This window comes from Callospermophilus lateralis, unplaced genomic scaffold (assembly GCF_048772815.1).
Source record: "Callospermophilus lateralis isolate mCalLat2 unplaced genomic scaffold, mCalLat2.hap1 Scaffold_63, whole genome shotgun sequence".
Lineage (NCBI taxonomy): Eukaryota > Metazoa > Chordata > Mammalia > Rodentia > Sciuridae > Callospermophilus > Callospermophilus lateralis.
This window is the reverse complement of record NW_027514713.1, coordinates 17,623,825-17,768,003: the sequence shown is the minus strand read 5'-3', so window position 1 is coordinate 17,768,003 and position 144,179 is coordinate 17,623,825. Positions and strand designations below refer to the sequence as shown.

At 43.5% G+C, this 144,179-nt stretch overlaps 1 protein-coding gene and 3 pseudogenes across 1 annotated transcript; 1 reads left to right on the top strand and 3 right to left on the bottom strand.

Moving 5' to 3' along the window:
* Nucleotides 1-14,314: 14,314 nt before the first annotated feature.
* On the bottom strand, nt 14,315-28,157 carry LOC143389645 (zinc finger CCHC domain-containing protein 14-like; annotated as a pseudogene).
* A 21,135-nt stretch (nt 28,158-49,292) lies between these two features.
* LOC143389464 (protein transport protein Sec61 subunit alpha-like) lies at nt 49,293-65,343 on the bottom strand (annotated as a pseudogene).
* On the top strand, nt 57,135-60,687 carry LOC143389626 (autism susceptibility gene 2 protein-like). The gene is given in 4 exon segments (XM_076842558.2): nt 57,135-57,167; nt 57,790-59,405; nt 59,449-59,818; nt 59,821-60,687. Coding segments are annotated over 4 exon segments (2,886 nt in total).
* Nucleotides 65,344-71,917: 6,574 nt separating the features above from the next.
* LOC143389647 (transmembrane protein 132B-like) lies at nt 71,918-130,695 on the bottom strand (annotated as a pseudogene).
* Between the last annotated feature and the right edge of the window lie 13,484 nt (nt 130,696-144,179).

Sequence of the window (144,179 nt, the reverse complement as noted above, 5' to 3'; positions counted from 1 at the left end):
TTAGGTCAGAAAAATAGAAATATCACCAGTCCCCATTCAGGTCAGAAGGCCCTGGAAGAAACTGTCTCAAGAAAAGAAAATAGATACAACGACTGAGGGAACTAAAAATTTTGAGAGAATATTTGGAAAACTGGTAGAGAGTTTGAGAATCAAAACATAGAAAACTATACAAACAAGAAAACAAGGTAATTTTCTAAACAAAAACTTCCTCCAGAGCCAATATTGAGCAACTTAAGAGCTATAATACCTGCAACTCTTAGCAGGCACTACAAACGTGCATGTGACAATGTCCCAAATAGCGTAAAACTTAATATAATCTAAAGTACTTCACCAAAAATTTCCCAAGGTATTTAAAATGTTTCTGTGGGAATGTACATTAATTCTATTAAAAATTATTAATAAATTAATAGAAATTGGTTTTATACTTCAAAAAATGGTCAAATTTTCTTACACATATTTTATAAGCAAAGGGTATACCACAATTGTTGAGTTCTACAATATAATATTTGCCAAGCACCTAGAAAACAAGCACAACATATGAATGCTACCTAATAGGACTAAAGCAAAGGACAAGGATTAGATGCTTGTCCTGGTTTTACTCTAACATATTCTGAAAAAGAAACAAATATGGACCTGAACATGAAGATGATTTGTCAATACTACCTACACTTAAATACTATTTGCTACCACAAACTAGCAATGGGCATATATTGCCTTATGCTGCCAACAACATAGACCTACCTGGTAACTGAACTCACACTTCATCATAGAAGTACTATCTAAGCATTTCTCCCTTTGCCTTTAATTCAGGTCAGAGTTCATTACCACCACTCAGCACACTTCCACATTGATTTCGTCTCCTTACAGATTTGGACTACACATGTCAGAAGATCAGTTTAATACTTTAGAACCTGGTGCACCAATGAGATGACAATCATTCCACCCAGTGTTTTAAAAAGCATGGCTTGAAATTTGCCCTAAGGGAGCCAATGTCCACTTTTAAGAATGAGGACATTAGAAAATCTGAAATTCGGAATGCCTGAGAAAATGTTTTTACCTTTAAAACACACTACTGCCTTCCTTTTCTAGGAACTTAATGTATGAAGAATTATATTCCAGGTGCAGTCTTTTTCTCTCCTGAATCCCTCCTGGGGAAAACAGATGGATCACAGCAGAGTTTGAGAAAGGACTGTGACCTGAATCCAGTTTTATGACCACAACCAACCCTTCCTTCCGGGACCCGCCAAAAAATCAAAACAAAACAAAACAAAACATACCAAATCGAGAAAATTCCCTCCAGGACCAACAGGCAGCAGAGTCCCTGCCACCAGCCACAGGGACATGGCTGAGCCTTGGCTGAGAGCAGGGCGGACCCTGCTTCCTGTATGACTTCAGGGACGGACAGGCACCCCGCCCTCTGTGGGCCAGCCAGGTCCCTCCCCCAGGTCTCTGGTGGCTGCTGGCCCAGCATTGACCTTCTGGAGGCCCAGGACCAGCAACCCCCACCATTTCTGATGGTTCTCTTTGCTGAAGATTTCCGACCTCCGCTGCACCAGCTGCATGGCCAAGGTACCCACAGTGGAGCTGGGGCAGCCCATGGGCCAAGCCGGGCCAGGATGGTGGCCAAACCGCGGCAGGCCGGTGGCCACACAGGCAGAGCACAGGCCACATGTGTCGCAGGCCACCGCCTCCAGCCTGGGTCGTGACTGTGGCCAAGGAGTTCAGGGCTTCTTCCTGCGCCCAACTGGCCCTCGCCTCCCAGGAAGCACAGGAACCCTGAACTCCAGCCGCCTGCAGGGCCCTCTATTACGCGGAGCTGGGTTTCTCCGACTCCTGCTTTTTCTGGGCCCCTAGCCCCACCAGTGTCCCTCGGACTTCGCCTCCTTTCTTATTCCCCTGTAGGCCACGGCGGGCTGGGGTGGAAGCAGCAGCTCCTCTGCTCCTAGCCCTTTCCCTGCACTCCAGACAGGCAATGGCCCACCTGCGTCACCTCTAGAGGGCCAATGCCACAGACTGAACGCGCAGAGGGCAGGAGCATGCCACCAGGACATGCACAGCATGAACCCCCCTTGGGCAGCCACACAGAGCTCTGGGGAGAAGCCAAGCTCCAGGGCGCAGACGCAGAGACTCAGCCCACGCTGCCTGGAGAGGCCCCACATGGAGCATACCTGCAACAGAGCGGACCAGGCTGTGGCCAGACTGAGTGTGGCTGTGTATTCTGCCTCTGGGGAACTTTTCAGGGACAGTTTCAGACTCAAGGAGGATAAGTGCTCTGGGCCCCATGGCCAGTTCTGCTGTGGTGTGAACTGGTCAATATAATCAATGCCATAGGCATAGGTTATAGACTATAGGAATAAGATAAGATGATATAGAGAAGGAACAGTAAGACATAAGTTCATAGACAAGTTCACAGGAATAAGCCTTAGTAGTGAAATCATGCAACTATAATACATAGCATTTAAACCAAAGGATATGCTCCAGCAAGAGAGGTTTAATTTAAGACTTATGTTTCAAGTCCAAGATCTGGTGGCCCCTTGGTTTGGGCCTTTGTGAAAGGTGGCACATTATTAAGGGAGAAAATATTGAAGGGATTTCTCCCACCTCAAGTAAAAGGAGAATATAGAGGGGAGGGAGGAGGGAAAGGTGGAGGAGGAGATGATGATGATGATGATGATAAAGAATGAGGAGGAGATTGGTATTTCCCAATCTATTTTCAAACCATGCTTCCAAACACCTCAGGACTTTTTAGTAGGCCTCATCTCCTGAAGATTTGTTACAATTCACTGTACCACCCTCGGACCAAGATTTTGTATTACACAGAACTTTTGGGAACACTTATCCAAATTTTAAGTCAAGATTACTAAGCTCTTGAGTAAAAAATAATTATGATATTTCTAAAGTTTGAAGCTAACACAGAGCCAGATGCTGGATCATGTAGAAACATTATTACATAGAAATGTACAGATCAGGCATATAAATGTTAAAAGCTTCTCTTCATTAATTTAAGCATCTGTGAACAATCTCTGAAGAGTAGTAGTTTTTCCACTCAATGAATAGATATCTCAAGGAAAATTTCTCTTTCAGACAATATAGGTATGGAGAAACAATATAGGTATGGATATGTGTCCTGAGGGCCATTGCAAGTGAGTAATCTGTACATTTCCGTTTTGGTGATGGAGTGCTCTGTGTACTTTGCAGTAGAATGTCTAACACCATGAATCCCACCTCCATTTCCTCAGATCCTAATCTTTTTGTGCAACCAATTCTTTAGTGAATGCTCAAAAGGGGCATATATTATTAAAGCCTGCATCCAAAGATCACTGTGAGAAGTGAAATAGGCAAGTGCTCTGGATATGACTTGAGATAATAGTAAATAGCAACACAGTGTATTCTTCACAGTTAGGATGGTGATTGTGATAATCATGATTTATGAAATTTCTCTGTATAATGATGATAACAGATTATTGTTTGGGTGCATAAGAATAACATCTTATTTTGGAGCACATTGCGATTGTTTTGTTACACAATTCTGTACAAGTATTATTCAGAGCTTTATCCAATTTTTGAATTTTATGAGTAGCTGAGACTAATATTTATATACCAATCCTTTTGGGCTGATCAAGTGGCCAAACTCTGATCCAGTCTTCTTGCTTCCTTCCCAGGAGACAATCAGAGGAATAGGAAACACTAGGAAGTTTAGAGTGGAAAGGAGAACGTTAGAAGCAGCCCTGCACAGGGGCTATGTCCAGTCTCCTGGGCCACTGTATGGGAAAGGGACATGCCTGAATGAAGACGGAAGTCATATTAAATAATGGGCATGAACAAAAGTAAAGAGTGTAAGGTAAGTTGGTGATAGGGAGTAAGAAAAATAAGACCTAGAAACATACTAGAGCTACATCATGAAAGGTCTTGAATGCCTGCTGGAAAGGGTGTTATTCAGGCAAGGGGTCTCACTGAAGGTCCATGAGCCAGGGAGGCTTAGAGGAAGGTTGTTTCAGGAGGGAATATTAAGGGAACTTGTGAGTGGATAGGACTAGTGATGGGAAGAACTACTTCAAGCCAAAAAGTTTCTGCATGTGGCTTTTCTGGTGATGAAGCCCCACAACAACCACTGCTGAGTTTCTAGTTCCTGGACTTGAAGAGATATTCTGATGTCATTGACCTTGTGATGTGGAGAAGTGAAACTAAAGTATATAGATAGTTGTGGCTTCATGGGAAAAGTACTGGGACAAGGATTGGAGAGACCTGGCTGGGAGTGTCCTGAGTTGGAAGATTTCCCTCTCCTAGGTTGTTTTTTTTTCCATCTGGTAAAACAAAGCAAGCAACATGTATTAGGTTGAGCATTTTACTCCAAAATAGGAGCACTAGGAAAGACTTAAAATACAGCTTCAAGGGGTCTGTAAATTCCTGAAGTTGCATAAAATTTGGTCTATAGCTTTCCCAGTTTCTTTTGCTTCACTGAAATGCCCTCTGCTGGAGGTGAGCCTTCTTCCTCGATTTTCCATGAATTTTATGTGCTCTTCCCATAGCACAGATCACACCCAGTATTGATGTTTTTTAACTCCTCAGAGACCATAATCCCTTCTCAGTAGGTGTACCTGTTTGCCCCCACTTCTGACTTTAGAGCTCATATACACATGTGTGTGAATCTGTAAATTTAGGGATGGAATTGAGTTCTGTCTAGGTAGGTGCTATGAGCATCCCTTTCTCTTTCCATTTGTTCCCTTTTAGCTCTTTTTCTGGTTTGCTGTATACAAATGAATATTGCTCTGTAGTTCTAGAACAATGAAGTAATTGAATTTTGCAGGCCAAGCAGAAATTGCTTAGGGACCTCTTGCTAGTTGATTTTAAATTGCATTCTCATTTATCACACTCTATTTGATTAAGTGGTAGTTCATTCTCAGGACCCTCATCCTAAGAATCTTCCTCAATATCATATTTATTTCATTCTTGAATCTCCTAACATTTGGAGAAATAAAATGTTATTATTGTTTCCTAAAAAGTAAACTTAGGGCCTTTGTGTCTGCTGCTGCCCTTTGGAGCCACTTAGTGGTCATACATTTCCATGCAGTTTGCCTTCAGCTGCTGTAATTAAGCTGGAAAGGCCTTCAGTTTTTTATGCTTCATCACTAGCTTGGAGTCAAAAAATGAACATGTTTGAAAACACGCAATCTCACAGGTTGTCACTCAGCTCTTCTGAAGTCATTATTTCTTTCCTCTTTTGAACTATCATGCCTTCCATGGACAAGTCCTTCAGAGCTGAATAGGGTATGGCCCCTTCCCTTGAGGAAGTTAGAGTCTAGCATGAAGAAAGATAAGTAATTAAACTATTATAGATAAAAGTTCTTGTTGGTATGCAGAAATAATTAAACTCCTTGTTATTATGCAGGTAAAACTATAAATCCCTCCATGATGTGTCTGACAATTTGTGCCTTAGGTTTAGTAAGTTAGCCAGGAACTTTTCTTCACTGAAAAGGGAGTGGTGTGGCATTGATTTAGCAACTATGAAATGATGAATCCTCAAGGAGAAGGATGCCCTTGAGGAGCACAATGGAGTCACTGATTTATGCTGCATTGGCAAAGAGGCTTAGGTAGGAGCCTCCACTGAAAAGAGATCTACGTGAGAGGAACCTGTTTAGATGAGTAATTCAGAACCTTGGTCCTGCAAGTCTCTGCCTCGTGTGTAAAATCTTCTTACATCCAGAAGTCACAAAGAATTAGAGACAAACCCTTTAAAACCCTTGTATGAGTATCAAAACTACCATAGTCTTAACTGCATCACAGGCACTGTTCTAAATTGTTTACTTATGCTCTTATTTAACCCATGTGATAACTCTAGATTTCTAGTATTTTTATCCTTCATTTTACAGATGAGGAAATTAAAACTCATAATGATCAGATAAATTCCCTTCTACATGTACAGCCCTTAAGTGATATCACCAGAACTAAACTACAGGTCTATCTGCTATCCTCCTGGTGAATGGGAGATTACAAGTAAATCTAATACCAAGAGATGTGTTTAATCTCATTTTAATGATAGAAAAAAATGCCCAGGTGAAAGAGAGAGAGCTCAAGCCTTTAGCCACACAATGAGTTATTTGCTGATCTTTTCAGAAATGTAGCTAGGATTCTACCTCTTAGTCATTTCTTCTGCTACCTACAGACTTTCATGGTTTTAGCAGGAAGCTGGCTCATTTTTCCCCTGGTAATTGTTTCATTGTGTTCCCAGGAGGTAAGTTCACCATTTTCAGATGAACTAAGTGCCACAGTGCCTCTGAGTGCAACCCAGAGGGAGATCCAGTGCCTGTCTACGACAAAATGTCCTGCAGATTCCTGGGAATGAGTCAGAAATGGCCAAGGTCTTTGCCTTACTTGGTTCATGAACTCAATAGTTCTCAATTTATCTTGTTCAATGTGAGTGTGGAGAGTGAATGTGAGAACTCTTGGTGAAATCCTTTTTTATATTTCATTTAGAGACAGGGTCTCACTGAAATGCTTTACTCAATGAAGCATTACCATATTTCACTCCGGAAATTTATAGTGTCTGGTGAATAGGGCACAATTCCCAGGCTAGTGTTTGATGTCTTTCACCATTCTCAGCTTTCTATTTTTATTTTCCTTCCAGCAATCGTCAATTCCCTTCTGCTGGGGAACAGAAGATTTCACAGACATACTCCTTCTCATCCCTAAGGGTACAACTACAGAAGTGATTTGCTATATCTGGAGTGCCTAATTTGTTTGTTTCTCACAAATGTTGTCCATCATCTAATAACATTCTTCAAATATTACTATTAAGTACCAAAAAGACATTCAAATATTTCTTCAACATTATATGTATTTCTCTATCATTTATTCCACAAATATTATTCAGTGCTAACTCTGTGCAAGTAATTATGCTTGGCATTAAATGTCAATATATAGTTCATAATGGAATTATGATGGAAGCCAGAAATGGTGACATACACCTGTAATCCTAGCAGCTCAGTAGCCTGACACAGGAGAATCACAAACTCAAAGCTATCCTCAGCAAAGTGAGGCACTAAGTAACTCAGTGAGACAAAGTCTCTAAATAAGATAAAATATGGCTTAGGGGATGTGGCTTGGAGGTTGAGTGCCCCTGAGTTCAATCCTGCCTCATCTTCAAATATCCCCAGGATAGAAACATCAAATCACCCTTTTTAGTGAAGCACTATAACTCTCTTTATTCCTGTCAAGTGTCTTGTCAGAGTGATACTGTTGGTGTATGAATGCCAAAGGATCCTGGCTTTGATTTTTTCTTCCTCTTCCCCTTAACCAGATTTCCCTGTTCTTTCATACATGACCTTGTCTTTCACCTTTAAAACAGCAGAACTCTTCCTGTTCCTGAAAATAGTCAGCAATGGCAAGCCCTTGGGACATGGCCCGCTGTTTGTGGTTTAATGGCTTTAATATTATGTTCATAGGAAAGGAACTGGGAAACTGTGTGGTGGAAATTTTATCAAATTTGGGGGGAAAAAAAGCAAATGAAGTTTTCAGAGCCAATCCTACAGAGATTGGTAGAGTCTGTAAACAAGTCAAGATGGCGCCTGGCATTTTGCCAGAGGGAGTAGTTTGTGAAGTAACACCAGCAAGCTATTAAGCGTGGACATTCCTTATTGGCTGACTGCTGTATCTAGTTTATGTTAATTAAGATAAGCTGTGTGTAATGTATATATACCCCTCTTGTCGTACAATAAATGGCTGCCACTCAATGTATACATGTTTTTTGTCACCGCCCAGTTATGTTGCTGCAGCCGGACTGCAGCAAGAGATGAATTCCACTCACAAATAGAAAGAGCACTCACTTGGTGGTGCAATAATGTATTTACTGATTCCCATTCCTATAACCAAAACACTGCCTTTTGTTCTTAGAATGCTACACAAAATTCAAAGAGAGAAAGCAGGATGGCTATACATTTAGTTGGTAGTTTCACAACCCTGTGTGGCCACTGTGATGATGACATTGATGATGATGATGATGATGTCAATGATGATGATTTGCATTCTGATTACAAAAAAAGTGGTTCAAACAGGTTGAGACTTTTTTTTCTTATCAGGGATTGAACTAAGGGGTGTCTAAATGCTGAGACACATCTGTGTAGGGCCACATTAAGTTGCTGAGGCTAGCCTTGAACTTACAACTCTCCTGCCTCAGACTCCCAAGTCAACTTGCGAGCCCCTGAGAAGGGGACATACTGGTTTTCCCTGTTCTCTCCTTGAGAAGATAAAACAGACATGCTATCCCTCTTCTCCCTCTGAGAGATAGAAAAACAGCTTGCCTGTCTTTTTTCTGAAGAAACAAACTTGCTTTCTATAAGATCAATGGATGCTTACTATATCAGTCAAGATTAAAGCCACCCCTAGTGTGCGGCCATGATTCTATCGTATAAAATGTTACATTCAAGGAGGATTTGGGGCTTCTCTCCACCCTTACTGCTGCTGTCACTCTCTTTTTTGCAGAACAGCCTTGTCAGCTCCTGATAATAAACCAGCTTCTTATCCCAGGTGTGTGTGATTAGTCCTGCACAACCATTGTATCTGGTTTTCAAGCTCTTAGAAAGTGGCTGCTATTACATAGAGATGTATATATGAGTTATATCCATACATTAACTTTCCTCTGTATTCCTATGCTGTTAAAAATATTATTCTTCCTTCACATTCAAGTTCACATGTTAGCTCCTCATTGAAGGTTTCCATGACCTTTCAAAAGTAGGAAAACCTGGGCCCCAGAGTCTGGCAGTGTGGTCCATTTTGCTGACTTTTTTCAGGGCTCATTCTTTTGGGCCTCCAGTTGCCCAAGTGCACCTAGATGAGGTTGGGCTGGGGAGGCTCCCAGGACCAATCTGGCCTGGCAGTTGACCCTTTCATTTTTACCATGGAGTGGGCTCTTGATGCTGAGCACGAGACCAAGTCCTTTAGCACTCACTCCTGCATTTTCATTTTCTCTCCCTTCTCCAGGACCAGGCTTGATTTTCCTTGCTGGCCTTCTATGAATCTGTACAGAATGGAGCCAGAGCTAGATAGCTCCCATACCATCTCACTAGGGGTAAGATCTACAGAGTGTGTGCCCATCAGGTAAGAGGACAACAAGGGGAAACTTGGGGTGAATTTTATAATAGTAAACTTCCTGAGCAGGGAATTGGATACAACTCATTCTTTGGGGGGTTGCAACTTCAGTCACCTGGAAGGCTGTGGAGTAGCTGCCCAAGGGTCAGGTGCCATCATTTGTGCTGGAGATGGAGCTTGCTTCATTCACCAATATATATTTATTAAGCACCCTACCATGTGCTAGACCACGAGTCATCTTTTAAGTGTACACTGGTGAACAACAAAGGTTTTACTCCTTTGATTTTCATGCCCATCGAGAACTGGCGAGAAAAGTTTTTGAGTTATCACAGCTGTGTGGAAGAGGGGGCTGGGGGTCACACACCTTTTCTGTTGCCGATCTCATTGCCCTTTAGATCCACCAAAAGTTGATGAAGTAGATTTTTCCAAGATGATGACCTCCTGTTTCCTCATGTCCAGTGAGGAGGAGGGAACTGGGCTGTTTCTCTCCTAAGTCCAAACATCAGTCCTGGGTCCGGTGCCCTGTGGAGACGCAGTTCACAGTCTGGTGTGCTTTATCTCCATAGGATCTGAGACTCTGCGTCTCTACACTGCCAGATCTCTGCAGGGCTCAATTCCTCCCATGTGTGGCGAGTTGCTGTTCTGCGGGTAGGGTTCTGTGCATGGAGGAACTCAGAATTTCTCGAGTTCTGGACTGCGTTTTTGACCTGCTGCTGTTTAAATTCCTGTCATAGGCTCCATGAAGCTTAAATTTGTAGGTGGGAGCTCCTATGAGGGGGAGCGTCTGTTCACTAAATCAGGGTCATGCCAGCCACGAGTTCTCCTCTAATCCTCCATCCAAGAGTAGTTTGTTGAAATCAAACCTGCCTATTGTTCTTAGAGGAGAAGACCCTTGTGGCTCATCCAGTGGTGTTTGTGTCATGTAGCCCCTAAACTCACATCTACCAATGCCTGAGCAGTTGAGTCTGATTTGCCATCAAGCATGAAAGAAAAGGCCAAGGTGAGTGTGACCACTCTGCATTCCATGCCTGTGGGAATTGAAGTGCCCTATAGGAGCAGTCCCCTAGGTCTAGAATGTGTATTGACTAAATAGATCAGGGGTTAGATTCTGAAGGCTGACCCTCAGGTGGCACCTACCAATTCATGGTCCAGTGACCCTTGTGGTGTGTGAGAGGAAGTGGGCATCTGCAGCCCCAGTGGCTAAATAGGGGCATGCAGTCCCTCAGAAAAGCTAATCCCTACTCCATTGCTCTGCCTCTAGGCTCAGATGGGGCCTGGACCAGTGCTTGAAACAGCAATGCTTCCTCTTTCTTAGGAGAGTCATCCCTGGAAGGTGAGAAGATGAGATGGAAAAGTCACTATACTTTGGGATTTTATGGCTTTACTAATAAAGTGCACGTGTAGAAAAATTCAGAGAGAAATCATAGGAATCTAACAGTGTCATGTCTACCCTGGAGCCATAGGACATGATCCTGCCTTGCCTAAATTTCCCCTACTGGGAAAAATATTAAAAGCAGAATGACTGAATTGATAAGGTAATCTATGGAAAAGAAGGAACAAACCCAGCCATATGCTCAAAACTTATAAATCAACCTTTATTATAGACACTTCAATGCCATTTGTTAGACACTTCAATATTTTACATGATTTTCAATGTACATTGTACCAAAATTTCTATAATTAAGTAACTATGTACATAAAAGTAATACTTCCTGTTTCACTTTGCCTCTCAGAAGCAGCAGATTCACATATTTTGTGAAAGTAACATTAATAAGTTAACTGTTGAGGACAAAACTCTAAATGTGCTTACTTTCTGGAACAATGATAACCTCTGATCGGAACATGTTACACAGGTAGCCATTTGGCTAATATCTCCCCTTCAGCTTTTTGGCTAAAGAAATGTACTTTGAGATTTTTTTAAGGACCTTATTTGTTTCAATGTAATTTTCAGTGAATTGGCACTCATAAGGTGGTTAGCTACAGGTCTCAAAGTGAAAACTCACCCAGGTCTAGGGCTAAATCTTACATAGTCCACACCCAGTTCCGTCTGGGTGAGGGAAGAGTGCAGAATTAAAATGTCACTATTGAAAAATGCACAGCTCCCAACACCAGCAGCCTTTGCCTTAATAAAAAGCCTCAGCTAACAATCCAGCAACATGAACAAGACCACATTTGCTTTTAACAAAAAGTGAGGTTCAGAGAAGGAAGAAAACCTAACTGTTCTGACCCATGGTGTGTGTGGTGGATTAGCAACATTCACTCCATCTATCCCTAGGCACCACTGCAAGGGTGAAGTGGAGATTCTCCTCCATCAGGCTGGCTGGGCTCCTGGCCATGCAGTGCACTTGGCTGTGTGCTGTCTGCTGTCTGTGGATGTGGGCTGAGAGTTTTGGGCATGCTCCTTGGAGTAACTGTCCATGTCAGCATTGCAGTCACTGCACACCAGAGGGCCACTGGGTTTTGAAGGAGAGAGTGAGCCAGATCAGAACCACTTCTAGCTCATCTCCATCCCCGCACAGGCCACCCACTCAGACCCATGTGAGGTCCCGCTCTCCCACCAAACACCTTCACAGAAAAGTCTGGGGACATGCCACATTGTTAGTGGAGATGAGTCTTTCATGCTCACATGCCCATGATCAAGCTAATCTCGTACTTAGAGAATGTACATTACTTTGATCACAGCCAAAAAAAAAAAAAAAAGAAAGAAAGAAAGAAAAAGAAAACAAAAGCAAACCCCAACAGTTGAATTAGGTACCATGCAGGGTTAAGAGTTTTCTGAAAAACTAGAAATTTAACCTCAAAACAGCCTTGGTGAACAGATACTAAATCTCTCTATGTTGCTTATTATTCTGGAAAATTCTTGCTCTGGTTTACTGTACTATAAATAGTATCTAAGAGACACACTCTTCTAGAATTAAAAGGACACCAGGCCAGACCTTCTTGTTTATATACTAAATACCAAATTCAGAGAGAGTACTAGATGGAAATGTAGGCATCTCCCCTCTTCATTTAGTAAGTAGGTCAACCCAGATTTTGATTTCAAAAAGGCACTGCTTTTCCTGATGAAAGCATCACCTACCCATCTCAGGTGGACCAGGTGTCCCAGTAGCTTTCCCTGTCAATTTTCCAGGGTCCTTTACTGTACCTAACACAGAGCTTGGGCTGCCTGCATGTGATACTGTGAATATCAACCTCTGGGAAAAGGCCTGAATCTCTCAGACACACAATTGGAACAGACTCCCCAGTTTAGAAACTGCTTAGGAAGTCTCAATAAGCCTTAGGAACAGAATGGGCAGAGTTGCTGCTACAATCTTTCTATCAATGATGGGTTATTACTGTGCAACCACAAAGCTGGAAATGGGCCTGTTTTCTAGTAACATTTTCCCAGCAAGCAGTCCTTCAGCATCTGCAACCATGTTAGAGGAGCAGCTCTCACAGGCTCGGCCTTCAGCCCAGCAAGCGCTCATAACTTCCACCAACTGAAACAACAACCTCTGTAGAGTGCTCTCCCTGTGACACTGAAATACAGAGCATATCTGGGTACTGCCCCTGGACTCTCATCCCTTGGTATCCATGAGGGGCTGGTGCCAGAGCCCCATGCAGATACCAAAATCTAGGGATGCTCTAGTCCCTTGTATACAATGACACATCATTTGCACATTATGTACATATATCATCCCATATAAGTTACCTCTATATTAATCATCATGATTAGTAAAATGTAACTATATACATAGCTGTTGGACTGTATTCTTAGGGAATAATGATAAGGAAAAGAAGGCTACATGTTCGTGCAGCTCCTCTGCCCTGAATATTTCTAGTGTGTAGGTACTAGAACCCACAGACACAAACGGCCAACTGTGCAAGCAGTGGCTTGGATTCAGGGCCTGCGTTGTCCCTTGTAGCTGTTCATACAGCAGTCCTACCTTATTCCGACTGGGAGACGCATTAGTAATACCAGGCAGTGACTTTCCTGAGACACAGAATGTTAAAACCTCTGCAGAATTTGACAGACCAGGACTGAGCCAAAGAGCAGAGGCCTTGGCAGGGCAGCCACCTTTTTCACCTGATGCTGCCCATCTAATGCCAGATGCCTGTCTTGGGAGGAGCCTAAGCAACTCAGTGAGACCCTGTCTCTAAATAAAATATTAAAACAGGCTGGGAATGTGGCTCAGTGGTTAAGCACCCCGGAGTACAATCCCCAGTACCAAAAACAGAAAGAAAGAAATGAGACTCATTTCACATACACATTCACACACAGTCACTGTCATGATAAGGAAAGACCCAAATGGAAGGAAGAGATAGAAATGGTGAATATATTTGTAGAAAAGCCAAAACATGTACGCATACATATTTCAATACATAGACGAAAAATTAGGAAAAGATGTACTTCACAGGCCCCCAAAATGAAGTAGGGCTTTTGACTTTCTGCATTTCTGAAATATCAGATTTTCTTTGAACCAACATAAGTTGTCTCTCAGTATTTGTGTAGGTTTGGCTCCATGACCCTCCTAACCCATTACCAAAATCTGTGGAAGCTCAACACTCACATAAAATGGGATAGACTTTGCATAGGACCTACCTACAACCTCCCATATAATTTAAATCATCTCCAGACCACTTATAAACATCCAATAGAGTGCCTACACAATACTTCACTTGTGTTCATTTAGGGTGTTATGTAGGATGTAGTCATTTCAAGTTTTGCTTTTGGGGAGTTTCCAGAATTTTTGATTTTGAGGAGTTTCTGGAATTTTTGCTTTCTAATTATTTTTATTCTTTTTTAAACTCTGGAGGCAATTTTCTCAGAGGTCTGACATCTCTTAATCTTAAAGCAGTTTTGAGGGCAGGTAGGGTCCAAATCCGTTCCAGTTTCAAGACGTTTGTTGGATACTCAGTATCAAGGCATCAATAATTATTGGTTCCACGAGTATAATTAGAGGAGCAGAACAATCAGTTCTTCCCCCAAATCCCAGAAAGCATCTCCAGTTGTGGGTGCTCTCAAGAGCTGGGAAGAATGTAGAGACACTGTGAGGAGCCTTGCGCTACAGGGCAGGACCATGGTGCGGGTGGTGAAGGGCCTGGCCAAGGGCAGAGGGACTAGGATTTGCAAGAATCTGAGGCAGGGCCACACTCCTCAAGAATCCTCATCCCAGCCCCACTACCATGAGTCAGGCGATTCGGGGCACGTGCAAGGCAACACCTACCTCAACAGCTCCTAAGAAGCGGCTCAGGCAGCAGGCGGAGGGGCGGCGACCGCAGTGGCAACAGGCGGTGGCAGCAGCAGGAGGAGCAGCAGAGGTGGCAGGAAGCAGGGCTGAGGGAGGCGGGGCCTTGGCAGCCAGGGCAGCCGCAGGATGCGGGCTGCTGGCAAGTGGGGCGGCAGCGGCTGAAGGTGGGGAGGAGGCAGCAGCTGCAGGTGGAGCAGCGGTGGTTTAGGCTTAGGCAGCAGCAGCGGGCGCGGGATCATGTGGAGCGGCGGCGGCACGCCAGGCTGCGGAGGCAGCATTGGCGGCAGGAGGGGCGATAGTTCCCGGGGCGGGAGGCGAGACAAAGGTTGCAGCAGGCGAGGGCGAGAAGGTGGCGGGAGGCGGGGGCGCTGGCAAGTGGGAAGGCGGCGGCTGAAGGCGGGGAGGAGGCAGCAGTGGTGGGCGCGGGAGCATGTGGAGCGGCGGTGGTGGCACGCGAGGCTGAGGAGGCAGATTGGCGGCAGGTGGGGCGGTAGTTTCAGTGGGGGGAGGCGAGGCAAAGGTAGCAGCAGGCGGGGCCGCGGTGGCGGCAGGCTGGCCGGCGGTAGCGGTGGTGGCAGAACTGGAGGCGGTGGCAGTCTGGGCGTCGGTGGCAGCAGGCAGCGAGGTACCACAGCTGCAGGCAGCGGGGCGTGGGCATCAGGCGGCCTGGCGTCCGCAGCAGGAGGCGGGACGTCCGCAGCAGGAGGCGGGGCGTCGGCAGCAGGGCTTCCTTGGTGGTGGCGTGCAGGGCTTCATCTGTAGTGACAGGTGGATAGGCAGCAGCCAAGGCAGGCCGGTCAGAAGCAGCGTCAGTGGCGGCAAGTGGGTCGGAGGTGACTGTGGAGGCAGTTGGGTGGGAGGCAGAGGCAGCTGCGGCAGGCAGGTCAGAGGTATTGGCGGCAGCAACAGCGGGAGTGGCGGTTGCGGTGGCGGCGGCAGGCCTGTGGGTAGGTGGGGCGCGGTGGCACTGCTTGGTCTGTCCTGCAGTATGGGGTGGAGGAGACCCCTGACATGTAGTTCCGACTGAGTGGATTGGTTCCCAAAGGACTTCTTCTCTGGTTGACAGAAGGATGAGGTGGCGGCCCTGGCCCGCTAACAGCTCACAGCTGAGGATTCCGCTCTTGGGGAAGCTGCACAGCCGCAAGTCCTTTGTTCAAGTCCTTTGAAAACTTTGAAAATGTTTTGCAGATACATATTTGTCAATTTGTTTTCACTTTGGGTCTGTCAGAAACGAATGGAGGACTATCTACTATTAGGTAAAGAGGGAAATAAAGGCGAAGTTGACATTTTTTTATTGTTGGTTGTTCAAAACATTACATAGTTCTTGATATATCATATTTCACACTTTGATTCAAGTGGGTTACGAACTCCCATTTTTACCCCGTGTACAGATTGCAGAATCACATCAGTTACACTTTCATTGATTTATATATTGGCATACTAGTGTCTGTTGTATTCTGCTGCCTTTCCTATCCTTTACTATCTCCCCCTCCCCTCCCCTCCCCTTCCCTCTTCTCTCTCTACCCCCTCTACTGTAATTCATTTCTCCCCCTTGTATTATTTTTCCCTTTCCCCTCGCTTCCTCTTGTAAGTAATTTTGTATAACCCTCATTACACACAGAACAAACTTCTAAACTATTATTGTGCACACCTAGTATTTCCCCCTTTCAACTCTGTTGAAAAAGTCTATGCAAGAAAAAGTCTGTGTGATATTTTATAGTTGTGATGTTTTTTAAAAGTACCCTCTTGAATTTGCTTTTTACTGTGTTTTATTTACTTTGCTTCTCACCTCTAGAAAGGCTTGGGTGTACTTATGATAGGTTTTTAGCAAACTGATTCTAGCTCCTCCCATTTGTTACAAAACCTTGGAAATCATTTTCTTTTCTACAGTGTTACGGTGAGGCAAATTAATTTAATGTTATGATTGTATGGATTGTGAATATTGTAATTCTTATTATTTGCATTTACCATTTCTTTTCTCAAGAGAATTGCCTATCTAACCTGTCAGCTCCCACAAGTTCCCCTTATGTTTTGGACATTTTCTGTATAATTATATTCCTTGTTTATTTTGTCCACAACAGTGCAAACTTAATGAGGGAAGATTTCTTGTTTATTATTCCTCAGAGCCTGGGGTAGGCATTGGAGTAATTTTTGAATGACCAAACTTCTGGAAATTTTGCTACGAAAGTTTCATTAAATTAGAGTTGGGCAAGTTTAAATCCCCAATAAAAGCAAACAAACAAAACCAAAAAATAACCTCCAAACAACAACAACAACAATGTGGGTACAATAGAGTGCTAAAGCTAGTAATAAGTATGTTGCAGAGAAAATAGCATAAAATATTTCAGCTTTAAAATAGATTGAATGGAAAATGATTTAGTGTTTTCCTGAGCTCTAAGTAAAAAGATAGTACCAATGCATTTATAAACATTAAGTATTTATCTTAGATTGTTTGTTTGTTTGTTTATGCCAAAAGATCAAGTTTTCTAATGGTAATCCAGGATGGAGTTTTAAATTTAAATTCTGAAGTTGAAGACACATAACATTTTTTTTTTCTCCTAGCAGGTAGTGATTTATAAGATGTCACCCATTCTATTTGGAGAGCACCAACAAGATTTATAAAGATGACATTTCCAATAGCTACTTTGTGAATTTCCAAATTTGGGATTTTTCTGGGCCGATGGACTTTTTTGACCCAACCTTTGACAGCGAGATTATATTCAGGGGAACAAGAACATTGATATATGTTATTGATGCACAGATAGTTAGAAATAATTATGTTTAATTCTCTTCCCTGGTGGCAAAAATATGTAGAAACAATGGAAAATTGTTCATCTTATTGTCATTTGTTTGCATCTCATTTCTTTACCAGCAGATTCCATAACAGTATTTGATGCAATTGCAGAGGTGCTTTTGGAACAGGCATGTCTTTGTAATTTGAAAGAATCATTTGGTTAGGAGGTTTACTTTACAACCTGAGCCCTAGTTAATGAACACTTAGCATTGGCTTTCCAGTAAATTTTGCTACACATTACTATTAGCTATTATAGTAGTACTACAACTTATCAAAAAGATCCTGTCAGTGCCCATAAGATGGACTATGAGAAAAAACTGAGTCAATATATACTAGAGTGATTAGTTTCCTTGAGTGTCCAAATTGAATTTAGTCCAACAAGCATTTTTTGAGGGCCTACTGTGTGCCAGAATGTCAGATGAATGGTACATGTCCCTATTCCTAAGAATCTTACTTTTCATAGCTGATATATTATTTAGGAATGCATTCTGAGTAGTAGACCATATATTGGGAACTTTCACATACATGATCTAATTTAATCTTCACAACATTGTGAAGTTAATATTGTAATTCCTGTTTTTTAGATGAGTAAACAGAAATCGCAGAGTTGAAGCAACTTGTTTAAAGTCACACATCTATTAAATGGCAGAGCTGGGCTTGCTTTAAAAAACTATTTAGAAGAATTGTTCATTTCCCCTTTCCTTTGTATTATCAGTATTAAAATTTGAGGCATTAATTTTAATTTTTTATCTTGAGAAGTGGAAGAACTAACTATTAGCATATTTGAATATTTGGATATTTCTGAATAAATAGTGTAATATATTTTCTGTGTTGGGGAAAGAGTTAGTTTGACACTTTCTTAACTCCTTGACCTTTATAAGATTCTTTTTATAAAATGATTTTTCTGACTTACAGGATAACTACAGGGAGACTTCAACAAGACTTCCCATTACTGTTTCTAAAGTCTACAGAGTTGGGCCTGGGGTTGTGGCTCAGAGGTAGAGTGCTCACCTAGCATGTGTGAAGCCCTGGGTTTGATCCTCAGCACCACATAAAAATAAATAATTTTTTTATAAAAGGTACTGTGTACAACTAAAATAAATAAATAAATATTTTTTTTTAAAATAAAGCCTAAAAAGTTAAACCAGACATGAATTTTGAGGGATTTATTCCCAAAGTTGATGGTCTGTCTGATTCTCACAGAATAGAAACAAAGAGGGACATTCATCAGAGGGCCAGTAATGACCTTGCAGATGCTGGGCTAGAAAAAAATCCATGTTAGGTAAAAATATGTATATTTGAAATGAGATCCCTCCCTCAAAAAACAACATGTGTGTTCTATATGAGAGCCCTGAAGATATATTCCCATCTCTGTCATTACAACCTCATAGCTTTCTGTTACTGACAGGTCCATTCCTAGTTCTGAAATATTCTGGTCTCTTCTTTGTTGAATTCCAAGCTATCTTGTGACCTTGGTGAAATTGAGAAGTTATTTTTCTTTCTTTTCACATTTTCCTGGTGATTGAATTCATGTGACATGTATCCATTGGTGCTTTTGCTCCACCCCCAACCTCTAGTTGCCTTAGGCAAATAATCTCTTGTTATGTTTGTGTTAAAGTCTAGCTTGAATTTCCATACTATCTTTAATAGTAGCAAGGGTCTTTTGTAAATGTGGTACACTTTCAAGTCTGGACTGATTCTAATATTTCTTAGTTTTTAAACACTTTACTTTTATGAAACTCTATCCTTTGTGCTAGGTGGATTTATTCTATAAGTTTGCACCCCTTTTCTTTGAAATAGTTGAAAGTATGCTTATTTATAATTATTTAATTAAGAAACTACTGTTAAAGATCACCTGCTAATTAAGATTAATGATTTTGAATTTGCTTTCTATAAGCATAGAGGAAATAACTTTGCCCATCTTATTTTTTGTGATATTGATACAAATGAGCATTTAAACATACCAAGAAAATGTTCTTTAATGATAGTAACAGATTACAGGGGAAGCAGAGGAGTGACCCAATGTAGTAATTATCTTATCCTGAGTCTGTTATGGTGACTTCCCTATAAGCTCAATAATGTTCTCTGGGCCTCAGGGTCCAAGAGCTTTTAGTAACTCCCCTAGAAAACCATGCAAAAAAGTCTCATTGACTTCTAGTTTGCCTGGATTAAATTTTTAAATCATTTATAGGAAATTAGTGCTTAAAACATAAAATTCAGTGCTGAGATTGTGGAGCAGTGGTAAAACTCTTGCCTCACACATATGAGGCACTGGGTTCCATCCTGAGAACCACATATAAATAAATAAAATAAAGGTATTTTGTCCATTTACCACTAAAACATTCTAAAAAATAAATTCAAACTATCTTCCTCTAAAAAGTATCCTCCTTTCTTCTCCCACTGTAATGTGTTTTGTTGTTGTTGTTTGTTTTGGGGAGTTTTTTCGGTATGGGGAAGTTAACAACTGAGCTTCATCTGCAGCCCATTTTTGCATATTTAATTTGGAGAGAGGAGCTACCTGAGCTTCTTAGGACCTCAATAAGTTGCTGAGCTGGCATTGAACTCTAGCTCTTCCTGCGTTAGCCTCCTGAGCCATTGGGATTACAGATGTATGCCACCACACCCAGCCACCAAATGTAATCTTAGCTTTATATTTTTGTATTCTTATTTTGAAGATTAAGTTTAAGAAAAAAGGATCACTTCTCCCATCCCAGTAAATTTAATATGTATCTATTATATTTTCCAAACATTAACTTGAAATTATTTAGTGTTCAGTGGTTTCTTTGGCTTTTGTGTTATGCTAGATGTTGACATCAAACTGTAAATCTTTTGTGTTATACTGATTGCCCACATAAGAACTTTCTGGTAGCATGATCACTCAAATCAGAGATGGATTATAATTATGTATAGCTTGAGTTTGGATAATTTTTTGTTAAATTTTTTGGTGATCTCTTAGAAAATGATTCACTTAATCAAAGAGGAATAAGAAAAACATTTAACATATGCAATTATGTCAGTAAAATAGAGATATAATTCAACTTTTATTCTTTGATAATAGAAGTGTTTCTGGAACAAGTGCTATTTTTGTTTTGGTATTGTGTTGTACAGACTTATATGTTATTTAATAATTTTTGGTCTTTGACTTTTTTGCCAACTTTGATTCTTAAAAGATACTGAACACTTCCACAATTTTGTTTTTTCAAGAATTCAGCTATTGGAAAATCTTTTCACCAATGTATACATAGCTGCAGACAGTCCCCCCACGTATATGCGGTATTATGAACTTTGCTGTGTCATGATTGATGTTGTAATGGATGTGTCTTCTATATATGGGTGAGTTATATATACATAATTCTGCAAGACTTCAGACACGTGGAATAATAGCTCTATTTGTTGATCAAATTTCTGAGGCCTCTGGCATGTACTATATAAAATTTGCTTTAACTTGGAGCAAGACTTCTTTTAAAGCAGACTGATGGATCTTACTCTTTGAAATAGCTTGTCAAAGAGCAGTTGTAAAATGTGATGAGTGCTGACTTACTTATCTCTGAATGTTTCTTCTACCATTATTTAAGGGATTTGCACTGTGTCTTCTCACTACTGGGACTTAACTAGATCAAAAACTGTTAATTTATTTAAATGTCAGAATGACAAAGTGCTTTATTAAATGTTTGAATCTTAATCTTTTAGGAGCACATAAGTAAGGTAGTCAGAATTCTACATGTCAGAGGACTTATGCATATAAAAATTTAACCTACACATCTGAGTTTCCAAAATAAATCTCTGAAATATGAAATATGAGCATTTCCCATATGTTTACTCACAAAATGAAAGACAGAAAACAGCAATTTTCTGTAATAGGTACAAGAACCAAAGAAAATTGCGGTGAATAAGTGGTGTTTCAAAAGCCAATGGCATTCTGTGAATCTTCTGATAGCCCTGATTCCTTTGTTATATTAACATGAATTCCCAAGATGATTTTAACTGCTCTTTGGCTTCTAATCATTGTGTCCTCTGTTCCTGTTCTCAGATTTACCTATGATCACATCCATCATTTTGGTCTGATTCATCGGTGTTTTTCTCCAGCTAACTCTGGACAGGAGAACGTATTTATCCTTTTTTTCAGTGCTGGGCTTAGAGCTCCAGACGTTGTGTGGAATACATACATCACGTCCAGTCCTGTCTTATCCATTTTAAAAATATTTTTCAGATGTTGATGGAGTTTTATCTTTATTTTATACATTTATACATGGTGCTGAGAATTGAACCAACTGCCTCACACTTTCTAGACAAGTGCTCTACTTCTGAGCCACAACCCCAGGTGTCTTATCCATTTCTGACCCACCTATTCTTATTTCCATTTCTTCTTATTCACTTTTGTGATTACTTGTTCACCTTGTTTTTTTTTCTATAATGAAAATGAGACATATTACCCATTATATTACTCACTCCTGTAGAGAATCAGATGTGACTGCATTACTATTACTGTCCTTGATGGAGTCTGCCTGCAAACGGGATATTCTGTCAAGGTATAGGGAGGTAACAGTGGACATGCTTGAAAAACGAGGTGTCTGCTGTCCTTGGGAGGGCCTACTCGAAATGAGAGGCTCCTTAAAGGTTTAGATAACAGCGGATATGCTTGAAAACGAGGTGTCTGCTGTTCTTGGGAGGACTTGCCTGCAAACGGGATGTTCTGCCAAGTGGGCTAAGAGGGCACTGAGAAAAAAATTATTAACTGTTATTAACAAGAACAGAGCTCGGCATGCTCCAGGCTGAGAGTAGATTATTCATGAGAAGCAGGCCACTTCTGATTAGAAAATAAAACTTCTGTATTCTATGTTTAATTAGCTGAAAGACCTGATTTATTGCTGTTGGAAGGCTGTCTTTGTTCATAATACTATAAAAAAATTGCTTGTATAGAATAAAGGACTTTTTTCTGCTGCTGCTTTGCTTACTCTACTTTTTCTTTCTTTCTCATGCTGCCCTGCACGTGAATTACTGCAGCAACTCCTATTTTTTTTTTTTTTTTGGTACTAGGGATTGAACTCAGGGGCACTCAAACACTGAGCCACTTCCCCAGCCCCATGTTGTATTTTATTTAGAGACAGGGTTTCACTGAATTGATTAATGCCTCACCTTTGCTGAGGCTGGCTTTAAACTCATGATCCTCCTGTTTTAGCCTCCCAAGATGCTGAGATTATAGGCATGTGCCACCGAACCTGGCTTTCTCATTTCTACTTTTAAAAATGGATGAGTAGAATATTTGCTTTTTCTTTAAGACAAATAAAATTTCATAAGACAAATATTTTACAATTTGAAAAATCAAATTTAATTTTAAAATTTATTTAGTAAGGCACATAATGAGATATAGAAATCATAATGAACTTCTAAAGAAAATAGTATACCACTTCACTATTCTCAACATATTCTGTACATGCAGTTTGACGAGCTTAATTGTAGTTAATTTGTTTATTAATTGATCCTGGATTTACATTTTTGAAGGGGAACTGCATATAATTCTGACAATGTTAGCTTAATAAATGAAGTAGATTTTAGCTCCTGTAGGTCTCCCTTTGCAAGTATGAATATACCGTAGAATATTTAGTAGAGAATATTTCTTTTAATTTTTATATTTAATCACTTTTTACTACTAGTAGTTTTCATATTTTAGATCCTTCTTAATAGACTCTGTCACTGCAGATTTATGTGAGGAAAGATTTAAAGCCTTCCATATAACATGTATCCTGTGTGAACATGTGGAAGGTATATGAATGCATGCGTGTAACAGTGCTGGTCACAGAAAGGGAAAGAATGTGTTGTTGAAACTTGGTATGCATTTTATCTCATGATGTCATCCAGAAGCTTTTCACTTCATGATTTGAGTACTAACAAGTTGCCTTTTCCTTCCCCTCTCGTTTGCAACCTGTAGGGTATGCTGAATCTAAATCTTGTTCCTCATGGCTATGACCTTTGAACTTCTGCATGGGTAAGAACTAAGCTTCAGATAATCATATTTTCCTGAAATAAATGTGAATTAGAGCCACAAGAAGACCATTTCATATAACTAATTAAAATTAAATATGCTGGGAGCAATAGCACATGCTTGTAATCCCAGCAGCAGAGGAGGCTGAGACAAGAGAATGGCAAATTCAATTCCAGTTTCAGCAACAGTGAGACACTAAGCAACTCAGTAAAACCCTGCCTTTAAATAAAATACAAAATAGGGCTGGGTATGTGGTTCAGTGGTTGAGTGATCTTGAGTTCAATGCCTGGTAATAAATAAATAAATAAATAAATAAATAAATAAATAAATAAATACATAGATAGATATAGTAGCAATTCCAAATGTTAGAAAGGATATGTATCAACTATAATTTTTTTGTAATTACTAATGAGAGAACAAAATAAATTTTGTAAAACTGATAATTTCTTATAAAGTTAAACATATACCTAAACAATAAATCAACAATAACAGTGTTGGGAACTTACCCAAGAGAAATGAAAACATATTTCCATGAAAGACCATTCTGGAATGTTCATAGTAGTTATATTAATAATGGCATAACTCTGAAAAAAACCCAAATGTTTCTGGTAGAAGCATGAATAAACAAATTGTGGAATGGTCACATAGTCGAATACTACCTGGCAATTCAAAAGATGGGCTCAAGAGACATGCAATGATATGACTGAGCTGCAAAACTCTGTTGCGTGAAAGCAACTGGCATTGTTTATACCATGTAGCTCTGTAAAAATAAGAAAAAGTATAATACACACAGAGAATGTGAGCCTGCTGAAGTAAGAAATACTGAAGGACTAATAAGTTTGACATGATGGCAACAGGGAGATGGGCTGATGTATGCTGTTGAAGGCCAGGCTAAGGGAATGGGAATTGATTGGACACTTTTGGTCTTAACTGGTTATTTAACATGGGGAGGTGGAAAGGAGAAAGTTGCCTCAGAAGCACAGATTCGAGGTTCTCCCTAGACTTGAAGCAAGTCATGGCAATGAGGAGATTCAATCACATTCATGCCTGCTATAAAGTAAAATTTAATAAAGTAAAGAAAATGATCATATTCATTTTGTATAGTATTTCCTTCTCCAAGAGTCTCTTTCAACACTGTGCTCTATCCATCAGATTAGCATAAGAGAAAACAATAGTTTCTGCAGAGAAAACTAGTTCACAAAATTTAATGGATACCAGATATTCTTTTAGAAAAAAATTCAGTGGAGACTATAACACTATAAAATTATATGCAAAACTGCACCAAGAGATATTGTATTCTCATATGGAGAGCAGAAAGGCTGGGAAAAAGGAAATAGGAGCAAACACTGTAAGAAAATACAATCTTGAATTTCTCTCTATTGATGGCAGGTGAATGGAGCAGCAAGGATGCTTCTCCCTGAGGACCAAACTTGCAGCAGATATATACTTGCTACTCGGTCTGTGGCCCACTGCCTATGGGCTGATGAGAGGGGATAGTCAAGTCACATTTACAAGGCCTTAGCAGCTGGGATTAGAAACTCCTCTCTGTGATCTAGTCAGCATCTAATTCAAGTCCATTTACTGACACAAAAATATCCTTTAGAGGTTTCTATTGATTTTTTTTCCTGCAAATATATGTCAATGTTTAAGTTGATAATTTTCCACTTATCCTAATCAGCATTAGTTTTCAGATAAAAAATATTTTAAGAAGAATTTGCTGTTAACACTATAGAGGATAATGTCTGAACAACAAAGATTTTACAGAAATCAATTTAGAGCCCTTGAAGTAAGTTGCCCTTGACACTCTATCTCCTGCAGACAGTCCAAAGCAGTATGCACCGAAATGTGCCTCTTGTTCCAGATGTCATCCTGGAACATATCCTGATTAGACTGTCATCCTCAATACAATTTTAAAAAGCCCTTTCAACCTCTTTCTGCCTTCTCTTAGCCATACTAAAGTTACCCTTAAGTTCTCTAGGAGCCCAGTACCAGTTTCAAGAGTGGAATTTCCGCATTTCAGGGTTTGCTGAGTCCAAGTTTGTTTAGCTGAACTCCTGCATCATGTGGTGGTGATGGTAGTTTCACTTAAGTTAACACTGCAGTCTACTATGCAGAGCAAAACATGACTCATCCAGCCTGAGAGGGGAATAGAGCTGTGCATCTGGTTGCAGGTCTTTCAGATGCAAGAAAATCAGTCCAGTATGTGGTGCCTGTGAGACTACCCTTGGATGGGTGGAGCCCACTGTCTAAAATCAGATCCCTGCCAGGGGATTACACCACACATAATTATGCCTCCAAATGGGAAATTACAATCACACAAGGGGACAATCAGGGTTCTTAATTGCACATTACTTCAAGTTTCCCCCATTTCCTCCATTAAGTTTGCTTGTCTCCATAGATTCAACCCTAAAAGGACACTGAAAGAGATTTGGCCAGTTTTAAAAGAAATTAAATTGTATACAAAGAAACGTAACAACTAGAACAAAACTACAAATCTACTCTCTCTTCTGTACTGCATAAGGGTTCCATAGAGGCCATCTGAGTAGCAAGCAATGACACTAACTCAAAGGCAGGAAGGAGGCAACAGATATTATCTAGTGGGACACTTCAGACCAAAAGCGGAACAATTTGGATAGAAGCTCCTCAATATGGATGCCCTTTGAAACATCTGGGGAGCTTTTTAAATACCAGCAGAAATATAGCTAAGAGCCACCTATAACCCCTATAACCAAGGGGAAAAGTGGGGATGGAACTAATTTGCAATTTGTTGAATTTTTCAATTGATGTGATAGAAATATCACACAGTAGTAAATTTTAAGCTACCAGGATGCCAACTGAACACAGATTTGGGAGAATTAGAGCCAGGACCAGAAGGTTGCAGCAGATCACTGAGGAGTCAGGACCTCACCATGAGACTCTGTTTTCCATGGAAGGGTGAGGCCTGAGCGAGGGGACAGGCAAGTCTTCCCACAGGTGATGATAACAGGCAGCCAGTTTGAAAATAGCTACCCTCCTCCAATTTATTCCTTCCAGATTTCTGCTTGCACCTGTCATCACACCTGTAGCAACTGCAGGTCAGGGCCTTTCCCTTCAAACACTACTACCTTAGGATAATGTGCTTGGTGGAAGTCTCTTCTTTTCCTCCTGCTGCCTTACACTAAGTTGCTCAGAGAGGACCTGGTATGGATGGTCTCCAAAAGAAGATCATTTATCCAAAAACAAATTTTAAGATAGCATTTGAGACTTCACTAGGCCATGAGGAAATGGTTTAAACCACCCTTCTTCACTTCAAGAAGCTTCTAGTCTGGAGGGAGAAGAAGAGGAATCATCAGTGTCAGGAGAGTCGGGGAGAGAAGTTCAAAGGAACTTTGTTGAAGATGCTGTTTAGCTGCTAACCCCTTGTTGCCTCTGTTGTAACAAACAGAAAGCTAAATGCCATGTGAAGGGCAGTACTGGGCATCATGGTGGCAGCTGTGATGGTGGTCTGAACTGCCAGGGCTATCTGCTGTGCCATCTTCAGAACCATGTCTAGAGTGGCTGCAGGCACAACTTTTGTCAAGGGCCCACAGCAGATAGTTGATGACATGGAGCTGCTCTCGGAGAGTCAGGAGAGGACCTGCACGGGGGGGATGGGGTGTGGATGAGGGCCAGGTGTTGAGCACAGCACTACCAGAGAGCTCTTTAACACTGTAATACGACTCCTGGGGCCAGACCATTTACCCCTTTTATTCCAAAGAAAACACCCGTGCACAGAGGATGAGAGGAACTTCCTGTTGGCACCTCCTCTGTCAGCTTTGTGCGCACAACTCAGCATTCAGTTGGGTGTCAGATGTAAGGCTTTGGGCAAGAGCTGTAGGAGCAGAGGGTGATGGCTTGCTAGTCAAGGGCTGTAGCCAGCCTCATTTTGCACAGGTAATACATGGGTCATAGGTCAGGCAGAGCTCTCAGTGAAGTGACTCAGGAGCATCACAGACTTCTCCTTATCTGAATCCTCCAATTGCACATGTACAAATATTTTGTTCTCCTTGGAGCTGTCTGAGCTCTCTTCCTCTGTTAGCACACCCATGGGACTGGAGGAAGAGCTGGAGTACTAAGAAGATCTGCCCTCCTGGGGAATCCTGTTTACAAGCTGCTCCACCTCCATCTACTTCCACCAACCACAGATCTGCAGCATGGCCACCACACCCACCCTGCACAGGCCCAACGTGTCTGGTGGGGTAAACTAGGGACAGTCCCTTGCTGGTGACCAAGGTCAAGGCCAATAAGTTGAGGCCCAAGGAGTCTGACTTCCCTTTTTCCAGCTCCAGTTGAGTCTTAAGATTATTTTTTTGCCCTCATAATGAGGAAATCATACTTAGTAAGGCTCAAAAAGTTCACTAAGGTGAGCTGCTAAAAGACAGGGTAATACTTGTGTGAGTGCAGATTCTTGAGCTAATCCAAAATTCTGTTTTGCTCCTGGGACTGAGGGGCCTGAAGACCAGAGGACATAAAAGAATTGCAGGTGGGGTGTCCTCCTGGGCCTGGTAGACCAGTACTGAGCAAGTGCCTCTGGTGTGGGAGCAGTAAGGCAAGGTAAAGGGTGTACTGGATGAAGGTTGCAAGTGGTGCTGCACTCAGCTCTGGGAGGATGGGATGCTGGCCACTTCAAGAAAAGCCTCTCAAGACTGAAAAGGTTTCTGATCTCCAATTTCCCCTCCCCCCAGCTGTGGTAACCAAAAACTTTCTCACCAGCTCTCCGTGGGCAATATCAGCCCAGTGAAACTGAGAAGGTGCCAGATCTCCAACTCCCCCTCCCCCATTGTGATAACCCCAAACTGTTCTTGCCAGCTTTCAGTGAGCATGGCTACCAAAGGGAATGAGTCAGAACAGGTTGCCATTTTTCAATTCCCTCTCTCCACAGCTGTGATGACTTGGTGACTACCCAACACAAAGAGCACTCAGTTGACTAGACCTAGGGGACTCTTCCTATAGGGCACTTCAATTCCCACAGGCATGGAATGCAGAGTGGTCCCTCTCTCACCTTGGCCTTTTCTTTCATGAGCATGGGGTGGCCTGGGTGCCGCATGTCCAGAGTGAACCCAAGGATGTGGAGAAGAGTCCTTGTAATTGAAGCCTGGTGAGCAGAAGTGAGGGGGATAGAGACCAGGAAAAACCCTGTTGAGAGCCACAGCTGAAGGGGCCCCAGCAAACTTCCAGCTGCCAGCTGATTAGCTCCTCTGTGGTGATGGTCATTGGGCTGTTTCCCTGCCCTTTCAGACCACGGAGCTGCACATTGGGGGACTTTTTTTGGCTCTGCCCATGTGACCCAGCCAATCAGCCTCAAAAGCCGGAGGAGTGGGGGGTTCTGAGGCTTGTGGGAAGCCAGTGGTGGCAGTTGGGCTCTGAGGGAATTCCTGAAGAGCTTGGTGCGGCATGTGTGTGTGTTCTAAAAATAAAGTTTGTTTCTGCTTGACAAGTGGCTTGTGAATTGTGCCCAGCCAGATTGCGGCATTTGGTGGCCCATATGGGGAACAACTGAGGGTAAGTGATAAGGTAAACTGCTCGCCCCTGAGGGCAGGGCAAGAGGATGGGTAGGCATTTTAAGATTCTTCTTTCATTTTGTTTCGATTTTGTTTTAAGTTGTCTGTCCCTGGAGTTGTGTGAGATGAAAGAAAAATCACTCACATCTGAGGAAAAACTATTTGCATCTGAGGAATTGATCAAGAGAAAGGACGGATGGACATTTCAGGAGGATAGAAAGGCTATTAAAATGATTTTCTGTTGTTCCATTTTTGTTTCATTCTGTTTTGGTTTTGTTTGGCGTCACCTTGTTAGGTTGTATTATAATAGAAATATGGGATCAGAAATTAGTATAAAACAAACCAAAAGAGTGTTAAGTAAATTATTAAAGGAAGGAGGCATCTCAGTAAAATCAAGAACAGTCAGGGCATACGTTCATACAATACAAAAATGTAGCCCATGGCTTTTTAAGGAGGAGTTGTTAAATATATCACAATGGAAACATCATGGTGAAGATTTAAGGGAAAAGGAAAAGAAAAACCCAGGAACTCTGCCAGTTGGCACATTGCCATTGTGGGCATTGGTATCTTGGTTGCTTAGTCCAAAGCCTTCAGTTCAGACAATGGTAGAGGAAGGAGAAGTCATATTGATTCAAGTAAAACAGAAGGGGTCTCAAGTTAGTCCGACAGAGGAAAAGATTCAAGTAAAAGAGAAGATCTCTCAAGTTAGTCAGAGGGAAAGATTCAAGTAAAAGGTCTCTCGAGCTAGTCAGACAGAGGAATAAAGTTTAGAGCAGAAAAAGCCATCTGGGGAAAAGTTACAACAGGTGCTGCTACTAACACCTTTCTTTCATCAGAGGGCATAAGTGCCAAACAACGCCACCTCCATAGGCTGGGAGGCCCCCAACCCCCGTAGTTAATAGATAGGATCCTGAGACAGGACCTCAAATATTAGCATGCCCTGTATTTGAGCAGGCAGAGGGTAGCGAATTCACCATGCTTTAGATTTCAAAACAGTGAAGCAGCTAAAAGAGTCTGTAACAACTTATGGTCCTCAAGCACCCTTCACTGTAAGCATGGTCGAATCCATTACCAACTTGAACATGACGCCGGCAGATTGGACTAGTATGTGTAAAGCTGTGCTAAATGGAAGACAATACCTGTTATGGAAGGTTGCCAATGAGGAATTTTGCAAGGAGACAGCTAGGCGAAATGCAGCAGCTGGTTATCCTCAGAGAAATTTAGATATGTTTTTAGGAAAGGGACCTTATGACCTTATACACATATATGCGAACAATCTATTGATTCTATTTTTTCTAATGAACCTTGACTAATACAGAGAGAATAGAGGGAAGTAAGAAAACTAATTTGCCAAGTGCATGAATCACTCTTTCTACTAGTTATTTTAATTCCCCAAGAATCCCTAGAAACTAAGTTTAATTATTATTGTAATTTAAGAGGAGAAAAACTGAGTCCCAGAGAAGATAAGAGGTACTTTCCTGTGTAATAGGAAGCCATGCAAACAACCTATCATGACAGTCTTCATGCCTTCTGCCATTCTTAGATTACCTGTCTCTGAGAGGCACTGGCTAGGGAAACTTGTATTAACCAGAGACAGCACTATGCTCCAAAAATAAGAGACACTCTTTGGATTAGAGAAGGGCAAAAATAAACCTCAGAGTTATTGTTGGTAAGCTGTGATTGTTGCTGTGGTTTTATTAAGCAATTTTTTTCTGACATTGTGCTGGTTTTTAGAGATTATGAGATAGCCCCCCATTTTAAAAACAAAACACACACAAAAAAATTTCTTTATTCCATTAGTGAACTGAGAATGGTTTTTATTTTCTTTCAAGTTTTTTGCCCAATTTTCTTGATGCAGCCCCCACATTTGTAAGTTTCACTGAGTTTAGACTAGGACAAACCTTTGTCCTCCAAATGGAACATGTTTTTCTATTTCAAAGTCTCTGGCCCACGTGTACCTTGGGTAAGCACAATGAATGAAAGAGTTGCCAAAATTATAGTATCCTAGGGGAAAAGCAATGTAGACTAATTGTACTCTCTAAATAGTAAAATAAGGAATAGGCTTCTTTGCTCAAAGTCAAAATTATTTCTATATATCTCTAGTATTTAAAGTTCCCAAGAAAGCATCCCAAATTTATTCTTAGTACTATCGAATATGGTGGCCTTAAGGCACCACACTAGAGACAGAAATGAGTTTGAGTGGATGACATCTTATTAAATAGAGAGAAAGAGTATTCTGATGTTAATATAAATGTACACTTTGATTGATTTTTTGGAGACCTCTCAAAATATTTTACATGAAAACATGAGTTAGTTAAAATATGATAATAAAATCAAATCTTTTGTACATATTTATGTCACTATATTTTTATTTTGGAACTAGTTTTAAGACTGAACTTAAATTTTATAGCAATGAGTTATCAATTTCTTGTTTCTGCTATTTTTTTTCTCTTTTGTATTGATCACCAGCAAAACACAAGCTTGCAAGAGGAAATGTCAATATTTCAGACTAAGCACAATGGAGGCTACCCCTAACTTTTCTGACCTTAAATTCAGAAGAAATGTATTTGATAGGAAATATAGAAATCAGATGCAGAAAAAAGAAAAAGAAAAAGAAAATTAGCTCAACTGGGCTTAAAATCTGAAAGTAGTATTTAAAGCTAAGAAATAAATTTGAATGAAATACATCTTAGAATAAAAGCAAAACCAAAATTCCAGTGAAGAAACCAAACCACATATGTAAGATGGAAAGAGTAACAAAATTCATTTGAAAAGCTAAAATTCTAGGAGAAATGAGATTAGAAAGAAAAAGAAGATGTAAAATTGATGAAAATGAAAATAGAAGATCTGTGAGATCTGAATGCTGTGAGAGTTTCATTTGGCAGGGCAGAGGCTCCTCCATTGCCTTCAGGTTGGATGAGTCCCCAGGCCTTTCTAACGAAAGAGTAGTACATGACCAAGTCGCATATTATGATTTCCTCATTTCTCTCTAAGGATGACACTTTCAAAAAGTTCCTCCTTAGCTCTGTTATTTGAAAGTTTTTCCCAGTCACCAAAACTCAAAATAATTATTAATTGGAGAAACTGTTTTTCTATGAAAACAAATGCTGCTCTTTGATGATTTTCTCTATTCATGTTAGTTTTAATGTTTTTACAACTTATTGCTATCTTTCCCCTTATTAAACATGACTATTTTGATTTAATTAATTTTAGCATTTACATGAAAGAATACTTTGTATAGATTTATTTATTCATTGTTTTGACCTTAATAACACTCTCTGGGAATAAACTTGTTTCCATTATTTTGTTATTGTTGTTGTTTTTCCAAATGAAATTATGCTTTTTTTATGCATGGTATTATATTTGAAGAGAATGCTAATGCAATAATGAAGCCATAATCAAGCTAATTCACAGCCAAAAATGTTGTTTAAGCACCCACCAATATTGTGACTCTCTTTTAAGCTACATTTTTATGCACTTTCTTTTGTTTGCTGTTATTTCTAAGGTCTTAAATTTTCAACTAGACTATAAAATCCTCCATGATAGGGACAGTATTTTAATGATTTTATGACCTCCATTGATATTGGTATAGTGCTCAGTAAAATGTGCATTTGAATGAGTGTGTGTTGAATTGATACAGTTCTTGAACATGCATATAATTGAGTCATGTGACATCTCTGAGTTGCCAAGTTTTGAGTTAAATGGTACTTAAATGAAAGTACCTAGCTTCCTTAAAAATGATAAGATTCTTCTAAAATCTGATCATTCCTAATTCAATTTGTTAAAAAAGATGCATATTTCAAGAGCCAACAAATTTAGAATATCACTTATTCAATTGCATTTTTGCTATTTGACTTTAGAAAGCTTAAATAAATCTTATTTAGTATACAACTTTTCTTTTTGGAAAAGAATATACATAAAGAGTTAGTACTACATACGTGAATTTTTGGCAAGAATTCTTAGTATATTGGCAAGGTTCAGGTGTTTCTTTTAAGATATTTGTATTTCTTTAGAGCTTCACAACAAAAAATAACAATATGTGAATTATGTGAAACTGAAGTTTATTCTGTATGTTATGTATAGATTTATCTTCTCATATACTAAAATATTTGCCATCCTCAGCACATTTGTACTGGCTCTGGTGCAATGTAAACCTTTGGTAGCTCTCAGTTTTTCTAAACATTTTTTAAAGTTTTTTGTTGTTGTTGTTCTAGCTCAGAATTCTTTTTGTGTGTGTGAAAGTTCTTGACTTAGAATTTAAAAAATATGTAAGAATTATAAAAACTTTCAGATCCATGTTGTTTTAGAGATTTATTGGTTAAAAAAATAACTTTTTAGTACTCAAAGCTACTCTTTTTTCAATATTTACTTTTTAGGTGTATATTGACAGAACACAATGCCTTTATTTTTATGTGGTGCTGAAGATCGAACCCAGGTCCCACCCGTGCTAGGCGAGCAAATCCCAGCCCTCAAAGCTACTTTTTATGTGAGGTTGCCTGTGTGTTTCTCTCTTTCTCTCCTTCCCTCACTGAATCTTCATTTCTTTGTTATCTATTTGTCAAAGTCATCAGACTTCCATCTGTTTAATAAAAATAGTGTAAATGAAACGTTAGTTTTGGTATAATTATGTTGGGACCTCTGCTGACCATGGAAGTGCAATCACTGGGGAAAAAGAAATCCCCAGTCTTGTGATTCTGGTTTTGTGATTCTCCATGTACATGACAGAGCTTGAGAAATGGCTTCCATGTAAGTGCCTGAACGGCCCCAAGATATAGCTTTCACAAACACAAAGAATAACTTCCCAGCAATGGGGCACACATACCTAATGGAGTATTGTTTCTGTAACTAGGGTAATGGGGCTCTATTTCTGTAACTAGGGTAATGGGGCTCTATTTCTGTAACTGGGGTGTCTAGGCTACCCCAACCTGGGGGACTCTCTGATCTCTGATTGGCTCCTGCCTTTGTCCCTCCTCCTTCTCCTCTCTCTATATAAGACTTCTCCCTCCACAATAAACTGAATTGCTGTGCCATCTCGGCTGACTCAACTCCTGACTCAACTCCTGACTCGGTGTGATTTTTCCCAGGCAGGGTGGCAGGCCGGGTCGTGACACTCACCCTCTTGCTCAGCCCAGAGATACTCACTAGCTGGTCTAGTGATTCTCCTCAACCTCTGTCAGAGGGTGGTCTGACAGCTGGTGGCCTGTGTAAGGAAGGGAACTTCGCTGATGAGCAATCGGGCAACGGGTGAGTGTACCCCCACCAAAAATGGGGCAGGCTTCTTCAAAAAACAATCCCTCCCTTCATTCCCTCCGAGTCCTCCTTTAGAGTAGAGGTCTCAAAATTTCTGACACTCAGGCATGCAAGACTTGGGAGACTCTAATTAAAGCAGCTCCCTGGTTACCAGAGAGTAATTTATTTTACTGGGAGACCTGGGACAAAGTAGAACAACTGATCCAAAAAGCCGAGGTTAATCAGGGTGAAATTCCTCCTGTTGGAGTTTATCCAACCCTATCTGCTCTCAAGGGTTGTTTCCCTCCATGGCCCATTAGGCCACGTCCAGAACTGGAGGCAAAGATCCCAAAACTAGGGAAGGCACCCGGATCAACATCTCCTCCCCTTGAGGGACCTAACCGAACACCTTCACCTGGAGCCAATCCAGAAAGGAAAAAGGAAAATAAGAAGCCCAAAGGGAGCCAAAACAAAAGGCCCCTAAACCCCTTTGATGCCACTCCATGGGCCCCTAGACAAAAAATTCTCTTTATCCTCCATTGCCTAGTTCTGAGTTTTCTCACAATCCCTTCAAGTCATCCACCTGTACTCCTGGTGATTTACATTGGACTCTTCCTCCACTGTACCCAGACTCGGGGAGGGCGGAACCTAATGCACCACCTGGCCTAGAGCCATGTCAATTATTTTCTGTTAATATTAATCCAGGTGGTAATCACCCTGCAGCCTGGTATCCCTGGGACCCAAGGGATCTTAAGAAACAAAAAATTGCAGAGCTTTGGCCCGGGTGGTTCTTCCTGCCCTGACAATAAGCAGCGAACTCCATGTTGTTTGCATCACATGGTAGCCATGCAGTGCCTGGCCGGAAGAGCGGGCTTCCTGGTCCCACTTCCCATACTTTCTCGTGGGCTTCCAATTGATTCTTTCACAGTCACTCAGACAGGACTTCCAGTCCCGCCTTCCAGCCACTAACCTGTACTTCCTCTTTCTGATTGCTACCAGAGCTACCCAGAGCCTAAATTTTTAAAAAATGCGTACCTGTAAATGCTAATGACAGATCTTTTTCAAACAAAACTTAATTCCACAGGTTTATGTGTTACAGTCCTAAATTTAAGTTAATTCTAAGTTAAATAACCTAACTTTTCTTATAGTTGTGTTACTAAATAATCTATTAATAAGAGATATCTAACATGCTTGATGTATTTCACTTTAATTTTGGAGGTTATGAGGATGCATTTGCTGGCCACAAGAACAAAGTCAGCAATATTCCTGTGATGACCAAAAATAACCTTATTCTAGTTCCTGACTATAAAAAATAAATATGTATACACAAGGATCTTATTTCAGTTACATCAAGTGACATCACATAAAAGAGTGCACTCCTAGGTAAAAATAAGTTAAAATGAATCCAAATATTTTTTTTAAAAGCCACATGGTTACATAAAGTTAATACAATTATAAGTTATGTCCTTATTCTTAATATAATCTATAAAATAATTAATACATGTTTAATTTTTAGTTAATATATATTTGCCTAATTGTTTTACTTCAACAGGACACTCATAATTTATATATTTTATACATACATTTATCAGATACTCTGCCTTTTCAGTTACAGATATTTGAGTTAAATATATTTACTATAAATTTGCTTTTAAGTAAAAATCCAATCTTCAAGTAGTTTCTAATTCTCAAAATTATTGTTCAAACTGATAAGATGATAAACAAATATAAATCTGTCTACAAAATATCTAAAAATTTTAACTATATTTTCATTAAAATTTCTTATCAAAGTACAATAATTTGTTTATAGATTCTAAGGTTTTCAAAAACTGTTCCAAAGTATAACGAGAAAAAATCCTAAAAGAAAAAGAGGCTTCAACAAAGAGAAAGCACACTTTGGATCCTAAAAAGAAGAAAGAAATCATCTTTGGGTAAAACATGGTCTTTATATTCTAGATTTTAATGATAAAAATATTTTCCTAAATAAAAAAAATTATATTATTATCGAAACAGATGATATAAAAAGTTAGAACAATTTAAAAAATATATATATATATATACTAGACTGACTAAAAATTTTAACTGATTAATTCAAGGATATTTCAAGCTATTTTCCTAATTTGACTATACTGATGTGAGCTAAGATTTTGTCCCTATTGACATAATAAATACCTATTAAAATGTAAGTTTGGACACACTAGACAAATATTTTAAATTTTTTTCTTAAATTGTAAACTAAACATAACTTAATAAATTAAATCAGATATCAAAAAAAATTTAAACCAGTCATCATGCCCCTTTTTACAGGTTCCCCCACTCTAGACCAGCAGGGTAAATGCCCAGGGTCTAAAACCTAATAATCTCTGGCAAACTGTTGTCACACATTTTCCCTCTTTAAAAAAAAAACTAAAGTAAATCTTCCTATCAGTGGACACTTTCTCTCATACATGTTGGGCTACTGCCCATGCAGGCAAAAAAGTTAAACATGCCATATATCATTTCTTACAATGTTTTACAACTCTTGGCCTTCCTGATCAAGTAAAAACTGATAATGGTCCATGCTTTGTTAACAAAACCTTCAAGGAATGCCTTCAGCAATGGCACATTGGCCACATCACTGAAATCCCTCATAATCCTCAGGGACAAAAATTGTAAAAAGACATAATCATCTTCTAAAGTCTCAACTAATAAAACAAAAAGGGGGAAACCCCCTATGATCAGCTGAAGATGGCCCTGTTTACTCTCAATATTTTAAATTTGACCAAAGGTGAGCATTTCTCACCTTTCCAAAAACATTGGACAACAACTGTCCCTTATCAAATGATCCAAGTCTGATGGAGGGGCCCAGATCCCCTTATTACAGCTGGACGAGGATTGGGCTGTGTTTTCCCCACTATTGAACAAAAGCCTATTTGGGTCTCTGCAAGGGCCTCAAATATTGTCCCCCTGTAGCAGGGGACCCCAATGAGACTAATGACAACCCAGAAGGCCCTTTGATTTTTGAGGATATTCTTCTCTCTTCTCTTTTTCAGGACCCAAGATGAATTTTACGATATTAATTTTGCTGCTCCTGAGAAGTGTTCTGATGATCAACGCTGGATTCGGTGATCCACATCAAGCTGAAGCCCTTTTACAAAGCATCCAGGGCAACCCCTTTACAGCTTTTGCTATCCTACCATCCGTTACCCTCTCTAATTGTTACACTACTCTTAAGACATGTTCAAATGGAAGAATATCAGTTACCCTCATACAGGGAAAACAGGCAGGATGTCCCCTAGAATCCTTATCCAATGTTTGCTGGCAGGCCCCATAGGTTACCTCTATTACTCCAGCTACAAAGGATCCCCCAAATTGCCCACAGGATTGCTCACCCTCAGGGGTCTTCAAGGCCTATACCTATGTCTCTACCTCTTGCTATGATCAGGCAAGCTTATGACAACAAAACTCAACCAGATACTGGTCAGGCCGACCAAACTCCAACACAAGGGCCATTCCATGTGCCTGGCTAACAGACTCCCCTTCCAAGACCTATTGCTGGACTTTCCAAACGCACATAGGAATGTCAGATGGCAGTGGGGTACAAGACCTAGCCCAAGATTATGTGCAAAAAAAAAAAAAAAAAAACTATGGAAAAAATAATTGAACTCCAGGGTCCCCCATTTACCACCCTCTAGTTCTCCCAGCAATTCAGGGAGAGTTACTTCTTGACCCTAAAACACAATTATCTTACAAGCCACCCTCTCACTGCTTAACACAACAAATCCCAATTTAGCAGAAGATTACTGACTTTGCTTAAAACCAGGTCCATTACAGGCCAATGCTATTCTTATTAACTTCTCACAAACTGAGATCTATTGCCTATTCCTGTCCCCGAGGTCTGGAGTCTATTTGTCTCCTTTTTCTCCTCTGGTCACATGTTTTAGATCTGATCCTTTTCCTGATAATTCCAGTAACATAGATGTTGGCCAGATACATTACTCCTTCTGCCAACACAATAATACCATCAATGGTACCCAACTCTGCCCTCCTAATGGTACTGTTTTCATGTGTGGGGGAGAAGCTCTAAGCTTTCTCCCACAAAGTTGGACTGGACTCTGCTCCCGCCATCCTGTTGCCTGATGTTACAATTGTTCCTAATAATCAGAGCCTTCCTGTCCCTACATTAGAACACATTGGGGGGGGAAACTAAGAGAGCTATCCAAGCTTTTCAACTCTTCTTGAGCCTCGGAGTAGTCACTGGGGCTGGAACTGGCATAACACCGTTAGGGACCTCTTTCCACTTTTATAAGATTTTATCCCAACAACTGACTGATGACTACAAGCTGTAGCAAGTACTTGGACCTCCAAGCACAATTAGACTCCCTAGTTGCAGTGGTTTTACAAAATCGCAGGGGACTTGACCTCTTAACTGCCGAGAATGGAGGATTATGTCTTTTCTTACAGGAAGAATGCTGCTTTTATGCCAACCAATCAGAAATAGTCCAAGATAAACTAAAATGGCTACAAGAAGACCTCAAAAAGCAGAGAAAAGAATTACAAGCCAACTTCCTCTGGATGGGGCTACATGGGTGGCTGCCCTACCTCTTTACTTTCCTTGGGCCCATTCTCTTGCTGCTTCTCCTCTTTACCTTTGGGCCCCACATTGCTAATAAGGCCATTCAATTTATTCAAAGTAGGATAGAATCAATTCTCTGGTACAATACCAGAGACTCACACAAACAAAGCACCCATAGTCTTCTAGGGGTCCAGCAAGTCCCTCCCCTCAATCATCTCCTGAGGCTAATGACGGGTGAGATCCAGTTGCAATGGTACCAACCTAAGACAGGGGGCTGACGCTTTGAGGTCAGTTTATCCGATGACTGGTAAGGACCATAAACGGTATTGGACAACCTAACAGGCCAAAGGAAAAGTTTTCTAGTCACCAGGTGAGCTGTAAGGTACTCAGTGATGGGTAAGATCTGATTGCAGTGGTACCAATATAAAACAGGAGGTTGCCGCCTGAAGGGCAGCTCATCCGATGATGGACCATGTGCAGTATCGGACAACCTAAGACAGGGGGCTTACCCACTGGTACTTTAAAAGAAATAAAAAAGGGGAAATTGTTGGGACCTCTGCTGACCACGGAAGTGCAATCACTGGGGAAAGAAATCCCCAGTCTTGTGATTCTGATTTTGTGATTCTCATGTATGTGACAGTTAGAGCTTGAGAAATGGCTTCCATATACGTGCCTGGATATGGCTTCCGCAATCACAAAGAATAACTCCCCAGCAATGGGGCACACCTACTTAATGGGGTATTGTTTCTGTAACTAGGGTAACGGGGCTCTGTTTCTGTGGCTGGTGTGCCTAGGCTACCCCAACCTGGGGGACTCTCTGATCTCTGATTGGCCCCTGCCTTTGTGCCCCTCCTTCTCCTCTCTCTATATAAGTCCTCTCCCTCCACAATAAACTGAGTTGCTGTGCCATCTCGGCTGACTCAACTCCTGACTCAGTGTGATTTTTGCCAGGCTGTGTGGCGGGCCAGGTCATGACACTTACCCTCTCACTCAGCCCGGAGACACTCACTAGCTGGTCTAGTGATTCTCCTCAACCTCTGTCGGAGGGCAGTCCGAAACTCTTTAGTCAGTGAGCAAGACACTGGTCGTGCAGCTGGCCCGCGTCCCCTGGAAGGTGCAGCCAACCTCCTGCTCCTGAGTCCAGCAGCACGAGATGCTGTACGTTGTCATTTTAAAGCACTGTGTAAAGGGGATATTTGGGCCCTGTCACTTTTTTTTTTGTACCAGGGATTGAACCCAGGGTCACTTAACTCCTGAGCCCCCTCCCTAGCTGTTTTTCTATTTTGTTTAGAGAACACATCTCACTGAGTTGCTCAGGGCCTTGCTAAGTTGCAGAAGCTGGCCTCTACCTTGCGATCCTCCTGCCTCAGCCTCCTGAGCTGAGATTACAAGCGTGCACCACTGTGCCTGAGGCCCAGTCACGGTGGATCATGTTTTTTCTCCTCTTAAGGATCATTAAGATCCAAGCCCAGATGGAGGGGGGTCCACAACAGTAAGGAGGCACTCAACCACCTGGGGAAGATTGGCACCAAGACCACTCTTAGATGAGGCGGTGGCCTCCTGGCCCCAGGTGGAGGCTGACCAGGGCTCAGGCTGTCTCTGGGCCTCCAGGTGTGACAAGTCCCAGGACAGAGTGGCTTAGACTGCTGAGCATCTGAGGTGGCTTGTGAAAGTTTGATTGATGAGAGAGGTCCCCCTTGTCCTGCAGCTGACACTCCCTCTGCAGGAAGTCACTAACTCTGCCACAGTCCTCTGGGACAGGAGATGGACAGAGCCAGAGCCTGGGCTCTCTTGGGGCCTTGCCAGCCTAGCCCCTCCCCTGGCCCCTGGCTTCTGTTCAGATGCACGAGGACCTGGGGCTCTCCAGACCAGGAAGTATGTCCCCAACAGTCTGTGAGGCCCTGGGACCCATTTCCTCACCCCCCATGTGTCCCTGGGGTCCAGCTGAGCCTACAGCTGAAGCCGCCTTGGCTGGGTGGTGGCTTCACTGACTTTTAACCTCTCTGAGCTGGAGACACACGGGGCCTAGATTTTGTTAATTTATTTTGACATGGGGCTGAGGAGCAAGTGCTAGGCAGGCACCAAACCACTGAGCCCTGTCCCCAGACCTCTTTTGCATTTTTTTTAGAGATAGGATCTCGCTGAGTTGCTCAGGACCTTGCTAAGTTGCTGAGGCTGGCCTCCAACTTGTCATTCTTCTGCCTCAGACTCCAGAGCCCTTGGGAAGCCACTGTGCCTGGCTTGAGTAATTTCTAGACTAGGGTGAAGATGTGAAGATCAGAACTTATGTTACACTGGTGGCCTCCATGATGGGGCTGTGACTGTGATGTTCCCAGTCATGGAAACTCTGTCCTTTGCTGGTTCCACAACATCCAGACAGAGCCTGGAGGGGGTCCAGCTGTCAGAGTCCTGCCACCCGTGGACCTGTGGGGGGAACTTTGGGCCCAGCTGGACTCCTGGCCCAACTGTCCACTGCAGGTCCTTGGTGCAGCAGCTGACTCCAGCCAACCTGCTGGCCAAGATCAACGGGAAGGACAGCATCCAGCGAGAGCCCATGGAGGAGAACATCCAGCTGTTCATGACGCCAAATCCTCAACCAAGATCCTGGATGACCTGCAGAACAAGTCCATGAAGGGACCCGGGTTGCACTCCATGGAGACTGCATCCCCACGAAGGCAGCACGCACAGCCTGGGCTTGGCTTCCCCTCTCCCATGAGCTCTGCGGTGTGGTTAGTTCTGTCTGAAGAGCTTTTTATTTGTTTTAAATTCTAACTTTTGGGATTGCTTTGGTGGAATCCTCCCTCTGCTGAGGTGTTTTTAAATAAAATCTTAAATGTTATTTGGATGACACCACCCCTCCCACCTCCTCCTCTCCTCCCCCTCCCCCTCCATCTCCCTCCCTCCCTCTCTCTCCCTCTTTAAAACTTTTTTTTAGGGGCAAGAAATAACTGGGATTAAACCCAAGGACATTTTTTTCAGAGACAGGGTCTCACTGAGTTGCTCAGGGTCTTGCTGAGTTGCAGAGGCTGGCTTCCAAACTGTGATCCTCCTGCCTCAGGCTCCCAAGCCACTGGGATGACAGGTGTGTGCCACCATACCCAGTTGGCCATATCTTAATTATCTACTATTGTTATATATATTTCTTTCAACATGGCTCAAGGCCAAAGGTGTGGGTTCTGGGTACTGTCCCCAGTAAGGTTGCCTCTGTGTCCCCCATTGTGTGCTGTTGGGATTTCTCTCAGGTCAGGCCCTGGGACAAGCTCACTTGTTGCAGGGTACAGTGGGGGCCAGGCTGAATCCTGAGCTTCACCTCCACCTCTATCCACAATCTCCTCATCCACTCCATCCCATGTCCCACATCCTGGCAGCTAAGGCCCTGCCCATGTGGGGGATGCCTCTGTGTACTCATACACACTGTATTCAGCCTATTGAGAAGAAACCTTCTGGAATGGCCAGCTGCAGGGGCTGCCCCCTCCCTTTCACTCAGTGGTTCTCTAGCCCTGAGATGGTCAGTGATAGGGATACACTGAAAGGACCAGGAGTCAACAGAAGGCTCTCAAAGGCCCAGCTGGACCAGCCTGAGCAACCAGAGAGAGTCGTTCTGGGTTGTCACCCAGTGCACAGTGACTAGACTCACACTGACATCAAAGGAACTTGGTCAACACAGGGGGCTGGGCTCGGCCACCTGCGAGTTCCAAGTCAATGAGGTAAATGTGCAGCCCAGGACACTGAGCCCATGACGCTGCCCTTCACAGGTGGATAAGAGAGGAGGGACCATGTGGGTCTGAAGCATCCCCTCAACCCAGCCAGGAGGTGGCTGTCAATGCCAACTGGATGCTTCCACAGCAAGCACCTCGGCGGACACAAGGGTATGGTGGACTTCCCATACTCAAGGTCCCGGTCAGGTCATGAGCTCAGCTGAGGGACACAAGCAGAGCACCCTACCAGTCCTTCCCCAAACTGTTGAGGTCACCAAAGACAAGGGCCATTGAAGAAAAGGTCACAGCCCAGAGAAGCCTCTAGAGATGGGACAATAAGGCCCCTGGCTGGGATTTTAGGACAGAAAAAAGGGCATCAGGTAAAACGGAAGGCAGTGGGTGCAGGTGGTGACTGGGTGCCAACTACAAAAGATGATGGGTGACACACAGGAACGCACTGCCACCATCACACTGCTCTGCATATCTAAAACTATTCTAAAATTTTAAGAATCCCCCCCCTTGTGGCACTGGGCATGGAATCCAGGGCCTCACATGGTAATCAAAAGTTCCAAGAAGGCGTGTGCAGTGGGGCCGGCCTGTCATCCCAGCAGCTCTGGAGGTTGAGGCAGGAGGATTACAATTGGAGGCCAGCCTCAACAATTTAGCCAGGCCCTAAGCAACTCAGCGAGAACTTGTCTCTAAATATAATATAAAATAGGGCTGGGGATGGTGCTCAGGGTTGAGTAACCCTGGGTTCAATACCTGATACCCCCTGAAAAAGATGGAAGCCGACTGGCCATGAGAGCCCAGAGTGCCCTGGGCTGCACCTCCTCCCTTGGTGCGTGTAACTGGCCTCACTTGAGTCCTGGGTATTTGGAGGTCACTGCATGTCTTCAAATCTGACCTCTAAGAACAGGTTTTGCCGCGGTCCCTCCTCTGACCCAGGCCCCAACCTTTCCCAGGAAGAGACCAGAGGCCGCAGCGACAGCAGGCCCCAGCTGTGGTTTGGGACAGGGGTGCCCTCGTGACCAGAGAGGTGTGTAGTCTTCTCATTCCTCCTCCTCAGGTGTCGGGGAGGTGGCAAGCTGGATATGGGCAGAGGTGGCCCTGGATGGGCCGGTTGGGTGGCCTGGATCTACTATGACTCCCCGGCCACTGGACCTGATGGTCACATTCATCTCCCAGAGGCAGTTTTTTCCCAAGGACCCCTCGCACACTGTGGGAGGGGGGGAGGTCTCCCTCCATTATGAGCAGGACACAGCCCAAGCAGAAGCAGGGAATTTGTCACATCTTATTGCTCTGACACGCCAACCTAGTGGCCATGACAGCACCCCCCTTTTTTGCACCATTTCAGCTCTAGCCTGAAAAATGGTTGTGATGTTTAGGTGAAGTCGGGGGGCTGGTCCCCTGAAGTGTTTGAATTGGTCACAGCTGGGCCCAGGCTCTGGGGTGCCTCCCAGGGTAGGATTGGGTGGCCCAACAATCCCAGGTTCCTGCAGGCTCTCAGGGGTCCCTGTGGGAGTGAGAACCCAGGACAGGAAGGGCTTTTTTCTTGACACCACGCACTGAACCCAAAGTCCCCTTACCCACTGACCTCTGTCCCCAACCCTTCATATATTTATTTAGAGGCAGCATCTCACTGAGTTGCTCAGGACTTCTCTAAGTTGCTGAGGCTGGCCTCCAACTTTCAATCCTTCCCCCTCAAACTCCCAAAATGCCGGGATTACAGGTATTTGTCACCCAGCGGGGCTCCTATCTGTCCTTGAGCCTCAGTTTTCCTATCTGTAAGATGGGCCAATAAGATAAGGGGCGATAAGATGAGCCAATGGGCACCCACAGATTGTCTGCTCTGTCACCTGCTATCGCCGTCACCATCATGCCACCTGCTTGCAGGTCTGTGCTTTCAGCCTCATGTGATTAACGGGGACACCAGCGGCCTTGAGGAGGGAAATTGCAGGGTGCGGAACACAGGGGACGCAGGGCAGATGGGGGCCTGCAGAAATGCAGGGGGACCCCTAGAACTCAGCTCCCACATCAGGCTCACCCAAGGACCAGAGGGACTTCAGCAGGGTTGGGAGCAGGAGCACAATGACAACCAGGCAGGCTTCCTGACCCCACCCCTGCCTGCAACAGACTCAGCCTCTAGGGCCACCATAATTGTCCTTTGCGGACCCCTTTCCGACTGTCCCAGCCATTGGAGAACCCCAGGTCCTAGACAGGCGCCTGTCATCACAGGCTGGAGGCTGTGGCTGGAGGACGGCAAATTTGAGGCCAGCCTCTGAACTTAGCAAGACCCTGTGTTAAAACTCCAAAAGGGCTGGGACGTGGAGCAGTGGCCAGTGCCCCTGGGGTCAGTTCGCTCCCAACCCCAGGGGTGAATCCCACACCCACCAGACCCTCACTTGACAGCCTAGGGGCAGCTCTGGCCACCTACCGCCTGCAGTCTTCACCTTAAGAGGGAACTTGTCACACTCAGGACGCGGTGGCGGTGGCAACAAGCTGCCAGGGGCTCCGGGCTCCGGCGCATCCCACCTGACTCCGATGCATTCCTCCAGGCGACAGGGTGACCCCTGAGGTGACCTGTCCCCTGGGCAGCGTCCCTGCAAACCAGTGACTCAGCGTTCGACCAGAACCCAGAGCAACCGGCCGGGGGCCACGGAGGTCTGGGGAGACCCGCAGTGGCAGCGCCGGCCACCGGGTGGGGGACAGCCGCGCCCTCCATAGAGGAGCCCAGCTGCGAGCAGGGAGGAGGTGTGGACCTTGGCCCGGCTGTGTGGGCCTCAGGAGACTTGCAGCAGAGATGCGATGTCGCCTTCTCGCAGTTCCCGGGGGCTCCGTCAGTGCCTCAAAGCAAAGCTTGGACGGCAACCCGGAGGCTGCAGTTCCGGGGAAGCACTTGCACAGCGGGGTCCTGGCTCCGCCCACGCCCCTCCCCAGAGGCGTGACCACTCCACACTCCCTCCTGCACCGCCCACGCCCCGCCCACACCCCGCCCCCGGAGTGTAGCCACGCCCCGATTCCTGCACCGCCCACCCTCCCATGGCCACTTCCCCCGCCACTCCTGCGCAGCCCACTCCCCGCCCCTGGGGCATAGCCACACTCGCCCCAGTTCCTTTGCCACCTGCTCCCCATCAGGAGAGGAGCAGAGCCTGGGGAGGTGCCCGTGGGGGAGCCCTCTGGGAAGGCAACATACCTGGTAGATGTTCAATGGCATAGGGGAGGGGGACGCTTGGAACGTCAAAAGGAGCTTGGTGCCAGTGTGGTGTGTCTGTCATCCCAGTGCCTCAGGAGGCTGAGGCAGGAGGCTCGCCAGGTGGAGGCCAGCCTCAGCCACTCAGCGAGGCCCTGTCTCTAAAGAGCTGGAATGGTTGGCGGGGAGGCTACCCTGGGTTCAGTCCCTGGGACCACAACCCAGGAAGGCACAGAAAGGATTCTCCGTGGAAGTTGCCCTGCGGTGCTCACCCTCTGGTCCCTGACCAAAAGCTCCCCAGGCCTCCTCTCTGGAGACCCCCAAACCAGATCAAGGTGTCTGTCTGACATTGACTTTGAGACTTATCAAGTGCAAGGCTGAAGAATAGCCATTGAGCCTGAGACCCGCCATAAGGCGTTCCCTGTCATCCCATCAACCTCTGCGCTGTCCATGCCACTTCCAGTGTCCTGCTTTTTGGAACTGCACACGCAATTCCTTGGTCCCCGAAGACTTCAGGATACATGCTGTCACCCAGTGTTCAGCACATTCTTTTTAATTTGTAGGGACTGGAGTTTTAGCCAGGAGTGGCCGATCACAGAGCCACATCCCAGCCCCCCCCCCCCTTTTTTTTTGAGACAGGGTTTTTCTAAGTTGCTGAAGCTGGCTTTGAACTTGCAATCCTCCTTCCTCAGCCTCCTAAGTTACTGGGATTAAAGGTGTGCACCATGGGGCTGGGGTTATGAAGGCTCTTGACCAAGTCCTTGTAGGCACGATTCTTTTCAGAATTGAGCAGAGAGGGCATGTGTCAGGCTTTTTCTCCTGACCTGTGGGAGAAATGGGGAAAACATGCCCTGACTAGGACAAGCCAAGAGAGGCAAAGGTCCACTGCCTGCCCACACCCAGCCCTCCCTCACTGGAGGACAATCAGACACTCCAGGGAGACCAGTCAAAGCAGAATCTTATTTATTGAGGAAGTACACACAGCTAATATACCACACAGGAGCCAATCAGGATAAAGGTCAGAAGGGTGGAGTGAGTTCACATGTCCACCCATCCCATGGTCTGTAAGAGAAGGCACGAGCTGTCCATGAGGGCGAAAGAGTCCTGGACCTTCCTGGAGGTGGTATGTTTTTTCCGTCACCACCCACAGCACCGCCTCCTGGCTGATTTCCAGGGGTCATTCCAGCCACATGTGTGGCCCCAAGATGGGAAGCAGGCAGCAAGTCATGCCCTACAGGCATGCACCTGTTCTGGCTTCATGGAAACTGCTAGACCTTTCCTGATTCTGGTCTATTTGCTTCTCATCCAGGCTGTAATGCTTCTAGAAAGGACAGATGGGTGATGTGGCCCCAGAAGTTTTGGGGCAAGGATTAGGTGGGTGCTGGCATAGTTAGGGCACCCCTGGGAGCCTCCAAGGAGACGCATTGGTGGGTGTGGTGGATGCTGAAGCTCAGGCTGATGTTTGACGGCCCTTGGACGACAGCCCTTGGATGGTGCTACATACTCAGGCACCAGCCCTCATCAGGAAGCTGTGTGCTTCACTTGGCACCCACCTGGAAGCTGAAACTGGAGGCTCATGGGTATTATGCATGTGAGGATCAGGCCAGGCCAGAGTGCAGGTGGGGGTCAGCGGTGGAGGGAGCGGTGGGAAGGAAACCCAGGGGTTAGGAGCCAGGGGTGGCAGCTGATGCCACCAGGACCCCTCATTTCTGACCTCAAGCAGGTCCCTGCAGGCAGGGGCCTGGGGTAGGCAAAGCCTGGATCTTGGCCTCCCAGTTGCCTCCTGGCCTCCTACTGCCCTGGGCCTTACTTTTTTCACCTGTAAAATGGGGACCAGCTGCTTCCTCAGGGGCTCCATGGTTGAGCAGGGACCACATGGAGTAAGCGGTGAGCAGAGTCTGCACCAGGGGGGAGGAGTCACTTGGCTACTGAAGTTGGCGGCAGACACTAGGGGGTGTTTGAAGGCAGGGCCTGATCCTCAGTCCACCCCCCACCCCCCACACACAGGTTACCTGAAAATGGGCTCCAACTTCTCTGCTGTGAGGCATATTTGCAGTGGCCCCAGGCACAGCCCTAAGTCCCCAGGGCACAGAGAAAAGGCCCAGTGCTTCCCAAGGCAGGAGGTTCCTGACTTGGGGTTTTGGTTTTTCCTTGTATCATGGACTGAACCCCAGGACTGCGGGACCACGGAGGCTCACCCCTGTCCTTTTTATATTTAGACACAGGGTCTCATGAGTTGCTGAGGGCTTCACTAAATTGTTCAGGCTGGACTCCAACTCATGATCCTCCTACCTCAGCCTCCCGAGTCATTTGGACACAGGCGTGTGCACAAGGGGATGCTCCCAGCAGGAGGAAGACCAGGCTGCAGGGCAGCATGTCTCTGGGGATGAGCTTGAGTGGAAACAAGACTGTGAACAAGCAGTTTGTAAATAGTTGCCTTTATTCATCTTTTAACCACCGTATCTCAGTTATGCCATTTTGGCATCCACAGTGATTGTGCCCTGGAAGCTGGGTCAGCCCCTTCCCACCCACCCTCTGTGATCACTGCCCATGGGCTGGGAGCCCAGGCCACATGGGGCCAGCAGGACCACAAACTCCTCTGAAGTCTGGCACTCTCCAGCCACAGCCCGGGAGCCAGGGACTGGGCCTGCCTGCCAGAGGCCATGAAGTCCCCAGCGGTGGCCTGGGAGGCCCTGCCCTCTAATAGGAGCAGGAGAGGTATGGCGGTGGCCTCCATAGGCTGGGAGATGGCTGGTGGTGGGGCTGCCCTGCTGGGGACTAGGTCTAGCCAAGGCCACATGGGAGAAGGTGCTGGGACCTGGGTGGGTCAAGGACCCCTCTGGTTCTTGACCCAGGTCTCTAGGTACAGTGTGCCACCCCTACTGAGCCATGAAAGGGCCCGTGCAGAATTGGGGCACCCTCCCGAGGAAGCCTGCAGCTGTGTCTGAGAGGGGCGTCTGAGAACTCTGGAAAGTTTACCAGCTTCATGTCTATGTCACCTGTCACTTCAGACAACATTGTCTTTCTGTCTCAGACACCAGAGTATCTTCCCATGGACCCCGAGCCCCTGACCTTGAGCTCAGGCCCTGAGCCTGAACCTCCCCTCCTGGCCTCTGAGTGCGGTGAAGGCTGAATGTGGTGGAGGCCGAGAGAGCTGGTGGCATCCCACTGTCCCTTTACTAGCATTTGGTCCCTAAGTACTGTCAGAACATTCTAGAAACACAGGGAGATACAAAAGACATCCCTTCCCAGGGACGCGGGGGCAGCTGCGCAGTGAGGATCCACCAAGGCTGACTGGAGTTTGGACAATTGGACTTGGCAGGGTGGTCCCCTGAGGGCAACGAGCTCGGCCAGGCAAGGGTGGAGGTGGCAACCCCAGGCCTCCCCCAGATGAGGACAAAGCTGCCTGGCCACAAGTTGGCCGTGAGGTGGCAGGGATGGCAGTCCTGGCTCTGTCCCAGCATAAGGCTCATCTGGACACTTGGTGGGAGAGCAGCTGCCCACTGCTGGGCAGGGAGCTGTTTTATCCTGAGCCCAGGGGATCCAATGCCCCCCACGGCAACAGTCTGCACCAAGAGAGTGCCACTGCTAGTGATGCTGAGGACATGCTGGTGATGCTGTCCATTTCCCCAGAGGAGGTGAGAGCTGACGGCCGACCATCCTAAGGCCACACACAGAGATTTTGTGCTTCCAACCCAGTCAAAAAGCCACCATGGAGACCAGAGACACCACGGTGGTTGCACACATCACTGAGGGTGGGAGGGGAGGCCAAAACCAAAGTCAGACAGAAAATGGGGACAGTGCTCCCCATCCCTGTCAAGGCTGCAGCTGCCAATGCTAGAAGAAGGAGAGGAGCCCTGCTGAGGGTGGCTGCCCCATGGTGAAGAGGAGGGGCAGACATCAGCCAGAGAACAAAGTCCCCACGCGACACAGCACCACTGCCCCCGGCCACCACTGCCTTCCGAGGCACTGCCCAGTGTCGTCCCAGGTTCTTGGATAGGCATGGCTCTCAGAAGAGCAGGGTGCCCATGCTTCCCAACTCTCTTGGCTCCTTGACGAAAATCTCCAAGGACTGGGAGATGTTGGTGACTGCCAACAGGATCCCCGTCCCCAAGCTGATGGTGCCCAGGAAGGCAGCCAGGACTGAGAGGCCCCAAGACACAGGCCCCCAGAGGCCACTGCCATGGGGATGTACCTGGGGGAGGGCAGGTGGTCAGCCCCAGGCCACCACAGAGCCTCCAACCTGGCCACCAGTCTTGCCCATGACTGAGACCAGAACCTCAGGAGGCCCCACCACCTCCCTTAAGTATCCTCTGCTAACACCCCACTAATTCTATGGGACCTAGTCCCTGTTAGGGGACTGTGACTAGTCCAAACTGAAAGGCTGCTGAACACAGTGGTCCATTCCTGTCACCCCAGTAACTCAGGAGGCTGAGGCAGGAAGATCACAAGGTGGAGGCCAGCCTCAGCTGCTTTGCAAGGCCCTAAGCAGCTTAGCGAGACCCTGTCTCTAAATAAAATATAAAAAGATCTGGGGACGTAGCTTAGGGGTCAAGTGACCCTGAGTGTGATCCTCAGTAAGGGGGCTGGAGGGCTGGTTATGAGACCCAAATCCTGATGATGTCTATCGAAATGGCCACTGTCCCTACCAAGGACTCAAAAGCAACCAAAAATTTGCAACTGTGGCTTTTCCCATGGTTGATTCTCTCAGGAAAGGTCACCAATTGAGAACCCACAGGAGAACCTGGGCTGCCACCTGACTTTGTAGACACAGCCCTTTTAATGGTGGCTACTGCCGAGTGGCAGAGGAAGAGCTGAGAAAATGGCAGAGGGCACCAGGGAGGTTGGGGGCAGCCTTCAATCCAGGATGAGGTGCAGCTGCAAAGGGCGCTTCTTCTGCCCCGGACACCTGTGCCCTGGGGCCTCTCCCACCCTCCATTCTCTCCACCCCAAGGTTATGGCCACCCTGGCACATCTGGTCTCTGGCCTCCTCTCTGCTGTGGCCTTGTCAGCTGGAACTGACCTCCCTGCTTCAAACACCACCATCCCTCTACGGCTCTGCTGGCCTCTCAGCCACATCCAACATCTGTCTTTTTTCAGTCTTGGGGATTTAACCCAGGGGTTCCCCAACCCTGAGCCCTGTCTCCAGCTCTTTTTTTGTATTATATTTAGAGACAGGGTCTCACTGAGTTACTCAGGGCCTCACTAAGTTCCTGAGGTTGGCCTCCACCTTGCCATCCTCATGCCTTGGCCTCCAGGCATGCCTCAGAGAGCCTGGCGCTTCAGCTCAGATCCATCTGGAGCCCCACTCTGTGCTCAGAGCCTGGGCACTGCTCCTGGATGCCTAGGGCAGCATCCCACTAGCATGAGCAGAGGTGAGGGTCCCCTGCTGCCAGCACCATCCCTACAGAGCCCCATGCTGGGTCACTAGGCTGCATGCACCTGGCTCCCTGCTGAGGGCGCTAGACATCTTATTCCATGTCCCCAGCATCCAGTACTTAGCAGGTTCATAAATATCCAATGACACAGGGACCTTGCCTACCCTGTGATCTGAGAATGAGACACATGGACACTGAAGACCACAAGGTCCACTGGTGCTGGAGGCCCGGGAGCCGCACCTGCTGACTGGGGGTGGGTACTGCACTCGCCGGTTGAGCTCATGCACCATGGATGTCTCCCGGTGGCCCCACATCACCATCTGCTGCTCCTTCAGCTGCTTGACCACCTGCATGATGCACAGAGCAAAGGATATGTTCAGAGGTGGTTTCAGAGGGAAAGGTCTCAAGCTGCTGGACACTTAAAGGGCTCTTTCTGCAGCTCTACATCTTTACAAAGACTTTAAAAATGCCCAAAATCCTGGGGTGCACCCCTGTCATTCCAGCAGCTTGGGAGGCTGAGGCAGGAGGATCGCAATTTGGAGGCCAGCCTCAGCCACTTAGCAAGGCCCTGAGCAGCTCAGCGAGACCCTGTCTCCAGATGAAATCTAACAAGGGCTCAGAGGTTAAGTGTCCCTGGACCAACAAGGTGCCATAAGGAGACCAGACAATGTGTGATTTTCCACTCTGGCTTCAGGTTCTCAGACCTGCTGCTGATGGCTGAACTCCATCCATCTGTCCTTAATGCTCTGAACTGTTTCACCAAGGTGGGTGGTCCATCTGCATGTCACAAACCACCACTGTGACAAAGCAACAAGCCGAATGCCACTTTAAGAACGTCCGTTCATACTTACATTCTTGGCAGATGAGCTCAAGACCTCGACCCAGATCTTAGAGAAGAAGGCAAAGATCCCAGCATGAACATGAGGTACACTACCACATGGACAGGGTCCTCCAACACGGAGCCAAAGGACTCCAGCAGAGATAGGTAGTAACACAGGCCACAAACTGCATAGGTGCAGGCGGGGCCTCCAGAAGACGTGTCCTTGGAAGAAGGAACAGAAGGTCTGGGACGCTGCATCTACTGTACCTGAGCTTCAAGATGAACCCAGAGCAGATCAAAGACTGTGATTGCAGCCGGGCACAATGACACACTCCTGTCACCCCACAGCTCAGGAAGCTGAGGCAGGAGGATGGAAAGTTGAAGGCCCTAAGCAGCTCAGTGAGACCCTGAGTCTAAATAGGGGTGGAACAGGGCTCAGAAGTCAAGGGACCCTGGGTTCAGTCCTTGTTACAAAAAACTTCCTGCACAGAATTTGGGAAAGGACACAGGGGAGGAGATCTGTGGGTGAGACACTTGGTCAGGAGCAAGACGCACAGATGCGGAGCAACAACACCCACTCTGTGGCCAGGAGACCCTCCTTGGGAACATCTGACTGACAGACCAGGTGCCCAACAGACTGATGAGCAGGTGCCCACTGAAGCGAGCCGACAGGATCTGGGAGATGATGTAGAGGTGGGGACCAGGGCGGACTGCAGGACAATCGGGACATTGGAGGTGAAGAAGAGCTCAACGGGGTAGGTGTGGTACTGGCCCTGGTAGTGCGCAGTCTTGATGGGCAGGTCCATCTGGAAGCCCTGAGGACACAGAACAGGGCACTCTTCACTGCCTTGCTGTCCCCTATGGTCCAGAGGTACAAGAAGTGGCAACAGCTCTGGGGACCCAACTTCTGACACTGCTGGAGAGCACCTGCCGCTTCCCTCACAACCACTGTGTGGGGCACACACAGAAAAAAGACCAGAAAAACTGGTTTCAAAATGTACTCAAGTCCACTCTATGGCCATTCATATCTAAACAGAAAAAAAAAAGAAAAAAACAATTATGCCGAAGCCAGAGACAGTGGTGCAGGCCTGTCATCATCAGCAGCTCTGGAGGCTGAGGTAGGAGGACTACAATTTGGAGGCCAGCCTCAGCAACTCAGCAAGACTCTGACTCTAAATAAAATATAAAAAGTTCTGGGGATGGGGCTCAGGGGTTCAGTGCCCCTGGGTTCCATCCCTGGTACCAAAAAAAAAATAAAGAAAAATAATTGCAGACTTCTTGGGCTCACGTTGGACACACCTGGAAATGGATGACCACAGCGATGACAAAGATGGAGGCGATGAGGTTCATGAGGTCGGGGAGATTCTGGCAGGAGAAAGCCTCACTAATTGCTTGGACTTTGTCTGTGCACGTGGCACAGAGATGAAATAGTGCAATGATGGCACGCTCCAATTCCATACCTGTTGGCAGAGAAGAACCCAAATGTGAAGGGAAGAACAAAGGGCTGAACCCCGCTGGGTCTTAGGCCTCCTCCTGGCCAAAGCAGAGTCAGGAGAACAGAATCAGCCAGGAGACTCAACTGGTAGACTCACGGCACCACAGTCATGGGGTCACTGTTTGGATTTTTTTTTTGGCACCAGGGATGGAACCCACGGGCCCTCGGCCACTGAACCCCAATTCCAGCCTATTTGTATTTCATTCACAGACAGCATCTCACTGAGTTGCTGAGGCCTTGCTGTTGCTGAGCCTGACCTCCAAGTTGAGATCCTCCTGCCTCAGCCTCAGCAACAGGCAGAAAGGAGCCTGGTCTGAGGAACAGGCAACAGATCATCCCAGGACACTGCAGCAGAGGGCAACAAGGTCCAAGCACTTCAGAAATTGTGTGAGAATGACTTTAGAACAAAAGGACAGTGGGAAACACTGTCACCATGGCCCCTGATGCCAGTGCTTCCCTAGACATGGCATCTGTGGGCAGAGTGGCTAATGGCTGGGGACTAAGATGTCCCAGTCTCTCCCTGGGACAGCATTTTCCTGTCACCTCAGAGTTGGGACTGCAGGACTCGCATCACCTTCTGGATGGCCACTCAGATGGGCCATCTGTCCTGAAGACCACATGGACGGGATGTCTGTGACAGAAACACTATCCTAGCTTTCCCTGGCCCCTGGAATCCCCATGGTGGTCTTCTGACAGCCCCTCTCCCTGCCACCTCTGGCTGTGTGGATCAACAGCTGATGTCCCTGTGGTCAAGAATCTGGAGACATTAAAGCTTGAGCATTTTGTAAAGGAGGAAGTGAACCCAGGGGGGAGAAAGCAGGGACTTTTCCTGGCTGCTCTTGCTACCAATGACCTCTCTGAACTCCCCTAACTTGCTCCACTGAGCCACACGCCAACCCTCAAACACACCAGCTCATCTCTGCCCCAGGGCCTTTGCACCTGCCGGGTTCTCTAGATGGGCCCATAACACTCTTCCCCAGTCACCCCATCTTCCTTCTCTGCTCTACTCTGACCCGGGACCCTGGGATGACACTGACGCTCCCATGTCTTATGTTATCTCCCTTTGTATTCTTAGCACCCACAGAAGCTCCTGGTGCTTAACATCACCTGCCTGACAAGTGTCAGGAATGAAAGGTGGGTCACAGCAAAGTCAGGGTGAGGGCCTTAGGAGCCTTCTGAATGTTTAACATGGTCATTTCATGCAAATCACTACCTGCTAATCTCTGTGAACTGGATTAATTTCATGTGCTAGTGTTGCCCCGGGGGCGAGAGTCATGTGGCGTCTGTACTCTCCACCTCCCTCCCAGCCTGGACTGTCCCCCCCTCAGTGAAGAAGGACCAGCTGTGCTCTCCACCCTAGGGGCCCTTCCACACCCCACTTTCCAGGTTGCAAGCTGAGCCGTGGTGGCACTCCTGGTAAAAGGTGGCCCTTCCAGCTGCAAGCTACCTGTGCCTGCTCCATTCTCTTCTTGCCCATCCTGGGGGTGTCCCCATGGCTCCACCATTTGGGCTCCTTACAGCACCACTCAAATCCCCCCAGGTAGTGCCTCTGCCCCAGCCAGTTTCAAGAGTTGGCCAAGGCAGCCACCTCCATTTCTCAGTTGTCTGTGGCCTTCATCTCTCACTAAGTCCTAAGGCCCTCACTCTGATGTCACACTGGCTGGCTCAGGCTGGATGGCTGTGCCACTTCCCCAGCCATTTTCTCAGCCTGTCTCTCAGGAACAGCAAATCATTCCTTCCAAATCTGTCCCCTCACTCACTATCCTGCTCCAGAGCAAAGTGATCCTTTGGCTGGCTGCCGCGGCCCAAGCCTTTGCTGACTGGCCCCCTGTGGCCAACACTGCTCCCACTCCTTTCGAATGCAGCCCCCCCCCAAAGCCAGGAGGTGTTGGCTGACACTCCGACTCCTACCCAGCTTTTGCCCCCACATCCACGGCTGGGACCCATCTGCTTTGCACCCCCAGATCCTCAATTCACCTTAGATTTTCTGAAATTGTAGGAAGAGTCTGGTGTCCCTTTGCCTACTCTTCTGTAAGTGTCCCCAACCCTCCTTCCCATAGGATCCCTCAGGCACCCTGCAGAGACCTGTCTGCAGTTTTCTCAATTTGATGACATGGCACTGGAGGCCAAGAATAAGCTCCACAGTCAATTCCAAGAAAACACACAAATGCACACAAATATTTTCCATGAGAGAGACTTCCGAGCAAATAACAGATTCAGGGTTCAGAGGCCAAAAGAAAAAGAAAAGAAAAAAAGTCAATTTCCCCTCTCCTAAGAAGTCTCACATGTTTTGCAGTTTTTATTTTATTAAGACTTGTAAGCCAGGTATCATGGTGCATGCCTGTAATCACAGTGGCTCTGGAGGCTAAAGCAGGAGAACTGCAAATCAACGGCTAACCTCAGCCAAATTGGGGCTCTAAGCAACTCAGCAAGACCCTGTCTCTGAAAAATACAAAAGAGGGTTGGGGACGGGGCTCAGGGGTTAACTGTCCCTGAGTTCAATCCCTAGTGCCTTCCACCCCAAATTGGCAGTACTGCGGATTGAACCCAGGAACAGTCATTCTACCCCAGCCTTTTTTGACACAGGGTCTCACTTATTTGCCAAGGCTGTCCTTGAACTTGTAATCATCGAACTAACTGCTCCTTGCCTGAACAAGTGGTTTGGTGTAGCAATTTCCTTTTTAAAATCTTATTCACTAAGAACAACTGCTACAATATGTGCAGATGATTGCCCAAGGATATTCACTTTGATGCTACCTGTGACTGAGAAAGGACTGAAATTGGCTAAAATCAACACTTCTTTATCTTTTCAGTGCAGGTTCCTGCTAAGAAATATGAGGCAGGATTACTCTGTGGCAAGTTGACTGTCTTTGAAATATTTTTATAAGAGGTGTTATTATTATTATTATTATCATTATTGTTATTATTTTGTACTAGGGATTTAACCCAGGACCACTTAACCTCTGAGCCCTTTTCCCAGCCCTTTTTCATTTTATTTAGAGACAGTGTCTCACTGAGTTTCTTAGGGCCTCACTAAGTTGCTGAGGCTGGCCTCCAACTTGTGATCCTTTTGCCTCAGCCTCCTGAGCTGCTGTGATGACAGACTTGAGCCTCTGCACTCAGCTATATTTTTAAAACTTTGCACACTGAAAATTCAGAAGACATGTTTCTGAAACAGACATTTTCCCCCAGAGGAATACTCTGCATGTATGAAAACTTCCTGCAGAAGTGCCCCACAGGAGGCAGGGCCATTACCTTGGTTGGTGTTGATGGTGGTGGGGTTGAAGGTCTTTCCCAGGATGGTTTCACAGATGTTGCTTGAAATGGAGAGGGAGAAGCCAAAGCCCAGGCTGTACCCTTTCTAAAGAAGGTCATCCAAAATGAGGACGATCAAGCCCACCACAAAGAACTGCAGAATTGAAATAAATAAATTAATAAAATGGACTCTGCATTACTGGCCTCAGGGCTCTGGTTCCTTCCATCTTCAATGACTGGGCTCTCTGCTATGAAGGCCAAATAAGAGACCCTTCTCAATCTTCCTCACGGAAATTCAGAAGACAAAGCCAGGGTCTTTCAATTCTTTATTTTTTTAAATCTATTTTTTAGTTGGAGATGGACACAACATCTTTATTTAATTTTTATGGGGTGCTGAGGATGGAGCCGAAGGCCTCGTGCATGACAGTTGAGCCTCTACCACCGAGTCCCAGCCCCAACCCCTACATTTTTTTGTTTTTGTTTCTTAATTGTTTGGGGTGTGCAGGTGGACAGCATGCCTTTATTGATTTCAATATTTCTCGTTGTAGATGGGCTCAGTGTCTTTATTTGATTGATTTCTTTTTGGGCGGTGTCCAGCCTCCAACTCGAGGCTTCACCCTGCTCAGGCCAGTGTCTAATCCTGAGCCCAGACCTGAGCCTGGCCTGGCCCCATCTCTTGCTGAGTACTGCTGATGAGAAAGAGGGATGGTGCAGTCACTCAGGAAGTGGCGTGCAATTGGGGGTTCACCTGAGTGGTGATCAGCAGGCAGATCACAGCGCTCATCTTTGAGGCGTCCCTATCCATGCCCGTCATCACATCCATTATGGACTGGCCAATGGTAACAATCATGCCGAACACTAGGATCCCAAGAGAACCCTTAGCAGAGTGTGACAGGAACACAGATGACAAATACTGACACTGCACCCGGGGACTTGGTAAGGATTGTCCAACTGTCACATGTCAAAGTACATGAGAACTCAGAGGCTATCTAGTGAAAGCACCTTTGGATTTTTTTTGTACTTTAGGGATTGAGCCCAGGGCCTTGCGGATGGTAGGCAAGTGCTCTACTAAACCTCAGCCCAGTCATCCTAAATTCTTTTTTGTAAAAAATGATCTTGAATTTTTAAGATGGAAAAACATTTTTAAAAATTATCAAGCATGGCGGGCGAGCGCGGGCCGGGCGCCCTCGGCGGGCGCGCTCCCTCCCGCCGCCCGCCAGGACTCGGCCGCGCTGGTTGTGCGTTCGCGGCGCTGGCTCTCGGCCGCCCGAGGCTGCTGCTCCGGTTCGGATTTGGTTCGCGTGCATCCGCTTTCAGACTTTGGCGAGGAAGGAGCTGAGACTTGCGGACAGAGCCGGGCTGGAGTTGGGCGTTTTCTCTGCGTGCGTTTTGCTGGCTTCCCCCCCCTTCCCCCCCCCACCCCCCCCACCCCCCCCACCCCCCCACCCCCCACCCCCACCCCCCACCCCCGGCTCTGGTGATCACCCATCAGGAACCCTGCTAAGGACCCAAACCATGAACTTGGGGCTGACAGGACCGCTTAACCCCTTGCGACCAGGCTTCAGATGCCAGCTCTGAAAAGCTCTTCAACACTGTAATTGTGAATAAAGATTCGGAGTTAGGTGTTGGCGCGCTGCCTGAACATGACAGCCAGGATGCAGGGCCAATTGTCCCCAAGATATCAGGTCTAGAGAGAAACCAGGAGAAGAGCCAAGACTGTTGCAAAGAGCCCGCCTTTGAGCCTGTGGTGCTTAAGGACCCCTGCCCTCAGGTCCCGCAGCCGCTGCCCCAGCCCCAGGCAGAGCCCCAGCTCCGAGCCCCTTCTCCAGACCCTGACTTGGTGCCACGCACAGAGGCCCCACCAACAGCCCCTCCTCCAAGTACGCAGCCCCCGCAGGGCCCTCCAGAGGCCCCACTGCAGCCCGCCCCACAGCCTCAGGTGCAGCGGCCACCCAGGCCACCGTCCCCCACCCAGCTGCTCCACCAGCACCTTCCTGCTGTGCAGGCCCACCCCTCGTCCCAGGGCCTGCCCCAGCCCCTGTCAGCCTACAGCAGCAGCCTGAACCTCAACAGTTTAAGCAGCAGCAGGAGCAGCACTCCGGCCAAGACTCAGCCCGCCGCCCCGCACCTCTCCCACCACCCCTCGGCCTCCCCGTTCCCCCTCTCCCTTCCCAGCCACAGCCCCCTGCACAGCTTCACCCCCACCCTCCAGGCCCCCACTCACGCACATCACCCCAATATGTTTGCCCCGCCCACTGCTTTGCCTCCGCCACCACCGCTGACGTCAGGGAGTCTGCAGGTCCCCGGACACCCTGCCGCAAGCACTTACTCAGAGCAAGACATCTTGCGGCAGGAACTGAACACGCGTTTTCTGGCCTCTCAGAGCGCGGACCGCGGGGCCTCCCTGGGCCCCCCGCCCTACCTGCGGACCGAGTTCCACCAGCACCAGCACCAGCACCAGCACACGCACCAGCACACGCACCAGCACACGCACCAGCACACCTTCACACCCTTCCCCCACGCCATCCCGCCCACCGCCATCATGCGGACGCCAGCACCTCCCATGGTGCGTACCCCAGGCAGAAATCTCTTCCACTCCTACCCTCCTGCAGTGTCGGGCATCCCCCCCATGATCCCACCCACGGGCCCTTTTGGTTCACTACAAGGAGCATTTCAGCCCAAGACATCCAACCCTATCGATGTTGCTGCTCGGCCTGGGACAGTCCCACACACTTTACTTCAGAAGGACCCGCGGTTGACAGATCCTTTCAGACCTATGTTAAGGGAACCAGGGAAGTGGTGCGCTATGCATGTTCACATCGCCTGGCAGATTTACCACCAACAACAGAAAGTCAAGAAGCCGATGCAGTCAGACCCACACAAGCTGGACTTCGGACTGAAGCCTGAGTTCCTGAGCCGCCCACCAGGCCCCAGTCTCTTTGGAGCCATCCACCACCCCCATGACCTGGCTCGACCTTCAACTTTGTTCTCTGCCTCTGGTGCTGCACACCCCACCGGGACCCCTTTTGGGCCACCTCCTCATCACAGCAACTTCCTCAACCCTGCTGCTCACCTGGAGCCTTTCAATCGTCCGTCCACCTTCACGGGCCTAGCAGCGGTTGGTGGCAATGCCTTCGGGGGACTTGGAAACCCGTTAGTTACTCCCAATAACATGTATTCATTTTAACTCTGGGTACTGTTGAAGGCTTTGAGAAAGCGTGGAGAAAAGACACTCCAGCCACCCCTCACCAGCACCTATCCTCCCGGCCAACGCCCTGGGACACAGCCGCAGCGCCACCGAGCAGATCAGGGGTCATTTGAACACAGAGGCTCGCGAGAAGGACAAACCCAAAGAGAGGGAGAGAGACCACCCGGAGTCGCGGAAAGACCTGGCCGCAGAAGAGCACAAGGCCAAGGAGGGCCCGGCGCCCGAGAAGGACGGGCATGGCCACGAGGGCCGCGCCCCGGGCGAGGAGGCCAAGCAGCTGGTGCGCGCGCCGTCGCCCTACGTGCGAACCCCCGCGCTGGACAGTGCCCGGCCGGGCAGCACCTCAGGCCGCGAGGCCAAGCCGCGCAAGGGCGAACGAACCCTGCCTATGAGAACCAGCGGAAGAGCGCCGAGGTCAAGGTCAAGGAGGAGCGCAGGGAGGAGCACGAGCTGCCTGCGGAGCCCGCGCAGCCACCGAGCGCCGCGGAGCCACCGGGCGCAGCCTCGGGTACCCACGCAGGCCCGCTGGCCTCGGTGCCCATGGCGGTGGGCGTGGCGGGCCTGCACCCCATGGGTGGCATCGGCAGCCTGGACCGGACCCGCATGATGACCCCCTTCATGGGCCTCAGCCCGCTCCCGGGTGGGGAGCGCTTCCCCTACCCGTCCTTCCACTGGGACCCCATGCGGGACCCGCTGAGGGACCCTTACCGCGAGCTCCACGTGCACCGCAGGGACCCGCTGGCCAGGGACTTCCTGCTGTGCGGCGACCCGCTGCACCGGCTGTCGGTCGCTCAGCTGTAGGAGGCCGACAGATCCTTCCGGGACCGCGAGCCGCACGACTACAGCCACCACCATCACCACCACCCGCCGCTGGCTGTGGACCCGCGGCGGGAGCACGAGCGGGCCGGCCACCTGGATGAGCGTGAGCGCCTGCACGTGCTGCGCGAGGACTACGAGCACCCGCAGCTGCACGCCGTGCACCCCGCCTCCCTGGACAGCCACCTGCCGCACCCCAGCCTCCTCACGCCGGGCCTCCCCAGCATGCACTACCCACGCATCAGCCCCACAGCGGGCCACCAGAACGGACTGCTCAACAAGACGCCCCCCACAGCAGCGCTGAGTGTGCCGCCCCCACTCATCTCCACGCTAGGGGGCCGCCCGGTGTCCCCACGCAGGACTACGCCTCTGTCTGCGGAGATCAGGGAGCGGCCGCCCTCCCACACTTTGAAGGACATCGAGGCGCAGTAAGGGGACGAGCGGAGGGAGCCCCGAGAGCAGGGAGGACTCCTGCACCCCGCGCAGACGCGGTGGCCAGCCCCACCGCTCCCCTTGTAAAACATGTACAGACTCCGTGCAGATTTGGAAATGTTTTTGTATATTCTATGTTGGAATTTTTCAGATCCTTTAGCTAAGTCATATGTTCTCATGTCTCCTACTCTTTGTTCCTTGTATGAAACTTCTTGATTTCAGCCAAAACAGTAAAGATGACAACACACACCAATTTGAGGAGGACGGGGGAGCCCACACCATCCATCACGCAGAGCTCTTTCAGATGGGAAGGGAAGGCCGTGTACATAGTCCTGTAAAGAGATTGCTTCATGAGCTGGTGGTTCATATATGCAAAGGGTGAGACGAAAGCTTTACTATGTACAAATGTAAATAGATAAAGATTAAGTAACATAATACATTACTACTTCTTGAAATGTGCTATTTGCAAACCTAATATCAGTGGGCACTGCCTGCTAAGGCTGTGTTCCCCGTATTGTTAGAGACAGCTAAACCCTTCAACTATGCAATGAACGTTAGGGCTTCTCACAAAAGCCCGCCTAACTCAAAGGAGCCTTTTCAAATCCATTTACAACATACTTAAGGTCATATTTTCCCTGAACAAGCGCTTACGTGATATGACTCTGTTTTCCTTGCTTGTTTTTTTTTTTTCAAATGGAGAAACATCCTATTTTGCAGAGGGGACCCCAGGCTGGAACTTTGCATCTGAAGTTGCTGCTTGTGGGCTTCAGGGGCAGGTGCGCCCCAGGAAGGCAAACCAGTGCCAGGGAGGGTGGGATTGGTCAGATGCCAAAATCAGGGGCGGGCATCGGTGTCTGGCAGACAGAGCAGGCTGCCAGAATTGGTCACCGCCAGTCACGCGACCTCACACGCCTCTGGTGGGAACCATGCCTTTTTTTTAAGTGTGTCCTATTTCATATGTATGCACACTTCCTCATTTTGCAGTGCGACTTAATTACACCCAAACAGATCCTGAAAGAAAGCTTCGTGTTTTCTGAAATGATGGATATGTTTTCACTGTATTCAGAAACCGCTGAGTGTGAGGTGGGTTCCCAGCGCCACGCACTGTACTCTAGTCAGTAACAAGGTCTGGGCGTAGCCGGGACAGGTCGACCTCGCAGAGCCATCGAGATTCACAGAGGTGACAGGTGGCAGAGGAGAAGTCGTGTGTGTGCGCGCGTGTGTTTTTGAGTTTGCATCAATTTTAGTGTCTCTTCATGATACTTTTATAATACATTAAACTTCTTGTCTACATATTTGGAGAGAATATGACTTTACTAGCAGAGAAATACAATATATCTTGTCTACTGGACTGTAAAATACATGTATGAAATAAAATTAGTTCCATTTGGTCTTCTAGTATATTAAAGTGCTATCTGACTTTGTTATCCTGTTTTTGCAAAAAAAAAAAAAAAAAGTTAACTACAGACCATTGTTTCTAATAAGCAGAGAGATCTATTTTAGTAGTAAACTGAAGGTTTAGTTGTGAGCTTCAGATTTTGTGAACACCAGATGTTGTGCAGTGTTTTGTTTTGTTTTTTGGGGTTTTCTTTTTTTTTTTTTTTTGTTTTTTTTTTTTTCGGTTTTGTTTTGTTTCTTTTTTTTTAAAAGACAACAACTTTAAGAATCCAAGGAATATGTACACTGGAACTGTAGTGGTAGCTTTCAGTATTGTAAAGAGATTGTTCTATACAGACCTTTTGCTGTTTATCCTGTATGTAACAAAGTCCTTTCTAGACCCTGTGTGAAAAGCAAAGTGAAGCAACTGAATCTTCAGTATGTTCTCATCGCCGGAGCCTCTTGGGTAATGTAAACTGTGCCATGTTATTAAAAAAAAAGAAAAAGAAAAAAAATTATCAAGCGTAAGGAGAAAACTTCTGGGTCTGTAGCTCAGTGGTAGAGACACTGAGTTCCATTTCCAGGTTTGCAAAAAAATAATATTAAAAACAAAGAGAGAAAGAGAAAAAACACCTGATTTGGGCTTTAGAAAAATACTGCAAAATTTTTTTTGTTTGTTTTGCTTTTGGTACCAGGGATTGAACTCAGGAGTACTCAACCACTGAGCCCCATCCCCAGCCCTATTTTGTGGTTTATTTAGAGACAGGGTCTCACTGAGATGCTTAGGGGCTCGCTGTTGCTGAGGCTGGATTTGAACTCACAATCCTCCTGCCTCAGCCTCCCGAGCTGCTGGGATTAGAGGAGTGCACCACTGCACTAAGCCAAGTATATTTTAAAATGTCCAAAATAAAAAATTAAAAAAAGAAAACCACTTATTAGTGCTTCAGAAGAATGATTCATTAATTTAAGACATTGAATAATAAATGAAGTACTTATTATTTAATAATGCATTACTTAATTCATTAATGATTAATACATTAATACATAAATATATTCTACAATCTTGATTGGTGTCTGAAACTCACAAATTTAAGTTAGATGGATTTCTCACTCAATTATTTAACCTTCTAACTTAAGAGCTCTAAGGCATGCTGTATGGAAGATGGCAGAGTAGAAAACTGTAATCATTGTTTTCTAAATAATACATTCCAGTTAACAGAGGCTAGGCTTGGCTGACTCTGAGGCTGGTCCCCATTATTGGGACTGCCTATCATTTGAAATGGCCAATATTCTTAACCTAGTTTAACAGCACATAGAAACTGAGACTGCAGAACTATTATCTAAATTTCTTCCACATCACAAAACTAATCAACAGCAGAGCTGGACTGAGAGGATCACCGTTCTGCTCATTAAATCCTTTTAAATGCAGGAAAAAAAATAGAACTTGCTAAATAACTACCATGCACTAGGCACTGTGAGAGTATTATTCAGTTTAATCATTTTTTTTAGTACTGAGGACTGAGCAAAGGTGCTTCACCCCTGAGCAACTTCCCCAGCCATTTTTTAATTTTATTTACAGACAGGGTCTCACTGAGTTGCTTATGGCCTCACTAAGTTGCTGAGACTGGCCTCCAACTGGCGATACTCCTGCCTCAGCCTCCAGAGTTGCTGAAATTACAGGCATACTCCACAGCACCAGGCTTTGATTAAATTCTTATAACATCTCTGAAGTAGATGTCACCTCCTTCACAAGGTATGGAAATCATGGCTGGTGAAGGGGTGACCTCCATGCCCTGATCCTTCAATTTCATCCTCTGGGGCATTCCTGCCCTCCCCTGCCCTGCCTGGCCTTCCCCCATACCCAGCACCTCCCAGAAGTGCTCTCTCATTAACAGGCCATGGAGCACCTACAGGGTTGGCAGGCCAAGCACACACGCCAAACTGGGCTGTTTTAATGCTCCTAATTTTAGGGCCAATTCAAATTGTCAACCAGACATCAGAACTGTACCCTTGATCTTTCTTATATTTCTTGGCTCCATTGAAGAGGGCTTGGTCTTTTGGGGTGTCACCCACTTCAATCATCTTGGCACTAGCCAAGAGTGCATGATGAGGCCCAAGGTGACAATTGCAGAGATACCCAGCTACTTGAATGTGCATAAGGAAAGGGGCAGCCACAAAGCCCCTGTGAGCCCAGGAAAGCAAGACATCATTTAATAAAATGAAACTACAGAATTGCATGCGACCCCCTTCTCCACAGGATGGGCTTCAGGTTTCTTACAGCAATTATAGAATAACTCCTTAAAACCAAAGATTAGAACACAACTGAGTGCCTCTGTTGAGCCTGTCAGACCCTGTGTCATTCTGTTTGGAAAATCACATACCCCTCAAGAGCCTGTTGCATTCCCATCCCCATGGACAGATCCATTCTGGCTGGACAGAGGTCAGAGAGTCCCGTCTTTCATCATTTCATAAAACTGGAGAACATTCCAATCATTTTCTGAGTCTGCGGATGGGGCTGGCACAATTGGATCTAGTTGGGAATCAACCTTCCCTTTCCATCATGTTCAGATGAGCTCTGATTCTGAGTGACTGGAACCTCATTGGAACCCCATTTTTAAACCATGTCCATTAAATGTACCATCAACATACACAAGAAAATCATTTCCAGACCCACCAGTGACTGGTTAGAATCGACCCTCCACTGTCACTCATGGTTTTGATCCGTATATTTCACCCGTAGATATGAAAAAGACATAGCTGAGAAACCAATGAAAAGTTCTAGAGAATATTCTAGGTGGACTCACCATCTCATTTCAGGGATTTCAAACACTCTAGTTTTTTCTAGTTTTCAGAAATTCTCAAGCAGAGACTTATCTTGTTCATCCAGGTTTTGTATTGCATTCAAACCCAACTCCAAAGAAGATGGTGTTGCCCAAGCTGAATGCACAGTTGATCAGGCTATTCGACATGGCACATGCAGACTTTCCAGGCCACAGAGCTGCCCATCCTCTGAGCTCCACAGAAAGGCTGTCATTCAACTAAATGGTGCTGGTCCAGTAGAAAAGAGGCAGAGTGAGTCTGAGCCTCCCTCTGTTGGAGGCCAGAATTCCTCACATCCAGTAGAAAGGGTCCGAAGAATCTGAGGCCATAATACCAAATAGAGGATCTGGAAACAAGCAGAAACCAAAGGACTGGCACGTGTGTCCCCCCTCTTCCCCATGCTCCAACACCAGCACAGGAGACTAAGAAGATGAAGAAGGGGATGGCCACCCACAGCACCTTCTCATCCAACTGGATCTGCAGAAGAGACAGAATCAGAGGACTCAAAGTTTCCCAGTAAGTCAATAAAAATGGAGTCCCACAGATCCTTTCTCTGATCACCAAGGAAGGCCAAGGAGGGCTGGGGCCACAGCTTCACGGGGAAGCACTTGCCTAGCATGAATGATGCTCTGGGTTCATACTCCAGCAGAACTTTCCCCCCAAAAGGAGAAGAAGCCAAACCATGCACCAAGCAGAGCCCTTCCTGCGGACAAAGCCAATGTGAATATGTCCGCAGGTGTCATGTCTGGGAATCCTCATATTATACAATATCATGATCTTCCCTCTGCTTAAGTGAGTTCAATGGCAAAGCTGTGCTCTTAACCACTGACATGAATAGTTTAGATCCTCAAGGTGAGGCAAGAGGAAGACAAGTTCAAAGCCAGCCTGAGCAAAAGTAAGGCACTGAGCCACTCTATGAGACCCTTTCTTTTCATTAAAAAAAACAAACTAGAGCTGAAGACATCTCTCAGTGAGTGGTTGCTTCTGAGTTCAAGCCTAGCGAATAAATAAATAAATAAATACATACATACATACATACATACTTTCTGTTGTTGATATTTTTAAAATAATATTTTAGTCTTTATTTTATTTACCTCTTCTCTGATGTTTAGTATTTTTTTTCTACTAGTTTTGGGTCTGGCTTGTTCTTGATTTTCTACCTCCTTGAAGTGGAAATCTTGGTTGCTTTCTTTTTTGATGTAGGTATGTACTGATCTAATCTTCTTTAAATTGCCCCTGCTCTATGCTATAGGGTTTTCCATTTTGTGTTTCTATCATAATTTTTTCTAAAGAATTTTTAAAATTTTCCATTCTATTTGCAGACACACAGGATGTTTCTGAAGTTCCTCCTTTTGTAGGTTTACAGTTTTATTCCATTGTGTTCAGAACAAAAAATATCTGAAATGATTTTTTAGCTTCTAAAATTTGTTAAGGTTTGTTTTATGACTTAACCTAGTGTCTATTCTGGAGAATGTTGTTGGTACTGTTGTGAAGAATTTGTCTTGTTTTTTTTTTTTTTTTAAAGTTCTGTTGAGTCCATCTGCTCTGCAGTGTACTTTAAATCCTGTGTAAATAAAGAAGAAGAAACAGAAGCAAGGTGCAGAGGCAGAATGACAGAATGGCAGAAATTCTCCTTGTCCAAGCTGCCAGCTTTACTTATAGTAGTAGGTTACATTAGGTCACTGGATTCAGTATTACATTATTGTTCATTGTGCCATTAAGCTACAGATTTAGCAACATTATACAGCTTCTTTGTTAATTACCTATTAAGGTTACAATGTGCAATGTTAGGTCCATTGTTTAAAGTCCATTGTTTAAAGTTACTATTATGTGGACAGCTTTAGGTGCAGCAGAGCTTGACAAAACACTGTGGTTGTCTAAAAAGAGAGTCCCCCAGGAGCTAAGTTCCTAAAGTCAAGGTTGAGGCTGATAAGATTCTAGCAAAGAGCTTCCTCATGCAAGGCATTGCCACAACAGCTAGGTATTGAACATGTGTTAGTTATCTTGCTAGTTTCTGAAAGAAACTGCTGAATATTCCAAACATAGGAAACAGGGTGCCTGTTACCTCCTGGGTGTCTGCTCACCAGAGGAATTCTGTCCTTATATTTTTTTTTAATAGACAAATTTATTTTGCTTGGAACACGGCATACATATGTTACACATAACATCTTTGCTAACCAATTCCTGTGTCTCTTTTTTGATGTTTTGGATGAAAAATCCATCCATTTTTTCAAACACTGTTATTAAAAGTCCTCTATTAATATGCATTGAAGTCTCTCTCTCCCTTTAGATAAAGTAGTGTCTGTCTTATGTCTATGTGTTGTAGTATTATGTGATTTTATATTTATACTTATGATGGTTTCTTGCTTAATTAAAACCATTTGTCATTATATAATGACTTTTTTTCTATTTTTACTTTTGGTATTAAGGTCTATTTTTTTGTAATATAAGAAAAGTTACTTCAAATTTTTATTTCCATTTTCTTGAGATATCTTTCTCTTAATCTTCACTTTTATCCTATGTGTTTTTTTAGAGGTGAAATGAGATTCTTATAGGCAAAATATAGATTTTGTTTTGTTCTATCTATTATAGAATTTTATATGTTGAGAATTTATGCCATTAAGGTGGTTCTTGACAGGTGAATATTTACTAGTGTCATTTGAGTTATTGTTTACTACTTGTGCTGTCTGACATTTCTTCCTGTCTTACTGTCTTCTATTTTTGTTATCTTGTACTAAATAGATTTGTACCACAACTCTTTGAGAGTTGAAAATTAAATGAATATGTAAATCTAATTGATATAGCATGTGCAGAATCAAATAATTAAAAGGTCTGAAGAGGCTTAGGTTTCTTACCTGTGACAATATCTACCCTCCTGACAAATACTATTTACTCTTTTATGTTTGCATTTTTTTTGCACATTATTATTATTAGTAGTAGAAGTAGTAGTATGATTTTATTAATCTTTATACATCTTAATACTATGCTTTAAAGAAATATGCATTTATATAAAAATATGTTATAAGTAAATAACAGTGGTTATTTAGGGATAATAACACTAACCTATAAATCAGGTGAAATAAGAAAAATCTGATTTTAAAGCTTCATATAACAAAACAATAACATTAAAATCAGAAAAAAATTAACCTTTTGGTTATTGGGGTAACTGGATATGATTGAACAATTAAAAGATTTTTTGCATAATTTGATTGAATTCCAACTGCATTAAAACCTAAAGTCAGCTGGGTATGGTGGTGCACACATGTAATCCCAGCACTTCATGTGGCTAAGGCAGGAGAATCCCTTGGTATTAAGGTGTAAATTTTGTGATATAAGAATAGCTACTTCTGTTTAATTTTTGTTTCCATTTTCTTGAAATAACTTTCTCTTATTCTTCACTTTTTTCCTATGTGTTTCTTTTGGAGGTGAACTGAGATTCTTCTAGGCAAAATATAGATTGTTTTTGTTCTATCAAAAATCAGTACCTTGTGGTGGTTGATACTTTTTGAAGTGCAAGAATCTCACAATAGATTTCTTGGCTCCTCTTAAGTAGAAGGGAATGGGGAATTGACATCTCATGGAATCCTAGCAGGCAGAGCAGGAGCTCACGCCTACAGGGTGTGATGTTCACCCCCAACTCTGTCCAGCCAGCTGTCTCTGCCCAGCATTGACTTAGATGAGCCATTTGGAATGGGAGTCATACTAGGGGTTCTGAGATTTTGATTTCTCCATTCGTAGCTTAAAATTTTTATAATGAGCACCAATCCTTAGAAATAAAAATATTAAAGACTTTTGAGGGGAAAAGTCCACTAGGTGTCCATCTAGCTGTGGGGCCTGCAGTAGTGTAGAGAAGGGAAGCAGTACCTTTCCAGCCTGCCAGGTGCCAGGTGCTGGCTGGACCAGGCGGGTGACAGAAGGGAGCCTATCTGCTCACTCTCAGGGAAGACTAGTCAAAGCCAGTTGGCCACAGGTGTTCTGGAGCCCTCTGAGGAGGGGAGAACTGCACATCTGTGACCAAAACCTGGCATGTAAGTATCATCTAGTGGGTATATTAGGGACAGTCACACATGATTCCCTTCTGGAAAAAGAAAAAATCAAAGCAGATTTTTTAAAAAAGCCATTTTGACCACTGGAATTTAGAAATGAGTTCTCTGGGCTCTGCAGTGAGCCAGTCAAGCCTGGGGCATGAGGGCACTTGCAGTGTGCTTTGAAGCTGGCATGCAGCTGGTGGGCCAAGGAAAGGGCAAAATCATTGTGATTATTTACAAGTCACACCTATTCTAGCTGGTAAGAGCCTGTGCCACTCATTAGGAAACATTCTGAATGCCACCACTGCTCTTGTGTATTCCCTCTTTAAGCAAAACTAAAAAGCATTAGCATTAGCATTTCCCATATGTGCATTATGTGGCATTTGTGTAGGTTTTTTCTTGTGTCTCGCCTTCACAATAACTGGTAACACAACACTGCAGAGTCCATGTGACCCTTTTGCAGATGGGACAACCCAGGGAGAACTGCTGAAGGCACAGTTTCATCAGAGAGTGAGTCAGACAGGAACTGATCAGCTTGTCTTAGTGAGAGCACAGACATCTCCCTGGTCCCCAGCTGTGGGGAAGGGCTCTCCCCCGAGGGCAAGCACAGAGACTGGCAAGGCCATTTGTTGGCAGGAACTCTCATTCATTTCCAAACAAAAATAGAAGGCTTGTGGAAGTCTTCTGGAAGCCACAGTGCCCATGGACAGCTCCCATGGCCACGGCCCCATGCCATGATAAAAAGCCTAGTTCACCTGCCAACAGTCAAATGGGTCTTTTGGTTTTTCAGAAAACATTGTCTCCAGACAGGCTGTCCTGATGATTCACCACCTTAAATATGGTGTCAAAAAGAACCTGGAGTCCCTCGCATAATCACTCCTAAAGTTGTCACTCAGGCCTCATGGCCCACAAAATTGAATGCTCCCAGGATAGAAGCCCTTGATGTATGGGCCACACAATGGCTGTTTTGTGGGTGGATCATAAATATTACTGCTATTGACACAGCCCTGAGGAACACATCCTCGAATCTTTACACAGGAGTGCCCAAACCCTTTGGGGTGGTGCCTCTGACTTTCACCACCCGCTTCTCTCTTTCCTGAACTCCCTCCTCTGAGTCCATTCCTTCCTTTCACCTTCAAAAATTAGAAATCGATAAATGTTCTTGACAAAGATGCCGTTTGGCTGAACCAAACACCTTGATGGCCTGTCCCTTCTCTTGCACTTGGCTGACCCCAGCTGGCCCTCTAGGAGGCAGCCTTGTACACTGGTGTCTTTTAGTGTATGCTGGGCAGAGGCACAGTGTCTAAATCCAGCTGGGCCCACAGCAGATGTGGGTTCAGGAAGCACGCTCACTACAGCCATGTGCTGGAAAGATGCTCAGCTGGGCACCGGCGTAGCACCCATGTGGTACCCACGAGGCACCCACTCTGCTGCAAATGTGAACACCAGCTGCACAAGCTTGTGGTTCCCCTAACAAGAGTGGTTATTTTTGGCCATGTGTAATGTGAGCTCATTGAACACACATTGACCTTGACAGTTTGAAATGGCACCTTTTACCTGTAAGTAGGTGAGTGTGATGAGGATATTGGATGAAAATAACAAAAACTAAATATTATTAACTGCATGCAATATGCAGGCCAATGTACAAAGACTACCTGTAATGTCTCACTTAATCCTCAGAAAACTCCACTAAGTAACTGGGGTCCTGAGCGTGATTACACCAGACACCACTTCCCTATGTCCACAGCACTTTCCAACTGCAGATAGCCACACCATGAGTGCCCCTGAGTAAAGATCAGCCAGGTAGTGGTGTTAATAGCCACTAGACAAAGAGCACACAGCAGAATCATGGCCTTGTGTGGCCTCAAGACACTCAGCCTGCACCAGCATGGAGGAAACAGGGTGATGAGGTCGGTGACAGAGAGTGCACCTCACCCAAGCTGCAGGCATCCACCCATGGGGGTAGCACCCAGCTCTATCCACAGGCCTCTGCTCCAGTCACCAAGAAACTGATAGCCTTCTGGGGTCAGTGGCAATGCTTGTAAAAGACTGTCTAGCTGACCTGCATCTTGACCAAAGGCCACTAGTGTCACTGAGCCCTTCATTCACAGCCATGAAGTTGTTGGCAGCTCTTCCCCCCAGTTCTGCTCTGTCCCCACCCTGGGGCCTGACCCTGTGAGTGACATCTCAATTAGCCCAGCACCTGAGTCATGTGACCCAATGAAAGACAATGTGATCACTGGTCAAAGAGGGCTGGAGTGCATTTGGCAAAGTCTTGTTTAGTAATAAAAAATGCTGAGAGTCAAGAACAATGTTGCCTAACAGCAACAGGACAGCAGCCCTCTCCTCACCTGCCTCCTCACACATTATTACAACGTGCTAAAATTAAAGTTCAGCCAAAGATACTTTCTGTTGCAAATCCTCAAATCCACCAGCATCACGATCCAAGCAGCCATAGACTCTGACAATGATCATGGCTGGATTTCAATACAACTATATGTACAAATCAGGCACCAGGCTGGATTCATCCTGTTCTCTGCACTTGCCCAGCCCTGTTCTCCACTCCTGCTCTGGTCCCAGGCCCTGACAGGTAAACACTTCTTGCTCCCCAGCAACTCTAGAAATTGGTGCCTTCTCTAGAAGAGACATGAAGCTCTCTGCTGAATTCCACCCTCGTAAGTTTCAGGAGGCTTTGGCACCATAGGGAATTCAGGGCTAGAGATGAAACATTGGACAAAGGGCAAGGACTTGAGTGAAGATATTCCCCAACTGTGGCCCAAGCTAGGTTGAGCTGGAGAATCTGCAGGAGAGCTCCCAGGGAGAGGGCTGTAAGGATGCCTCATTTCTCCCTGAAACACACACCAGCCACCTCTGTTCCTTAGCAGCTGATTTCCTACAAAGTCATGCCTCCACCACACCAAAATGTGGATCACTGCTGACAGGATCACATAATTTTCAAAACCTCAATGCCCTGGAACTTGGATTCAAGCACGGGCTTCATTCATTTATTCGACAACCATCAACTGTGCCAGGCCTTGCTATAGGTGCCACAGAGACAGGGGTGAATGAAACTGAATAGGATCTCATCTTCTGGGGAGAGAGTCAGTAGATGACTCCAGATATGGCAAGTGGTGAAATCTTTGAAGATCATGAAATAGGAAGACATGGACAGAAACAGAAGAGCAGGGAGTGGCTGAGGGCTGCACAAACCAGTGTGATCAGGGAAGGTGCCTCTCTAGCAGCCAAGGTCCAGGAAAGGAACCAAACCCAGGGAGAGGCAGAGAACATGTGTTTCAGGCAAAGGGCACATACAAGGACCTCAAGATGGGGGAATAACAGTAGATTAATTAATGAGCAGGGCTTTCATCTGCAATTGGCTCAACTCTGGTATCGAACTTGAGTGAGAAATGATCCAAAGCAGCCACAGATTTCCCCAGAATAGCTGTGTGTGAGATCCTGGCAGGAAGTTCAACTCAGTGCAGAATTTACTTGATAATTTCCAGGACAGAAGAGTATGGAGTGCATGGCCCTCCCACAGACCCTCAGCACCCTCCTTTTTATGAACTGGAATATCATCAATGACTCCATCCTCAAGTGTGGTCCCTGGGCCTTAGTTGTGAAACGAGTTTCAGTGAAATACAGGGAAAATCCCAGCTGCTTTCTGACCCATGAAGCAAAACCACAGGCAGTTTCGTGGGCTCTGGGATCCTGAATAAGTTCATCTGGGCAGTTGCCAACAAGATTCTTTTGGTCCACCTCCATTTCAAAGTTTGCCAATCCCAGCCCACCTGGGGACTCTCAAAGCAAAGCCAATTGATGAGGGGCTGGTAACTGGGCACACAGAACTCTGTCCCAACACACACCCTACCATACATTTCAATAAAACTATCTTCCCTCAGCACATCACTTGGTCCTGACATGCACAAAGATGGAGACAATAAAGGATGCAGGCTCCCCAAGAAACCATTCCACAGTCTCCAAAAATAAAAAGGGATTTACACACAGACCTACATAGTTTCCAGGAGGCACCATGGAAAGCAGATAAAGGAAATGCAAGTTAAGAATATTTTTCTTGTTTAAACAACATGTACCAAGTGAATGCGAGAGAACAGATGACATTCTGCTTCATGACATTAGAGTAATCAAAGTATATAGAGAAAACTTCTCTGTTCCTCTTCTCCTAAAGCCATAATTGTGTACCATTGCAAGAGGGACAATGCCCACAAAGGTGGTATGGCTGATAAAGATCTCAGAAATTACCAGCTTACTCATGAAGTCCTCGATTGGGTATACCACTTGCCAGGTGATTTGCTGGGTCCCAGCCAGACCATTGCTGTTGTTGATGCCAAAGTCCCACTTGTAGGATCCCGTACACTGAGCCATTTACTCTGGAAACAAACACATATTAAAGTTCAGATTGAAGCACTTAACTTAGCATAATGTGAAGAATGCAGTAAATGGCCCATTCCCCTTTGTCAAATAAGGAAAAGATTGCCACCTTTGATTCACACATGGCAGTGTTCAAAGAAACTGACCCAAAGCTGCCTGTCTGTGGCCCCATCTCAGGATCAGCTTTCAGGATTCTCTGTGGACAGAAGGATGCTCCTTATTGAATGAGAAGCTGCAATGTATTCTTTCCCAGAACAAGGTGACAGTTTCCTCCCCTGTTCATCCGAGGAGGGAGGTGCCAGTTCCTCAGTGAAGGCCACCTTACAGCCCACATCAACCACCTCTGGAAAGGCCCATTGACCAAAGATCAGGCAAACAAGTTCTGGAGATGAGAATGTGGGCCTATCTTTGGAGGAGCCTCTGTTGCCTAGGTCCATGTGCTAGATGGCTACTGGCATTGTGGGAGCTACTGCTACTGAGCATTCCATCCAGTGGGACAGAGAGCTGCAGGATGGGGACCCATGTAGGGACCCCTTGACAAGCATCTTCAGAGCCCCGAGCAGTGGTCCAAGCACAGGCTTTGGAGTCAATGGCTTCTACCACAAACTGGCTGTGGGACCATGAGAGTTGCTTAATTGGGCCTCCACTCAAAGAGCTGTCAAGTGGGAATAATGACAGATGTCCACTTTAAGGACTCAGGTTTCTAATTTTTGAAATGTTGTTCTCCTTAAAGACTTTAAAAATTATTCCTAGCTCCTGATTTTATATATATATACATACACACACACACATGTATATGAATATGTATATATATATACATGTATATGAATATATATGTGTGTGTGTATATATATATATGATTTTATATAAGTCTGTCTATATATGTGTTTGTGTGTGTGTGTGATTTTAACAAATTCTTTTTTTTAAATTTATTGTTGGTTGTTCAAAACATTACATAGTTCTTGATATATCATATTTCACACTTTGATTCAAGTGTAACAAATTCTTTACATAAAATAAGGTATTGATGACCAAATCACACAAGATGTTCCTGAGAGACAGACTGACCCTTCCTTGTTTTCTTTCACTTTTCAGTGAGCCCTTTAACACTAGGAGAGGAGAAGCTAACACCAAACGGTGGTGAGGAGGGGGCAGCTGCACTGGCAAGGTGGAGAGGTGCTGCATGGCCGGATGAGGACCAGCTGGCAGCTGCCTCCTTCTTCTCAGCTCAGGTGTGAAGTGTCAGCCCACTGGGAGACACAGCCTGATGCATGCCACATGACCCATGATGTGCTGGCTGTCTTAATCAGCACTGTATTTTGGTTCCATGGCCAATGGCTAAATATCATCAAAAAGCAACTGGGTTTGTCAAATTGATTGACAGGGTGGCCCTTCCCTCTTTCATTAGTGATTGCTTTCGTTTGGATCTGGGTGGTCCCCAGAGGCCAGGTGTTGATGAGGCTCCTTAGCCTGGTGTTGATGGTTTGGGGAACCTTTGGGGACTTTGCAGAAGGCTCTAGGTCATGGGCCTTAAGGGAGGCTGTATGAAGCCAGCTCCCTCCTCTTTCTCCCTTGTTCAGGGCAATAGTGAGTGGACATTTTCTCCATACTGTGCTCCCTGCCACAGGGTGCTAACTCACCACAAGCCCCCAAACCTGACCACAGTCTGAATCCTCTAAAACTATACCCCAACAAACCCCTTCTCTCTGCAAGTTGATCTTTGGTCCAGTAATGGAAGCCCGCAAACTGTCACCATGTTGTCTGGATGATAGCAGCAAAGAAAAATCCCAGAAGGGAGCTGGGGATGGATTCCAGATTTCCAAACATGGTCACATTTCCCAGTGCACATTGGACCATGGCGACAGCATGGGGAGGGCCTGTCCTCAGGAGAAAGCCTTGTCTTTGCTTCTCCTCTTCCCTGTGGACAACAGAGCCTCCCTCTGCCCCAAGCACAGTGCTCAGAAGAGGAGGGCTTTGAACTATGGGTCCTGGTGACTCACCTCCTGAGGTCTAGGTCCAACAACCAGTAAAGGCAGGGAAGCACTTGCCCCCACTGGCCAAAGGCACATTGCTTCTATGCAGAGAGCCATGTCCTCTGTCTTGTTCCCTTGGCTTCAGCTTATCTGTACTGAACCTTTCCAATTTGCTTCTTTTTCTAATCTTTTGTCTTTTGGCAACACAACCCTTTATCTTCTGGCTTCATCTTTATTACTGACATTCCCTCAGGATTAGTAGTCATTACAATATTTTAAATTAAGACCTGCACTTCCCTCCTAATTGTGTGCATCAGGGCACCTGACACAACATGTGTAATTCTTATTACAGAATTTCAGGCAGTTTGTACATTATGTTCTATTAAAAACTCAGTTCTACTCAAGGTTGTCACAACTCAGAGATCACAGCTTCCTGCCAGATGATGTGCTGAGATATATTCAAAACATTCCTGTTAGCAGAAAGTTTTCTCCACAGGCCTGTGCTTCACACCTCATTTGATATCACAATGCAACTGAAGGCATAAAAAGAAGCAGTTATTTATTTATATTATGGAATGGATTCTAGAGGGATACTAGATAAGCATAAAATATCACACCACAGCCACAATCCCTGCCCTTTTTCAGACCTAGGGAAAAGGGTGGGGCCAGAAATCTGTCAATCACACATCTCCTTCTCAGTCACTTCTAAGAACTTCAAACTCTGCTCTCAGAAGACAACAGTGACAACAACCTCCAAGAATTTGTGTGGTTCTCTGCATTTGAAACATTACCATTTGACCAAATATTTCAACAAAATTCCTTCTGCATGGAACCTGGACACCATCACCTACCCAGTGTCCCAGGATGCAGGGACAGATGGCACCCACAGCATGCTCTGGGGGTATCAGGACCCCTGACACTGTGGTGACTGTCTGGCTCATTCTCATTCAAGTCCCCCATCAGAGTCCATGGCCTCCAGATCCCCTCCCACCTTCCATCCCAGACCTTCAGCTGAGGTTGATGGGAACCCCTGACTTCAGGGATGGCTATGGCAGTTGCTTAGGGGATCACATGATCATAGTTATATCCCCAGGGCCATGGATGACCAGGACCTCTGCTGGGCCTGTCTGGGAAGAAAAGCTTCTATCAGAGTGAACACATCAACAGATGGATGCAGATGTAGTCAAGAATGGAGAGCACTTGAGAGGTGTACAACCATGGGAACATGGGGACAGGCTCTGAGTAGAAGGTTAGAGCCCCAATCTATCCTCCTCAAGAATGGAGAGCACTTGAGAGGTGTACAACCATGGGAACATGGGGACAGGCTCTGAGTAGAAGGTTAGAGCCCCAATCCAATGCTCCTGGTGCCTGTCCATCAAAAACTCAACCTGCCTGAATACCTTCATTGTTACAGGACCAAATGGACAAAACCACCTGATAAACCAAGCACTGGAGAGGAACTTTTCTACCAGGAATACGCACAGCAGTGCTGTTTGTTATGGTTTGGGTCTGAAAAGTCCCCCAAAGTCTTATGCACCTAAAGGCTTAGTCCCCAGTGCAGAAATGTTCAGAGGTGGTGAAGCCAGATTTAAAATTAGGTAGTCAGTGTAGTTAGGTAAATCGGGTCTAATATCAAGAGAAATCTAAAATGGAGGTTATGTTGAGAATAAATTTATGGAAAAGCTGAGCAACTCTTGGAATATTAATGAAGCCCAGAAAACAGTCTGCAACAGATTTGAAGACAGCCCATCCCAAAGAAAGTTAATGAAGCCCAGGAAACATCCCCCAACAGATTTGAAGATACCCCATCCCAAAGAAATGTTAATGAACATCAAACTTTACTCAGAAATGCCCAGATTACTTCTTTGGTCCACCTGTGTCCCAACCCTTCCCACCAAACTATAAAAAGGGGAACACATTCACCCTTCCATCACCAAAATCTATAAAAAGGTGAACACATTCTCCCTTCAACTGATTCCACCTCTTGGATCCCCTTCTTCCTCTGGGAGAAGTCTTTTCTGCTGTTTTTTTAATAAACTTCTAATTTTCCACTCTGACCTTGCCTTGGCATGCTTCTCTGGAGTTATTTCTCAACATTGGGGAAGCAAGGACTCGTCACTGGTCAACAGTGGAAACAGTGGGGATCATAGGAAATGACTCCATCCCCAGGTGCTGACCTCCTCATTGGAATAATGCACCAGATGGATTGAAGATGGGAATGGATTATTGGGAGTGGGACCCTGTTGGAGGAAGGTTATCACTGGGGATGTGGCCTGACAAGGCTCCTCTCATCCCCAGCTCCTGCCGTCTCCACTCCCAAGGCCTGGGGCTGAGCAGCTCTCCCCACCACACCCTCCAGCCATTATGTTCTGCCTCACCTCAGGCACAGAGCAATCTATTTGGTCAACCATGAACTGAAGCCTCTGAAATGGTAAGACAAAGTAAATCTTCTTTACTCAGAGCTGCAGGGGGTCATGTATCCTTCTCACAGTAATGAAAAGCTTCATCACACACTGTGCAAAACAGAATAAAGCCACAGCCCTTGACAGACACCAACTCTGAAGAGTACTATCTGCCCTCTCCCCTCTTCATTCCCTGATGGCAGAGACCATCTCCCACTACAAAGCCCAAAATACTACCCAACAGTTACTTCCCAAGAGCACCTGCTTCTTGGGCAAAGGCAGAGATCCCACGACTTACTGTTGAGCTCTTAAGGGAAGACTCCCCTAAAGACTGATTGTAGAAGAAGACACTTAGGACAAGTCCCACTCCTTTTCCACCAGTGAATATTTCTGGGTAAGTTTTCAATGCCTGAAAGAGCTGCAGCCATTTTGTGACCATGAGGAGATGAGGTAGAGGATGGTGGTCAGTTCTCTGGCTGGATTGGAGTAGAAGGACAGAAACACTGAGCAAACATGTGGTACCACTTTGTCACCAATAACAAGACCAACCAGATTTGAATTGCTTGGGATGGGAGATGACAAAATTCTTTTGTAGCAGCCATATGCAGGCAGATGATCTATTACTTGCAGCTGAATGCCCTGAGCTAATATTAACAACTTAAGAATTTGATGTGATCAAGAATTGGGGTGCTCAGTATTTGGGTATGTTCAGGATTTGGGGATGCTCTGGATTTGGGGTGCCCAACATTTAGGGGGGAGCAGCAGATAGACATAGATTTCCAGAGACATTGTGGTCACCTGAGGCTGCTAGAATGAGATTGAAGGGAGAAGTGTCCAGATCACCCAGACAGTGGTTCCTAACAGGCTTCTGACCAGCACTTATCTGAGGCCCTTTTTCCCCTGAAAGAGCAGGCATAGGGAAACACCAGCTGATGTCAGGGTCACCAGGAAGAGGCAGCCACACCATGCCACTTCAGGGAACAGGCTGTCCCCACCACTCACACACCCACCAAAAATCCTGTGTTTGTGGTCCTCAAAGAATCTAATAGAGAAGAAAGGAAAGAGAAAATACCATGACAATGCAGCGTGACAGAGCAGTTGCCTGAGGGGCTCGTGTACCCAGATAAGGAGCTGATGCCTCATTCGGGGTGAGGCCTGAGCCATGATTGTGGCTGCATAGCTGCCACAGTAATTAACCTGAATAACCACTGAAGATGCTTGCCCCACATATGGGACAGGGCAAGGGCCGGGACTTCAGGCAAGGGATCTCGTCACCCACAAGTTTTCCCGATGCAACATCATCAGTGAGGGCCTCTCTCTGCAGCAGAGCTGAGCACAGCCCACATACCTGAGATTCGAGCCCCAGCTGTAAAAGTAAGGCTGCCACCCAGCAGTGCCACGAACCTAGCTTAAGACCAAAGACATGCACCAGTCCCCAGGTGTGACATCAGAAAAATGACTATTTAAGTGGAAAGGAACAATGACCCCCTCAGTGGAGCTGCATCGGTCCAGCCCTGGGTTCCCACACAGTCTCTCAACTGCCTTGGGCCTTGGACCATTCACCTGCCCTGGGTGTCTGGTGGCCCATGCAGGCCAAAGTGGCCATAATCTGGGTGCTGCTGTGGCCCACTGCCCACTGGTCTCTATTGCTGGTTCTCAAGGCTGCGATCTTCACACCTTCTGCCACCTTAATTCTGAGAGGTAGGAAACAAAATGTATAATAAAACATCCCAGGACAACTCCACAGGCCAACACGACCTATAAGGGGGAGTATGGGCATACTATCCTCTCCCCAGGAGACAAGAAGAACACTGTGAGTGGCTTTCCTCTGAAAACAAAGTGTCCTGTTATTTTTACGAGTGCCTGAAAATCAGAGTCCAAAGCTTTGGCCATTTCCATTAATTTTCAATTTAGTCTGAGTTTGGACAGGTCACTTCCTGCCACTGGGATTCATTGGGTGTGATAGGCATGTGGGGAAGTAGATGGACTCTGCCCCTCAACTGCAAGTGGGAAACAGTCACCATGGGATGGGGAAGGCCAGGCGCTGCCACATCAGGGACCCAGGAGGCCACTGCACTGAGCACTCAGTGATGGAGAATGCTCAGCAAAGCTCTCGCAGTCTTTCCTATGAACAGACAAAAGGAATGCCAAGGGCAGACGAGGCCCATGTGCAGGAGTCAGAGAGCAAAGACATGCATAGGGAGTTCATGTTCAGCACTGCTGAGACCTAGGGAGCCAAGATCCCCTCAAGATTAATCATCAGACCACATACGGTCCAAGGTGCTGCTGGTTAACACAAGATGAGCAAAAGTGAAGATATAGTAGACAGTGACATGGGAGGAATGATCTACAGATCATCTGATAAGAGCTAATATCCAGAATATGCAGAGAGTTCTTTCAAATCAATAACAAAAAGACAAATCATGCAAAGAAAAAATAGGCAAAGGTCTTGACTGCATAATTCTACAAAGAAGACATACAGATGGCCAACAGGTACATGAGAAGATGCTCAGCATCGTCAGTCATTGGGAAATGCAAATCAAGACCACATTGAGCCACCACTCCACACTCACTCACTGGTTAAAATATGACATAAAGGAGGTGGCAAGGTCCTGAGAGATCAGATCCTCACATGTTGCTGGTGGGGATATAAAAGGCACAGCTGCCATGGAAACAGTTTGCCAATTTCTCAAAACGTTAACCTAGAACTACTGTAGGACCCACATATGCTTTCCCTCGTTAGGAAACTAGAAAGCAAAAAGGAAAAAAATCTGGGGAGGGTCTCATGAAAATAGATGAAAAACCAGAAGAGGAGGGAGTGGCAGCAGGGAGGAGGGAGTGGGGAATGAACTGGACCAAATCATGTTTGCATACTTATGGATGCAAGAGATCCCCTAATATGTATAACAATTAGTTTCTTATAAAATGACTACAGGACCAAGCAATCCCACTCCTAGGCTTAGAGTCCAAAGAATTGAAAACAGGAACTCAGTAAAATACACATACAAACGTGCACAAGAGCACTGTTTGTTTGTTTGGGGTTTTTGATTTGTTTTGTTATGGTACCAATGATTGAATGTAGGGGCACTTAGTCACTGAGCCACATCCCCAGACCTTCTTAAATTTTGTTTAGAGACAGGGGTTGCTAAATTGCCTCGGGACTTCCTAAGTTGCTAAGGCTGGCTTTGAGCTTGTAATCCTCCTCCCCAGCCTCCCAAGCCACCCAGATTAAAGCTGTGCATCACCACCTGGCCAGTGCTGTTTATAATGTGCACAGGGGGCAAGAACTCAAATGTCCATCGACTGTTGAGGAAAAACTAAAGCATGGTTCATTCATGAACTTGGAGTATTACTGAGCTGTTTAAATGGCTGAAGAAAGATGCATGCTCCAACAGTGCCCATCAAAAAACTATTATATGAAGTGTGGGAAAGTGAACATATTGAGTGGTATGATTCATACAGAAAGTGAACCACAGAGACAGAAATGCAGATCAGTGGTCTCCAGGGTCTAGGAACAGCAGGGGAATTGGGAGGTACTGTTTAGATAGTGGGTACAAACTATTTTTTTTTTTTTTGGTGATGTGCTAAGTGCCACTGAATTGATGGCTTTAAAGTCGTTAATTTTAGGTTACATGAATTGTGACTCAATCTTTCAAAAAAGAAAAAAGTTTGCGGAGGGGACAGGTAAATGACCCACCATAATTCCATGTGGATGAAACTTTAAAAAATTTCTAAAAGGATTTGTCAAAATCCTAAGCTTTGTATGGCCCAACCGAGCAATGCTCTTGTAGCAGAATTTGAGGTATTGAAGGATGGAGCTTGGGGGTGGTATGAAGCTCTTGCTGCTGCCTGCCCAGGGAACCCTGCAGTGGGACTGGGGACTCAGGTGTGCCTCTCTAACTAAGAAAAGGAAATGCGGTATTGTCCCCTCCAGCTGCTCCCTGTCCTGCTGCCCTCCACTCCTGTTGCTCTCCCCTTCCTGACATGGATCCCTCCCCAGCTGCCCTTCTTTCCTGCCTCCCTCTTCCTTATGCCCCCTCTTCTGCATCCCCCTTCTCTCTCTGACAAGTCTGTCCCCAGACTCCCAGCTGCTTGGCTGCCATCTCTTGTTCCTGGCATTTTCTGAAAAACCTCAGCCAGGAGAGATGGCATCCACTGGAGACCCTCACAAATCTTCCCTGACTTTTCTGTCCCTTTTTCTGTATCCTGTTGGCTTTTTTAATAATGTGCACAGGTGGCAAGAACTCCAAACTTTCCAGTGGGTGAGTACAGTGGTCCCTATGTGCCATAGGTAGGGATCACTAAGGAAGCCTGTGACCAGGACTCAGTGATGCTCAAGGCTGCCAAGCACCTTCTCCCACTCACTGTTTCCAACATCCCCTGACACTTAAGAACTTTTTGGGATCAAGTGCTATGCACATAGCCCAAGGAAATAAGAAGGCACAGAGCTAAGGTTGGACTGTGAGTCTCAGATGGCATGGGCCACAGGCCAAGACCATGGACACACATTCCCAGGACCAATTTAACGGTAGGAAAATGACTTAGTAACCAATGACAACATGCCTCTGGCCTTCTGCTACAGGCCACTCAGCCTGAAGACTCTCATAGATCCATGGCACCCTCATCCCACTGGGTGGCAGGCATGCTTTCTGCCCCCATTTTCCATGTGATTACGCTGCTGAGGTGTCACTGGACAGGCTCTTATGTGGGTGGCCAAAGAGAAAACTGTCCACTTCAGCCAGCAAAAGTAAAGATGGCTCATATTTGGAGAGCAGATGCCACCATCTCTACTGGTAGCCAACAGGCAGGAGAGTGAAGTCAGTGCATCACTAGATCAAGGCCCCATGACCCCCAGGAAAAGCACTCATGATCCAAATGCAAAGGCACCACGACCAACCCAGGTCACAAGTGAGAACACCATGTCTGGTGTGAACAGGACAGCAGCAGCTGAAGGCCCACAGGGCTCTCATGGGTCTGTGTAGCTTCCAGGACCAAAATCCACGGTGGCCATGGCTAAACCAGTGGGCTCTGCACAGACTGCCTCAGGCCCTGCCTGCACCAGGCTGACCCCTCCAGCACAGCAACAGGACTCATTATCTGGCCTCCCAGATGAGAAGCCTGGGGAGCCAAGCAACATGACCAGAAGGTACACCTACTGCAGAGCAGGCCAAAGCCGAGACACTGCCCCTGGGAGGCAGAGCATGGCTGGCCACACAGGGGCCAGTCCCAGGCCCTGGCTCTGCCAGTAGCTAAGACTGTAATGGAAAGTGCTGAGAGTAAAATGCAGTGGTGTCTGGAGAGCTCCCCAACCTCACATCCACCCAGCACCCATGATGTGGCTTTATGTAGAGGGGGGGTCCTCCACCCCTGGAGTTCCTTAAGGATCTTCAGAGGAGGCTTGTTGTTTTAGTGTGGGTGCTGAGTCCAGGGAGTCGTGTCTTTATGAGACAAAACAGGAAAAGACACAGAGTCATGGATAAGATGAAGAGCAGAGGCTGGAGCACCTTCTCCATCCCACAACATCTGCACTGTGAGTTTGGGCACCCCATGCCCAGAGCACAGATCCCCACTGCTCTAACCACCACCTCCTTGGTCATTGGTGTGGTAGCTGAAGGCCACTTGTGCAGGGCTGTTTCATGAAGTCCTACGATGGTGTTGTGGGATGCAGGTGCAGAGCAGGAAGAGGGCAGATGTGTGCAGGGCAGGTGTGGTGCAAGTAGAGAACAGGTAGAGGGCAGGTCCTGGCATGCATGTTATTATACATATGATGCACAGAGGAGGTGTCAGGAATTTCTAGGGGACAACAACTATGCAAATAATACAACATGGCAAGTGAGGAGGAATGAATGGTATGAGTTTGCCGTGGAGGCTTAAGAAGCCCTAAACACGCCATCCACCAGCCCCCAGGACAGCAGGAGTCATGCAGGATGAAGGAGGCAGTTGGGCCAGAGAGGATCACAGAGGCACTGGAGCAGGTTGGGGTTCAGCTGACTCCCAGTGAGACCTGGGCAGTGTACCTGAGCTGCTGGGACTTGGCATCCATGTACATGAATAGTAGGTGATGACACTCACCCTCCTTGCCATGATGAATGTTAAATGAGCCACACATGTGCCCTGCATGGAGTATTAGAAACTGATCCATGTTAATTACTGATACTTTCTGAACATGAACCTCCAGATACTCCCCAGAGAGAACAAACTCAGAACTTGATCCCACCTGATCAAGTGGGATCACCAGTAAGCACCCAACTACCTCTATGAAGCCCCTGGGAGCTGCTCTAAGACCCCAGCAGCATCCCAACCACCTCCCCTAAGGTTCCTGGTAATGGCTCTAGGACCCCAGCAACATCCCAAACACCTCCCCTGAGGTCCTCTGGGAACTGTTCTAAAACCCCAGCATCACCCCAACCACCTGCTGTCCAGATATGATTTCCTTATCCACCTCCTGTTTCTTGGCAGAAAATTCTTCCCACACACCAAGGCAGGGAAAACTCCTCACTTTGGCATGGCAATTCCACTTCTTTCATAAAATATTTTGCTCTAGAGAACATCAAACTCTGAAACCTTTGGACCCATAAGACCTCAGTGCATATCTGAAAATTCGCAGAAATTTTATGGTGGTTGCAATTGTAAACACACACACACACACACACACACACACACACACACACACACAAACACCAACTCTGCTTCATGATTGCTCAAGTTCTATTCATAGAGCCATTTTCAGTGCAGCTCACTACTGAGGTTTAATTGATGCCTCCATTTCTTTCAGGCAGCTGATCCTATTAAATTTACACCCGAGGCTTCTCATGGTCACAGTGTGCCTGCCACAGCTCCAGATCTTATACCGACATCCATAAAGAAAGAAAGCATAACTCTCTTGCCCATAACAAAAATTCTGGAGCCAAAATTTTATGAGATGAATCCTATTGAGTATACAATTTTTATTCCTGCACCAAGGGCAAAGTTAATCCCATTTTAATCATCCATGAAGGGTTATCAAAGAGAAGCTCCTCAAAGAAGATTGAAGTTATAATTAAAGTGGAGTGCTGTGTATTAAAAGTATAAGCCCGATGCCAAACTATTGACATTTTGCACCTTTCTTTAACACAAGTTAATTTTTTTTCCCTAATCACAGTCCTTGGTCCAAATCTTCCCTCAATTTATGTTACATTTGTTTGGAGCAATTTAAGCCCAGACTTCAACACTGATTCAGCAAAGATAGATATCAAGAAAACCATCCCATTCACAATAACCTCAAAAAAAAAAAAAATACTTGAGTACTAATGTAACTAAGAAGGTGAAAGATTTAACAATTAAAATCATGCAACACTGAACAAATAATTTGAAGAAGACCCTAGAAAATGGAAAAGACCTCCCATGTTCTTGTATTGGCAGAATTAGTACTGTCAAAATGGCCATACTACCAGTATTGTAATATACACATTCAATGTTATCTTTATTAAAATGTCAATTTTTTTTTCACAGAAATTGACAAAACAGCCCTAAAATTCATTTGAAAGAATAAGATACACAGAATAGTCTAAGTGATACTAAGCACAAAGAGTGACATAGGAGGCATCACAATGATGTAGAGGATTTCAAATCATACTCCAGAACTGTAGTTACAGAAACAGCATCGTTTGGCATAAAAATAGACATGAAGACGAATACAATAGACTAGAAGACAAAGAAATAGACCCGCACACTTACAGCCATTGTATACTTGACAAAGTTTCCAAAAATTTATGTTGGATAAAAGATAGTCTTTCTAACAAATTGTGCTGGGAAAACTGGATATGTATATGTAGAAGAAGGAAACTGGAGCCCTGTCTCTCACCCTTCACAAAAGTCAAGTCTAAATGGATCCAAACCTTAGGAATCAGAACAGAAACCTTGCAACTTCTCAAAGAAAACATACAGTCAATACTCCAACATGCAGATGCAGCACCAGCTTTCTCAAAAAACCCTACACCCCCCAAAATAAAACAAGAATCAGTGAGTGAGGTAACATCAAATTAAAAGCTTCTGCACAGCGAATGACATGATTAAGAGTGTGAAGAGAGCACCTATGGAATAGCAGAAGACCCTGGCCAGCTGCTCCTGTGAGGGAGATCAATACCCAGAACACATAAAAACTCAAAAAACCACCTCCAGAAAACAAATAACCAAATCAGTAAATGGCCAAAAGAACTAAACAGACACTTCCCAAAAGAAGAAAAACAAATGACAATAAATATATGACAAAATGCTCACCCGCCCTAGCAGTCAGAGGAATGAAAACCAAAACTGCATCAAGATTTCATCTCCTTCCATCTGCATAGCAATTTTCAAGACCACAAAGAATTATAAATGCTCAGAAGAATTTTTGGGAAAAGGCACATTTCCACATTGCTGGTGGAGCTGCAAATTAGCACAATTATTCTGGGAAGCAGGATGGAGATTCCTCAAAAATTAGGAATGGAACCACCATGGGGCCCAGCTATCCCATTCCCTGGTATTTATCCAAAAAACACTAAAATCAATATACTACAATGATGTGGGTACATCAACGTTTACAGCAGCAAAAATCACAACAACCAAGTCATGGAATCAACCCAGATGCCTGTCATAGATATATGAATTAAGAAAATGTGTTCTAGCCCCACAATGGAGTTGTTCTCAGCCATAAGAAAAAATGAAATCATGGGAGTGGAGAACACTGTGCCAAGGAAAATGAGCCCAGTCTCAGAGAATCAAAGGTCAAATGTTTTCTCTCACATGTGGAAACTAGAGTGAAATAAAGGAAAGTGGGAGCAGAGTGTCCAGGGAAGGTCAGTGGAGTAGAAATAGACTGAGAGGGAGTAGGGGTGGTCAAGGGCAGGACAAGGGAGTGAATTCTGAAAAACCATGTATGTGCATATATAAGTACACCACAGGAAATTTCAACTTTATATGTAAGTACAGAGAACCACTCAATATAAATAAATAGATGAGAAACATCTATAGAGTGGAGAAAGTAGAATGGGGGAAGGGAGGGGGGAAGGGAGTCCATGAGCTGAAATCAAATCCCATGCATTTATGACTTTGCCAGGATGAATGAAACTACTAGAAAGTACTACAATGCTCTCAAAAAAATTCCCTGCTAACAACTCAATACCAATCGGTGTCATCTGTTATATGTGTCCTGGCATCATTAAAGTAAAAACTACATGTAATTTCTCAAGTCTCTGCATATGGTCCCACATTTGGTACACACACAAAAAAGGAACATGGCTTCCATTATAATAAAAAATTCTTATAAATCCTTATACCACCATTCCAAGAATTTTCTTTTAAAGAAAAATGAAGAAAGGAAAGAAGGAAGGGAGGATGGAGTTGGGGGTTGAGGATGGAAGGAAGGAAGAATGTCTGCCCTCACTTAGCCATTGTCCTTGGACAACAGCAGCATCTATCCCACCCACTACTCTGACATCTCTGCCATCTTGGTTGTGCGGGCTCTGCTTACTGGCAGCTTCAAACAAAATATGCATGCAGTGCATCTTTATTGCAAGTCTTGTGATCCTGGAGGATTGACACATGCCAGGAGGGTGCTTGGCAACAAGAATGCAGCAAGGTCTATAGTCACTCCTCAAGGGAGAGTCATTGACAGTTAACAAGTGGAGAGGAGAAGACCAAGGAGAGCAGTGCTTTATAAGAGAGCAGCTTATACTGCCAGGCACAGTGAAGCTGGTGGGGACTGCAGAAGCCCTTGAATATTTCTGCTGAATTTACCCTTTCAATGATCATATTGGCAATGTCAAATGTGAAGTTAAAAATTCAATATTACGTGACAATATAAAATTGAAGAAGGGTCACAGATGATCTGCATGCTATAAATTCTTTGTTCTGCATATTAGAACATGCAAATTATTAAACCTGTGTTTTCTTTAACATAAGATCAAGTAAACTTATTATAATAATCTGAATTTCATTTCTCAAGGAATACACCCAATCAACATTTTTCTCATTTTTTAATTTTTGTAATTCTTGTGAAATCTTGGTTTCCATTTTAATTAGGCAAATATTCTCTGGGTACAGAATAATTTCCCATAATACCCTCCTATTTTTGAATGGCAATGCTCATGAAAATGCATATTTTTGTGTGAAAATATGTGAATATTCTATCTTGGAGAAGAAAAGAACTCTCCCTTCCTTCCCAAAATAGCACCTTCCTTCCTGCCTCTGAGCCTCTGTACATGCTGTTCCCTCTGCCAGAAATATTCTCCCATGGGTGCAGGTGGGGCTCACTCCCTAGTCTCCTTCATGTCTGGGTAAATGTGACCTTATGGATTCAGCTTACATGAAATGTGGAGACATAACAACATGGTTGCTCCAGAGTGCCCCAAGGGGTACTGACATAGGTCATTTCTCAGCACCATAAATGCTGACAAAATCACTGTGTGCTGGGTGGAGTTTGCTGCCAGCCTTGCTAAGGCATGAGTCTGACTGTCTGACATTCAACTAAGGTGACCTGAGGTGGGTTTCAGTCAAGAGAAGTCACCTGCACCTCAGTCCTGTTTGTGGTGTAGAAGACGGGGATGGGCAGGGCCAGGACCCCCGTTCCCCAGCTAGAATCTTCCTGTGAGGGAAACTGAGGCATCTGTGGTTAAGGGAGGAAGTCAGATGATGACCCTCAAGTCAATACCCTGCAGGGGGTAGTCCCTATCTTGGGCATGACATGGCCCGAGGCACTGACCTGCAGCTTGCTTGTATATACATGGTTAGCCCTGAGCTATGTGCCTCTCCTGTGCCTTTGCTGGGGGAAAATTCATGGGCACTATAGCATTCACATCAAGTTCAGGAAGTGATCGATCAGTGCACATTATCCCCAGATCTGCTGGGGGGAAAGGGGAACCAGCACATTCCAGCACAGAGGAGCTCACTGTGTCCATGGGCCTTGAGCTACATGCTCAGCCTTTTCTGGGGCCACAGTGTGGACTTTCCCCTTCATCAACCCCCACTATCTTTGCCCACCAGCCCCACATCTTACTCCATTCTTTGTTTGGGATGCCAAGAACCTGGACCAGGTACCCCCTGGAAACCCCTGCCCATGCACCAGCAACATGTAGACAGGCCTTCTTCTTACCCAGATTTAAGGGACCCACTAGGCTTGCTGTGCCCAGGATGATGGTCCCAGCAGGAAGTGCCCCAGTGGTCCTCCCTGTGCAATCCTGAGCCTTGGCCTCTCTTCTCAGTCTCAGGGCCTCCAGGGGCTGCCCTCACATACCTGGGGCAGGAATCAGTGACCATCCCCTCCATTGAGCCCTCCCCCCAGGCCCCAGTAAGAAATGTCACCAACACTGTAGGGAGGGAGGGATCCCATGGACCAGCAATCCTCAGATTCAGAAGCACACAGGATCACTGGTGCCACCAGGGATACTTCAGAGTTCTGTGCCCACCCTCCAGAGCTGAGACTGGGCTGATAAAGAGGACACATGGGCTTCAGGGTGTGACTCTGCCATGGGCTCCAGGCAGCCCTCACCAGGCAGTGTGATCTGGAGCACATTTAAGGGAATCCCATTATGTGGGAGGAAGATGAGATCATCTCACAGCCCCAGAGCTAAGCCCAGCCCCAGGCGCAGTGCCTCTGCTCTGGTTAAGGGGAGCATACAGATTCTGTTTCTTTGGCCAACCACTCTGCCTATGATCAATTAGCAGAGAGCCCCTTGCATCCCAATAGGGATATGGAGGCTGGCAATGTGTGCCCTGCCAGGTGTGCCTTTCAAAATGGGATATAAACTTGAAAGATGATAGGGCAGAGTAAGGAGCCCTGAGAGCAGGCGGGGAGATCTCTCTTCACACCTGCCAGGAAGTCCTGGCCCAGTGGATCTTCCTTCTGTAGGTGCCTTCCCAGTAAGCAGAGAACCTTGAGGATGTAAATTTTTTGCCTCTGACTTGGAAAGGGACCAGGAGGACCAGCAGACCATGGGAGCTGAGAAAATGCATCTGCCAAAAATATGAGCTGGATAGGCCAGAGCACAGCTCCAGGGTAATGCAGGAAGGGATCTGGGTACAGGTGAGGACCCCCAAAAGTGCCCTCGCTCCTAGGAGGGGCTGTCAGCTATGGTCTCACCACTCAGCCTAACTGTCCATCTGAGAAAGTCAAATATGGCAGGTGCAGCTCGGAAGAACTCAGGAACAACACTAAACCATTTGTTTTACTTTGATGTCTATTCACCAAGACCCTGCTACACACCAGGAGTTGACTACCTACTTTTTGCTGTGGGAATGGCCATCCCCAGAGGCACCCGGGTAGCTTAGTGAAGTTGGGACCACACACCTGCCTTGAGGTCAGACTCCAGCATAAAGCCATAGAAATTACCACACCTCTGGCCTTCCAATGCCTCATCTGTAAAATTGGGATGCTGGAAGCCACAGGTACCTCTCAGCATCTCTGCAAGGATCAGGATCTTATGTGCAAAGAACTTACTGCAGACTCTGCCATGCAATCTGTACCACACAGGCTTATGGTGATAGGTGATGGGGTCCAGGAACTGCCCCCTCAGAAGCCATTCCTGTCCACCTGCCACACTTCAGTCACCTTCAGTCCCACCCTGCCTCAGGGAAACACAGACCTGGAGAGAATCTCTCATGAATCATCAACAGCTCCTGCTCTGTGTCTCTCCATAAATAGGGTCCTTGGGAACAGTGCCACCTGCCCACACCCAGCGACTCAGCACCAGGGCTTCCTAGGGGAGGGGCACCCTGTGCATTCCAGGCAGCTCAGGATGTGCCGGCTGTACTCCAGCTTCTGGGATTGACATGTGTGGCCAAAGCACAACATCTTTATGGAGAGAGACTGGTCTAAGAAGGAACTGTGCAATCACCCAAGCGAATCAGATTTTTCATCTTCTGGCCACAGTTGATTGACTCACAAAGAGACAGGTGACCAGAACTTGTCAGGAATTGTTGAGCTCATTTGTCCTTCTACAAAGCACTGATTGCTCCAAGTATCCAGCACCTGCCAGAGACTAAAGCCAACAGAGGAAAACAAAGGCAACAGATGGACATAGATCACTTTCTGGCCATATCTCTGAACACCTGGATCTAGCCAGCCCCGAGGCTATCCTTGAGCTTTTCAGTTATATGTGCCAGAAAATTCCCTTAAGCCACATTGGGTTGGGTTTATTTTATTTGAAATTGAAAGTTCACTAGCAAAAACAGTTAGGCACTGAAATTTTCACCACTCAGAAGACCAGACAAAATCCACCTGAGGTCCACAGAAGACACACACACAAGTGTATCCCCTGCAATTCAAGGTAAAATTTAAAAATAAATAAATAAATAAAACAGATGGTGAGTGGGTATTTATTGTTCCAATCATTTCTGTGAATACAGAGAGAAAATATTAAGTAAAGGGGATCCATGGAAATAGCCAGAGAGCCTCTCCTGTCAATATTTATCACAATAAGAATAAATATTAATAAACAAAGCTAAGATAGAAAAAATCAATTTATAGCTGCAAAGCAATATGATCTTTTACACAATTAAACTCATTTTGTGTCCAACCTGCTCTTTGTATAATGCTTGTTGACATAAACTTTCAAATGCTCAAGAAAGAACCACTTCATTGTGGTGATTCAAAGTAGTCCATGAGCCAGGGTGAAATGTTGTCACTTTTCTTTCTCTCACTCAAACACACTCGGGCTTTGCCCTGGTGCTCTAGGCACTCCTATCCTTGAAGAGCTGTCGGACACCTGGGTACTCACGCCACCGTGACACCTTCACAGCTCACCTACCATCTGTACTAAGATGGTCATCAGAACTGCACAGAACTTTCTTCCAAATACCAAATTCATAGGCAAAGGAACACCAACATTGCCTCCTAGAATTTCCAAGAAAAATAAAACAGCCCAAGCCAAACTCAAGATCAACCCACCAAAACAAAAACACAGAACTCCCCCTTCTGTGCCCTTTTAGAAATGACCACCAACCACTATGCGGACTTCACCAGCCACTGTAGTCTCAAGGTGCTGCTCACATCAAGTGACTAGCACCATAGAATGTGTGTGTCCCTATGCTCCCTGCCACTGTCCTCCCATGCATGTCCCCAGAAGCACCCAGGTTCCTAGCCACACCCCATGCAGCCTCAGGGTGGTCTGCTGGAGCTCAAGCCATCTTACCACACTCAAAATCACACTGGAGTCTTCTGCTTTGGGGCCTGTGCTATGCTCCTTCTGGCAGAACTACCTGGAAGCCAGTGTGAAGGGAGGCTGGACACAGAGGCAGGCTGATTTACATAGATAATAGGGCTCATCCCCCAGGAACTTGGCTCTGCTGGAACCTTCTTCTGACATCCTTCTTCCTGTAAATCACCCTGCTTCCTGATCATGGGTGCCTCTGGCCCACCTTTAGCTAAATCCCCCCACTGTGCTCTGTTCAGTGTGCACCAGTTGCTGCCTGCCTTTGCAAGGACACTCTAGGCCCTCTGAACCTTTCCCCCTCACACTTGGGGGCCCCTGGTTGTCTGGACTTTCACTGTCCATCCTTCAAGTCTCAAGGTGATGGTCCCTCCTCCAGAAAGCCCTCCCAGGGCATAAGATCAGGCTGTCTGCTGCTTCCATGAACTGCTTTCCTTCAGAGCACCCACCATGCTACATCCACCATGCATGCTTCATTAGTGTTTCCCCTCCTGGACTGCGAGTCGTCATCTTGCTAATTGTTGCACACCCTCCACTTGGTACCATGCCCTGCACACACTTGGTGCTCAGGATGCAATTATCAAATTAAACAACAAATGCCATGGGCCCCTGAGACTGACATATCTGGACTTTTTCCTGCTCAGAAGAGGTTGGCAAACTGCCGTTGAAGGCAAACTTCTCAGGTCTCCCAGCTTGGGGATGATGGCCCCCCTGCCACCCATGGCCTACAGCTGCTAATGAGAGATACGCCTTTTTGAAGTCTTATTAGAGCCAATGTTGCAAATCTGGGCACAAAGGCAGGCCAGGGAGAAGGGATGGAGGTTGTCTTCAGGGCCTCAGGACTGCATTCACTTGCCCTCCCATCCCACTTCTTACTGCCACCACTGAGGGCGGCTCAAGGCAGCCACCATGAAGGCTTCCAAGTGTTCTCACTTTACCTTACTTGCCCTTCAAAAAAACAGATGACTGAAGCAAAGAAACAATCCATATGCTCACAATCTCCCAGGGTTGATACAGAACCGGGCTGCAATAGGACCCTGCCAGGAGGACCCAGGAAGAGTCAACCAGCCAGGGCCACACAGCTGTGCACCCTCTTGGAGGTGAGATCTAGGCTTTGGTTTTACCCCTCTCTCTGTGACAGTTTATGAAAAGGCAGCTTACAGAAGGGCCAAAAACAGTGTCCCCAAGCCCTGACATCCAGGTTCAAAGCCTAGCTTTGCCCTGTTGGACCTGTGAACCTGAGGCTATTTATTCAGTCTCTCTGACCTCAATGTCCCTGTCTACAAGATGAGGACAAGCATGCAAATGTGGGTGGCACCCCCCCCCCCCAGGCACTGAATGAACACATTCACACACACCTGAAGCACAGTACTTGCCTTGACTGTTGCAAATGCCTACATGGCCCTCCTTCTGCTCTAGTGTAAATCTGCCTGTCCCACAAAGGCACAAGTGGAAGACATTGGGAGTGGGGAACTACTGGGAGGCATTGGTACTCTTAGGATGGGAGGCCTGGTGGGAGGGAGTCCAGCATCAGGGGTGCCCTTGAGGGGAGAGCTGGGTCCCAGCCCTTTACTCTTTCTCCTTTGTGCTCACAGCCATAAGGGCAACAGCTTTAATCCCTCACCAATCAGCACCACAGGTTCACAGCAACAAGCCCAATCCTTAGGATTGAAACCTCCAAAGCTGTGGGCTGAAATAAACCTTCTGACTCCATATGTTGAAATCATCTCAGGAATGTATCGCAGTTACAGAAAGCTGACTGACACACTTCCAACCATGTCCAGCTTCCTTATCCCCACTACATGCTTCCAGTCTTTCAGAGGGGTAGAAATCTCATTACACCCTGCCCCTAGCTCTGTCCCTGGGTGAAGAGGAAAGCCCAGAGCAGGCGTGTCTCCCAGGCCATAAACTCAGAAATCATTTTTGTAACTTTCTATTATTCAAATCAGTTTTGATTCTCAGCCCCTTTGGTCAGGCTAGTTTTTAAAATAAAGCTGGAAGAGATATCTTCTTAGATTTTCTGCATCCTCTTGGGGATCAAAGGCAGTGGGTAGTTCCGGAGTTCTGAGGCTGGACAAAGAGGAGAAAGAGAAGACCAATAGGACTTTTGTCATCTTCACACACAGGCCCTGCAGCCTCAGCACTATGCCTCCTGATCTTTCAGGTCAGCCATGGGTGAGAAGGGGGCTCTGATACTCACCTGACAGGCCAGAGGATTTTCTTAGGTCACTATGTCCCATTCCCAAAACCCTGGGAAGATCCAGTGCCTCCATGGGCCAGGCAGGTAGTGTAGAGCCTGGGAACCTGGTGATCACATTCACAAATCTCCAGTGCCTCCATGGGCCAGGCAGGTAGTGTAGAGACTGGAAACCTGGTGATCATATTCACAAATCTCGATCCAGAGGCTGCCCCTCTGAGTGGCATCAGGCCCCTTTCAACCTGGAGAGGAAGCAGCTCTCTGGCAACAGGACCTGCCATTCTTGTGTCGTTCACACCACTGGGCAGCAGAGCTGCAGCTGGGGCCCCCTCTACAGAGGTGGTCTCAGAGAAGCTCCTGCCCTTGTCCTTCTGACTATTCTCCAGGACAATTCTTCTCTATTTTTACAGTCTAAGGTATACCTCCTGAGACCACACTTGACAGAAAACTTTAATGGTGGATGGAAGGGTGGATGGTGTAGGATGGATGGATAGATAAATGGGTGGATAGAGGGATAAATGGTGGATGATGAATGGAAGGATGAATAGATGGATGGTAGATGGAAGGATGGATGAATGATAAATGGATGGTAGTTGAATGGATGGATAGAGTCAAACAGAAGGACAGACAGATGGAGATAGGTATTTCTCCATCTCAAGGATAAGCCTCTTAGAGTGATTATCATTTTTTACTCCAGACTTCCAATGTCCTACCTGATCCAGTCACAGCAGCTCCATGAATGACTACCTACAACAATGTTTGTGATATTTACAAACTAAGATTACAAATAAGATTATAAAAGCTGTATCTGCTACTGCAGCCACAAAAGTTACCAACAGTAGCTTTCAGCCTAAAGTAGAAGAAAAGATCACTGAGGAATGGCACAGTGTGGTGGTTCTAATCTACATGGGGGCACACAAAGACCAAGGAAACCAAGCACCGGTTGACATTGCCTTGAGTGGCCTTCCTGCAAGGCCAAAGTCCATCATCTGCACACAGACCAGGCACCAAACAATTCTTAATTATTCAATAACCCAGAGAACCAATTTGGGTGCTCACATTCAAAACTTCTCTCTAAATGTTCAAGCCAAAAAAGCTCAGGACCCTCTTGCTTTGACAGTATCCACCCTATGCTCCAGATTCCTAAAATGTACACCACCACTTCTGATAGTCTTTAGACATAGCCTGCAAATACTGCCTGTAGAGAGAAATAAAATTTAAAGAAGCCTAAGGTCTCAGAGAGCTCAAGATGTGTTTCAAACAAGACCAATGTTGATCAAATAAATCATCACCCTTTCTGGTGCAAAGGCAAGCAGAATCTATTCATTTTCTCAAGTATGTCGGACATTTTTCATTAGTAGTCATTGCTACAACATTATTCTTTATACATACAATAATTCAATCTCAGTATGCCACTTTCCAGTATTCAAAAGTACCAACTACCCCAGTGCCTGTGCATGTGCTGACCACAGCTTGGTCTGGCCTTTCGTCCATTCCAGTCATCTAACCTTGCCTACTTCTTGCTGTGGATCCCTCTGCACTCTTGCTCTATTAAACATCAACAAGTACTTAAGCACCTGTTGGGCTCAGAAAATATGGACATCAAAAATAAAACAGAGTGAGCCCCTGTTCCTGAGGGCCTCACTCCCCACACATGGAGAACTGCAGTATTCTCAGCCCAGGACAGGTCAGCACACACGGCACTAGCCGACCCCACAGGCCCCTGGAATGCTGCCAGCAGGCCTGGCAGGGAAGGTCTGCTGCTTGTTTAGCCAAGCACACGTGGTAACTGGCCCATGAACCCTCCTTCTTGGAGAATATTCTAATGACGGCTTGCAATAGTATGTAGCTGTCACTGACAACTCAGAGCAAGGTATAAGAATTTCATAAAATAGAACCATCAGAAAGGACAAGCTCTGTCTTCTGGACTCCAAAGGAGGACAGACCACTAACTTAGGTCACAGCTAGTGTAGGTAGACAGAGGTGGTACTGGGTCCATGTCACCAACCCTTGGTGCTGGGTCACCTCTCTGTCTCAACTCCTATGCTCCCCTCCCTCATGGTCCCTTTCTGATGCCCAGCCCACCTTTGCACACACGTGAGGGCCTTAGCTCCCTCCTTCCAGACAAAAGTTGTCCTGGCCACTTTAATTCCTGGCTATGTTTATTGATGACAAACCCCAGCCAACGACCGACACCATCTATCAGCCTGTAGCTTGGGGTTTCTAAGAATTGACTGCCACTCAACCCAACATGGCAAAGCCTCTAACTGAAGAGTGAACTGGTCTGTCATGCTGCCGCTGGTCAGAGATCTGAAGGGTGGTTGTATCCCCTTCACAGATGAGGTTCAGCAGGACAGAGAAGGTGATGTTCTCATCCAGGCTCAACAGGGACCTCTACAGGTTGTCCTGGGTCAGGTAGACTGCAATGCTGCAGATGCACTCTCAGGCAGAAGGCACCTGTGTGGGGCTGTCCTGGCCCAAGTGGATCTTGTCCTCCCACTCACCCTCCTCCTCTAGGGGATGCTGGACTGCCTCATTGGCCAGGTAGAAGCTGAAGGAGAGCTCCATGGCCATGCCCCCCAGCAGGGTCAGGATCTCTTCCTTGGGCTCCAGGTCCAGTTTGGAGCTAATCCACTCATGCAGCAGCTCCAGCTCAGCCATGCACAGTCAGGGGCCCCCCTGCATCCAGCAGCTGGCCACCATTTCCCTGGCCTCAAGAATGGCAAACATCTTGATGCAGGTTAGATCCTCACCAGGGTCACTGTCATTCCAGCCCATGTGAGTGACATAGAACTGCACTTTGGGTCTGTTGGAGTGGATGGAGCTGTGGAAGATGTGGGACTTCACCTCCCAGTTGAAGGGAAACTTCTCCAAGTTACTGAAGGCCATGGGAATTAGCAGGAGCTCCATGGAGAACAGGCCATAGCTGGTGCTGACTGAAGGGGGCTCCAGGCTCTGTGGATCAAGAAGGACTCCCCCTAGGCTGTAGGCAGGAGTTGTACCTGAGGTCTTGGTTGGCCTCCTCAAGTAAGGAGTTGGAGATGTGCAAGCTGAAGGGGAGGAAGGTGGGCAGTGAGGAGAACCTCTGCAGGCCATTTATGGTGACTGGACCCTCGACGAACGTCTGCACACTCTCCAACCCCAGGTTCCTCTTCTCCACAGCCCACTCAGCACTGTCATCTCACCCTCTTCCCATCCTCTCCACTTGATGGGAATCTCCTCCCACCACAAGGCAGAGCAGGCTTCTTCCTCAGCCTGGAGGCGGTGACTTTAGCCCTCCTCTGAGCTTCTCTACTTGGCAGGGAACTGTCTACACAACTCCCCACTCTATAATCCATATACAGCCAAAGGAAATCTCTGGTAGGAGGACTGGAGGGAGGAGGCCATGAGAGCCACAGCATGTCACCCTTCCCCTCCCTGATTGTCCTATGCCTTCTGCCCCCACAGTGCTCCACCCTGGTCCCAGATTTCCCTAACAGTGACACTGGTGTCCTGCTTACTGCTGGGTCTCTGGTCTTTCCTAGTAGAAGTTAAACAAATGCTCATAGAATTCATGTCCACCAATTATGATTACAAGGTTTCTGTGCTTGAGAGAATAAATATACTGTGTTTGCTCTGAGTCTCTCTGGATTCCTCTCATTGTTGTGAACAGACACCATTTACACTAACATAGCCTTTGCCTCTTGCATTCTCATGCCATTCATTTCCTTCTGCAACATCATGTCACTGGGTTGCTAGTCTGGCAACCACTTTTGCCAAGAAAGGTGCTGCAATTTTCATATAAAAAGAGATAATAACAATTAATAGGAGAAACACACTATTGAGGTGCCAGTCCACCTGGGTCCACATACCTGCCATGTCAGGAGACGATTACAATATTTCTGAGATGTGTAGTCTCAAAACTACTTTCAAAAAATGATAAAACTGAGCCACAGGGAAGTTCTCCAATCTGAACATAGTCAAAGTCAGGATTCACACTTGTTCTTTCCACCTCCAAAACTTTCCAGGTCTGTCAATTCCCTGAGTTTCTCCTGGCCTGGTGGATCTACAGTGAAGGAGGTGGGACTCAGTGCTCAAGGCCCAGTTCATGAACCCTGCACTAGTCAGAAGGTTTCACTACTCTAAAATCACAGATGACTGTGTCCCCTATCCAAGGTGCCCACTGTCATCCTGGATCTCCAGGTCATTCAGGAAAATAGGTGCATCTGTCTCAGAGCATCTCAGCACAGCTGCTGGCAGAAGAGCCAGTGATGAGACCTTCAAGGCAAAAGTGAGTGTAGGAAAACGCTACTCCCTGGAAGCCCCCTGCAAATCCCAGAGCCTCAGGAGGAACAGCAGTGCAGCAACTTGAACCTTGGATGAAGGAGGCCAGCTGCAGGCCACCCTGCATTTGTGAATAGCCAACTCTGTGAGCAGGTTTCCCTGCCCCATGGCACCCAAGGCCAGGTCCTTCTATATCTCAGCCTTGGAAAAACTCATTACAAAAGCAAAAAGAGAAAAACTTCAAATAATCAACTACTGAATTTAAATGCTGCCAGTTTAAAAGATAAAATGGAAACAGTCAGATAAGTTTCTTCCTTTTCCAGCCACATGTAACACAAACTGGACAGAGAGAATGCAGGGCCACACCACAGTCCAGCATGGGTGCCAGTGCCTGTGACTGGCAGGAAGGGTGATGCCTGCCTGCCTTTTTCCCATGACCAAACTTTTTGACTCTCAGGCTGGGTGGCCCTAGAAGCCAGCTGGGGCTCAACAGAAACAGAAAGAGGAGGAGAGTGGAAGGAGCTAGATGGAAGCAAGCAGGACTAGACAGGAAGTAATCAGGAAGAAAAAGGGAAGAACATGTACCTGCTCCAGTACCCTGTGTCCTCTACTTGCAGGGCCTACACGAGGACAGCTGGCAAAAGGAAAGGTGGCTCAGAGACATGGCCCTAGCATTGCACATCAGAGATAAGAGGACATGTTTAGAGCAAAGAGTAAAAACTTAATAACACACACAGTAGCCAACAGAAGAGGAAACTGGGGCATGAAAGGCTTAAGTCATGCAACAAATAAATTGTGGTTTTGCGGCAGGAATCATGCAGACTCTAGAGTAGACAAGATGGTGTTAAGGGGCATCTGAAGGGCAACCTCCAGGGCCAGACTTCTGAGACCAGAAGCAGGAACCCAGAATGCCAGAGCCCATCATAGTCTGTGCATGGCATCTGCCATCCTGGAAGACCCCTGGGTGTGCATCCATGGGGCTGTGGACAGAACAGAGGCGACCAGAGGCTGTAGAAGCTCCATGGGGGCGGCATGAGGGAGAGTGGGGGGTTTGTTTACTCATATTCAAGTTCAACAGACATGGACAGCAGGACAACTTGAATCAGTGATGGCACAATAGGATGAACTCCCACAGGCTCCCCCACAGAGGAAAACCCCAGAGGACACATCAGAGATGCCTTGTTATTCAACAGGTCTCTCCTCTCACTGCAGGATGAGCTATGCCTTACACTCAGGGCCAGAGACTACTCAAATGGTCTCCATGGGTATTGAGTGTCCCTATGGTCCTCCGTTGATGCAAATGAACAACAGCAGGAAGACCACTTCTCTAAAAGTTCAAGGACCCTACTGGGCACATAGTAAGCACTTTGTGTATGCACATATAAATGAACATCAGGTCAGGGGGAGCCCATTCTGGCCACAGGTCCTGAAATGTGGAGCAGCAGATCCATTGACAGAGAGAAGGCAGGGACACACCACAGTCCAGCACTTTTTTGGAGTAAAGGGAAAGCAATAATAAAACCACCATCATCAACACAGTATTGGTTTGAATATTTGATAGGCACTGAAACCATTATCATGATTATAGTCATTATTTGCATAATCATTATTACAGACCAAACACTGTTATGAGAACTTTACAGGCATTAATGCTGTCAATCTCAACAGTCTTTCACTTGTGAGGGATTGATTAGCATCCCATTTATAAACTAGGAGACAGAGTCAGAGAGGTTAAGTGACTTGCCCTCATTCACAACAATAGCCAGAGGAGGTAGTTGATCCACATGGCTCAGATCCAGGTAGCCACTGTGTTCTGCTGCCAGAGGCCACTTGTTATGCAGATTCTACACTGAAGGAGCCCAGTAAGTATGGCAGCGAGTTGTGAGTGTGGCTTTTAAGGGTCACATGTGGGTCATTGGCTGGACACTGTCCTGTGATGAAGCAGGAAACAAGGATGGGGTGCTCTCAGCAGTCCCTGGGTGCCAGGGCAGCCTCACCACAGAGTGCAATAATCAAGTTGGGCTGATGCCTGGCCAGGCTGTAGCAGGAAGGACCAGAAGGCAGAGGGCAGCAGCAGGATGCAGTCAGGCAGCTGAGGGCTTCTGTGTGGCCTGGCATGGTGGACAAGTGACATCTTGACTAACCACAGACCACACCACACACTCTGGCCTCTGATGGCACTGAGGATTGGAGGAGACAGGCCACAGCCCAAGCCTCAGGTGCTCCACCAGCAATCACAGGAAAAGGCACAGTTTAAAAGAGAACCAAGAGCAGGTCTGTGCCCTAGTGTGATGGCCACCACTGCTATGTGCCAGAACCATCCAACCCACACCCACAGGACACATGGCCTCTGCCTCTGTGGTTGTGGGTGTCCCACAGCTTTACATTCAGTCTGGAGCCAAAAGGGGCTTTTCCTGTTACCTGATGTAAGCTGGGGCCTGGGAGCTGAGTATTCTGTGGCTGGATTCCACTGCTGGGAATCCAGGGAACTTGAACATTTTGCATCAAGTGCCCAGTTTCCACCCATTCCTGGTCACCAACATGAATGTCCATGGCTCTCCTCAGTCATTTCTGGGGTACGTCTTGCCTTGATCATGAGGTTGTTGTCCCATGTGGCTAGACAACTGTATCTGTGGCTTTACATTCCCCTTTTAGGTGATTCCTGGGGCTTTGATTTTTCCCTGAGTCCTGTCGCCCAAGGGGCCCACCTGCTGGTCAGTCATCCAGCTTTCTTGATCTGCAGGTAAATTCTCACATGGATGCACTAGGGCTGAGGGCAGCACTGAGGACACAGCTACCACTAAAGTGCTGGGGACCATGTGGGGTTCCCTCTCCCAAGAAGTTATCACCCACAGCCCTGCAGAGCCCAGCTTTATGGGGGGAACAGGGACTCTGTAGAGGAAACCAGGTTAATACTTGGTGTCCTTATAAAAAGAGGGACTATGAGGACACCAACACATGCAAGAAGACCGTGTGAGGACCCAGGAAGTGCAGCCCCCAGAAACCAAGTGTGAGCCACAATAGGACCAGCCTGCCAACACCTCAATCTTGGACTTCCAGCCTCCAAACTCTGAAGAACAAATTTCTGTTGTGGAAGTCCTCCAGCCTGTGACCTTGGGGACAGTAGCCTTTGCAGGCTAATGGAGGGACTGCTGTTCTTTACTATATTCCTGTCAGCTGGACTAGCCTGTCTTCTGTCTTCCAAATCAATGTTAGAATCACGTGTCCAGTTGCCCAAGCCAAAACCCCCAGACAGCCCGCTGGAGGTGAAGCCTGCACATTGGGGTGGCAGTGCCCCTCAACTCCCTGCCACAGGACCCCCATCAAGTATCTTCTAGTTTCCTAGAAGGAGCAGATGTTGCTCTTTCCATCCAACTACATAGCTCCATGTCGCCTCTATAATGAAAGACCTGGAGCTCAGCATAAGCTGCAGCCTGACCACAGGTATCCCCCTGAAAGCACAGAGACACAGGAAGGAAGGGGGAGATCCAGGAGCAAAAGCTAAGATATTTGGTGTATCCCCATAAGTATTTCAACATGTGCAAGAGAGGAAGCAGGTGGGTGAATGTTGGGGAGCAGGCAGCAGAGGCCACCTCAAACTGTAACTTGGGGTTTCTGCAGAGTTCAGGGGCTGTGCTGCCACTGGCCTCCAGAAGTGTTCCTAACTCACTATGGCAAAATACCATGAGGTGAGGAGTGGGACATGGGGCTGACATCAAGCACTGTCTACATCCTGTAGATGAGAGCCCCCTCTCCAGGAAGAACCCATCCCAATGCCCACACCCTAACCAAAAGGCAAGATATTTGATATTTATCCCCAGTAGACATTCCAAAAAAAGATAAATTATTCCCAAAGAACCCTTGAAATAACCCACTAGAAAAATATGAGGTGTCCATCTGTGAATGCTTGTGCTCCATCCTGATTGAGATGGAGACAAAGCAGCCATTGTGTGACCATGAAGACCAGAATTAAATGATAAGAACACAAAGCAGGAAGTCAGAGGAGCAAGCCACAGCATGAGAAAAAAGATTCCTGCTTGGTTGAGCTTTGTGGCCTATTACTTATAGATAAATACTAACTGAAAAAAAAAAAAAACAGAAGGCAGGTAAATAAGCTAATCCTCATATTCATTTTTAATTTATAGCTACAGTTTTATATCAAATGGTTGAGGTAGGAGAGTAGCACATGTTCTAGAGGTAATCACAGAAAACTGAAGACTTTGGAGAGGGAGATTGAGATCATGGTGCAATAGAAGGCTCTTATCTGTCTTTGAACATTTTCCCGAACCACTGTCTCCAGGTTTGGCTGAGGGTGAGTAGGTGTGTTCTGCAGGAACCTCAAGGCATAGACAGTCTTGTAAATAATACTGGATTCTGAGTGTAGAACAAAAAGAGTGAGGAGTCACGTCAGTGGGGGAGATTGCCACCTGTCAGGATTTATAAACACACAAACCCCTGCTCTGCAGAGCACTGCTCACAGCTCCACAGCTAGGGACCTAGCCAGCCTCTCCTGTTCTCAGGTGTGGCCGTAGGATTACTTCTGGCCAATGAACTATGAGCCCAAGTGTCACACATCACTTGAAAGGCAGAATCAATTGCTGTCACATTCCACTAGGGACAAATTGCAGACACAGAGGCCCTAGAGTATGGCAGAGCCACTACCTAGAAGCAGCCTGGGTCCCTAATCCCCACATGGAGGACCCTGCCTGCCATACATGCACACTCACATGGGATCTGAGCAAGAAGTCCTCTTAGGTAGTGCTGAGCCACAGGTGGAGCAGACACAGCCATCAGTGAGAAACCACCACATGCCATCACGTGGTCTGGTCGCATGATGACACTCATATCAGGCCCCTACTAAAAAGACTAAAACCTGTCAGAGTCCAGCTCTACCAGGGTGTCTCAGGAGATGCACAGATGGTGAGGAGTCAGAAAAGGCAGCAGAGAAACAACACAGACACAACAGTGAAGGTGCTGAATCCCAATCTTTACTTGTGAAGTTAATCATATGTACTTTTCATTTTGGCAGGCTCACAGTATTTTGTTATTACAAGACAGGAATCATTAATCAAAGAAACAAAATATTACATAGCTACAATTACATAAGAAGAATGTATCTTGGCTTATGCATAAGCAAGCATTTTTTCTTTCAGTTCACATTTTGCTTTGAGCTGTTTCTGCTTAGTTAGCTTTTAATAATAGTTAGAAATGTCCCAGACTATTGGCCTATACCTTCAGTATTCTTTCTTGACTTACTGACTAGAACTGGCACTGAGGTTATGACAAGTGGTTAACTAGATAGAGAGGCTACTAATTTAATCAAACAAGAGTAAGAGCACAAACCATTGTGCACAGGAACAAGAACAAGTTACCCAGTACCAAGCACTAATCTGTCTTTTTAACATTAATTTTTCTTCTCTAGATTTTAAATTAATTTCTCAAAAACTTCCTTGACTGTTTTTCCTACAGGGGGTTTTTTCATTAAACATTAACAATCTACATTCCACAGCTGAATCGTTGCATTTAGAGCAAACAGATTTATTCTTTAGAAATACTTGCATTAATTGGGAAAGTCATATTTTTTCTTCATGCTTAATGATCATATGAGAAGTTGCAACTATACTTATCAACAAGAATACAAAAACAAACCAGCCCATTCCCAGAAACATTCTGCACTCCTCCAGAGGATGGACATCTTGCACCATCCACCTCAGTAGGGCCTTGCCTTTGCCAGAGTCAGGGGAGGGGTGCAGCAAAGCCCTCTACACACTTCCTTCTCAATGCAAACTGTTTTGTTAGCAAGGAGAAAATAATGACAGAAAAAATATAAAGAACTGCTGAGCCAATGTGAAGGATTTCTGGTGCATCCCAGTTGTAGAATGTGCATTATCAAATGGATTATATGGACCTCTTAGTGACAGTAATCTTGAGTTCCTATAGGCACTGTCAGCTGTTAAACAACAGGAAATTTTGATGACCTTGTTCTAATTTCTATTTCTATTTATTCTAAATTGAACACCTGGGAGGTTGTTTATATAAGAGAGAAAAATTCACTAAGTAATCCTGCCAGCTCTGCTGCCATCTGATGGGGAGGCAGCTGAGCTCAGGGGAGGCAGAGAGACACCTGGACTGCAGCCAGATTGCTAGGTTATTTCTCAAGATGAGTCACTTCATCCCCACTGAGAATTAAATTCACTGTGTGTCAAGTGGGGTGTCAATTTCTATCACCTTCCAAGGCCACTCCATGAGGTAACCCAGCAATGTGGCACATTACAATGCAACTGAATGTACAGGAATGTCACTTAGAAAGCCCCTTGCCATTGGACCTCTCACTAATTCAAGTGAGACTTTCTTCATCAGTTCACTAGGGGAATAAAAGATGATTCCTTAAACACGAAGAACACTCAAACCATGTAAGTCTACACAAACCTGGGATAGAAGGGCAGATATATTTGTTGGCGAGTTTACAGCTTGGCTAAGCTTCAGGCCTGGCTGGATTCATCATTTAAACAAGGTGGATGTTCACAAATATCCTGGTGGATGCATGCAAAAGAAACTGTGTGCATCCATGGAGTGGGTTATCTGGCAATAAAGTAGAGCGTATGATGGACACCTATGATGACAAAGCTAAATCTCAAATACATTGTGCTGAGCAGAAGAGGGTGACCTCAAAAAGCTGCCTAATGTATATTCCCTTTAGTACTGCTCATGAAAACTCAAAACTGCATGGGTGGAGAATGGGTTGGCTGTTGCAGGAGAGCAGGGCTGGGGAGGCTCTGGCTACAAAAAGTCAGAGCACAGAACCAGGGTGTGGGAATGAAGCTGCTGTGTGTCCTGTATTCTTCACTCAAATACACCAGAAAGTGTATTTTAGTAAAGAATAAAGTGATTTTTAAGATGCATCATCATCATAGCTCTTCACTATCGTCCATGAAGATGACTTGATTCTCAACTTCCATGTAAGTGTGGAACCAGCAACTCCAGGCTCACATTTTGCTTCCTTGAAATCTAAGTGGAAGTAAAGGGAAAACTTTCTGTTCCCCAAAGTCTCAGGAAAACTACTATCAGGGCTTCTCATTGGCTCTGAGGGCCATGTGCCCAATCCCTGGGCTAATCCCTATGGTCAGGAAATGACTTATTTTGATTGGCTCAGTCTTGGTCATCTGCCAATTTTTGAACCATCACTACAGCTAATAAATGGCTTCTTCTGATTGGCTCAGCCTGGAACATATGCCCATCCCTGAATCAATCACTATGATCAGGAAATTGTCTCTTCAGTTTGGCTCAACTGCATTCATGGTCCCTCCTCATTAGCCTGGAGATGGAGTCACCCTTAGCTGAAAATTTAGGAGGGCCCCCCAAAGCATCATCAAGATGCTATTTTGACAAGAAAACAAGGAGGTTCAAGGTACAGAACAACACAAAGTCCACTGTCTCTGGCTGCTCCTGTTCATCCTATGTCCAGGCATGTTTTCCAGCCAATGCTGCTCGCAAAACCACTGGGGCTGCAAAGAGAAAGGAGAATTGCTGTGTCCAAAAAACATTTTAGCAGCTACCCTGTGGGAAAGTAGTGCCTTTGCAGTTTGATGATGCACTATACTTGAAAGACAAGTTGGAGATTCAGAACACAGGATCCAAAGCAAGCCAATCCCAACTGAAGCACTCCTTTGATGCTTCAAGATTGATATCAGAGGCAGTAACAGCACCAGCTCTGGGCCTGTGATCTGAGCATTCTCACAGGGCCTCCTGACCAGAAGGGAAAGTGCTGGGCCTAAACTCTGCTCATAGGGTTGCCACTTCTGAATTCTGAAGACTTTGACTTTGAACATGCTCTTTGGGAGTGACATCTGGTAGGACAATGGGGCATGCCCACCAGCAGAAGAGCAGTGGGCCACATGCTTGCTGCTGATATCAAAGTGATTACAAGAAAATGTGTTGCAACTATGATGAGAAAGTGGGGAATCCACTGCTTTGAGAAACCCTGCTGGCTGTTCAAACCAGAGCTTGCTCCAAATGAAGAGAAAAGGCAAAGATGTTCTACAAAATTGCAACAACCAAAGAACTCATCACATCCTTTACCACCCATGTTTCTTCCAGCATCAAAGCACTTTTGCTGAACATGGTCACACACGAGGAGAACAGAGACAGGGAAACCCCGAGCCATTTGCTTCCACTCATTCCCAACTCATTGGCCACCTATGGATATGGGGCTGATGAGATGGGAACTTTTTGAGAAGTCAAATAAAATTGCTGAATGGGCTCAGGGAAGTACTTCTGTTGCTCCAGTGGGGACAAAATACCTGCACAGGCATGAGCTTCAGAGCAGGAATGGTGTAAATCTGAGGCACTTGCATAAGAGTTAACTGCTATGACATTTGTATTGAAAGTTTATATTTCACACTTAAAATGAATGGGAAATATTATGCTATGATTTAGGGTTTTAATTTTTCTTATTTAGAATATCATTAAAGAGCAAATATAAATTCTATAACAGAGGAGAGAGACCCAGAAGGAGGGAAAGAATTTATATTCTGTCCTTTTAAAGGCATTTTTGTCATTGTTAAACAGAAGACTGCATTTCCTTGGGCTCTGAGTGCATGGGAATTACCCCAGAAAAACATTCAGGCCACCATCCCCACTTTTCTCTGGACACCTTGTCCAGAAGATTAAAAAGCAGTCTCTGGGGACTCCATCAGACTCACAAAGTTGTTGTTTTTTTTCCTTAACCTACTCAATAGTTTTTTAAAAATGAAATTGGTCACACAATATTCATATTTCTGGGTTTTCTGTAAAAATAAAATAAGCTTTGGGCCAGCTGAATAAATGCCCTGACCAGAAGCCACAGTTTGACAGCCTTGGCCACTGCACTTTAGCTAGTGCCTGCTCCATGAAGTTTGCCACAGGCCCCATCCCTCCCTGACACTCACCCCAGCTCTCTCATTCACATGTGTACCAGGCCTGTTCCTCCTGCCTTAAAGATGAGAGCATCACTGAGGACAGCAGACTGGAAGATGGATGCAAAATTTCAGGACCTGCATGAGTGGTGGCTGAAATCAGATACCTGTGATTCACAAAGGTATTACCATGATTTTCCTCATGCAATGGGGGGAAGCATGTCCCTGTCTCATCTGGTCTGTGCTGTTGTAGCAGAATACTTAAGGGTTGGTGACTTATAAAGAAGAGAGATTTATTTCCTATGGTTCTGGAGGCTGAAAGTTCACAATGAGGATGCTGACAAATGGCAAGGACCTACATGCTCTGTCCCTCATAGGGAATGTGGAAGCGCAAGAGTGTACTCCCACACATGGGGACAGGGGACAAGGTCAAAATCTTCCCTTTATCAGGAGCCCACCCCAGTGAGACCACATGAATCCATTGCTCAGGGGACAGCCCCTGTGGCCACCAAACCCCCAAAATTCCTTCCCTCAATGTAGTCACACTGGGGAACAAGTTTCCAACCCATGAATGCTGGGGATACATTCAAGCCCCAGCAGTTCCCCAAAGAGCTGTTTCCAAGTCCCAACCCCAGTTTCTGCAAATGTGACCTGATTTGGAAATAGGGTTTTCCCTATGTGTTTATGTTAAGGGTCTGAAGATGAGTCATCATAATGCCAATGACAGTGTCCTCATAAGAGAACTGACAGCATGCTTGAGACATACAGAGCCCCAAGAGTGCCTCAAGTGTAGATGGAGAGACCAAGAGGGACTGCAAGTGCTGCTGCCGGCACCAGAGCCTGTCCCAGTCCTCTCCCTGAGCCTCAGAGGGAGCCAATCCACCAACACCATAGTTCTGAATTTCTGGCCTCCAGAATATGAGAAAACCAGTTTCTGTTTTCTAAAGACACCAGCTTTCTGACAATTTGTCACAGGAGCCAGCAAATAGGGGAATAAAACACTCTCTCTAGCTGGAAGAACAGCCCTGCTTCAGCTTCCTGAGCTTCAAGGTCCCAGATGTGGGCTGCTGGCTTCCTCAGACATTGTGCTAAGTCCACCCTGCCTGGCGCCAGCAGCCCGAGAAAGCCCATCCGGCAGGCTGCTTATTGTCCCTTGCTTTATCTTGTTACAGATGCACAAAATGCACATCTTTGACTCGCAGGATTCACCTTGCACCCGGAGCACAACAGGAGACAGACCCTACTATATGACAAAGAGGAACATAAGTGACGCCCAAAACAGCTTTACTCCTGGGCCCTGACTGCGCCAGCACAGCAAACGCCTCCTGGGCTTGCTCTTGCCATTAGTGGCACCCCACCTTATGGGTTCAGCCCTCCATCAGCAGAGGGTGGAGTGCATGGATCCAAGGGGGACAGGCTGCACCATCACCCCATGTGCGTAGGAATGTCCTAAGCCATGCCATCTAGAAAAGGGAGGAGGTCAGCAGAAAGTCAAAGCAAGCCCTGGGCTCCTGATGAGTCAGAGTGAGCCTGTGGCCAACGAGGAAAGCTGTGCAAAATGACCAGAACAGAAGAAGGCTCTGAGTTCATGTGCTTCAAGGCCAGCTGGTCCTTGTGGGCTTGAATTTGAGATGCAAGGTTTCTTGATGTAGAGCCCTAGGAGTCACCAAAGCAAGGCCTCTCTTGAAGGACCATGTCCTTCTTACCCCACCTCTTCCTGCCCTCTACTTGGGCCCTCACTGTGCTGTTCTCAGCAGTCTTTGATATATGGCATATACCCTGAAACAAAGCTGAACTCACTCCATGCACCATCACCTCCAAATACCTTAATGCCAGCTCTGGGAGATCAATGACTAAGTTCTCCCCATTTCACAGTAGAGGAAACTGACACTCAAGGGAACATAGCTCTTGTCTGAAACCACCAGGACCCAGTCAGGTCTTCAGCTTCTTCTGGCTGATTCCCTTACCACAGTACGACCTGGCCAACCTGAACCTAGGGTCACCTTGATGGCCTGAGGAAAACCAGGACATCCTAGAGGCTCAGGTCCAGCAAGGAAATTGTAGAGCATCCAGCCCAGTGACTTAGAGGCCTATTTTTTAGCTATGCATATTTTCATTCAAACAAAACATTTTAAAATCTATACACAACACCTAAGATTAACAGGAGTTATGTGGGACACAGTGGCAACACAGGTTCCAACCACCCACCTGGAAAACCTTCCTCATAAATGTGCTCCCTGTTGACCCCAGGGGACTTCTGCATTAATTTTTGTCACATAGTAATGTCTCCTTATGTTGCTAAATATTCGTTTTTAGACTTTTGTGCTTCATATAAACAGCATTACCCTGTGTCTGTCTGTGATGGCCCTTTGTGCTCAACATTGTGCCTGTCAAATCACATCCATGGAGCCATCTCTGGACCTGACCACTCTCTGCCTTTCACCGCTTCACTGGTGGGAATGCAGAAGGGGGCTCTTCTTCTGTAGGGTACTCAAATTGTTCCAGATTTAAGTGCCTGTCTGTGCCTCAGAAAGCAATTCTCTTAGACCCTACCTAACCTTGCTCACACCTCCATCCCCACTTTCCCTGGACATGGAAGGGTCCAGTCCTGGAAGCCATGCCTACCTCCCAGGTGGACCCTGGGGCCAGTGGTGGGAGCCCATCATGGAAATACTTGCCAAAGGCTACCAACACAGAGATGGTAGAACCACATCCAGAGCCTGTCTCCAAGTCCAGGGAAAGTCATGTGGGCAAGAGATAATGCATGTGGTGGGATATAATGCATCCCCCTCCCCACATGTGCTTCTTGCTTGTGCCTCTCTGCAAGTGCAGTGAATACAGGTGTCCTGTGTTATGTTTTTGTCTTTTTTTTTAATTGGTTGTTCAAAACCTTACAAATCTTTTGACATATCATATTCATACATTAGCATACATTAGCTTCAAGTGATTTATGGACTCCCATTTTTACCCCAGATACAGATTGCAGAATCACATCGGTTACACATCCCCATTTTTACATAATGCCATACTAGTAATTGTTGTATTCTGCTACCTTTCCTATCCTCTACTATCCCCCCACCCCTCCCCTCCCATCTTCTCTCTCTACCCCATCTACTGTAATTCATTTCTCACCTTGTTTATTTTCCCATTCCATTCACCACCTCTTATATGTAATTTAGTATAACAATGAGGGTCTCCCTCCATTTCCATGCAATTCCCCTTTTCTCTCCCTTTCCTTCCCACCTCATGTCTCTGTTTAATGTTAATCTTTTCTTCCTGCTCTTTCTCCCTGCTCTATTCTTAGTTGCTCTCATTATATCAAAGAAGACATTTGGTATTTGTTTTTTAGGGATTGGCTAGCTTCACTAAGCATAATTTGCTCTAGTGCCATCCATTTCCCTGCAAATTCCATGATTTTGTCATTTTTTAGTGCTGCGTAATACTCCATGGTGTATAGATGCCACATTTTTTAATTCATTCATCCATTGAAGGGCATCTGGGTTGGTTCCACAGACTAGCTATTGTGAATTGTGCTGCTATGAATATTGATGTGGCAGTATCCCTGTAGTAGGCTCTTTTAAGGTCTTCAGGGAATAGTCCGAGAAGGGCAATAGCTGGATCAAATGGTGGTTCCTTTCCCAGCTTTCCCAGGAATCTCCATACTGCTTTCCAAATTGGCCAAACCAATTTGCAGTCCCACCAGCAATGTACAAGAGTACCCTTTTCCCCACATCCTCGCCAGCACTTGTTATTGTTCGACTTCATAATGGCTGCCAATCTTACTGGAGTGAGATGATATCTTAGGGTGGTTTTGATTTGCATTTCTCTGACTGCTAGAGATGGTGAGCTTTTTTCATGTACTTGTTGATTGATTGCATGTCCTCCTCTGAGAAGTGTCTGTTCAGGTCCTTGGCCCATTTGTTGATTGGGTTATTTGTTATCTTATTGTCTAATTTTTTGAGTTCTTTGTATATTCTGGATATTAGGTCTCTGTCTGAAGTGTGAGGAGTAAAGATTTGTTCCCATGGTGTAGGCTCCCTATTTACCTCTCTTATTGTGTTATGTTTATACACCCAAGTCCAGCAGGGAGCCTCCTTCTGTGGATGCCCCAGGGGTGGTGCTCCAGATTCCTCCCCATTCACATGGCACATTCTGCCACATCCCTGTGTAGTACCAAACCCAAGGAATCCTCCCAACAATGACAGGTACTATTACTTCCTCCCTTTGATGTGGAAGCTGAGGCTCAGAGAGGGTAAGCAACCTGCAGAGTCAAACAGCTGGGTGGAGTGGGGCCTGTACTTGAACCCAGGCAGTCTGGCAGGAGCCTGGCCCCTCCCCTACACTCCAGTGGCCTCTGTGGTATGGTCTCCCACCACCCCAGGGGGCTCACCCTGGAAATAGAAACTCAGAGTCACTGAACAGCAGGTATCATAGGCACAGCTGAAGGCATCAGCAGGCTGGATGGGTTCAAAAGAGTCGAGTGGCCTGGGAGCTGTGCCCCTCTGTACAAAACACAGGTGTCTTCCTGGGCCAAAAGGACAGGCTGACACTACTCTGCCCCTTCAATAGATTTTCAAAGTCATAAATTTAGCTATTCATGTGAAATCTTTTGCCATTAATTTGATCTTCTCAAATATTGTCCTGGATGGGGATGCTGGCACTGACCTCTGATGAGAAGCCTGCTCTGCAGCTCATGCTGAACAGTCCTCATGTCTCCAGCCCTCTGCCAGTCACACCAGGAACAAGGAGGAAGCCACAAGTCCTTTGCACTACCTGATCTCTCCATGGGTCTCTACATACAGTAGTTGGCTCCTTCTCATCACTCGGCTCCCAGCTGAAGGGCCACCTCCTCCAGGTGGCCTTTGCCCACCTCCTTTTAGGAAGCAGCCACATGGAGGCAGAGGAAGGTGTGCGGGGCTCTCTGTACTCTTTCTGTGATTTCTCTCCACATTCGACATTTGTTCAAAATAAAGGAGTTTTAAGAAGAAAAGAACCTTTAGCCTGGTGCATTGAGGAAAAGCAGGAAGGTTGGGATGATCAGGCTGGGAGAGAAGTTCAGAATCAGGCAGGAGGGGATGTACTAGGTTGGCCCGAGAAAGAAATCTGAGGTTTGATTTCTTCTCAAGGAGTCTTGAGCAGGAGCTGCAAAGATCATGGGTGTTTTTCTACAGGACTGTCACCTAGAGGAGAAGCTAGATGTCCTCAAAACAACAGCAGAATCCAGAGAGGACCTGGAAAGGCAGTTTCCCCAAAGACAGAAAGAACAGAGAAGCCCCCAGAGCCTGGCAGAGAGAGGGTAGGGGGTCCTTCTGGAGATGACACTCTGCAGATTTTGGACCCAGGATAAACTAATGTTCCAAGACCATCTGAGCTCTCTGAGGGTTGACCCACTCAGAATATTCTATCTTGGTTAAAATCAGAGTATTTTACATTTTAAGAACACAGACTCCTGGCTTCTTCTGAGACATTAGTTCTAGTGGCCCGAGCTGGCCTTCACCCCAATGTGGCTACAACCGCTGGAAGGAAGACTGTATGTGGGATGATACCCCAGTCACCCCAGTCCCTACGACCCCCCAAAAACCAAAAGGCAAGTGAGCCCAAATCTGTGCTCAAGTCCTAGTTCTTCTGCTTCTTGGCTGGATAACCTTTGTCAAGTTATTCCATCTTCCTGGGCCTATTTTCTATGTTCACTGGAGCTCCGTGAGGCTGCATGTGTGAGTTGGGACACACGCCAATGCTCAGAGCCACAGCTGCTAAATAGCAACTAGGGGCTTGTTACTCAACTCCCCCCAGGTGAACAACTCAGCAGCTGGATTTTCAGGATGGCCGTTTCCAGTCCTCCAAACTGTCCAGCCTGTCAGCTGCAAGGTAACTGTGAAGGGATGAGCCTTCAGCCCAAGAGAACCCTCTTGAGCCCATCTGAGGGAAAGAGGATAGAAGAACCCAGAACTGAGCAACAAAGACACCCAGCCTACAAGGGCTTCTAGCAAGGTGCCCCCACTCCCATCCATGGCCCACCATGTTGTCTCCCCTAAGGGGCCAACATCCAGAAGGCATTCAAGCCACCAGAGCTACCGGAAGCAAACACGACATTGCTTGTGTAATTTTTAGTACAATCTCTGAAAGAACAGACTAGGCAACCCAGATAGTCATTATCACCAAGAAAGAAAGCTCTTGGCCTCACCTTGTGATGACTAATTTGAGCTGGAAAAAAGGCCTTTGTGCCTGCCTGGCTGGGTTTGCCACCTGGAGAAGGGTTCTGGCTTTTCAGGGTACTCCGCATGAGCTCTGGTGACTCACCCTCCTGTAGGAAGACACCAAGAGCCCCTTCAGAGTCTGCCCAATGGGCACCTATACTCTGCAGAGCAAGGTGTCTGTGGGAAAGCCCTGCACACCACCTTCAGGGGCCCCAGGTGTAACTTGTCCCATTACCTCACCCTCACGCAGAAGTCAGCTCCATCTTCAGAACCAGATTTGTGAGCCAGGATGACGGTCAGGCTGCCAGTGTACCTCCAGCAAGGCCTCCAATTACTGCTGCAGCTGTCTCTGCTAATTCCTGTCAAAATATACAGGTCCTGTGAAGGAAGACTGTGTTAATGTCTCCAGAGGGCCCAACAGGACTTTAAGACTGGCTAGGCATGGTGCACCTGGCCTTGATTTCTCCCCACAGCCATATTCAGCATATACCACCCAGCAGGGGGCATATGAGAACAAATACAGAAAGGTGTGCCCTGGTTCCAGGGGGAATTAGTCCCATTCAACTGGTATTAACTGAAAGCCGCCAGGTGCTTTGACAGAGAGACATGAGGAGATGCTCAACAGAGAGGACCACTTTGGTGGCACAAAGACCCCCTGCAAAATGACAATACCCTTAGTCAAAAATTGTTAAGCACTTAATGACAAAATTACATTCTTATGTGTAAATGAATATACCACATAAAACCCAGAATTCTAACACAATTAAAACCCCACAAAGTATCCCTGACTGTGTGGTGGCAAAGTGTGACTGAAGCCAGACCTCAGCACCAACATGCAGATTTGTAGACTCAACTTTAAGACACTTTTAATACTGAAATGCAGACAGCTTACCCATCACCGAGTGCAGGGGACAGCTCCTTGGTCAACAGACACTCGTGACCAGATAGCTGTCAGGTCAATGTTAAGCCAGGATTCTTTTTCATAGTTATAACTAATCTGTGCTTGGGCTTGAATTTTAATGCAATTAACTTAAAAATCCCAATGATAATTCTTCACTGAACTAGAAAATCAATCATGAAATTTACTTGCAAAAATAAGAGACTCAGAATAGTAAAAGCAACACACAGCAAGACAAGTGAAGTGGAACACATCATAATAGTTTAGCTTAAACTGTACTACAGAGCCACAGTAACAAAATTGGCATTGTATCAGCACCAAAACAGATACATACACCAATGAGTGGTACAGAATAGAAGACACAGAGACAATCTCACAAAAACACAGTTATCTCATGCTAGACAAAGGTGCCAAAAACTACATTGGAGTAAAGAAAGCCTATTCTACAAATAATGCAGGGAAAATTGGAAAGCCACATATAGCAAAAAGGAAGTAAAAACCCCTCTCTTACTCTGCATGAAACTCAGCACAAAATAGGTCAAAGACATCAGTACTAGAACAGAGATCCTGTGCCTAATAGGAAAAAAAAATAGGCCCAAATCTTTACCATGTCAGCTTAAGATCTGACTTCCTTAATGAGACTTCTACATTCCAAGAAGTAAAATCAAGAATCAATAAATGGGATAAATTCAAACTAAAAAGCATGTTCTCAGGAAAGGAAATAATGAATAATGTGAAAAGAGAGCCTAAAGAATGAGAGAAAATCTTCACCACATGACCTCAGATAGAGCATTAATCTTCAGGTTATATACAGAACTCAAAAACTTAACACCAGAAAAACAAATAACCAAATCAATAAATGGGCTAAAGACCTGAACAGACACTTCATAGAAGAAGCAATAAAACTGACCCACAAATACATGAAAAAAATGATCAACATACATGGCAATTAGAGGAAAGCAAATCAAAACTTCTGTAAGATTTTATCCCATCCCAACCACCAAGGCAATTATCAAGAAGACAATTATCAAGTAACAATAAATGTTAGCAAGGATGTGGGGGAAAGGATGCATGCACATATTGCTTGTGAAAGTGCAAATTCCTGTAACCATTATTGAAAGCAGAATGGAGATTTCTCAGAAAACTTGGAATGAAAACAATGTTTGACACAGTTATTCCACTATTAAATTTAAACCCAAAAGACTTAAAATCAACATATTACAGTTACACAGCCACAACAATGTTTATAGCAGCTCAATGCATAATAGCTAAACTATGGAACTAACCTAGGTGACTTTTAACAGATTAATGAATAAAGAATCTGTGGTTTGTGGAAGTATATATAAAAATATATACATATACATATGTGTGTATATACATATATATGTATGTGTGTGTATATATATATATATATGTATATATATATATACATATATATGATGGAATACTACTCAGCCTTAAAAAGAATGAAATTATTACATTTGCTGGTAAATGGACAAAGCTGGGGAATATCATGCTAAGTGATATTAGCATGAGCCCAAAAAACCAAAGGTTGAAAGTTTTCCCTGATATGAATAAGCTAATCACAGTTGAGGGGCTAGGGAAGAATAGAGTTACATTAGATTTGGTAGAGGAGTGAAGGGAAGTTCAGGGGTATGGCAGGTAGAATGGATAATAGAATGAATCAGACATTATCATCCTATATACATATATGACTATATGACTGATGTGATTCTAGATCATGTACAACCTGAAGGATGAGAAATTATACTCCATATATGATATGTCAAAGTGCATTCTGCTGTGAGGTAGAATTAGAACAAATCTTTTAAAAGTAGATTAAAAAATGATAACATGGGCTGGGGTTGTTGCTCGGTGGTAGAGTGCTTGCCTAGCAAATGCAGAGCCCTGGGTTCGATCCTCAGTACCACATCAAAATAAAATAAATATATATTGTGCACATCTATAACTAAAACAAAATATTTAAAACAAGGATACCAATCTGCAGGAAAAACAAAATTACTATGCTATCTGCCTTAAATGGATTAATCTGGAGACTATTGTACTTCCTTAAGCTAAGTCATTTTCTAAAAAGAAAAAAAAAAAGGTCAAATATTTTCTCTGATTTGGGGAAGCTAACCTACAATAGTAGGAGTATGTAGAATAGAAGTGTGGTAGATTAGACAATGGGTAATGAAGAGAAGGGAGGGGGTTAGGAAAATAAGGCAGAATGGGCAGAACTGAGCAAATTACAAAGTTTTAGCTCGTAAAGGAGAAAAAATACAAAATAAAGACATCCTGATATAGGCACCCGTGGGACATCTGAAATCCTACGAAAAGTGTAACTGCATTTAGCCAAGGCAATGTCTCTACGTCCCTTTTAGAAGATAAAGGGTTGCAAGGGGTCTCTAGCCCCACAGCTGCCCACAGAAGTGCTCAGGCTTTTCTGGCTGTGAGACATATGCTTGTTCAGCCTTGATGCTAAAACCCCTAGCTCTCCTTTGGAGAGCTTGCGTTAAGGAGCAGGGCCTTTTGGCATCAAGGACTAGAAGGTGCTCCGTCTTCCCATATTCCCATACTGTTGTTAATTTTGGGTGCAACACATTCCCGCTCTCCTCTTCCACTTGAATGAGTTCCTCCTTTTCTCTCCTCCTGGAGACTGGCTTGCCAGCTGCCTACCAACTGGAACAACCAGCCCTCAGGCCACTAGTGGGCAGTCGTCTTTCTTGATAACACTCTGTGCTAGGAAGTGTCATGCAAAGCCTATGTGGTGTGGTGATTATTACCACAGCAAGCCTTGGGCCAGGAAGATTCGGAAGGCACACAGGGTAGCCATGTTTTTCATCAGGAAGTCATCAGGTTAGTAAGCTAACTTTATGAATTAGGCTATTTTAATTGCCAGCTTGTTGATACATATATAAGATTATATAAGATTGATAATTTTAAGCAATATTTATTTTAGGCATATTTGGTTAGAATTGATTACATAGCTAGGAGGATCTTCTTTTGCTGAATAAGTTCTCTGGATTTCATGAATAGTCTCACTCCTGGATTCTTAAAAAATATGTTTATGATCATACATACTTTTTCAAACTAGTGAAATTGTAAAATGACTGATAAATGTAATTTCTTTTTCAGAAAAACCTCATACAGTTCTTTTGGTAGTTACAGTGTTGTAAAAGTGAAAAATCGAAACACTGAATTTTTTGCTAGTACAATATGCTATAGATTAAAATCTAAATAATCTTATAAAGCCTATTTGTTGTTGTTGTTTTTGTTTGACTTAATTTTATTTAAGTTGTCATTACTGATTATCAGTGTGATTACTTAGTATGAGGTCATACTCAGTAGGGTGCTCATTTAGTTTTCCCTGAAGATAAGTGATTATCTCATAAAAAATTTATAAAGCTAAGTATGCCCCAGACTCAGACAAAAATGGCTTAATTGTGGTATATGACCTCAGAGAAAAAATTATAATGGAATTGTCTGTTGTCTGTGTGTTTAATGTGAATAATTTTTGTATTTTATTTGCCTGGGTTGAGTTTGTATTTTATGAAAAGAATTCTATATAAAAATGATTTTTATATGAAAATAAAGAGTACACAGATTTTGAAACAAACATAAGTTATCCCAGCCAATTGCCAAATACCAGAAAACAGCCAAATACAAGATAAATTTCTCAGTCAGAACCATAGTTATTTCTATTATATTTTTTTATGTGCGAAACTTTTTTTAAAGTTTGCTCTTGTGTTTTGTGGTGCTAACTGGGTGTGACTTTTCTGTAAGCTCAATGTATTTTACAGGGTCAGCTTACAGTTCTAGTATGAGAAAAACTATTGTATTTCTTTTCCTCCTATGTTTCTTGCCTTATTTTTCTTTGACCCTTCTGATCAGGAAAAATCAATAAAATTATTAAATCAAGAATGTGAGAGCTGATATCATACTTTGAACTCATATCTTATTTTTCTATATGGGCCTTTGTTAATTTATAAACTGGAAAAAGAATATGCTAATTTTTACTGTCTTGCCTTTGGTCAGCTATACACTAGTGATATTCAATTTATCTTTTCCGCTTTGGTAAAATCCAACCTCTCCCAAAGGTTTAGACACTAAAGCAAATGGAAAAGATATTCTAATGTTATTTTATTGTTATTTTTACATTTTTAAAATTTTACTTTTATAAATGTGGTTTTACTGATAAAACACAACAGATTGTTTTTTTTTTTTGCCTTTGTTCTATTTTAGAAGTAAATATTACATTAATTTTTTTTATTTTAGGAAGAATTTTTGAGCTTGTTCTTTATTTATAAATGGAGTTTGTTCTGAAGATTAAACAAAATGTATTCATTGTTGCTGCATTTCAAACTTAGCTGGTACCTGAAACACAGAAAATGTTCAGTACTTATTAGCAATTGTTAGTTTCATGACTTAGAGAAATTTTTATCTTTAAAGTAGGGTTTTTAGTGATTAGAAACTAAATTTTCCACGCACAGTGGCTCACACCTATAATTCCAGTGGCTAAGGAGGCAGGAGGATCACAAATTCAAAGCCAGACACAGCAAAAGTGAGGTGCAAGTCAGTGAGACCCTGTCTCTCAATAAAAATTTAAAAAGGACTGAGGATGTGGCTCAGTAACCAAGTTCCCCTGAGTTTAATCTCTGGTACTCTCTGCAAAAAAAAAAAAAAAAAAAAAAACTAAAAACTAAAATTTTACAAAAATCTATCTTTGATAGATCAATTTGTTTATGCATTTACATAGTAGCTTAAATGTTTGAACTGACTCATCATACTTATTGATGTTTAAATTATAATATCATTGTTGCATTAGTGATGATATATATGATTTAGCTTTATTATCAATTTGGAATATTAATCAATTTTCACTTTGTGTGAAGAATCAGGATAGTTTCTTTGCTCAGGAATTGATATTAACTGCACAGAAGTGATAGCACTAACTTAGTAACTCAGAGAAATCAGTTCCATTCTCATCTCCCAGTATTTTTAACAAAAATCAAAATGATTTTACAAATATAAATAGGGACAGAAAATTCTTCACATACATTATGTAGAGATACTTTTGTCTCTAGGTAATTTCAAAGTAGAGGATATTTACATCATTTAATCAGATGCCACTTTTCTATTTTAATACATTCTGTTTACCACTTGGTACATTTTCTATGTACCCATATAATTACTGCCTATGTAATTATTTATTGTTAAACAAATAAGTACTATGCAGTATATTTAACCTTTTATCACAAACATCTAGTTAATTCTCTATTGCCCTCAATTTATTTTCATAGAACTTATTTCCCTTAGCCTAAAAATTTTGCTTTAACACTTTTTATAGTTTAGATGTGCTGAAGATAGAGTTTCTCCACTTTGGTCTGTCTGAAAAGTTTATTATTATGCTTGTATACATGAAAGAGGTTTCTATTAGGTACAGAATCCCATGGCAGTACTTCTTCTTCAGATTGTAAAGAATCTATTCTCCATTTCTTGATCTTTCATAGCTGTTGTCATTATCATTGTTTCTGTTGAAATATTAGATGTTACATTAGATCATTTTTTACATCTATATAATGTCTTTATTTATTTAATGCACTTCTATGATTTTTCCTTTAATTTTAATTTTCAGCAAATTGTGGAATGCTTATATGCTTGGATTTACTTAATTAAACATTTGTATTCTTTTTGCATTTTTCTTAAATTCTTGGTTTTGTATTGCAAATTTTAGTCAATATTCTCTGTGTATTTTCTTAGATATTTGTTTGACCCCATTCTCACTTTCTGCTTCTAGACCCTAATTATAATTCTTTTTTGATCTTCTGTATTGTATCTCAGATCTTATGTTTTTTTTCTTCTTCTCTATGTTTTTTCTCTTTTTATTTTAAATACTTTCTATTGATTATGAGTTTAGGTTCACAAATTCTTTCCTCAGCTATGTCCAGGTTACTGAGCAGACAATGTAATAAAATCTTAACTTGTCATGTAGTGTTTATTTCTAAAGAATGTTTTTAAATCTACTTCTAAAATAATGTCTTTTTATTTTCTTATTTTAAACTGCCTGTGTAGTAATTACAATATGTAGGGCCCCTCTGGTTCTACTGATTTTAACCATGGGTCACACCATCATGCTCCTTCCTTATTGTGTCTAGCAATATTCATGCAGTAGATATTGTATAAAATATAAGCGGGGACTGAAGTAAGGTATATTCCCTCTGACTTCTAAAATCCATGCCCCTTTTTTAGACTGATAGTGTGCTGAAGCTGTGGTGAGTTGCAGGAGGCTGAGTGGATTAGATCTCCAGTTGATCTAGGGCTGGGCTTTTTGCTTCTGGAGTTTTAATTCAGCTGTCCTCTGGCTTTGTGATTTATGAGTCTTATGATCTGAGCATTACTGAGACTCTGGTAATCTCTTCTTTGACTTTAAAACTGTGCTTCCAGCTTTCTAAACTGTGGAATATATCTTTCTGTTTTAGATCTCTGATATCCACTTTAGGGCTATTATAGAGGTTTTTTTTTTTCAATTTTTAGTTCCACACTTATAAGGAATTATTATTAATTATTAGGAGTCACATTTTTTTTGATTGTTGAACAAGCAGTTCAACAGAATTTTCTGAAATAAGAAGTGTTGTATATATGCTTTAACATGATGGCCATTAGCTACGTATGCAAAGAAGAAAGTGAATTTTTAGTGTCAATCAAATTCAAGAATTATCTGTAACTACAGCCCATCATAATCAGTGGTATAGGTTTGGGTCTTGTATATGTTGTAAAAGCAAGAGCTCACTGTAAGTAGCCATGAGAACAATTCACAGATCGATTGATCATGGTTTTAAAATGTTTTAGATGTTCTGCCATTTTTAAACATATGTGAACTATTTCATTTACTTGTAGGTAAACCCCACTCTGACAAAAATCTAGCTTTACTTCTTATAGTTTGAACACACTCAGCTCTGTAGATCTTCTAAAAGTTCAAAACAAACCAGCCTGAACAAGGAGGAATATGTTATCAGGCTAACAGTCTATGAAGATATATGTAGAATTTAATTCAATTCCTAACTATGTCCTGTCATACACACCCCAACACACATAAATACACACACACACTTGTTAAGAGATTAATGCCATTTAAGAACTTGCCAGGATGTGGACTGAAAGGAGGAAACTATGTACAATTGGGTGTCTTCACTAAATTAGACAACTTCCCTTCAAAAACGTACTTAGGTTTTTTTTTTTTTTCTGTATAAAGCAAAGACTAAATTTTACTACAACCTGAAAGCAATAATTAAATTGTTTCAAGATAAGAAGGTAAGTCTTTTGACGTTGTTCAAATTTTTATGTTCTTTTAGGAGGATAGTTCCTGAATTTATTTTTTCACGTTTTTTTTAAATTGATTTTAAAGATTCTGTTTCTGAATTCCTATTGAAATCACATTGAGAATGTTATTGGCTCTATTTATTTTACCATTGGAAATTATTTACATTTTGTGAGAGAAAATGCAAATGTGTGTGCTTTTTTCCCCTTTCTGTGTAGCTGAAATAATTTGCCAGCATAAAAATTCTGAAGGAAAAACTCATCTCTTCAACCTGAAGACTGTGTTTTCAGACCCTGATGGTACATTAGCATCTTCTGAAGTAACATAAATTATCCCAAAGCTAACATAAATTATCCCAGAGAAGGAAGCCCTATAGCTATTTGAAGAAATAAGGATAAGAATTTTTATTCTCTATAGAATGATGCAAAATCGTGTTTGCTTTTGTGAATAAAACTCAAATCATATTTGTAAAGTAGATTTTACAGGGTGATTCTAGATGTCACTTAAGAAAGCACTTTAGCTTAGATGGTTTTGGGACAACAAAAGTGAGAATCTGAAAAATAATGACACTTGTTATTAGGTTGTACAGAGTACACAAAAATAAAACTAAAGAATCAAGTGGCATATTTTTTCTAAACAACATTGTCTAGGTTGGTTGATTCTTAATCTTGCCTCTTTTTATTTCTTAGTTCTTAGTGTGTCTGTGATGATTATGGTTCTGAAACTGTTATGTTTGTAGAATTGAATTGCTCCTTTTACTGTGTGCCATTTCTGGTAGAGACACAATCTTCTTTGAGGCCAGGTGATTCTGTGACTCAACCCAAGATATTTAAGCCAAGAGAAATAATTTGACCACTAACCCACATGTTATGAATATTCAACTCATTTTAAGTAAATAAGTGTTAATTTAAACTAAATAGTTTTATTTAAATATACAGTTCCTACTCTTATGGTCTTAATTCCTAGGATTACCAAAAAAATAAAAATAAAAATCAAATGAGTAAAAAAATTGCCAGAATGTTTTATTAAATAATTAAGTTCTTTGTAAGTTCAGTGTAGGAAGAAATTTTGTGAGACATCTATGTTCTGCAAACACCACCATAGATTGAATATTAAGTACATTAGAAAAATTTAGTAGAGATAATGAAAGAGGTCAGGTCTTAACTCAAGATAGGCTTTTGTAGGCAGAGGGGAAGTAAATCTCTTGAGAAGAACAAAATGACAGTGAGCAAAGATGTAGAGCTTGATCAGAAATAGAGGTGAAAAACATTATATCAAAGTGATAACTTGTGTCAAATTAGAAGATTTTGTGTGCTATTCTGAGGAATTCTCTATTTTTTCCAGAATCATTACTTATTCTGTTTGTTTCTGTTTTTCTGTGTATTGGTTTTAACCAACTTATCAATTTGTAGGGAAATATTTATGTTCCCCTATTTTAAGAGTGTAAGATTTGTATGAACTTTAAGAAATGTGAATAATATTATACTGTCACATTTTCTATTCATCACAAATATTTGTGTTTAGTGTTACACATGAGCTTCAAAAGACCCCAGAAAACAACAGTGCCTAGTTTTTGCCTTCATAAGTATTTTCATAAGTGTCAGTGATTTTAACTATATAACACTGAATGTATATTTTAACTAGTAATATTTCTGCATGAACCCTAGGCTATGTCATATCTTGATGAAGTGCAAGTTCTGGTTTGTTAACCACATATGTATCACACCTCCACTCTTTTCATATCATGAGTGGATTAATTTTCAAACAATAACAACAACAACAACAAAATATTTCTAGCCTTAGCCATTGTTGTTAAGGCTTGAATGAAGACAGCTCTCTTTAGTGTACGATTGGGGACTCAGGATTGCAAAGTTTCTTTTCTTACCTCTCCTCTGTGAACTCTTATTGGAATTGTTTACCTTCACTACCCAAGACATTTTGGAATGAAAGTTTTATGGCTCTCTTGTGACTACCAGGTATTTTTTGTGGTCATAATAGTGGGTGCCATATGAGTAAGCAAATGAAAGAGACTATTGATGTTAAACATTCAGGGAGATGACATTTTCTTACTCCACACATTTAAAAATAAAAGTATGAAGAAGTATTAATTAGAATTTATTCATTTTTCTTGCTGTTAGCCAACAAAGGAGGAAGTCTGTCAGTTTTAATAAGATATATAAAACATATGAAAATACACAATTTAAAAGTATTTACAGAGCCCACACCAGCCTATGCAAGACTCAATCTCACAGTAGGCCCTAGTCCATCCCACCATAAGAAGACACCCACTGGAGCCCAGCCTTCAACATTAAGAATCAATTGGAAAGCCAAATAAAAGACACTTACTGAACACCAAATGTACAAAATTAAAACATATCTAAAACAGGACACATTATAATGAAAATGTGTAGCGTACAGAATAAGAATAGAATCTTAAAAGCTGAAAGAGAGAGAGGAGTCTGATTACATACAGGGGGAGACTAATTCATATCTCAGCAAATTTTCAACCCAAACACTCAAAGCCAGGAGATCATAAAATAGCATATACCAAGCTCTGAAAGAAAATTGATGCCATCCAAGAATCATATATCAAGAAAAATTAAGCTTTAGATTTGATGATGATATAAAACCTTCCATGATAAAGAAAATTTAAAAGAATTTACAAAGTCTGAATTATAGAACACCCTAAGAAAAGTATTCCATGAAAAGGAAATTAAAAACATGAATAAAAATCAGCAGAGTAAGGTATTACACTAAAGAAAAACCTAATCAGAGGGAAAAAGCAAGTCATGTTAAATACCAAAAATAAACAAACATGGCTGCAAATACAAATCATGTCTCAATGATAACCTTGAATATTAATGCCAAAACTTACCAAACAAAAGACATAGACTAGCAGATTGAATTTAAAAAGACTCCAAAATACAGTGCCTCCAAGAGAAAAGACATCCACAGACTGAAGGTGAAGGGTTGTGAAAAATAATACTTGTCACATGGAGTGCAGAAGCAATAGGGGTTTCTATCTTCATAAAATATGAAGTAGACTTCAAGCTAAAGTTAATAAAAAATATAAATAGGGACACTACATATTGCTCAAGGAAACCATACTTTAACAAGACTTTACAATTATAAATATATATGCCCCAAACAATGGAAAATCTATGTTCATCAAACCAACTCTTCTCAAGTTTATGAGCCAAACAGACCATAACACATAATTTTTGGTGATTTTAACATACCTCTTTTATCAATGGATAGATGTTCCAAACAAAAGTTGAAATAAGAAACTATAGAACTCAATAATGCAATCAATAACATAGACTTAATTGACATATAGAGAATATTTTATTCTTCAAAAAGTGAGTACTCTTTTTCTCTGCAGCACATGGGTCCTTTTCTAAAATAGAAAATATATGACAAAGCAACTCTTACAAATATAAAAAAGTAAAGACACTACCCTGCATTCTATCATATCATAATGGAATGAAATTAAAAATCAATCATCAAATAACAAATAAAAGTTAATCCAACACCAGGAGAATAAATAATATGCTGCTTCCTGAACAATAAGTTGCAGAAGACATTAGAAGAAGAATACAAAAAATTTAGAGATGAATGAGAACATAGATGCAACATATTGAAATATCTGGGACACTATGAAGGCAGTTCTAAGAAGAAAGTTCATTGCATATAGTTCATTCCTTAAAAAAGATAAAGCCAAAGAATGACTTAACTCTATGTCTCAAAAAAAAGAAGAAAAAATCTATACCCAAAGCAATAGAAGACAGGAAATAATACTAAAGCTGAAATTAATGGAATTGAACAAAAGTAATGATTGAAAACTTGACAGAACAAAAAGATGGTTATTTTAAAAAATAAATAATATTGACAGACTCTTAGCCATACTAATAAGGAGAAGAAGAGAAAAAACTCTAACACACTAACATACATGATTTAAAAAAGAAATATCTCCACAGACGCAATAAAAACTCAGAAGATAATTAGAAATTATTTGAAAACTTGTACTCCAATAAAATAGAAACTATCAAAGGCATCAACAAATTTCTACAGTCATATGATTTGCCCAATTGGAATCAGGATGACACACACAATTTAAACAAATTGGTTTCAAAAAATAAAATAAAAGAAACCATTAGAAGCCTACTAACCAAGAAAGCCCAGGACTGGATGTATACCCAACTGATTTCTAGTAGGCCTTTAAAGAAGCACTAACCCCAATACTTCTCAAACTATTTTATAAAATAGAAAAAGAGATTACACTTCCAAACACATTGTATGAAGCCAATATCACCCTTATTCTAAAACCAGGCAAAGAAATATCCAAAAAAAAAAAGAAAACTTCAACCTATATGTCCAAGGAATGTAGATGCAAAAATTCTCGATAAAATATTGCAAATCAAAAAACAAACAAACAAAAATATTGAAAAGATTGTGCACTATAATCAAGTGGTATTCATCTCAGGAATGAAAAAAGGGTTCAACATAGAGAAAGCAATAGATGTAATTCATCACATTATTGACTTAAAGATAAGAATCATATTATCATCTAAATAGATGCAGAAAAAACTATTGACAAAAATGCAAGCACCTCTTCATCTTCAAAACACTAGAAAAATTAGGAATAACAGAAACATATCTCAACATCATAAAGACTAGCTATTCTTAGCCCCCAGCCAGAATCATTCTAAGTAAGTTAAATTAAAGGCATTCCCTCTAAGAACTAGAACAAGACAGGGATGCCCTCTTGTTTCTTATATTCAACATAGTTCTTGAAACACTGGCCAGAGCAATTAGACAAACAAAAAAAAATTAAAGGGAGACACATAAGAAAAGAAGAACTCACATTGACACTATTTGATGATAATTTAATTCTGTACCTAGAAGACCCAAAAAAATCCACCAGCAAACTTTTAGAACTAGTTAATGAATTCAGCTAAGTAGCAGGATATAAAATTAACACCCATAATCCAAAGGCATTTCTATATATCTGTAACATATATTGAGAAAAGGAAATAAAAAACAACTACTCAATTTACAATAGCCTAAAAATAAATAAATAAATAAGATGCTTGGGAATCAACTTAATGAGAGAGGTGAAAAATCTATACAATGAAAACTACAGAATCCTAAAGAAAGAAATTAAAGAAGACCTTATAAGATAGAAAGATCTACGTTGCTCTTGGATAGTCAGAATAAATATTATCAAAATGAAAATACTACCAAAAGCACTGTAAAGATTTAATGAAATTCTGATCAAAATACCAATTACATTACTCATAGAAATAGAAAGAGCAGTCATGAAATTCATTTGGAAAAATAAGAGATCCAGAAGAGCTAAAGCAATCCTTAACAGGAGAGTGCAAAAGATGGCATCACTATACCTGATATTAAACTATACTGCAGAGCAATTGAAATAAAAACAGAATGATATTGGCACCAAAAAAGACAGGTAGAAAAAGGGTACAGAATAGAGGACATAGAGACTAACCCACAAAATTACAATTATATTAGACAAAGGTGCCAAAACATGCATTGGAGAAAAGACAGTCTCTACAATAAATGGTGCTGGGAAAGTTGAAAATTCATATATAAAATAAAATTAAATCCCCATATCTCACCATGATCAAAACTCAACTCAAAATGAATCATGGACTTAGGAATAAAACCAGAGACCCTGTATCTAATAGAAAAATGTAGCTTGTAATTTCCATCATGTCAGATTAGGCCCTAAATTTCTTAATAAGAATCCTACACCACAAGACTCATAATAAAAAATTAATATATGGGGTGGATTCAAACCAATTTTTTTTTAGCAAAAGAAACAATCTGTGAGGTAAATAGAGAGCTTACATCTGGGGAGCAAAGTTTTACCCCTCACACATCAGATAGAACACAATCTCTTGGGTATACAAAAAAAAAAAATGAAAAAGCTAAAAAAAATAACCCAATCAATAAATGAGCCAAGGATATGAACAGACACTTCTCAAAAGATGATATACAATCAATCAACAACTATGTGAAAAAATGTTCATCAATGCTAGCAATTAGAGAAATGCAAATCAAAACTACACTAAGATTTCAACTCACTCCAGTCAGTATGGCAGCTATTATGAATACAAACAACCCTAATTGATTGCAAGAATTTGAGGAAAAAGATACACTCATACACTTGTGGTGGAACTGCAGATTGGTGCAGCCAATATGGAAAGCAGTACGGAGATTCCATTGAAAATAGGGAATGGAACCACAATTTGACCAAGCTATCCCTCTCCTCAGTCTATTCCCAAAGGACTTAAAAACAGAATACTACAGGGACACAGCCACATCAATGTTTATAGCAGCAAAATTCACACAATAGCTAAATTGAAGAAGTAACCTAGATGCCCATCACTAGATTAGTGGGTTTAAAAAAATGGAGTTGGAGGAGATAATGCTAAGTGAAGTTAGCTAATATCCCTCCCCCCAAAAAAAATGCCAAATGTTTTTTTTTTTTTTTTTCTGATATAAAGAGGCTGATGATAGTGGAGGGAGTCATGTGAGGAATATATGAACTCTACATAAAACAGTGGGGTGGGAGTGGAAGAGAGGTGGCAGGGGATGAGAAATAATGGTGGAATATGATTATCATCATTATCCAAAGTACATTTTTGAAGAAACAAATTTGTTTAGTTCTAAATGCCAAACACTGGAAACACCCAAACGGCTGTAATTGGTGAAAAGGCACATCCATACAATGGAATACTTTGAGCACTTAAAGGAATAAACTACTAATATAATCAGAAACAGAGATATATATCAAAATAATTACACTGAGAGAAAGAAGCCAAAGAAAGGTCCATGTGATATAATTTCATTTACATAAAACCCTAGAATAAGCAAATTAACCTACAGTGACAGCAGAGAGGTAGGTGGGTGGTTGCCTGGAGAAAGGGACAGAGAACCATGAGGATAGAAGTACAAAAAAATTTGGGGTGGTGATGGATCTGTTCATTCTCCTTATTGTGATGATAATTTCTTGGGTGTGCACCTGCTTCAGAACTGATGAAATCATACTCTTTAAACAGAAAGTTTATTGGGTGTCAATTAGACCTCAATAAAACTGTCTTTAAAAAAGCTACCTGAATTTTATAATATCTATTTTAAATTTCCCCTTTTCCATTCAGCATACCAACAATCTTTCACTATAGTAAACTTACTCATGTAACTTCTTAAAAAACATCTTTCCTTTGACCTTTACTCTATATAAACATGATTGTAAAAGAAAATTACTATTGGATAGAAAAGTGAACAAATTGGTATCCCTGGATTGCACAGTTGTCTGTTTACTGGCTTCAAATGAAGTCTGAATGTTTAGCTAAACTACCAGTACTGAAGGCTCAGTCACTGAATACTGAAAACATCATTTTTGCAAGCTGCCCTAAAGCAATTCACTAATTCAAATAAATATTTGCTGCACATGTGCTCTCTGTATGGCACTGTTGAAAGGGCTTGATTTCATGCAGAATAGACAATTCCACATTACAAAGTTATTTCATATCTTCTTTTGGAATAATTTGTAAGGTATAGAAACAGTTAAATCACAAGATGAAAGAATAGCCATGGAAACAGGCCACAGATAGCCTTGAACAGTGACTCTTCTAAATAAAGGTTAAAATAATAAATTTCATTGATAACATGACTGAAGAACTGTATCCTAACAGCTTAGAATTCCAAAATGACAAGTATCTCTCATATCTTAAGTAAACTCAGAAAAAACATTAAAAATTATTTCCACGCACAGCAAATATGGAGTCTGCCAGCTCTAAGAGGTCTTTCTGGCTTAGAAATATAAAAGGATGTGAAGACAGACCCCAAATGATTTTTTTTAAATACCCATAACAATAGGAAGTTTTAAGTAAATTCTCTAAAAAGAATACTCTGTAACAGCATATTCTTCATTACTGAGCTCAGCTAACTGGACCAAGAATGGAAATTATTATATTTTATGGATGATACAAGCTTAATTATTCATCACAAATAAAACCATCCATAGCACCACCACCATGTTCAAGACACTTTACAGCTTAGCAAGGACATCCATTTGAAAACCTTCCACTATCACTTACAATGATACTACCCTTTAAAGTTGTTTCTGTAAAAGAACCCAAAACCTACTCCGTTTGTGTACAATGAATTGAAGCATTTTCTATTCTCATATATAACTGATTAGAACTAATGAATAATTTTAAAAAAACAGAAAACTCATGCCAGATACACAAAAATCTATAAAAATCACTTGTCAGTGATAACTGTGGATGGTATGTGCTTCAGATTCGCTCAGAAAGTTACTCTTCTAATTTTTTTAGGTTGTCTGCCATGTTTTGTGTTTTCAAAGGTACAATTTTGCTAAACCATAAGCTTTTAGTGAATTTTGGTTGACATGATTCCTCTGCACATGTTCCAAACACATCATACCCAAATTTATATCTACATTAAACACTACTAATCCTGAGTGTTCAGTAACCATGGAACTCAAACCATGAGCTCTCCAAGCACAATATTCAAGTATTCTCATCTTCACTGAGAAGCAATATCCACTAAACAAAAGATGAAACCAACCATAGTATTCAGCTTTTGCATCTTCTATTTATTGATTTTTGGAGTTTTACAAATGAAAATGGTTTGCTTTAGGTAAATTGGTGAAAAAAAAGCACAGTCATTTAACTGCTTATAATTAAAATTATGAAACTTTACATCTCACCTCTGATACTGATTTTAATTACAATTTTGAAATAACACCTGCTACAGCTTGAGTTCCCTTGAAGCTAAGAGCCAATTTGTAGTTTCTTGTGATCCCTCCACTGTCAATTATTGCCCTCCTAATGCATTTTACTTTGAAGAAAAACACTGTTTCATGGAGTAAGATCTACTTGTAATTTGCAATGTGCTTGGCACTGTGATTACCAGTTTATATGCAGCAGCTCTGCTCATCCTAACAACAATGCTATGATGGAGAATGTTATAGACAGGTAGAGTGTCACTGACCTTAATATACTTGTCCAAGGTCACTGAGCTACTTCCCATTACTAACAGCACACAGTATATCTTGAAACTTTTATCAAGAGGGCCGCAAATGGGACCACACCTGCCAGAGAATATGGATTCATCTCACCGTGACTACTTCCCATTTAATCTAAGCACATTTATTTTTCTCTATTCACCTTAATCTGACCATCTGCCTTGGCCTTTAAAAAAAAATTGTTCTCATGTTTATGAACACTGGTCTTCTATTTGTTTTACATGAGGAGAAAGATGTCTATACGAACCTTCTGAGTAAAGATTCTGCTTTAGCGAAACTGTAGTATGAATGACAGATGGCGGGTGCCCTTGGAGCAGCCCCTGCAGCAGAGGCGTGCAGACTCGAGCTTCCCCCGCCCTCCCTGAGTCCCCGAGCTGCCTGGGACCCCCACCCTGGCCTCGATGGTGCTTTGCTGTCCAGCCCCAACCCTGCCGCCTGGCCCCAGGCCTGGCTGCAGACGCTCCCGCCTGGAGCTGCACTGTGCCAGGAGCCACCCAGCGGCCACTTGCCTTTCCCTTCCTGGAGCGCATTCCCGACCCCCCTACCCCCACTTCTGCACCACCAACTCGCTGATCACCATATTGGTGGAGCTGGAGGAGGGCCTGCTGCCCATAGGCGCTGAGCAGGCAAAGAGGGCCGTGAGTGAAGGTGGTGGCAGCGGCAGACGGGGGCAGCGACAAGGCCTCCAGTGGCCTTGAAGCGCAAGAGCAGCCGGGCAAGTCTGGCGGGCTGGTGGTGGAGACCATCAGCAAGCTAGGTGCATGGTGGCTCATGGCTGGCGCGCATCTACGTGGAGGCCAGGAAGGTGGCGGGTTTGATCAGCAGAAATGGAGCGCACCTAACTCAAGTACTGGGAGCTCATGCTGGTGCAGAACTACACACTGCTGCAGGTCAAGGGCACAGGTGCCAATAGCTCCTTCAAGTTCAACTGCGAGAAGCTGGAGGCCTGTGAGCGTCGCGCCCCACCCCTGCGCCTGACACGCACAAGTCCAAGAAGTTGGCACAAGCCCAAGAAGCTGGCGGCGCAGTGCAGCATGGACTCCTGACTCACCAAAGGTGCCATGGCTGATGAGTGCCTGCCCCCAAGGCTGCGCTTCCAAGGACAAGGGCAGTAGGTGGTGGTGGTGGGGAGTAAGAAGGTGAAGAATGCAGCCAAGTCCAGCGGCCCCAAGGTGCCCAAGCACCACAAGTGTGAGCCCCTGCCCCAGAGTGTCCGAGGTTGAGGGGGACCATCCTGGGGGGCCTGGCCTCCCTTCCCTCATGAGCCATGGGGAGATTTTTGAAACAGCCTGGGTGATTACCTGATTGGCTCTCCCCTTTGGCAAAGGCCATCACCATGTTTACGGCCCCACCTGGATGCCAATGGGCTGGGCCCCAGTTAGCAGGCTCGCAAAGGCAGCTGGCCCCCTCCTTCTTGCTGCCTCTGGACTCTCCACAATTGCTCTAGCACTCCTATCCACCCATGGGCCTCTGGGAAGCCCAATAAAAGATTGTTAACTTTGAAAAAAAAAAGAATTCTAGTTTAGACAGAAGGATTTAGAATTAGAACTTGGTGGCACATGCCTGTAATCTCAGCAGCTCTGTAGGCTGAGATAAGAGGATCTCAAATTCAAAGTCAGCCTCAGTGATGGTGAGGTGCTAAGATACTCAGTGAGACCTTGTCTCTACATAAAATATAAAATAACGCTGGGTATGTGGCTCTGTGGCTGAATGCACATGATTTCAATCCCTGGTACACAACCCCCTTCCCCCAAAAAAAGAGATGTGTATCTTCTTTTTGCAACTAACCTTTGAAAAGTTTTTGGTGTTAAAAATTAACCAATGTGCTGACATTTTTATATGTTTCCTATTTTATTACCAATGAGATGCTATCACCTATAAGACACTTAGAACATTCTTATTCTATGTACCACACAGAAGAAAAATTTCTATGTGGTTACAACATGCCAATTTTAAGATTCCATTCATCTCAGATGTGCATCTTAAAAATCAATGAAATGCCTTAATTATTTACCAGAATTGTATGGTAAATTATTTGGTTTCCTTCTAGCTAACTCTTATGTCTCTCAAATGTAAAACTCCATAAATGCATGAATGTTTTGTCCATTTGACAACATATCTTCCATGCTTAGAAATTGGAACATTTTCAATATCTATGTAATTTGTTGACATGAAGTTTAGTTCTTTTTTCAAGGTTTAGTGCTTTAAAATGAAAATTGGATGAGGAAGGATTTCTTCTACTGTGTACACTTCAGAACGCATATAATTTCTACAATAACAAAACAAGAAGTCTCATTGATCAGGTGGATAAATAAAAGGAAGAATCTTAAAAAGATGCTAAAAGCGAGTTTGGTGTCTAACCCACAGGTGAGAGGGAGATGATTTCCCATCGATTTCACTGTTGGTGTCAGTTTAAAAAGCTGTCTGGGGCATATCCTGGTTTTCAGGCATCCCTGACATAGCTCAGGTGGTGCTGGGGTGTGCACATGTGGTCCCCAAAGAGAAATACCGTGGAGTCTCCCAGCCCTATCTTAATGGCCCAGAAAGCAGTGAACAGTCACTGATCTCCAGTGAACATTAGCTTTTTCCTCCTTTTGGTGATGACAATTTCCTACTTTGAGGGGTCAATGATTACCAGTTAGATTTGCTTCACACAGCCCACTGAGGCTATGGGACAAGCCGTCACTGGGGTCTTCACTGCTGTATCTGCAGCCTTCAGGCCTCTGATCCACACCACCTGTCATCTAGCCTCAAGCTTGACTTTGGCTCTTCTGAGATTGCATATTTCTATGAACAAGTGCTTTGTGCTATCTCTTTCTTTCTCACCTCCCCTAGTCCTTCACCTACTTTATCCTCCCTCTTTCTCGCCCATCCTCACATCAATTCTGATTCTTTGGAGAACTCTAACTCATGTGTGCACCACCACACACATACACATACACAAAATCTGCATGATAAGGCCCTAAGGATTCAGGGAAATTCACTGTCTCTTGTCCTGAAACTTAATTTATGCCGAAGCTCTATGGTTTGCTGGTAGTTTTGAGTCCCTGTGAAGTCCCATACTAAAACACAGGGCATCTAATGTAATGATTTTGTTGGTAAGATAAGTCAGTTCCAGGACACATGCAAATAGATAGGGAGGAAGAAGGTGCAAGCCCCAAAGCAAGAGACATCTGGATCAACATCTGAAGCAGCATGATGGGGGCCACTGATGAAAAGATGCACTTTATGCATATAAATATAGAAAGTAAATATTAAACATATTAAGATATATTTTTGTATAAATGTGTAAATAAAATGATAAAATTACCATAAATATAAACTATATAAATGGATATGTATTTATTATATAAGTCTATATACACACATGCATACACATACATGCACATGCACATGTATGCCTGCATACATACATATATATGGTTATTAGACCAGATTTTGCTTGGTTCCAAGGAAACATAAATTTTAAAAAAACAAGCAAAACTAATAACTTACTGGAATGTTACAAGATTGGGTTGTGGAAAGACTGGAGGCAAAGAAAGGAAGGCTGTGGAACCTTAATGGTACTGATGAAAAGAGTCAACTCTGCACCTAAGCTGGGGTTCTGTGCCCTCAGTTAGTGAGAGTTCAGTGTCTCTGACTGGTCAGCTGTGGCACTGTGGATACACCCCTGAATCAGGATGCAGCCAGGAGTAGGACAGGAAAAAGACATGGAGAAGTAGGCACCATGGTTAACCCTGGCAGATCAGTACAGGGAATGTTCCACAAGCAAAATCTGTGGTTTGTCTTCTGAAAGTAGAAAAGATAATTCCTGAATAGGCCAAAGAAATAGCTATTTATTATGATACTAGCTTCCACCTGGCGATTTCCTTACATCATTTCTTGGGAAAATTATATAGGTGTATTTTTCTGAATCCCACATTCTAAGAAATTGAGCTTAGGAAGTGAGAGAAATAGGAAAAAGGATTAGAGTTTTAGACTGAGAAGAAAAGAGCACCATTCCACAGAAAGATTCTGCTCCTCAAAGGGACACAGTGGTGCAGAAAAGAGACAGCAGGGGTGCCAACATTCAGAAGTGAAGGTCAGTGTCCTGGCTCCAGCCAGGGCAGGAGAGAAGGGGCCACCAAGATCGCTCTCTTTGGGGTTCTGGGGAGCCATGACCACATGACAAACACATGTCCTTGGCCCTGTTTGCTGCTAAGGGTGACATCTTACAAAGTCAGCACTGTGCTAATCACACACCATTCTTTTCTCCACTCTATGATGTTGCTCCAAGAAATAACAGGCTCTGAAGCAAAACAAGCCCTTTTCTGGCATTTCTACATGGGGTTTTGTGCAGAGCTAGTCTTGCTAAAATATTAGACCTTATATTAGTTAAAAACCACCCAGCAAAACCTGCAGGTGTGTGTCTATGTTTGTATGTTCAACCAAGGTTACAGCTCTCTGAATAGTACCAAACATACATATATATCGTACTAATTACAAAATTTTATTGTCTCTCTCATAATATGTTAAGCACATAAAAATGTCAGAAAAATTTTAACAGCAATTCATGATTTAGGTAGTTATTTGTGTGGGGGGGTCAATTCTGGTCTTTTGTTTCTAAATCCCTAAAATCAATATCAGTCTGGAATTTGAAAACCAACAATCACAGGAAGTGGCATCATTCAGACAGCAAAGATGGAGATGCAGAGTAACCTTCCCAAGATGGGACTTGTCTTCCTCATTCAGTGCAGGAGACTCTAAGAAAGGAAGACAAGGAAGGCAGGGGAGTTTTGGCAGGGAGGAGGAAGACAGAGACACTTTGTGTTTGTGTGAGGCAGAGCTGTAAGAAAGAAAGGAAGGAGAGAAGGAAGAAAGAAAAGAGGAAAAGAAGAAAGGAAGGAAGGAAGGAAGGAAGGAAGGAAGAAGGGAAGGAATGAAAGAAGGAAGGAATGAGAAGGACATGAACTCTCTCCAGGGAACAAGGAGACCCTTTATAAATTCAACATTTGTGTCCTTTGAGTCTTGGGACTACATAACTTCCCTAACATAGCTCTCCATTTTTAATGTAAGAATTGTGTATATTAAATAAAAATAGGCCTTGGAGACTACTTTTAAAATATGCTAGAAAATTAATCTTATGGACAACATTATATTCTTAGTAGGAGATATTACCCACCATATTACTGTCCTGGATAAGACAGGAGTATTAAGAATTATTACACCATACAAGGCATTTTCCCTGAAATATGACATTGTTATGCACTGGTCCATTCAATTAGTATGTATAGTCCCAAACAGTGAGTTGTGGTTAAATGGTATGTAATAGGCAAAGTGCCTGCTTTTCATATGACTACTTTGATGTTTTACCACAGACAAAACTTAACTGAAAACATGCAGTATAGAACATAGGCTTAAAACATCAGTTTTCAATTAAGAATACATCCTAGAAGATTTTCTTAAAATATAAATCTATAAATGCTAAACTCTTATTTGGCCATTCATCTTCTCTCCTTGGGTATTTCATATAATATTCAAGGAACATACAGTCTTAAACATTGTGCTTTCATGTTGACCATCTTGAATGTCAAGATAAGATTCAACATATTTTAACTTGATGAACCATAAAAATTTATTGACCGTCAACTGTGTGAAAACTCTAAGGCTAGACTCTGGGATGAGGAGTTCGTTAAGCCACTGTGCATTTTCTAGCTTGCATGGTAATTGCTCTTAAATTTAGAAACTGTGTGATTACCAAGAATTTCTAAAAAATATTCTATAATTAGAAAGAGGCAAATAGCTGCAAATTAGTCATATAAGCATATATTACATTAATACATCTGAATAAATTAAGCATGTGTGATCACAAAACAAAAACAAGGACCTAAAACTCCTCACACAGCTATGAAAAGTGCTGTAATTACAAAGCAGAATAATTTTCTTTTAGGTCCAAAGCATGTGGTTTCAAAGTCCTGTAGCTAATAAATATCTGTATGTTCTTTATTCCAAATTTATTGCTGTGCATGCATTATTATAGTTTGTTTGAAGGATTATGCTTTGATCTAATGTTTCATTTCAAACAACTGTCTTAAAATTACTAAGAATTTTTCTTGTAACACTCATCACTAATTGTATTAGTACCATAGTTATATGGTGAATTTTGAGCCTGCAGGAGTTTATTTAAAATTTAAAAATTCTGTGTCACTGAAAAGATAGAAGATATATTAGCTGACCTCATTGTCTAGGAAATAGGAATATTTGAAAGAAATTATTTTCAGGTATTTGGTCATTTGAGGTACTGATCTGTGTATGATAAGTAAAATTTAATTGTATTTGCAGATTTATGGAACTATGCTTCAAATAAATGTGCCTTGAGAGAGAATATTAGTGTATTTAGCTTCTACATCTATGTCTAGAAAATTTACATAATATCATAAAAATTACATGATTTGTGTAGAAATACTAGTCAATGTATCTTTCTAGTATTTTGCAGAGATTCATGGATTTGGTATTTTTGCTTCAAATATATTTTGTCAAAAATAAACAGAACTTGGTCATAAAGCTTCTTCTAGACCTTTGACCAAGTCTTGCTTCATTCCTCTTAGTTTATGTACCTTCTTACCTGAGGTATCTTCTTTTCCCACGTGACATTAAAGATAAAGTGTGCTGCCAAGTATTCTGCTCTTTGGAAAGAGTTTTTTTTTTTGTTTTTTTTTTAATTTTTCAAGGCTAAGCCTGAAAGATACTGTGCAGTGGTGTCATTTTATTTCAGTTTACTTCTAAATAAAGCTAACTCATACTTATTTTTAGTAAAATTTTGATTAATGTTGGCAAATTTCCTCTTCTGATTCAAAAAAGGGACCTTTTTCCAAAGGAAAATGAATAGGTATTTTATCAATTCTTTGCTCTGAAATTGATTTGTGTTTTCTGAGAAAGAGTACAACATCAGTGACTATCTTCTTGTTTAGTTATTTGCTTAGGTATTGGTCACACTCTAAAAGTGTGACCTCAGGGGAAATGCCAAGAAAGATAGAGTAAAATAAGTAGAAGCCATCAATTGACTATACTTTTGTAACTTCAGTAAGGTTTTTGAAGTACTATATGACTTGCGTATATCTCTGGCTTCCATTTAAAATCAAAATATAAAATTCATTTTTTTATGTATCACTAATAAACTTCTAAAAATAAAATGTACACCTTTTTTCTAATCCTGTTCATGATTTCTCTATTTTCTTGATTATATGAATTTTTATAACTGATACTAACTTGATAATCTGTATCATTTCCTGGTTTACAAACCCTTATTTATTTTTGTCTCTTTTTAGTTATAGTTGGCCTCCAGTAACTAAGGGAAAGACCCCTTTCTGTCTGCTCCGCTCAGCCCTGCTCCAGGCTCTCAGCTTCTCAGACCCTCATGCAGTTGGTTGTAAATTCTTCCAGAATTTTTACTATTTTTCAAGACTTAAAAAAAAAAAAAAAAAAAACTTTAAAGTTTCTTTGCTGAGTTCAGGTGACCAAGGAATACTCACATCTTTTGAAGAAAATAAAACACACACACACAAAAAAAATGGGAAAAAAAACAGCACAGAATCATCTTTAACCTAACTTTTTATGTGATATATCAGATCTCTGTAACTTTGTACCCAAGATTCTGTGTTCAGTTGAATTTTAACGTCTTTTTGTATTTGAAAGGAGTGTGACTACTGAACTTGAAACTTTTTATTCCAAGCGTCTTGGTGGTTTCTGGTGAGGTTAAGTGGATGAGAGGGTTAAGGGAACATGGGGGATTCTTTCCTATCCTAACATGAAGTTTCCCCCACAGTCTGCTCTCAGGTGCCGGACTTCAAGTTTTTTCTTACAGTGATATACTTTGATTATTCTTACTTCCCCTTTATCCATAAGTTTTAACAGCATTTTATCAAACTGCTCTTATTAAGAACAATTTTACATATATAGTTATAATTCACTTAACCAGTCTGCACTTATTGCTTATGGTTTCACTCACCTGCTATGCCTGTTTTTGGTGTCTGAAAAACAGACATATTATTTTTCATATTTTACCCATTTTCCTACATGCATATACTGGAAAGAAAATCAGGTCTGGAAATATTCCATTTTGATTGAATACTATAATCAAGAAAATAAAATTTAAATATGCTAAATATATCTCCAGAATTGCTCAAGTAACTCTGCTTAAAACAAAGAGAAATTCCTGAAAAGAAAAAACATGGTCAGGTTCAAGAAAGAAAAAATAGAACCCAAGTATTTATCACTAATGATAGATTATAGATGATAAATACAGAATAACCTCATGATTTAATGGAAACTAGTATTCAACCTGGTATTCTAAACTGAAGCAGACTGTCCTTTAATGATACATAAAAATAGATTTTTATAAATGATAAAATTCTAAAAAGCTGTTTTCTGTGCCTCATTTCAAAGAGAGTTACTCAATATAGAAGAAAAATAAAACAAAGGAAGCAGAGTTTGTGGACAGAAACAGTGGCTCTAACTACAGTGCTCTAAAAATTTATACTGATTCTGCAGTAGATCTTGAAAATAGTTTTGTTAGCACACCTCAGTTCGACCTTTAGAATGATGGTTTAATAGAAATATTAGCTAGTGAGTAGTCAAGTGATTGAATGTAGCAAAAGTTAAAAGATTCTAGTGATCTATTTTCCTCACCACACACACAAAAAATGAGTATTAGAAAATACAGACAAAAAAAGTGATGAAAAAGAAAGAAAAAACTCACTAAACACAAATAATGGAAAGTCAAATTCTGCATATGAAACAAAATAAATTTTGCACTTTTTATAATATTTGATGTGATAGAAGAAAGTAGTATTTATTTTTCTTGATGGGAAGAACATCCCTCCATGAGCAGCATTCATGTCCTGATATTGGATGTCAGACAGGCTAATAAGTTAGAGAAATAAATCATTCTTACTTCTGGTGTGTGTTTTGTAATGAAAACTATTTTAAAAGCAAATTTGTGATAATTCTTACTTGTTTTTAAACTTCATAAATTTTGTGTAAACAAAGAATACAACACATAATTATTTTTAAAAGAGAATAATTAACTGATGAAGCATGAACACAGGGACTTGTAACTATTAAAAAAATAGAGTGGGGTGTGGTGGTCTTTACAGATGCTGATACTCAAAAATAATAAAGAGTCCAATGTAGATTAAGCAGAAAATTACAGAACACATATCGTTATGACTACATAAATGATAATCAATTAAACACCAAAGCCTTTTAATGTTTGACTCATTAGGCCTAAAGAGAAAGAAGTGGTCCTGTAAGCTAAATTGGTTTTCCTCTCTCTCTTCTTGCAATTGGAAAAAATAATGGGAACACCTAATACATTGTGAAGGGTCTTCTATGTATATATTTCAAAATTATGGTCAATATCATACAACTAGTAGTAGGTATGGCTACATTTAGTTTCCTTTTAGAACTTTTCATAGTTGGAGATAGAGTGGAGGCTGCTGATTTGGGTGTAAATTTTGGAAACTACTGTTTTATATAGCCGTGGGGATTGAACCCAGGGATGCTTTATCATTCATATATATTCAAAATTCTTTGATATTTTACTTTGAGACCTGGTCTCAGTTACCAAGGCTGGGCTTGAAGTTGGGATCCTTCTGCTTCAGACTCTATGATTTTTGAGATTTCAGGTATGTACCACCACATCAGGCCAGGACACTACCTTTTATTTTTTTACATGAATCTAATAATCAAAACTATTTTAAATATTCCTGTCTTTTCTTTGATGTAAAATATTCAATACTACCTATCCAAATTGATTTTCACCATCACATTCTTTTTTTCAAAAGGTCAATCTTTGGCGCGGCGAGAAGTGGCCGGGGACGCGACAACGAGCCTGAAGGAGGAGGAGGAGGAGGTGGTGGAGGAAAAAGAAGAGACCATAGACTTCTACCTCGGCCTAGAGCGGCCCTTAAAGTGCGTGGGAGAGGAGGGCGGGCGGGGACCACCCCAGAACTGGCCGCCGGCGGTATCATGGCGTCCCGGAATCCCCCTCCCCAAGAATAGGAAAGTGATGACGACTCTTACGAAGTATTGGATTTAACTGAGTATGCAAGAAGACACCACTGGTGGAATCGAGTGTTTGGCCACAGTTCGGGACCTATGGTAGAAAAATACTCTGTAGCTACCCAGATTGTAATGGGTGGCGTGACTGGCTGGTGTGCAGGATTTTTGTTCCAGAAGGTTGGAAAACTTGCAGCTACTGCAGTGGGAGGTGGCTTTCTTCTCCTTCAGATCGCCAGTCACAGTGGCTATGTGCAGGTCGACTGGAAGAGAGTTGAAAAAGATGTAAACAAAGCAAAAAGACAGATTTCTATGTAAGTATAAAATTGTAGTTTAAAGAGAATTGTCTCCTTTATCTAGTCTGAGATGTAAATACTAACACTTTCAGGCTTTTTGTAGCATTATGTTGGCTGAACACTAGGCCAGTTTATTTGTTTCTCAGGGCCAACATCATATTCTTTCACAGCTTTCTTAACCCAGAAAGCTTTCTGCATTGTTAGTTTTGTCTGTAGAATACTTAGTTGTAATTGGGAAAAACAACATGGAGTCGTTAGATTGAAAAGACTTTGAAGATATTGAGACTATTGTCATTTGATAGGACATCACTGTAGTATATTTTGTGTATTGTAAACATATGATGTTTTCATACTTTCAAGATTGGTTACAGAGTACTTTCCTTATCGTGAGACTCCTTAAAATTAAATGTGGAATCCATCTTTAATTTCTTCCTTTATTTTCATTAGTGCCTCAGATATAATGCTAAATAAAACTCAGACTTTCTTAAAAAAAAGGTCAATCTTTATGTTGTGTAGTTATACATTTTTTGACCCTAAAAAGATATACTCAATAGATTGTATTCTGAGTTAGCAATTCAATTTTATATGTGTTTTAGAAAAACAAATTGCCATAAATTGTTCTGGTCATGTTCTTTATAGAAGTACCTTCCCCTTAGTCATCATCAAAAGAAAATAGGATGAAATTTAGTAAAGTCAAAAGCTAAGATACAACAGTTGGCTAGTTGTTTCAACCAGATGCTTATGATTTGATTGTTTCTCTTTTAAATTTCTTATTCCGATTGCTCTGATGGCTTTTCCTATGATATTTAATAGCTCAATTTAAAAGCACTAGTTTATGTGAAAATTAGATTCTAAGAGAAACAAATATCTGAAACAAATTAATATTACTCAATGTTTCTCATGATTCCTCTTACCATCCTGGAATTGCAATTCATAGAGCTTTATGTGACTTCCATTCCTCACTATATTTCACTAATCAGCACATGCAGAAATAATTTCTCAACAAATTTATATTAAATAAGTAGCAATTTAGAGAAAATCAGATATAGTTCACACCGGTGAAATTAAAACAATATATGTGGCACTTTGCCAAAGAATACTTGGCATATTCAAATAATAAAATGAAAAATTATTGATTTCCTTTATGTGATAGGACACAGTTTATTGTCGTGTTGTTTAAAAAATATTGACAGTTTCCTTATGAAAAAATAGATGTTATTTTTTAACATGGATTTTACTTGAATTTTTTTTTTTAAATTTTACCCATTTATCTTGAACACTGAGAAGGTATTTGCTGCGGTCAAACACAGTGAGATGCTGATCAATCAATTGTATTTTCAACTAATGTTGTAAAATGCATCTCTGAAACATTTGAAATTGTTTTCATTTTATATAACAGCATCATGCACACTCAGCACAAGAAAAGGTTTGTCATTAATTTTGGTATTAATACTGGGTTAGGTACATTGAAAAGATGTTGAGAAAATTACATCTATAATGGTGGAATCTCCCAATTCTTTGTTTTCATTTTTCCTTTGGTGCTTCTTCTATTGATATTAGTATGTTAACTTTAATTTGAATTGTCCATACAGTTTCTTAAATCATAAGACCCTTAGAATTGAGGAAATCACATATAGAATGTTTATTCCACAAACTGATATAAGATTCAATGAAAGACTTCAGCATTATTAATGTACATTTTTTCAAAATTCCATTAAGTAACAATGTGAGATACAGTATTAAAATTTTAACAATGAATGATAGGCACCCTAAGCAAGTATGTAGTGTTCCAATTATTCATTTACTGAACTTCATTCATTCATATTATAATAGTTGATTAAAAACCACACATCAGAGTATCTGTTTTTGAAAAAAATTGCTTGGTGAATTTCTAACAATGCAGCATGCAATTTTTATTTATTATTGGTTCATCATACCCACATTTTACCCACATAGTAAGATTGTTATAATATTCAATAAGTTATAGCTAAAAATATGAAAAACCACATACCATAATTTACAAATTATATAAATGCTCTTATTATTTCTTCATCCTTCCCAGAAATATTTATCAGGAATTTACTATATGCTAATTAAAACTTAGTTTATCCTACTTATTTCAGATATTTCAAAAAAAACTACAAGACCTCATTTGAAAAGGGTAATATAGACCTCAAAAGTAACTACTGTTTCTCTAGTAAATAATGTGTATAGAAATCTGCTAAGGTCTTGGGGTATGCAAATATATTTGGGATGCATCAGAGAGTGCATATGAAAAAAAAACCATATTATTTATCATGTTATGTAAGTGAATGAAATATCATACCAAAAGGTTAAAAATTAACTCTGAGGAAAAAAAGCAGAAGGATACACTAGTATTTGAAATAAGGTAATAATAATTTTTACTATAATTAGTTGTTTCTGGGTCTCATTTCACTCTTTTCTTTAATTATCTATCCATTTTTTTAATTACCCCTATAGATGTTATTGGAAAATATTGGCATTCAGTGAATAATGCCACCAATTTTCTGCTCTGCAATATTAAAGAACTATTTCAGATTTATTGCAATGAATAGTTTTATTTAAAGGTAACAGTAGGTTTTCAATGTAGAAATTACTAAAATAAATTTGGGTGTTCTCAAAAAGTATATAACAACCATATTTGATGAACTTTGTGTCATAGTGTATAAGAAAAGTTGCTTCCCTACCCCAAACCAGACATCATTGGAATAACCTTGTGTAGTATCAGCATGTACAAGTTTAGATGAGGACTTTTGATTCTTTTTTATTTTACTTCCCACCTACATCATGGCTTACTTTTTATAAGCAAATTTCTATGCTTGTTAAACCTCTCACATATCTCAGAATTCACTAGGAGGGAACCATGACAATCTAGAAACAAACATATGTGAGATAGTGTATATATTAATATATGAAGAAGTTCAAGAAAATATTGATCTGCTCAAGAGATGGTGCAGAAACTATAAAGAAAGCTAAAAATTGAAATTGAAAGATAATACTCACAATAATTAATAAGAATCATGTAGTCTTTGGAAGCAGATTTTTTAAGTAGGAAGCTCTTGAGACTGATGTCCACTGCATCTTTTATATGAATATTTGCTCTCTTTTTGAGGGCCACCAGATTTTATCCAGTA